Raw genomic sequence first — 142845 nt, 5'->3', positions numbered from 1 at the left:
GCACAGGGCATTCATTCACACCACGGATGCTGATTGTACGGCCCCTGAGAAGCTGTGGTCCATGACTCTTCTGGAGCCAGGTATGAATTGGGTGAGTATCTGAATTTTTTTTTAATTATGGATTTCCCCAGCTTGGGCTGTGACCCAGACTGGGTTAAGACCAGCTGGCCTCTGGGCACTAGCCCGAAGGAGCCATCTGCTACCCAAACCCAACATTCTGGTCTGTTCTTCAGGTTTTGTATTTGTCATGGCTGCCTGGACCACTCTTCCTCCCCACCTCAATGATGCATCCACTCCACGTGATGCCTTCACCCAGTGCTCACTCCATGCCAGGCATGGTGGCACTCAATACTTCATGGACTTTCTCATTCAATCAACACAAGGGCTGCCCCTGAGTGATCACTGTCCCAATTTAGAAGAGAGGAGAGGAGAGGAGAGGAGAGGGGAGGGGAGGGGAGGGGAGGGGAGGGGAGGGGAGGGGAGGGGAGGGGAGGGGAGGGGAGGGGAAGGGAAGGGAAGGGAAGGGAAGGGAAGGGAAGGGAAGGGAAGGGAAGGGAAGGGAAGGGAAGGGAAGGGAAGGGAAGAGAAGAGAAGAGACGAAAGGGTTAAATGTCTGCTTCTGGCGACAGAATCATAGTAATGTTTGTACAACATTATGTCTGCCTATTCAAAGGAAGCCTTTCTGCATTCTAGAGTCTTTTACAAATCCTTCCTTTCCGGTCCTACTTTAACCTCATCGATCAACGGCTCTCAGCCTTCCATAACACTGCCACCCTTTAATAATACAGTTCCTCTCGCTGTGGTGTCCCCCAACCACAAAATTATTTTTGTTGCTACTTTGTAGCTGTAATTTTGCTACTGTTATGAATTGTAATGTAAACATTTGATGTGTGACCCTGTGGGGTTGGGACCCACAAGTTGAGAACCACTGCTTTAGAGGTCAGCTGAAGATGTTGGCTCCTCTGGAACTGGAGTCTCTGGAACATGGATGGTTGTGAGCAGCCATGTGGGTGCTGGGAACTGTATCCTGGTCCTCTGCAAGAGCAGCCAGTGCTCTGGACCCCTGAGCCATCTCTCCAGCCTGTTATAAAGTTTTGGTATCTGGAAAAAATCTGGCTTTGTAGAATGGTTTAGATAGCATCCTTTCCATTTCGTTTTCTGGAACAGATTGCGGGAAGCTGGTGTTGGCTTTTCTTTAAAGATTTGGTAGAACTTAGTAGCAAATCCATCTACTCTTGGACTGTTTTTTATTAGGATTAGGAGTCATTTGGTTATTGCTTCAAGCTCGCTGATCATTTACAATTTTTGGTTCAGTCTTAGTAGGCCACATGTGTCTGGGAGTTTATCCATTTCTTTCAGATTTTCTAGATTTTTGAGGATATAAACTTTTCAAAGTATTCTCTAATTATTCCCTGGATTTCATTAGCACCTAGGACAACCTCTCTCCTTTTTATCTCTAATTTTATCAGCCTGTTCCTTCTCTCTCTGACGGTTAGTTTGACTAGGAATTTGTCAATCTTACTTTAAAAACAAAAATCTAACTCTTTGTTGAATATCTTATTGAGTTTCCATTTCAATAACTTGTGCCATTTTATTTATCATTTTTTACTGTCTAATCCTTCGGGGTCTGGCTTGTTCTTGTTTTCCTTAGCTTCAAGGTAAAGCGTTGGGTTATTTATTTAGAATACTCTTAGAAATACCCTAGCAGTATCCAATGCCTTTTGCTTTCATTTGATTCTTGGTTTCTTCTATGACCGTGGGTCACTCGAGAGAGCCTTATTCAGTCTCTGTGGTCTCATTGGGTTTTTTGTTTGTTTTTGTTTTGTTTGTTTTGTTTTGCTATTGACTTTTTCCTGTGTGTTTTCCTCTAGTATGACTCGATACATAACCTGGAAGAGATTATTTCTATTCTTCCCTATCTGGTACAACTTGATGTTATGTATGGTCTAGAATATGGTCGAGCTTTGAGAAGATTCCACGGGCTACTGAGAAGAATTCTATTGCTGTTGGATGGAATGTTCTGTTCACACCTAGAAAAACAGCTTGGTCTGCGCTGTAGCTTAACTCTGAGATTTCTTTGCTGTTTTTAGTTTGTATGCCTGATCTAGAGATGAGCGTGGGCTATTGAAATCACCCGCTAGGAACATATCAGGTCCTGTGTCATCTTTTATGTCCATTACTGTTCATTGTATGAAGTTGAGAGCCCCACAGTTGGCACATGTATGTGTAGGCCTATTATATATTCTCTATGGATATATGTTGCTGTCTTTATCCCCTTTGACTAATTGGGTTGAAATCACCTTTACCTGTTAACTGAACAGGGTACCTACTTGTTCTCAGCTTCTGTTTGCTTGAAGGATCGGCTTCCAGCCTTTGAGGCCCAGTCTGTGGGTGCCTTTGCCAGTGAGGTGTGTTTCCTGGAGACTGCATCAAACTGGATCTGTCTTTGCTAGCCCAGTCAGTCAGTCCGTGTCTCTTTTATTGGTGAATTGAGACAGTTTGCATTTAGGATTATTTTTGAGAGCGGTTTACTCATTCCACTTTTTATTGGTTGCTTTTCTGTCTGGAGATGTTTGTCCTTGACTTTTGCTTAGCATCAGGGCTCCGCTGCTTTTCTGTGCCCGCCGTGATGGATTCCTCCCGAGCTCTCCTCTCCTCATCTCTCCCTTGAGACTCATGCTTTCCTGGTGGGGACTTTCTTACTCCACTGTGTATAACATTTCTTTAAGAATCCTCTGCTTGTGTTGACTTGGTGGCAATGAACTGGCTCAGTCTGTCTTGAAATGTCCCTATCTTCCCACCAATTTTAAGACATTTTTTTCCTCGATTGGCAGTTACTTGCTTTCAGAGGCTTGAGATATACCATCTCATGCACTCTTGAATGTGAGGGTTGCTCACAGGCGGGCTCCCTACAACCCCTTTAGTGCCTTTAGCTTAAACATGTTAAGGTGCTTAACAGGAGACTTTGCATTTAACTAAGACCTTTGTGCATGTCCCCACTGCCTAGCACCCTTTTGTACCTGCTTGTGGTATACCTTCTCGCTGGAGAACTGGCCTGCAGATAGAGAAACTGAGGCTTGAGAAGCTAACTCCCAGAGAGCATGTGGCTGATAGATAGCTGAGCCCAGGCACAGATGTAGAGCCCATATCTTCCCTGCATGGGGACCATGGCTTCCTGGTGGCCAAGAGTCTGGCCACTCCACTGGCCACCTGGTCATTGCCACCCAGAAGACATTTATTTCCACAGATCAGAGAATCCATTTCTGAGAATATTCCAGACAGAGCTGAAGCTATCCATGGATGATATGGTGGAAGAGGGTTGGGAGTGTGGTGAGAAACTACACCCACATGAATAACTATGCAGCTGGAGGCCATCTTTCCTCCACAGACAACCCATGTCCCCACCCTAGAGGCGTGGCCCAGTGATGACTGCCCTCACCCACTCATTCATCCACCCATTCATGATTTCCCCATTCATAATTTCCTCACTCATGTTTTCCCCATTCATAACTCCCCCATTCTTTTAGGTCAAAGCACATTGACTGAGCCGCAGCTAGAAATGGCCAGCCAGAAACACCAGCCCTGCCACCCACAAGACGCCAGTGTGGGAGATGACTCTGCCAATCTTCCATGCTGTCTCTGCAAGACTGGGCATTGTCCAGACCATCCCACCAACCATGCAGGTTCGGGAGAAAAATGAGACTCTAATGCTTAAAAATTAATCAAAGGCTTGTATATTTGGTAATGATCAATAACAAGATGTCCTTACACTCAGAGGTGTAACCCAATACCCAACCTAGATATACCAACTACCTTTGACTGCTACAGACAAGCAAACATCAGCCTCCATGTCCCTCTCTCTCATTCTCCATCTCACCCTTTAGCTCCTCCTCTTCCTTCTCCTCTTCCTCCTCCTCTTCCTCCTCCTCTTCCTCTCCTTACTCCTCTCACCTTAGCTCCTCCTACACTAGGCGTTACAAAAAGCCACACAATGTAATAAACTTGGCAGTGGCGATGTTTATATAACCTGGTGGCTGAGCATTAAACTGGCCTCTTGCAGAGGGATATAGGAGGCCACCTACACACACCGAGAGTCCAATGGGGGGGGGGGAGATATCTGAAGATGGGTATCCAGGCTGGGGGGTGGACAGGGGATGGCTCTAAGTGGAGCAGGCCAGGAAGACCTCGGGCAGAAGCTTGATTGCTTTGGGGCTGTTCACCTGCTAGAGGTGGGAGTCTCATGTGTTGGGGAAGGTTGGGGATGGTAGCTACTGATTTAGGGTACCACCACAGGAACTGCCTGGCAGCTGTAGGGAGTGGGAGGTGCAGACAGGACCACTGAGAGGCTCTGGTGTTCGGGACTAAGAACAGAAAGCCTGAATGCAGGGAAGCCAAGGGCATCAGGGAGAAAAAGGAGACTGGACTCCCAGGAGAAGCAGTCATCTTGGGTCTCTTCATAGACACTGTCCTCCTGCCGTTCCTTCATGGTGATGGAAATGATCCCCAGTTCTAGATGTACTGCTGGGGCTACCCCACCTCTAAAGAGATGGACCCTGGAAGCTGGGTCAGTTCAGCATTTGGATAGCGGCTGAGACCAAGTGAAGGCAGGGCTGAGGGGACCAGTGTCTGTGCACCAGCATGTGCACTAGTCAGTGTGTGCACCTCTGCTATGTAGCCTCATCTATATAAGCCTACACTGGTCAGCCATCTCTCCACACGGGACTTCTGCATCTAGGGGTGACAGGGCTCAGGGTATGTGGCTGAATCCCAGCTCTGCCACTTAATAAGCTGAGTGGCCTTGAGTAAGTGATGACACCTCTCTGTGCTTCAATAGTCTCACTGAGCTGAACCTCAGTGGGTCAAGCATCTTCCTCTGGTCTACATTGAACCCTCAACCTAGAGCCTGCAAATATGACACATAAAGGCGACTTTGTAGATATGACCAGGTTTCAAGTCTTGCGATGGGGGGAGGGGGAGTGTGATTTTAATTTATATAAGAGGTTCCACTGTCACTAGAGGCCCTCATGGGAGGAAGGAGGGAAGTGGGGTAGAATCCCAGCAATTAAGGCTAAGGCAGAAGGATTGTGAGTCTGGGGCCAACCTGGGCTACACATTGAGACTCTGCTTTAAAAACAGAAGGAAAAGGAGAGGAAGGGGGAAATAGAGAAGAAATAAGAGGGGAAGAGAAAGAAGGGGGTGGGAAGAGAGAGAGCAGGGGAGCGGGGAGAAGAGGAGAGGGATGAGGAGAGGGAGAAGGGAGAAGAAGAGAGAGGAGGGAGGAGAGGGAGAGGAAGAGAGGGAGGCGGGAGAATAGGAGGGGGAGGGACAGGAGGAGAAGGAGGAGGATCAGGGCCAGAGCAGGTGGTATCCCAATGGAAGCAGAGATATCAGAGGATGATGCACTGCTGACCCTGAGTAGAGAGGAGGAAACCACAAGCCCAGGGATGTGGGTGACTTCTGGCAGCTGGAAAATATGGGAAAATGGGGTTCCCCCTTAGAGCTCCTGAGGGAGCCAGCAGACACCGTGACTGGAGGGCCTGGGACCTCCACAACTGGGAGGGAACTCAAGTGCATTCTGTGAGTCGCCAGTTCACGTCCACTCTGTACAAACAAGGAGTGTCTCGTGCAGCCTGGAGGACTTGGACGCTGCTGGTCTTCATGCTGGGAAGATAATTCCCTTGTGCCGTGTGCGAAGAAAGGCCCGGAATCTGTGGAGACCACGTTAATGAGTTCTCCATCCCTTGGCCCAGGCCCTGCACCTCAGGCTAATGACTGTATACCTGTCCTTTGGTGTAATCTCTATAAAATGTAATCATCCCCATTCCACAGATGCAGAAACCAAGGCTCATGGAGTTTAAGCCAGATGATGGACAAGGACAGAGCTGGGATTTCCAGCCCTCACACCTGCCCTGCCATCCCTGCTGGCAGCATAAGCCGTTCTCCCTCTCGTGTTTGTTTCTTTCCATGGTCTATGCTTGTGTGTGGGGGTGGGGTGGGGGGGGGATGTGTGTCTCCATACATTTCCTTGGCTGCCAGACCCCCACTCCTGCTTTCTCCACAACCTTCAACAAAAGGCTCTTTCTCTCTGCGCGAGGCGTGTCACGAGGCGCCGACAAGCTGGCGTTGTTTGAGAGGGACTTTATTTCCATTTGGCTTTCCCTCAGCTCTGCAGCCAAGAAAATAGACATTGCAAAAATTTAGACAAGCTCTCCGACTCAAGATTTCTGATCCCGAGAATTCTGCTTCCCCGCCCCCCAGCCCCCAGCCGGGGGCAGGTTGGTGCTGACGACTGGCACCATGCCTGGCGTCCCTTCCATCCAGCTCCAGGGCCCATCTGCTGGGCGGCCTCTTGTCTCCCATCCTTTTGCCTAAAATGAACAGTATGATCTTGCCTACAGAAGACTGGCTTTTCTTTTTAACCCCATCTCACACTCAAAGCACCCCACATTTCTTTAGGGGAGCCATGGCTCGCTGCTTCTAAATCACATGCCATCGATGGGGCTCGAGCTGCTCCCAGCTTCTGAGACAGGAAGTGACACAAGGTACGCATCCTCTCGCTGCCCCGCCCCCATAGTAGGCTCAGCCAATCAGAGCTGAGGACCGAGGACACCTGGTGCTTTTGCTCACTTTACCAGGTATAGGCAGTTCTTGCTTTGGTTGATGCCACCTGGTTGTGGGGGTGGGAGTGGGGGTGGAGTGGGGTGTGGAGATGGGGGTGTTGGGAGGTGGGGATAGGGGTACAGCTCCTCCATTGAATGAGAAGACAGCCCATAGAAAGCGGGGTGGGGGAAGCCAACGCAGGAAAGCACACTGCTTTAGAGCCCGTATTCAGCTGTGCCTGATAACACTATGAACTTTTCAGCCAGCGAGGAAATAGATTGTTTTTACCTCAAGCCGCTTTGTGCCAGGAGTGTCTAGTACACTTGGCTGTCACTGACTGAGGACCATCTTAGCTCAAGTTCACTTGAGACACAGACGGAAGCAGGGGACTTGCCTGTCAGCTAAAGGTTTGTTGCTGGGCTTATGGCCACACTGGTGGAGAGTCTCTGGAACCTACTGTAGAATGCAAAGGTTTCCAGAACTGTCTGTGGACATCCACACAGCACACGCTGCTCACTGGCTGGCACCCTACCCTGCTTGAAGAGTTAAGCTGGGGGATGGCATCTCTTTCCACTCAGTGATGCCACAGCAGGCATCACTAATCGAGCATGACATCTTTGATCCCTAAGTCTGGGCAAGCTGAAGCATCTTTTGTCAGCAGGGTGGTCTGTGCAGATGTGGCCAGTACAGTTGGATCAGGAAGGGCCAAGGGGCTCCATAATCACTATAGCTATGAACCCGCCATCCCATTTATTGAATACCTACTGTATGCCAGGTACTGGTATGAACAGGCCACAATGGCAAGCAACCTACCTGAACATAACAACACAGGATGTGCTTGGGAGGCTCTAAGAAGTCAGAGCAGAAATGAGAAATGTGAGGAAGATGTAAGCTAAGCAGAGGTAGCATTCATCCATGCACACATCAGGGGTTCTCTGAGCACGCACTAGGTCTGCATGCTGGGACTATTACATTTACTATACTGGATGTGATGTCTCTCTTCACAGAGGCCACGGTGTCCTGGGGGAAAGAGACACCAAGCATGTGTTCAGATAAGCACCAGGCAGAGATGGAGAAGGCGTCTGGTGGGAACTGAGAGGAGATTGAGACGGGAACTTCTGGTCATGTTTTTCCACAGCAGCAGGAACCCTTCTTACAGATATCTTCCATCTGATGGCTAGATCCTTCGAGCAGATTGTATGTGCGCGTGCATGTGCATGTGTACATCTGTTCATGTGTCTGGAGGTCAGAGAACAACTCTGTGGAGTCAGTTCTCTCTAGGTTATATGGTTTCTGGGGATTGAACTCAGATCATCAGGTGTGTGTGGCAAGCATGTTACGCACTGAACCATCACATTGTCCATATATAACATGCATATGTATATATGTGTACATATAAACAATATATATGCACATATATACATGCGTTTGTATATATGTATGTTATTTTGAGATAGGGTTTTTCTGTGTAGCCCTGGCTATCTTGGAACTCTTTGTAGACCAAGCTGGCCTCGAATTCATAGAGATCTGTCATTCTTTGCCCCCACCCCCCAAGTGCTGGGATTAAAGATATGTACTGTTACACCCAGCCACATCCTTATTTTCTGAGGCAGGGCCTCTCACTGGTATCTGAAGTTCACTAATTAGGCAAGGCTGGCTTGCCAGTGGGCTCCAGGATCCTCCTGTCTCTGCTACCCCAGGGCTGAGGTTTCAAGTATACACCATCATGTTTGGCCTTTCACAGGGGATTGGGGATTTGAACTCAGGTCCTCAAAGTTGCACGGCAAATACTTTTCGAGTCATCCCCTTGACCAACTAAGCAGATCATCTTTTTACAAAATAATTCTTGGAGGAACACTTTCCCAACTTTTATTTACCATGTATGATTGCTTGCCTGTCTGTGTGCCTGTGCACCACTCGTGTGCAGATACCTGTGGAGACCAGAAGGGGGCACTAGATATCATAGAACTGGAGTCATAGCCGGTTGTGAGCCACCCTGTGTGTGACGGGAATGGGACTCACATCCTCTCCAGGGGTAGCCTAGGCTCTTAGTCACTGAGCCATGCCTTCAACACCAGTCGGGTAATTTTAATTCTGTTTTTTCCTCACATAGGTACCAGCCAGACTATCCCATTAAGACTCCCAATTCAGTCTGCCTGACCACGTTAGCTCTTCTCCCAGTGTTCATTAAACATTCATTGAGTGCCTGCTGGGTGCCCGAGTATGGCTGTATTATTTGCCCAGACTGTGGGCACCCCTGAGCTCTCATCACGAGCGTCTCAAATTGTGGTGACTGAGGGAGAGGCCCCAACCCTTGTGAATGGATTACAAGTGCTCTGAGAAGTCGCAGGTCATTTGCAGACTTCATGGGTTCAAACACATAGTGGGCAGGCAGGAGTCACATGCAAGAGAAAAGCGGAGTGAGGTAATAGGGCAGAGTGGGGACTGCTGTAAACTGGACACCTCAGGATTTGCTGAAAATGGGGACTACTCTTCAGGCCCAGCACATGGCTGCCATGAGAAATGGGGGACAGGCAGTCAGAAGTCTACCTATTGTTTAAAAATAGAACCCAGAGATTAAATATTAATATTTCTGTGGTGTCTCTCGGTTTCTAAAGGCCAGCAAATAAATCACGTTAAAAAAAAAAAAAAAAAAAAAAAAAAAAAAAAAAAAAAAAAAGGTTAGACATTGGGGACCTAACTGATTACACACAAACAGAGGCAGCTCACAATTCTTTATTTTTATTAATTTATTAATTTAAGATTTTTGAGATGAAGTTTTGCTATACAGCCCTGGTTGACATGAAACTGTGTCAGGCAGCCTGGCCCCGAATCTGAAGTAACACTCCTGCCTCTGTCTCTGCCTCTTGAGACCCTTTTCCTGGCCACTTCTTGTTTGAGAAATGGGGAAACTGAGGCTCCCGTGCAGCACCGAGCTTGGCTTGCTGTTTTAAGTTAAAGCCGAGGTTTGTTCCTCCAGGGTCCCGAACGATGCTGCTGGGATTCTCGGGCCTGGGCCTTTCCATGCTGAGAACCAGAGAATGGGAGACTGAGGCTGAGGGCTCCTTCAGCTCAGACGCCTCAGCTCCCAGGAACCAGTAAACCTGAGGAGCTTTTGAAGGCTAGGAAGTGATGATGGTGGGCGTATTGCTTCCTCTCTCCCTAGCTGTGCCTCTGCCTCTCCGGGACCCTCTCTCTTTTCCCTCTGTCTCCTTTCTTCTCCCCTCCCCTCCCGTTCCATCCTGTCTCCTCTTCCTTCTCTTTCTTGCTCTTTCTTTTCTCTCTCCTCTCTTTCCTTTCCTCTCTCTTCTCCCCACTTTCCCTACCTCTCTCTGTCTCTCCCATCTCTCCTGTCTCTTCCTCCCCTCGCACCCCTGGGTCCCCCCGGGCCTCCCCTCTCCTGCCCTCCTTGTCCCTGAGGCCACCGTGGAAAGGTTACTGTAAACGGGAATGAAGCCGAGGGCAAAAGTAATCAACCCGGGCGACCTCACTGGGCTCCGCCACCGGCACCAGGACCTGCGCCCCTCCCCCCGCCCGCCCGCCCCTCCCCCAGGCCCCCTTGCTGACAAAAGGCCTATCTTCTCTCTGCCTAAATGATTTAAATTCTAATCAAACATCATTTATAGTACATCTCGAAGCCGTCTCCTGGGAGCTGCTCCCACATGAGTCGTTGCCATGGCAACCGGGGGGTCTTGTTTCAGAAATGTCAGATTGTGTTATTGTCTTCACACTCCTCTGATAACCTGGTCTCTCTCTCTCTCTCTCTCTCTCTCTCTCTCTCTCTCTCTCTCCCCGCCCCCCCATACCCAACATGGCATGACATTACCCCTCTCTCCCTTCATGCACTTCTGAGAACCTCCCCAGGACCCCCAGTCTAGCCTGCAGACACCCAGAGGAGAGTGGCCAGCTGAGCCATCCCTACCTCTCCCCAGGCCCGGGGTTCCCCGCTCCAAGAGGAGGTCTCCCCCCTCATCTTCCACACACGAGCTCCCCTCCAGGGGCCAGAGTGCTCCATGTCATTTTATTTTACTAGATAGGAAAATGAGACATAGATTTTTCTGGGTGATGCGGTGTGAAGTTCTAATCTGCCCCTTTCAGATTTCTTTCCCTTTGTGGGGAGGGAAGAGAGCTGAGGGGAAACCCCCAAAGGAGGCAGAGCTAGGGCACTCGGGGCGGGGGTGTTCATCCATGCATGTGTGGGGTGCATACACATGTGGGCACACGTGCATGTATGTACCTGTGTGTGTGCATGTACACGTGCTCGTGTGTGTGTGTGTGTGTGTGTGTGTGTGTGTGTAAGAGAGAGAGAGAGAGAGAGAGAGAGAGAGAGTTCCCAGCCTGGTTGGTGTCTCTCTCTGTATCTCTGTGTGTGTGTCTCTGTGTATGTGTGTGTAAGAGAGAGAGCACTGTCTCTCTGTCTCTGTGTGTGTGTGTGTGAGAGAGAGAGAGAGAGAGAGAGAGAGAGAGAGAGAGAACTGTCCCTAGCCTGGTAGTTGTCTCTAAGTCTCTGTGTCTCTCTCTGTCTCTGCTGTCTCTCTGTCTCTGTCTGTCTCTCCCTCTGTGTGTGAGAGACACAGGGAGAGGGAGAGGGAGACAGAGAGAGAGAGAGAGAGGAAGTAGAAGGCACTGACCCCAACCTGGTTGGTGGGGGGGGCATGTCCCCAGCCTGGTTATTCTGCCCCCTTCTGTGTGTGTGTGTGTGTGTGTGTGTGTGTGTGAGAGAGAGAGAGAGAGAGAGAGAGAGAGAGAGAGAGAGAGAGAGAGAGAAGGCTCTGTCCCCAGCCTGCTCATTGGTGCACACCTGTCCCTGGCCTCCCATTTGCTGAGATGTCTCCATCACCCCCATCTCTTCTCTGCGATTTTACCCTCAGGAAGCCCCCAGGAGACCTCCCACATCCAGTCTTCCCACCATCCCACAGCTGAGTAAGCCAGGGGCTCTGATGCAGTGGAGGCAGCCATGTGCACAGCCCATGGTCACGGCAGGACCAGAGGTGGACCTGGTACCCGCATGTCAGGTCACTCAGCTCACTGGCGAGACATAGGTGGGGGCTGAAATCACACTGCCTCCCAACGGGGATATCTGCAGGGTTTGGCCTCAGCTTCAACTCCTGCAGATGGCAGAATAGGTCACCATGTGCCAGACACCGCTCAATCATGTCCAAGATCTGTCACTCAAACCTCAATCCTCCAAGAGAACTATCATGCCCATCATCAGGCAGTGATACAAGGAGCCCAAGTTTATGGTCTCAGTAAATGGCAAAGCCCGAAAGCCTAGAGTTGTAAGGTATAGCTTCCCATTCTCCTGTCTCCCAGGACAGGTGGGCGTGGCTCAGTGTGGCTTTGCCCCTGACAGACAGTGACCACATCAAGAGGGTAGAGCTGCCCTAAAGTTAGATTCCGTGCCCCTTCTCCTTTATGTTATAGGTGGGGGGAAACTGAGTCTCAGAAACAGTTGGGAACTTGGGAAGGACAGAAGTGGCCTGTAGGCAGATTTGAATGACAGAAGACTTTCTTGTGTCCTGGAGTGAACAGACCAGAGGCTCAGCTCTGCTCTTCACTGGCTAGAGACCCTGAGTTCATTATGTGACTTGCTGGAGCCTCAGTTTCCTCAAGTGTAAAATGGGGACCAAAATGATTGGAAGTGAGGTCGCCTAATAAGTCAATAACACACAGTGGCTATAGGTGCCTGACTTGGGGCAGCGAGGAACTGAGGAGGGCGTGATCCTATGAGCATCCGATGTGAGCCAGATGCCCCGCCCCCACATACACACACTGTGACTCCTTCCCCAAGCCAGTCTCTGGGCCCTATAATGACCCTGAGGAGCCCCAAGCATTGGCCTCACTTTCCCTCAGCCTGTGGGATCAGACTCTCTGGAAACTCTTAACTTTCTCCAGCCCTCTGAAAGTATGAGACTTGCCGTATGCCACCCCTGGCAGCTCAGCCACCCCAGACCCAGGGGTAGACGTACGGAGATGGGGTGTACTGCCCTGTACCAAGTGGGCAATACAGACATTGTACTGGAACCTCAGTCACTTTTCTTTTTTCAGTGGAATTCATTTTTAAGGTTTTGTGTGTGTGTGTATGTTGCTCACAAACCCCTCACTGACTGACCTCCCCCCCTCCCCTCCCCCGTTAGTCCCCTTTGTCCCCCTCAGACTGCCTTACTTCAACTCTAAACTATATTTTCGCACATGGTTTTACGTGCCTATAAAATCTAGGAGCCAGAGATGGGAGAAAACATTTTTGTCTTTCTGAGACTGCCTAAATTCTCTTTACTGGGTCACTTTTAGTTGTATCCGGTTTTTTTTTCCTGTGAACGATATAACTTGTTTCTTTATGAAGTTGAAAGCATTCATGTAGGGAATGCACGGGGACCCCACATTGGGTGAGAGACCCCCCCCCCCACGTTGTCACTTTGCCAGGTCCTGATTGTCTCGCTGCCTGTCTCTCCTTGGAGCCATCTCCACATCTCTCGGTGTCTCTGTTGAGAGTGTAACCGACCCTCAGGGCCAGCATATGGCGGGATAGACATGGAGAGACTGAGACACAGTGGCGGTCCTGCCTTCCAGTGTGCGCTTGTTTGTCCAGGGCGAGGGCATTGATCGCCACCCGGGCTGCCTCTGATAAATCCCGGCCGTGGTAATGAACCTTCCTGCTCCGCACTGGAAAAGCACACACCAGCCCTGGCCCCAGCGGTTAATATTTAACTGAATAAGGGCCATAAATATGGAAAATGGTGCTTTTAATTAAATAAGCAGCTTTTAAAAGGGCCCTTGGGCGGGAGAGGCTTTTGTTTAAATATGATTGATTTGACAAGTCCTGTCCCTCTCTCTCTCCCGGGTTCCCTCTCTCATCAACTCTTGGCCCCCACAGTCCTCAGAGCAAGTGGGGGTGGGGTGGGGTCAGGGTGCTGTCCTGCTGCAGGGAGAGGGTTGAAGTGAGTGGGTCGGAGGGGCTAGGGGCTGGGTCCCAAGATTCTGCTGCCCTGCCCTCAGCTCCTTGGCTTGAGTTAAATCCATCACAGACAGGGATGTATTCTATCGACGGCCTATGGAGAGGGCTTACAGGCTGGATGGCTCGACCCTTGCATACAGGGCCTCATGAAAGCTAGTCCTCCCTCCAGCTCATGACCTTTGGCGATCCAATTGGGGGTCGTTCCCTCTGTGCCTCAGTTTCCTCGTCTGTGCCATTCCTATATGCAGAACAGGCCCTGTGCCTTCACTTCACTTCACTTCACAGGGAGGGCATGGGGGCCCTCCCTGAAGTCGTGGGAAACCCCAAAGGCAGCAGTTCACACAAGGAGTTGGGGTTTTCAACTTCCGGCCTGGAAGGAGAATTTATCATGAGGGGCTGTGTTGGCTCCAAGGCAGCGGCTTTTAACTCCCAAATTTTTTCAGCGAAGAAATATTAGACCCTGATATCCAAGTGCCTATTATTTATAAGCAATATCACCATGCTACATTCTGAAGAGGCCGAGCAGCCTGGGGTAGACCCAGGGGGGAGGGGCCTCAGAACTAAGACCAGAGCCAGGCTCTGCCACCAGTGATGTGCCTGTCTTACATACCACACTGTTAAGTCCCAAATCCCCTGGACTCTGCTTTGGTCCTGACTCCCCAGAACAGAGGAAATGTCCTCTTTCTGGATAACAGAGATGTCTTCCGTGACATGGAAGAAGCCTAATGATGATCACGAGACTTCCTGACTGAGCCAGTTGGCCCACCCTGCATGTGTGCCTGCTCACCATGTCCTGAAGGACACCTTCCCTTCCCTGCTTCTTACGGTGCAGCTCCTGCCGACTCTCCGGGCAGCCCGGAGAGTGAGTGACCCCTTGGTCCTAGGGACTGAACTCAGATCATCCGGCTCAGTGGCAAATGCCATTACCCATCAGAAGCTCCAGCTAAACAGATGGGCTCTCCTGTAGGCAATGCCATTTCAGGCTATGGAGATAAGAGCCATGCCTAGGGTTGCTAGATACAAGGGGAAACTGAGGTAAACCGGGCACGGGTGCTAGCAGTGACCCAGAAGGTTGCCATAGACTGCATTTTACATTTTTAAAGTACCCATCTTTTTAATTCCCCCATAAGCCTGGTGCTCAGTCATCCATTTTTAATAAAAAGTTAGGTGTCTACCTGAATGCATGTCTGGGCATCACATGTGTGTGGTATCCAGAGAGACCAGAAGAGGGCGCAGCAACTCCTGGAACTTGGCTGTGTGCTTCCACGTGGGTGCTGGAAACCGAACCAGTGTGTGTGCGTGTGCACGTGTGTTTAATTCATGCGAATGAACGGGTGAGCATGCCTGGGAACACAGATGTGGAGCTCAAAGCAAGAGGTCATTGCTCTCGGCCTTATTATCCACAAACGGGACTTCTTGCTAAGCCCAAAGCTTGTTTTTCTGACTAGGCTGACTGGCTCTTGGGGTCCATCTGTCTCTGCCCGCTAGTTCTGGGATCACAGGCATGCGGGGCCAATGCCTGGCTTTTTAGCTGGGTCTAGGTTTTGACCTCATCCCGAGAGCCTCATGCTTGCTCAGCAAGCGCTCTAACCGTCCTGAGTCATATCCCTAGACCTGATTTTTTTTTTTTTTTTTTTTTTTTTTGAGACAGGATCATATGTAGCCCAAACTGGCCTTAGGCATGCTATATGGTTAGGTTTGACCTAATCCTCCTGCCTCTACCTCTTGAGTCCTGAGATTACAGGTGAGCTTCACTGTATCTGGTGTCACCTCTATGGTTCTGGGGCAGAAATATGTCTCTTATTCTTAGGGATGAGGATTCTGGTGAAGGGAAGACTTGAGTATTTATCTCTGCCGGGTGCTTTCTAGGTTTCTTTAGTAGTAAAAATCTTTCAGTTCTACCACAAGCTCCTAAAGTAAGTGCCCATGGTCAGTCCCAGTTGGCAGCTGCCATGGTGAGGCTCAGAGATGTTCAGCAACTGGTTCAAAGTCACATAGCAGCAAGGAGTAAGACAGAGTGAAACTGGAGCATCCTGTATCCTGAGGCCTTGCTTTTAACCTCATTTTTTCCCTCTTTTACTGTCTCCTCTTTCTTCTCCAATACCATTCTCGAGCCACAGGCATGTCACAGGAAGAAGCTTTAGCTCCACACCAGAGGCGGAGTAGAAACAGAAACAGAAATGGCCACGCTCACCGACATCACAGAGAGATGTGGAAGAAACAGTGAGCCTACATCCCTCAACTCCTCCACGTTCATACCCGTGGGCAACCTTCACCTTTGGCGATTTTGCAGAGCCCAGCACCATGGTGCAAGCTCCAAGGGCAGTGTGTAGTTCATGTCCCCTCCTGAGCAGGCATCTGAGGGCTGGGCACTGGTCAGCAAAAGCTGGCCCCCTCCTGACCCCCAGCTCCAGCACAGTTGCCATAGCAACTCGTCTTGGGCATCACCGGATTGGATTCCTGAGTTCAGTGTTGGGGGCAAGCAGGGCCGTGGCTGTAGCTCAGGGCAGGATGCTGGGTAGAAGACTCAGTGCTCAGTCCGTGTGTGTGTGTGTGTGTGTGTGTGTGTGTGTGTGTGTGTAGTGGACAGGGCACTCCCTCCCTGCATCCTAGAATAGCTGATGACAATTGTCCCTACCTATCCCTCCTCCAAACAGCAGCCACTGGCCCATCCAGGCTGCCTTCCACTCAGTCTAGGCCCTATCCACTCCAACCACCATCAGGCCCAGAAACACCGGAAATCAGAAAGGCAGGGGGCAAAGGTCAGGGTGAGGCCAACTTGTTCTAGTGACAAAGAAGATTATGAATCCCGGCTCTTGGAGCTGAGGGCTAGGGCCGAAATCAGCCTGTGATCCCAAGTGAGAGGAGGTCAGAGGTCGCCAGCTGGCTCCTTTGTGTGTCAATATTAACACAAGAGTCACCTAATTGGGGTGGGTCAGTCCTCGGACTCCATCCGGAAACACATCAGAAGAGAAGGCCTGATGCCTCCTCCCCAACACCGCTTGACATAAGCCGGCTCCCGCCTCGCTCTAATATGGCTTCTAACGCTGCCACGCTATGATCCCAGAAGGGGCAGCCACAGCAGCCGCATGCTTCAAGTGCCTGTAAATAAATTCCGGCTTGGTGGTTGCTCTTTAATACATTAAGCTGTCTCAGCCCCCTTATATGTCACATTCCACTGTGGCCTCATCCTGCGGCCCAGGAAACAAGGCACAGAATGGTTAGCTGGGGGTCCGGCGGCACACAGCTGGAACAGAGGGTTGGGGCTGGGCCCAGTCAGTGTGTCTCCTGGTGCCATCTCTGTCTTAATAATAAGACAAGCAAGGCTCAGAGAGGGTGAAAAGTCACAGTAGCTGGCAAGTGACAGAACCAAGTGGCTAAGGCAGCGATTTCTGCCCCTGAGCATTTAGCATCTCTGAATCTATCATCTACGTATGCATGTATGTATGTATCCATCAACTATGTATCTAGGTATTTATCTATGTATCTATGTGTCTATATATGTATGTGTGTATGTATCAACTATGTATCTATGTATTTATCTATATATCTATATGTCTATGTATGTATCTATCTATGTATCTATGTATTCATCTATGTATCTACGTATCTGTTTATGTATCTGTATATCTATGTATCTATGCATCTTTGTATGTATGTATGTATCTATCAACTCTCTAGGTATCTATGTATTTATCTATGTATCTATGTGTCTATGTATGTATCCATCAACTATGTATCTATGTATATGTCTATGTATGTATGTATCCATCAACTATCTATGTATCTATGTATTTATCTATATATCTATGTATCTGTCTATGTATCTCTGTATCTGCATATCTATGTATCTATGCATCTATGTATGTATGTATGTATGTATGTATGTATGTGTATTTCTATGTATCTATGCATGTATGTATCATCTATCTATCTATCTATCTATCTATCTATCTATCTATCTATCTATCTATCTTTGAGACAGGGCCTCATGTAATACAGGCTATTCTTGAGGATGCACCTCAAACCCCTGAGCATCCTGTCCCACTGGGACCACAAGCACATGTCTTCACTGCTGAGAGCAGATCCAGAGCTTGGTGCTCTTGAGGTAAGCACCTCTCCAGTCCCCCTGGAGTAGTTTACATTGAATTTTAGATTTATTTTTAATTTACAGTATGAGGATTTTGCATGCTACTACCGAACTAGATCTCCAACCTCCCACTTAGTTACTCAGTCTGGCCTTGAACTTGTGAACCCCCAATCCCCACCCCACCACAGCCTCCCATACAGCTGGTGACACAGACCTGACCAGGGAAAGAAATCTTTACTTTTACTCCCTAAGTCATCTATGTTTGGAGTTTTGTCACAAGAATGAAAAAACTCAACCACACACACCTTACCTCATCAGAACCCCATTTAAAGATTCCCTTCACCAGGTGGTCACATTTCACCCTAACACTGGTGACTAAGCCAGTGTATTTATCCTTGGAAGTGAATCCTGCATAGAGATCAGAACCATAAGCCCCCCTGGGCAGGGGTGGGACCACAAAACAGAATGGAAGACATCTTGTCTCTAGCCTCTTCCATGAACTGTTCTCAGTGCCCTCAGAGGCCGACAATGGCATCTACTCTTCAGTTCTGTCTTCAGTGGCTATAACAGCACACCCAAGGTTGGGCACCTTATAAAGAAAAGAGGTTATGGAGTTTCCATTGCCATTGGCGTAACTTCGTACAGTGCTGGATGCAGCTCGGCTCCAGAAGGTCCTCTTGGTGGATGACGTCATGTAGAGGACAATGGGAGGCACTGAGAGTTAGGAACCATAACAAACTCCAGTCCACCACGGACCTCATTAACTCCCACAGGCCCCACATCTTAAAGGTCTTGCTTCCTGGTGCAGGCATGTCAATATTCACTTTGAATGTGTGTGTATAGCCGGGGGCAGTTAGATTGAAACCACAGTGGGGTATAGTGGGCATGTTACCTCGGCTTCTCAGGAGAGTCATAGCCCAGCGGAGGGAAGGTTGTGAGGAGAGGATGGGAGAGACCACCAGGGTGTTCACACCCCTCCCCCATTCCTGTACACTTCAGTTATGGGATTTAACCTCTTGCACCAATGGGGGCTCTCCACGACATCACAGGCTCACTTGTACAAAGCTCCAGGTTCTATGCCCAGCACTGCACAAACCTAGTGTTACAGTGACACCAGTGACAACGGAAGGACAATCAGAAGTTCGAGGTCATCCACAGCTACATTGAGTTCAAGGGCTACATGAGACCCTGTCTCAATCTGGAGATAGTTCCAAGCAAACCCTTCTTTCCTGTGATCCTGTGGGCAGACAAACCCATTTAGCAGGTATCGAGACCAGAATTGGGAGCGGCCACTCTAGGGGCTGTGGAGAGTGGAAATGCCACCACTGTCTGGTCCCCAGGCCCGGGAAGCCCTTACTGCTTTGCTATTCTGAGCCTTCAAGGTCATCAAGGACACAGAGTCTACCCAGCAGCCATGGTCAGGAGCTGGGAAGATCACAAGGCTAACGGCCTGGGCATTATCTGACATTTGGGTTTCACGCTCCCTGGGAAATGCTAATTACTCCCATGGAAAGTCTGACTTCACTGCACTTGGATTTTATGGACTACTTTCAGGTCGACATTTCCATGTGACTTCCCGAGACCACGGTGGCCCTGCTCCTGGTGGCAGAGACTCCGTGCCAGGAAAGCCGAGCTTTCTACTCACTCCCGGGGACAGGCGCTATGTCTGGGCTGCCTGGCTCCACCCATGACAGCTCTGAGGACTGGTCCCATGGTACCAGATGGCCGTTGGGAGAGGGAAACAGTGGTGCTTGCTTCCCAGACTGAGGAAACAGTGTCTCCCCCAGTAAAGCAGAACGTAGAGGAACGTTGCCCTCGGTTCTGACAACCTGTGCGGCACGTGGGGAAACTGAGGCAGGGAGCCATGAGCAGAGAGGTTTGAGCGTGGCTGCTATGAACTTGGAGGCTGGCTGACGGCCAGTCATTGTTAAACCCACCACTTTGTCCTCAGCCTTACCAGGGGCTTTGTCTGTCTGTCTGTCTGTCTGTCTGTCTGTCTGTCTGTCAGCAGGAGCTATGGGTAATGTCTGCACATGGCGACACCCCAGGGTTATTTCAGCCCCACGTGTGTCCTCCCCTTCCTAGACTCTTCTGTCTCCCACCCAACTCCAGTTGGTCTACAAGTGCCCAAACCTTTCTCCAAACAGCCCCACTCCTAAGATGCAGGGGACACATGTGTCCTGAGTCCCCAGACCAGGAGCTCTGTTTAGATGGTCAGCTATCAACCAGGGAGAGAGGGGAGACAAAGGAATGACTTCCAGAGAAAATGGGGTGTTCCCGGTCTCCCCAGAACTCACATGGTAGAGAGCAACAAGGAGCTGTGTGGTCAATTGTTCTGCACCCCACTTTATAAAAGAGGAGGCTCAGTGAGCCTGTGTTGGCGGATGATTGGATCATGAGCAAAGAGCTGGTCGGTGCAAGGCCTGGAGCAGGGTAGCAGACAGAGCTGGTGTAAGGTCAGATGCTCTTGAGGGGGGTCCCCTTAAAGGGGCCCGTATTTAACACAGTCCTTGTTTCCCAGGAGTCTGTGGAAGTCTGAGGATGAAGACAACCAATCCACATGGAAATGTAATAATGAGAAAGAAGCAGCCATGTATGCAGGGCTCAGATCTAGGTATTTTGTTCAGTTTTAGTCATACTGTAGTTTGATCTCATAACCTCCGGTACACCGGAGGCTCAGAGATGTTAGGTCATTTGCCCAAGCTACACAGGAGCCAGCGGATTAAAATTCCCCGCAAATCCAGTCCAGCACCGGTCCATTTCTTCCTTCCGTCCCTGGGAAGGACAGTGAAGCTTGGAAAGGGACAGATGTGGGCAGATGGAGGCTGTGCTCTGGAATGTGGGGCCCAGTGGGCAGTAGCCACCGCGGAGTCCACAGAAGCTTCTTAGTGGCCTGTCCTGGGGTGGACTGAACAGAGCTTTTTGTCTCTGGAGAATATGCCCCCTGGGGGCTCTGACTTCCGTCCAACTCCTGCTGTCCTGAATTCCAGAGTCTTTCAGGTCCCGCCAGGCCCTGCAGACAGTGACATTTTACACGGTTCCCCTGTGGTCAGCTCTGGGCAGTGATAACAGGATTAGGCTTCTGGGCAGATCACTTAATTAAACTTTGGAAAAGCTGTGCTCTCTCGCTTTCTCCTTCCTCGCAGCTGGAGGGGAGGGGCTGGCGCCTGAAGGGCCAGATGTGGACTCCACCCATCCCCTTCAGCTGTGTGTCCAGCCTCTGGGGACTGAAGGCCTGGCATGTGTGGTACCAGACTCCACACATCCCTGTCTGTCACCTGTTCCTTGTCCTCAGCAGCAGCTAGGGAGAGCCCTGCTGATCCCAAGAGTCTGTGGCGTCCCATTTGCACCTTAAAGCCCCTCCCACTAAAGGGTGGAGTCTATCTTCCCACCCTTTGAGTTTGAATCCCTCCCACTAAAGAGCAGAATCGGTTTCCCTGTCCTTAAACTTTGGCCCGTCCACCCTAGATTCTGGATCTGTTCATGGATCCACTTGTCTGGTCCAGCCTAAACTGGCCACTCTGACCTGATTTGACCAACAGACTGTGGGGAAAGCCACAAGAGCCTGCAAGACCATGAAGACTATGGTTTCTTAGTTCCACCCTGAAAATAAGCTGGGACTCGATCTCCTGATGTCACATCCTCAACAGCAGAGACCCGTCTAGACTAGTTGTCAGCCAGCAAATGTTCTATCTGAGAGAGAAGCCAGTCTAGATCCACAGAGCCACCCAGCAACCCATCATTGAGCAGAGATGCCCAAGAGTGGAGGGTTAAAACCAGGGGGACCATGCATTATGTGATGCTTATGGTCTGAGGCCACAGAGCACTGGGACCATTTGTTTCACAGCAGTGTTAGCTGGCTGCTACATTCCACCTCAGCTTACGTATGAAATCCACCCTTGTCTACTTCCCTATTACCCTGCTTGCCCCTCATCCTCCAATCTGTCCAATCAGGAGCATGTTAGGCTCTGAGCAGAGCGATGGGCATACATAGCCCCCTCCTTGTGCTTATGTGGAGAAGTGTCTAGGGAAGAAATAACGAAGGGGTAGAAGACACAGGCTGTACAGTACAGGGATACCTGAATTGAGGCGTGATGCACAGATGTCATGGTAGGTGAAGAGAGCAGACAAAAGCGTGCCAGAGAGAGGGAACAGCAGGTGCCAAGGCCCTGTGGCAGAAGGATTCATGGCAGTAAATAAAGAAAAGTCAAAGAAGAGGCTGTTGTTTCTTCTCTTATTTCTTTTCAAGTAACAAGAAGATATTGTTGCCCCCCCCCCCCATGTCAGGGATATGTACCCTGAGAAGACTGGAGCTGGAGGGCTGGAGAGGTGGCTCAGTCAGTAAAGTGCTTACCATGAGAGCATGAAGACCCAGGTTCGAATCCCAGAAGCCATGTAAAGAAGCCAGGCGTCATGGCTGGCGCTGTAATTCCAGCACCAAGGAGAGACAGATGATCCCTGGGACTCCCTGGAGCTAGTCTAGACTAACTGGTGACTAGATATGATGTCTTACACTTTTAGTGCCAGCACTTGGGAGGCAAAGGCAGGTGGATCTCTGTGAGTTTAAGGCCAGCCTCATCTATATGGTGAGTTCTAGACAGACATGGCTATCTTGTCTCAAAAACAGTATGACAAAACAAAACAAACAAACAAAAAACCAAAGGGGACCATCTCCTAGGCAATGCTATCCATGGTTCCATAGAAACTTTCATAGAAAGTCTCTCAGTGTGTGAAACTCCATCACTTTTATCTGGGTACAAATCTTCCCCAAAAGGCCAGTGGATGCCCATATGGGGCTAGTAGCCACTAAAATTTTCATACTTTATCCCAGACTCTAACACACACACACACACACACACACATACACACACACACACACACACACACACACTTCCTAGATAGAAATTAGCTTTTCTTTCAAAGGACTCAGGTCCCCATGCTCCCGTGGTAAGCACTTTACTGACTGTTTAATTTAATGGCTGCCTGAAACAAGTAAGATCACCTTGCTTGATTAGTAATGTCTGCTCTGGCACAGGCACTTGTGTAATGTGTGCTCTGTGTTTGACCTGCTTGCCAGGTTGCTTTGGGCACTACTCAGGCAGGTCCTTAAAGATTTTAAGCCTGTACTTGAGCCATCTCTTGAAGGTTGGCCCTAAACTGGCCAGCGAGGCAAAGACATTCCCACCAGGGGAAATCTTAAGGAACTTTTGGAAAAGGGCCCTGAGATGATGAGGGACCTGCAGGGGGAAACATCAGGCATGCACTTTGAGCAGTCATAGAGGACATCTGGGGCTGGCCTGAGGATATGGCAGATTGTACATCTACAGGTGAGCTGGCCTCCTGCAGCTCAAGTCTGGGTGTGTCTTCACACATGATGGTTATCCTCAGAGCTCTGGCTAACCCCAAACCAAAGCTTCATTAAAGCTTTCCTTGGAGGGGCTCTAGAACCTGAGGTTAGCCCCTGTTGGCCCCTTAGCAAACAGTTCCCCAAATCTCTCCAGTGACTTCAGTAAATATCACAAGCTATTCTGCACAGATGGGGAAACTGAGGCTGATGGAGAGACACTGACCTGTCCAGCACACAACTGGGGGTTGGGGGTGGAGCTCAGACAGAAGCCAAATGTGTCTGACTTTCGATTCTGGGCTTTTCTCCCCTGTCTCTCTGACCTGCTTGGAGCATTTGTGAATTTTTCATGTGTGAAAGATTGAGGCTCCTGAGAACCCCAGTGTTGGGTGGGTGGGTGTAAGGTGGGGTGACGATCTGGCTATTGATCTCCTATTGTTTTGTGATTTTTGTTCCATGGGTGCACACTTGTGTGTGAATGCGGACTCACCATGCCACAGTATGCATGGAGGACAAAGGACAACCCTGGTGTCAGTTCCCCGTTTCAACTGTTGTTTGAGGCGGGTCGTTGGTCCTCTGCTGCATATGCCAGCCAGGTGTGTGGGCCCATGCACGCAAGGATTCTCCAGTCTCCTCCCTAGGAATGCTAAGCATTAGTTCTTATGTGGGTTCTGGGAGTTTGAACTCTCCAGGTACCCCACGCTATCCACTGAGTCACCTGTCTGGGCCCACAATTTGTATATGTGTGTGAGTCTGTGAAAGGTGCGTGTATAGTGTTTGTGTGTGGGTTCACGCATGTGGAGGTCAGAAGACAACCTTGGTGCTCTCTCATTGGCCTGGAACTACATCGTCTAGGTCGGGCAGGCTGACCCATGATTTGCAGTGATCAGCCTGTCCCCTCCCGTCCTTCCTCCCTAAGACCAAATGCTTAGCTTCCCTTCCGTGGCTTCCTGGAATCCAAATTCAAGCCCTGTGGACTGGGTCATCAGCCTCATTTCTGGTGCCTGTCGTTTTGCTGTTAAACACATACAGCACGTCAGTCACACACTAAAACCGAGAACTGGGTGGCACTGAGGGTCTGTGCTCAGGTGTGAACCTGAGGTCCGGGCAAGTTGTGATGTTCTTGCATCCCTGGGGACACAGCACTGGGATCTGACCTTATCTCCTTCAGGTTGCCAGCCTTCGGACTTCCTCTGTGACCACCCACACAGTGTCCTCTCACACCATACAGCGGGAGGGCCCAAGGGGCAAAGGAGCCCATTTCCCCAGAAGGGAAACTGAGTCTGGCTGGGTTAACAAGTTAGGACTCACAGGGGACTGGGTCCTGCCTCTCCGTTGCTCATGGAAGCATCCTCCTGCTCCTCCTCTCCCTCTGAGGCTTCTCCCCCACCCCCACCCCAGGGAGAAGTGAGGAGGACAGTGATGGATTCGGGCTGGGCCTCATTTTCTTCCTCCCTCCCCACTTCCCCTGCAGACGGATGACAAGCGAGAACGCCTGTGACCCAAAGAAATTATCTCCCCTTTCCTTTGCCGCATCATTTTCTGCCCTCGCGTCTGGACAAGCCTGGGTGATTTTTAGCTACAAAAAAAAAAAAAAAAAAAAAGAGGGAGAAATTATCATTCAGGGGAGGAAAAAAAAAATAGAAGTAGGCTCCGGGCTCTCTACTAGACAGGCTGTCTCAGGGCGAAAATGAGAATCTCCCATCGTGTGAACTCGGGGAGATGCAGTGGGGGGTGTTCACACTTGCAGATGGTGCCGAGCACCCTGGGGGGGCCAGGCCTGTGCCTACAGCAGGTTCCAGTGGTTAGAGGCACCTGCAGGGTTTTTTTTTTTCTGGGGTTGGGGGCACCACATGTGGGCACACACCTGGCAGGCTTGAGGGAAAGGCAACCGTCCTGAACAGTCCTGAAGCCGTACCCCGGGATGACTGAGCTTTCCAATCCTGCTACACCCCAAAATGTTGCCTAAATCTGGAGCTTTCTGGAATTTTTTTCCCTCTCTCTACTGACATATCCATACTGTGCCATCATATTCACAGGGCCCATGCTGCAAGCCAGCAGACAAAACGGCGCTGTCTCAATATATATATAGCCCAGGCTGGTCTTGAACTCACGATCCTCCTGCTTCAACCCCCTGAGTGCTGGAATGGCAGGCACACATCACCTCATCTGGTGCAAATGATGTGGTGGTTAAAACGCTTCTGTGTACACACACACACACACACACACACACACACACACACACACACACACACACACACACGTGAGAGCAGACGCTCACGCACACACCCTCAGTGCCTCCTCAACTTGGCCACTTACTGTCTGTCCTTAGGTGTGCTTGAGTGTGATGCTGGTGACATTTTAGAATTGATGGCTTAACAGGGAGAGTGAGTGGCAGGAAGGGAGATTACCCTGCAGGAGAGGTGAGTGGAGGAGTATGGAAGGCCTCTGTGAGAGGAGAGAGAGGCAGCCTCGATCCAGGGAGGATGGAAAGATGGTGGGTGCCCCTCACACTGCCAAGACTAGCCAGTCTCTGATCATCTGTGCAAACCGCTCCACCTGAACCCCTTTCCCTTTCGTCCTCCTCCTCCTGGAGTTCAAGCATTTGACTTGAGGCATAGTGTGGTGGTTTGAGTAAGAATGGCCCCCACAGGCTCATCTATTCAAAAGCTTGGTCATCAGGGAATAGCATTGTCTGAGGATTAGGAGGTGAGGCCCTGTTGGAGGAAGTGTGTCACTGAGGGTGGGTTTCAAAAGCCCAAGCCAGCCCCAGTGTCTGTCTGTCTCTCTCTCTCTCTCTCTCTCTCTCTCTCTCTCTCTCTCTCTCTCTCTCTCTCTCTCCCTCTCCCTTTTTTCTCTCCCTCTCTTCTCTCTCCCACTCTTCTCTCTCCCTCGCTTTTTTCTCTCCCACTCTCTTCTCTCTCTCCCTTGCTTTTTTCTCTCCCACTCTCTCTTCTCTCCCTCTTTCTCCTACTCTCTTCTCTCCTTCACTCTCCCACTCTTCTCTCTCCCACTCTCTTCTCTCCTTCACTCTCCCACTCTTCTCTCTCCCACTCTTCTCTCTCCCTCGCTTTTTTTCTCTCCCACTCTTTCTTCTCTCTCCCTCCCTTCTCTTTCTCTTCTCTCTCCCACTTTCTCTCCCACTCTTCTCTCTCTCTTCTTTCTCTCTCTCTTCTCTCCTCCTCTCTCTTCTCTCTTCCTCTCTCTTCTCTTTCCCTCTCTCTCTCCTTTCCTTTCCCTCTCCTCCCTCTACCTCTTTCTCCTCTCTCTCTCTCTCTCTCTCGTCCTTCGCCCCTCTCTCTTCCTGCTGGACGCAGACGTCCTCCAGCACCTCGTCTGCCTGCCTGTAGCCATGCTCCCAGCCATAATGAGAATGAACTACGTCTCTGAAAGTGTAAGCCAGCCCCAATTAAATGCTTTCCTTTATAAGAGTTGCTGTGGCCATGGTGTCTCTTCTCAGCGATAGGAGCCTGTCTAAGGCTTCCGCACCAAGCCTTTTCTTTCTCAACATGAAGTCTTTGCCCACCCACCTTTTTCTTGAGGATTCTCGGAGGCAGAAGCAATCCCAGCATTTAATTATTTCTGAGATGTTGTCTGTCCTCATAGGGAGAGAGAGGAGCAGCTTATTCATGAGGTGACGTCTCAGGGCCCAGAACAGTTTTGGAACGGAGAGCTCCATAGAGAGCCATGGGCTAGCTGATCCAAGCAGAGATTATGGCACATGGCTGTCATCCTAGCCCTCCAGATGCTGAGGAAGGAGGATTGTACGTTCAAGGCCAGTCTGGACTACGTAATGAGACCCTGTCTCAAAACAGATAAAAACAAAACACAACACTAAAACCAAGCCAAATAAAAAGTGGCTGTCCTCTACCTTGGTCACTCCATGAACTTATGTGAGCAGAGGTGACATGTCACCAGCATCCAGCTGGTGGGCCTCTCAACCTCAAGGGGAAGGCTCAACTAAGGGCTTGGAGGAGACCCTTCAGGTGACACCCCAAGTACAAGGGGACTCAGTACCTGCTTGTAAGATGGGCTGTACATCCTGCTGTATATCTGTGTCCATCCTGGTGTTGAAACACAAATTATAAAATGTGCACTGTTTTTTATTTGATGTTCTCTGTCTTAGTTAGGATTTCCATTGCTGTGATGAAACACCATGACCAAAAAGCAGCTTGGAGACGAAAGGGTTTATTTAGCTCACACTTCCACATCACTGTTCACCATCAAAGGAAATCAGGACAGGAACTGAAACAGGGCAGGAACTTGGAGGCAGGAGCTGATGCAGAGGCCATGGAGGGGTGCTGCTTACTGGCTTACTCTTCATGGCTTGCTCAGCTTGCTTTCTTATAGAACCCAGGACCACCAGCCAAGGGATGGCTCCACCCACAGTGGGAGGGGCCTTCTCCCATCAATCACTAGTTGAGAAAATGCCCTACAGCTGCATCTCAAGAAGATGTTTTCTCAGCTGGGGCTCCTTCCTCTCTGATGACTCTACTTCTGTTAAGTGGACAAAAAAACCAGCCAGTACAGTCTCTCTGTGTAGCCCAGGCTGGCCTGATCCTGCCTCAGTTTCCAGAGGACTGGGATCACAAGTGTGTGCTGCCATCTGTTCGTTATGATGACATGCCCATCTCAGCCTGCCTGGGACTCCAGCAGGTATTAGATCCCGCCGAGGGAGCACCATGATGTTAGAATCTTCCAACTCGAGTTGTATATAATGGAAAGACAGAGTGACTTCTGCAAACCGTCCTCTGGCCTAAGCATGGCTGTGTTGTATTTAATGAATACATACTATGTTTATGTTTAACTGAAAAAAGAAAAAAAGACCCAGACTTTAAATGGCTACAGACACTCCCTTGTTAGGAGCAGGAGCTATGTGCTTAGGGTAGGGCCAAAAGAAGATACACATACACACTCGTAAACACACCCACACATATTGTGTACACACTCTTACACACTTGTGCATAGACACATATACATGTGTACACATATATGCACACATAGCACGCTTCAAAATAAAATAGATGTGATCGGGACGGACCCCAGGAACACTGCCACAGGAGCCAACACACCTCAACAGCATCTTCTCTTATTTGTTCCCCCATCCTCGAGACGCAAGGCTCACAACAGTTTGCAGACCAGTGGTCAGGTAGGCTCACACTGGGGCTCAATGCTTTCTTTCCATGTGAACCTGGCGTTGCTAACCCACGATGACCCAGCTATGCAGAGGGATCTGGCTGTCGCTTACAGACAGACCTCCCAGTCCTGCCCAGCCACAAGGTCTCAGGGACCATGGGAAGGCCACCATGGCTTACCTGAGTCACTCTGACAGCCCCGTCTGAGGGGCTGCCTCAGTCACTAGGTCATTCCCAGTGAGGTTTGCATGGGAGGGGCACCAACATTCGGAGTATTTGCTAAAAGCTGCTGCCTCCTGTGTGGGCTCCATTCTCTTCTCATCTTCCTGACATGATTCTCCTCCCCCCTGGGGTAGATTTAATTCCCTTATGTCCCGTGGGCCTGAGGGTCTGCTCAAAGCTCCTTCAAATGCAGGATCTGTGGCTCTGCCCCTCCGTTCAGAGCCTGAAGTGACCTGGTTCTTGGGGTGCCAGTCCACTGCTGTGCTTAGGACCACCTGCTGTCCTTGGTAAGGGGAATAAGAAAGCATATGGGGGTAGGTCCAGCTTCCCACCCCACAAGCCTTGTGTTCCATACTCCATTCTATAAAATCCCGGTTTGGAGCCACGGGTGAGCGTGTGGAGACAGAAGTGAAGCCAAGCATCCTCTAGGAAGATGCCATGTGGAACCCCCTCCAAGGCCTCCTGGGTCAAACCCATCTCTCTCCTGCATCTCCTTTCTCTGGGGACCACCTTGGCCCGCAAGCCTTGTGTGGTGGCCCCACTGTGTCCATAGCCATGACTGCGTCTGCACAGCCTGCTTGGCCTTTGGAGGCCAGAGAAAGCAACTCAATGCCCAGACCCCAGGCAGAGGCCTGTTTTATAGGCAGAGGCTCTAACTCTGCAGGGATCCCCTAAGAAGCCCATGGAGGGGACCAGATCTGGATAGCATCTCCTACTAGGGGACAAGAGAGAGCCTCCAGTCCAGTGGAGCCTGCAGAGGAAGGCAGGTCCTTCCCTCTACAGCAATACTGTTATCAAGGAGGGAATTTGAATAAGGAGTCACTGTCCCCCGTCTCCACCCCACGGTTTCCAGGCGACATGGTGTCTGTCGTGGTTTGCTGTCATACAAACCCTTTCCCGCCCCGTAAGACAGCGGGTACCACAGGGACAAGGGGCGAGGTGGAATATTTTATCAGCCGTGTACACGTGTAAGAAAAAGCAGGTCTGAAAAGCCAAGCCTGGTTTTCCTGAAAAGGGTGAAGCAGGGAGGGGGCTGGTGGGGACGGAAGGGATTTGTTTCCACACCAGGTACTGGCTCCCACGCTATAAAGTGACGGCCACTCGGAGGCTGTCTGGGGACAGGTTTAAAAGGCATTTGGGGACACACACACACACACACACACACACGTATAAATGTACATATGTGTGTGTGATATATATATATATATATATATATATATATATATATATATCATAAAATATAGGTAAAATGGGAAAATTAACATTTGAAGGTTGAAGCTGGATGTGGTGGTATGTTTTCACAGCCCCAGCACTTGGGAGGACGATGCAGGAGAATTGCTGTAAGTTCAAAGCCAGCCTGATCTACATATGGAGTTCCAGGCTAGTCAGGAATACAAAGTGAGACCTGAAGGTGGAGGAGAGACAGGTTTACTTTTTTAATTTAAAAAGTAGAAGGAAGGGAGGAAGAAAGGAAGACTTAACTCACACATGATTGGGAGAGAGACTCTTCTGAGACCGAGGACATTTTCTCATTTATAGACTGTTTATACTATTATTGGTGTTTGTCTGGTTTGGACGGAGCTTGACCATGTAGCCCAGGCTGTCTTTGAACTGACAGTCCTCTTGCCTCAGCCCCGAGTGCTGGGGTGATGGGCATCTGCCACTGTGCTCCATCTCCATCTGAAGACTTCAGGTCCGTGGGCTCCCGGATGAGGAAGTCTAAGTGGGGGCAGCCTGACCCTCCTCCTCCGTGTGGTGGACTTGAGTCCATCCTGCAACCCAGGTTCTAGTGACACTTCCTCTGACTAGTGTGGCCTCTCTTGGGGTCAGAGGAAGCAGGGTCAGGCTCAGGGCCTTTGCAGGAGAACAAGTTGGTAGGCTCTGTGCCACCTGCCTGGCTGGGCACCATTCTCCCGGGGGAGGGGGGGGACTTAAAAGACTAGGGGGAGTGGCCACCTTGAGAAGCGCTCACTTTGCCAGTGTGTCCTGTGAAGGTGACCATCCTGCAGGTTGCCTGCCACCGAGTGGCAAGCAGGGAGGCCACTCACACACTCACACCGTGTGTCCCCAAGGAGCGTGGTCCATCACCACTCTGCTTGTTAGGCTTGCCCAGCGGCAGGGCAGGAGACAGGAGCCTACAGCATGGTTACAGATCAGATCTGAGGCTGCTCTATGCGTTCTGGGGGTGAGCCCCCTGCTCGTCTGGAAGTTGGTGAGATTTAAAGAAAAACAAGTAGTCAAGGAGGGGAGGAGGGGAGGAGAGCGGGAACCCATCTGGGCCAGGCTACACGTTGAAATTGCCCCGCATTAAAAATTCAGCGGCCAGAGAAGTTTCCAGGGATTTGTAGTAATTAGATGACAGAATGCTGGCGAAACTCAGGCTTGCCAAAGATGTTACACAGGGGTCAAAGACTCCACACTTTCGGCGGGGTAATTTGTAAGTGTCAATCACTCGCAGCCATCAGAGAGAAGCTGATCTGAGGGCTGCATTCTAACGAAGTTACTGCAGCCAGACCCGAGCCTGTGACTCTACCTCAGTGCCCACGGTGCCTGCTGTTCTGCTGAGACTCAGACCCAGGCCCAGGCCTCCAACTTCTGTCTTGAGTCCTCCTTTGTGGAGAAATCCCTGCCAAGCTGGCACCACCAGAGGGGTGAGACACAGGCTCTCTGCCTCTGGGACAGGGCGGTACTTGGTGTCAAGGATGTATGGCTCTGTACCTGGGAGCTGTGTAATAGCCTTCAGGCCTCAGTGTTTCCACCTTTGAAGTGGGGGCAAGAGGAATATGAAGAAGAAATGTCCTCTACATACACACACCCTAACTGTGTATCTCCGATGGGCACCATGGTGTCGGAAGTTATCAAGAAAACAAACCCTGTCCTTATGAAACATGAGAGATGAAGAAGAATGTTCAGTCAAGTGCAGTGTGTGAGGTTGGTAGGTGCTAGGACACAGTGACCTAGCCAGAGTGGATGGGGCATGGGGACTTTCCTTCCCATTCACACAGGGTAAGACTGTCTTGGTGGCATCTTGGGGCAGAGTCTTTGAGGGGCAATGAGGCGAAGTCCACACTGTGTGGGAGACATCAAGATGACGGAGGGAAGAGTCAGGCTAGTGTGGGGCTTAGTTGGTATGGCAGCCACAAGGCCCTTAGCATGGCGGTTCTCGTGAGAATGGAGGCTGGGGGCCAGGTTGGGCAGAGACGGGGCAGCCATAACATCACTGAGAGCAAGAGTCCGAGAAACCGGACCAGGTGAGGCCTACTTAGGTGCCCCAGCCAAAGCTCTGAGCTCTGAGCAGAGTGGGGTGGGGATGGTGGCACATAGGTTTACCCCTGTGTGAGCTGACTGGTCAGCAGAGGCAGGGGTGCTCTCTGGCTACCCCAGTCCACGGGGGGGGGGGTACAAGGGGACTGGGAGAATCTGAAGGAAAGTTAATTCTCTCATAGCCTGTTCTCTTCCTCTCACACTTGACATAGTAGCTTCTAGAAAGAGCACCGGATGTGGAGTCCAGCAGACCCAGGAGCTGAAGCCTGACTCTGCTATTTCTAAGCTGTGTGACCCTGGGCAAAGCCATAAACCTCTCTGAGCCTATAACCCTCACTAATCAGTCACAGGTAGGTGTGAGAAAAACTGTAGGACTTCAAGCTCTCTGGTGTCACAGAGTCACAGCCTCTGTGAAAGATAGAAAGGACAGCCTCTGCGGGTCCCCTGAATGTCCCAAACAGCGAGTTTGTCCCCAACAGTGTCTCCCCCCCCCCCAAAAAAAAAAAAAGAATTTGGAGACCCAAATTGAGTTTAGGAAAATGAACCAAAATGCTTTGAAGGATAAAGGACAAGCACCCATGTTTTCAGCCTGTGTCTCACTGACTCTTCCCCAGCAGGCTCTGTGTTCTGCTGTATGAAGGAAGCCACGGCTTCATCCTGTCTCTGGGGATGAGTCAGGGTGAGCCCCAGTAAATTCCTCTCTCAGAACCTTCCCTGAGTATTCAGGCATTTGTCCTGGGGGAGGGGCAGGAGGGGGGGATGGCTTGATCATCCTCTCCCCACACCTGGGTCTCCATCCCAGTCTCTGCTTCGGGTCCAGCCGGGCCGAGAAACCACTCAAGGGGAAAATGAGAAACCGTGGGGTTTCACGGGTGGTGGCGGCTGGGCCCGAGGTGCAGTGGCTCTCCAGCTGCTAGCGTTGGTGGATGGACAGACAGGGCAGTGAGAGGGGGACAGGAGGCTTCAGACTAGGGGCAGGTGCTTGCTGTCCCCATCAAATTCCCAAGGCGTCGAGGCCACAGGCTCATTGCGGGTGCTGATAAAAGTAAGCTGTGGTGGCCAGCTGGGCCCTGTGCTCGCCTTTATTGAGCACCTGCTGTATTCCTGTGGGCTCCTGATCACCTGCATCTTTGTCTGTACTCACAGAACCTGGCATGGTCAGTATAACCAACTATTCCATAGCGGTGAGGCCATCACACATGGTTCTGAGGGAAGAAGTCCTGCCATACAGTGCCTTCCCCCTGCTCCATCCTCCAGGGCATTTCCCAGCCCAGAACAATAGTTTCACTTTTAGAAAATCCATCTCTCTGGCCCCCCTCCAAACATGACAGGGAAGGGACTTTGTGTTCTGTCTCCTCTATATTGCATCTCAGAGTTGGCAGTACATGTGTGTCTCATCAATAAATCCCCCCTCACCACCACCACTTTTAGGGGCTTGCTTTGGTTCTGCACATCCTCTGTGAGGACTCAAGTGGGACATATGTGCTTTTGCTGGAGACAGTTCTTGTCCCAGCACTGAGGACCAGGGCTACCAACATAGACTGCACCCGGTAGGTGAAAGATTCATTCATCCATTTCTGCATAGCATCCACCATACCCCATTCCTGCATGCACAGCCTTGGCACAGCCTCGGCACCACCTCAGCACCGCCTACTCAAATAGGCAGGGTGGTATTCTTGGGTCTGAAGGATGCTGGGCCTAGGCTGTCATGGGGGGAGGGGGAGGGGGAGGGGGAGGGGAAGTATACAGTGGAACAGACAACTGCTCGGTCTGCCTCAGGCCTGGGCTCTCTTGTGAGCTGTGTGGTCTTGGACAAGTCTCCTAGTCTCTCTGGCTTCTGATTTCCTCACTGGAGCTGAGGATAAGACAGTGTGCAGTGCCTGCCTTGTGGGGTGTTGGCCTGTATGTAGGCACTGGTGATGTCACTTAAGGATGTGGACAAGCCTTGTCAACAGTGGGAGAGGTGGAGGAAAGCGGCACCCTCCAGGGCCTACAGTGTGCTGGGGGCTTTAGGCATCTCATCTTGGTGCCTGGAGCCTGCCCTACACATGGGGACTTGGCTCAGAGAGGTTTGGTGTCTTGTGTGAGACACATAACTTGGTGATTTATCCTAGTCAAACTCCCGAAGGAGGAGTCCCAAGGGGAGGTGTTTCTGACCCCCATTTACATCAGAAGAAACTGAGGCACGAGATGACCTAGTAACTTTCCTGGGGGTCGGAGCTTTGTAAGCAACAGGGCTAAGCCTCTGGGGAGTCAGATCCCTGAGTCCCCCAGGGTTCTGGTTCTGGTGAGAACCTAGGGCTCTGGAGTCACAAGGAGTGCTTAGTACAGGGGTGGGTAACCCACAATCCTCAGGGACCTGGGCACTCTGCCCCAGCCTTGCCCTCCCTACTTAGTGAAGGTCCTGTCCGCTGGAGCAGCCTAACCAGACAGCCCACCTCTTTCTCAGGGACACAGTTGTGGCCAGGGGCCTTGAAGACAGTGGTCCTGCCTTTCAGTTAGAGCAGAGGTGACCTGAGGGGTCTCCCCATGACTGATGTCAGCTGGATGCTAGAGCTATGGATCCCAAGCACCCGGAAAGGCCACAGCCCCCCTCCCACTGCACAGACCGAGTCCTTCACATTTCTACCTATGGATGCTCTAAGCTGGGGCTCCAAGCCTGCTGCCTGTGAGGGAACCCCTCACCTCACTCCTCAAGCTGCTTGGTGAACCCCCTACCTCACTGCCTACAGCTTTGCTATCTGGCTTTCCAATTCTGGTCACATCATGCCCACACCTGCCCGCTGCTGTAGCTCTGCCCCCCCCCCCCCCCGCCCCCCAGGCCTGGTTTGGGGTGAAACCGTTGCTTATTAGCCAATCTGGACTCCTCTTTCTGTGAATTACCCGGCCTGATTGATATTCATGAGCCGACACATCTGAGGCCTCAGCCAGCTGCCACGTGACTGCTCTCGGCCTCCAGGATGACAGGGGATGTGTGCAGCCCTGAAACACTGCCATGGTCCTCAGATGGGAACAGCGGCGCCTTGGGAACAGCCCCTGGCTGACAGCGTACTCTCTCTGCAGTGGCAAAGACCTGGAGTCAATAAGTAGTAGGTAGGACTTCCAGCCAGAATGACCAAGAGGGCTGGGTGGCCACGGCCTCCCATCATTGCTCCTCTCTCACTGCTTTGGAGGTGCCTTGTGCCTCTCACCCCATACAGAACCTCCATCATTCTTTGGGGATTTATCTGGAGCTAGAATTCAGAATCACCTACCAACTGAGCCGTCCTCCCGTTATTCATGCATGCCACGCCGTTCTGGCCCAGGCCACATAGGTGTATCATTTGTCACTCGGTCCTTTGGGAGGTGAACATGGGGACCTGGACTTCTTTCCTTGGCTTACTGTCTGCTGTCTAGCACTGGGCAGTGATCAGCCAAACTCAAAATGCCTGGCTGCCACGTTTCCCTTGGACCTGATCCTTGGTTCTGGCTTGATACACATCCTCCGGGCCCTTGGAACCATCTGGAAAGAGTGGCCTTCTCCCAGTCTTCAAGTGAGAAAGCAGAGGAAGATTTGGGGGAGTTTCTGGACAGGATCTAGGCTGTGTGGGGTTCCAAGACTATGCTTTGGGGTTAAAAGGCGGCATTTAACCCCTCATCCTGAGGATGGGGATTTTTGGGTGTGATCTTATTTTGGGAGAGAGGATGACTTCTGTTCCAGAAGCTGAGATACTGGGATCAGAATCAAATAAAACACTGGATAGAGCAGGGGTTGGGAGTGGGATTGATCAATACCTACTGCCCTAGCAACTGCCACCTTCTGAATACTTCGGGAGCCAGCAGATGGGAAGAGGGCAGAGGAAGGCACGGCTAGCCTAACAGGACAGGAGGCGGCAGAGTTGAGACTGCTTTTTAGACCTGGCCTGCTGGGAGCACAAGGAAGATGCTGGCTCCTCCAAGGGTCCCCCAGAAACGAGGCCGCAGCATCGGGGAGACAGGCAAAGTGGGGCCTCTGTCTCTGATTCAGGCTCCAAAGTGAGGGCGGCAGCCAGGCCTGGGGAATTGCAAAGAAACCAGAACGCAGAGAAATGAGGCCACGTCCCAGACGAAGCTTCCTAAATTCAAAGTTTTCCCTGGGGGCTTTGGGTCTGAAAGGACAACTCTGGGGGAATAAGATGAACTGGATCTGGCTGGTGGGGTCCCTGAGTACCTTCTCAACTGGGACGGGCACCACTTGCAACCTGCAGCTGCCTCAGGGGTGCACAGAGGTGTGGGGAGCACCTGCATTTGCTGGCCCTCCCTGGCAGGGATGGGAGCTCCCCTTCCTAACTTCTGAGAGAAGTCAGAACACAGGCCCTTACAATGGAGAGAGCGCAAAGTTCACCCAGACCCTAGGGGCTTGAGGAGCACCAACTAGTCCCTAGTAACGCTACTCCTCCTAAAGCTCTGGGGGAAATGGCATCCAGATGTGAAAGGCACACAGGCTGCACCTGGGGAAGGGGTGGAGGGAACAGAAGAGCTATAGAGTAGGTCTGGTTCAAGGGTGGTGCCCAGAAAGGGACATGGGTGGAAGATGTGTTAAAGATGTGTGGGAGAGGGGCCTCGGGAGATGGCTCAGCAGTTAAGAGCAGTGGTTGTTCTTCCAGAGGTTCTGAGTTCAATTCCCAGCAAACACATGGTGGTGCATAACCATCTGTAATGAGATCTTGGTGCCCTCTTCTGGCTTGCAGGCATACATGCAGGCAGAACGCTGTATATGTAATAAATAAATAAATAAATCTAAAAAATAATGTGTGTGATTGCATGCACTTGTGACCCCAATTTCCACATCTTTGCTTCCCCATATCCGCACCTGTGGGCGCAGCCCCTTTCACTGACTGCTCCTGTGTCTGACCGCCTGATCCCCAGCAGGTGGCACTGTTTGGGGAGGTTGGAGAACCTTCTAGAAATGGAGTCCTCTGGGAGGAAGTGGGTCACTGGGACTGGGAGGAACTTTGGGTCCACAGCCTGGCCCTGCTTCTTGGTCATCTCAAGATGTGAGCAAGCAGCATCCTGTTCTCACATTGGCTGTCACACCTGCCCAGACATTGTCTAAAATGACAGACTGCACCCTTAAACCGTGAACCAAAGTTGCAGCGGTCAGGTGTTTGTTTGGTCATAGTAACGAGACAGTTAACTACTATAGATTGTTTCCCAGAATTACATAACTACATAGATTTTCCCCCAGGTGTCTAGGGTGGGCGGTGGTGATATTACCTAGAGATGTGGGAAGGGAGGACTCTTAACTGCTCCCAGGAGGAGGCAGGTTACCATGGCTCCCAGGTTGCCATGTCCTGGTCAAAGGAATAAGGCAGGAGCCACATGAGGACTCCAGGCTGTGTGCCTGAGGGGCCGGGCAGGCAGGAGTTCTTCCTCTACCACACCGGTAGCATGGGCATTCTCTGAACTGTATGACAGTTCAGAGCAGCACCAGGCACGGTTACCTTTCCAGTCACTCTGGAGACTTGCCTCCATTGTATCGAAAGCCCCCAAAGCCAGGGGCCAGAATGCACCTTCAACTGTGCACACTCAAAAAAAAAAAAAAAAAAAAAAAAAATCAATGCAGCTGGAGCCCCACGACTCTACAAGATTTTCTCTCACTGAGCACTGAGGTACGAAGCTTGCATTTTAGGTTCCGAAAACTATCTCACGCTGAACCACTACCCCTCAAAAATGCTCATACTAGAAGCAGAAGGGTTTGGGGTCTGGATCCTATCTCTCTAGGCCAGTGGTTCTCAACCTTCCTAATACCGAGACCCTTTAATACAGCTCCTCGTGTTGGGGTGACCCTCAGCTGTGGAATTACTTTCGTTGCTACTTTGTAACTGTGATTTTGCTACTGTTATGAATCAAAATGTAAATATTTTTGGAGACAGAGGTCTGCCAGAGGGGTCCTGACCCACAGGGTGAGTTCACTGCTCTAGATCTCTGGGGGGGGGGGCACAGTCTGAGGTGTTGTAACAGAAACAGGTGTTTTCTCTTGGTGAGCCTGTGGATGATAAGGTCACATGCTCACCAAGATATTTTTTTTCTCCTTCCAGGTAAAAGGGAAAGAGAGGCTCAGTCTTTAGTCAACCGTGAGGTAGGACCAGAGAGGAGGGGGTGCCTGCTTTCCCCTTGCGCCTTCCTGGAATATTCATCATGAGTGCCGTGGCTCATTTCTCCAGCCTCAGTTTCCCCTGTCTATGATTCCAATAAGTCACTCTGTGAACTGCAGGTGTCCAGGGTGGGCGGTGGTGATATATCCTGGAGTTGGGGAAGGAAGGACTCTCAACAGCTCCCAGGAAGAGGCAGGAGCTGCGGGCACCGTGGGTGTGAATCTGTAGGGATGGATGCATTTGGTGTTGGATCCTGCCCGTGGATCACTGTCAGGATGGGCACCATTAAGGAGAAGTGGGGTTTATTAAGGAAGTGGAGGTGAAGGCATCTTGGATGTCTGGTGATGCTTTAACGAATGTGTAGGTCCCCTCTATCACTCACTGGGCCAACCCCAGCCTAGGGCTTGTGCCGGAACACTCTGGCCTTCAGGGAAGCTGAGTGGGGGAGCCTGCAGGGGGTGGAGGACGAGAACACTGTCTTTGCACTGGGGGATGGGAGGACCACAGGAGAGGGTTTATAGTGTGTGTGTTGGGGCCTCTCCCAGCTCTTGGCATGTCCCAACTTAAGCATCTGTGCTGGATAATTTCATGTCATCGTGACACAGATAGAGTCATCTGAGGGAAGGGAGCTCCCATTGAGAAAATGTCTCCATAATAAACAGCTGTAGGCAAGCCTGTAGGGCACTTCCTTAATAGGGATGGAAGGGGAGGGCCCAGCCCATTGTGGGCGGGGCCATCCCTAGGCTGGTGGTCCTGGGTTCTATAGGAAAGTAGGCTGAGGGAGCCATGGGGAGCAAGCCAGTAAGCAGCACCCCTCCATAGCCCCTGCATCAGCTCCTGCCTCCAGGTTCCAGCCCTGCTTGAGCTCCTGTCTTGACTTCCTTCAGCGATGAACAGTGACATGAAAGTGTAAGCTAAATAGAGCCTCTCCTCCCAAGTTGGTCATGGGGTTCAATCGCAGCAATCAAAGCTGTAACTAAGATGACTTTCCATCAGCTGGTGTGTCTGTCCTGGAAGGACCCTGGGGCCCAGGGAAGTCAATGCCGTGTCATCCAGCCTGCATGTGATGGAGCCGAGACTCAGACCTCCCACCATAGCAATCTAGATATGTGATCTTAGTGGCACAGCAGTGTCTGGAGAAAACTATAAACAGGGTCTTGATCTGGCCCTTGGCCTGTTGTTGATGGATGGATATATATGTATACATATATGTGTGGTGTGTGTGTATATATATATATATATACACACACACACACATATATATATCCACACAAAATGTGAAAATTTTAAATATACATACTTAGTATATAAATATGCATTAAAATATAATTTGACATATAAATACATTTAAATATATTCTTAAAGTTTTCACACTTATCTGGTGTGGTCATATGTGAATGCCCCAGCATGTGTGAAGGTCAGAGGACAACACGGGCGGGGGTGGGGGGAGAGTTTGTTCTCTCCTTCTAAGCTGTGGGGCTCAGGAATTGAACTCATGCTGTCAGGCTTCTCAGCAGGCACCTTTTAGACAACGAGCTGTCTCGATGACCCCTTGTTAATACTCTGGAGAGCTTGGAAAACCTGTTGATCTGTTTGTGGCAACCGCCTGAGAAATGACTTCATGGATTGAATAATGAAGTATGTGTGGACTCCTGGTGTCCTTCCCTTACCTTGGGTGCATGCTTCCCATTTCTGGGCTCTGTCTAGGTGGTGATCCGGAAGCCGCTTGTCCCCACTGCCAGATAGAGCTGGTGCCAACCCTTTGTGTAGCGTCAGGATGGCGCTGACCCCAAATAACCTGCTTCGACAGGATTAGGAGTGGGCACAGGGCTCTGTGCCTGGAGGCTGGGGTCGTTGGGGCCCACGAGTACAGGCCGAGCCTGGGCAGCGCAGTCCTCTCTAGAATAAACGCACATAAGGAGGGATGTGGTGTCACACGGAGCTCTGATGGGGCTGACGTGTCCTGAAGCGGGTGGGGAATGTGTGGGGTGTGTGTGAGAGCTCTCATGAGAGAGCTCCAGCTTCAGGGGAGAGCATGGTACAGGGGAGCAAGGAGCAGCCCAAGCTTTAAGAAGCCACTCTGCAGGGGGAAAGGCCTAGCCATTCCCAGTGAGGCAGACGGAGAGAGAACAGGCACACAGCCCCGGAGGCTTCATTCCCAGGACCCGAGCGTGAGTTCCATTTCCTCCCGGCCTTACCGAAGGGTTAAAGTCATTTTCATTAAAATTTAAATTCCGGCAGGCACCCTCTCCCTCCTTCCCCGTCCTTTGAACGTTTTTGACTGGCAACCATTTCATATTTCAATCTCGGCAGAACAAATTGAATTAGATGTTGAGCCTGAGCTCGGCTCTGTTTGGGAAAGCCTGAGTGCACAGCCCCAGCTGATCCTGCCCCAGCCGTCCTTAGCGGTGGCTGTGGCTGCAGACTGTGGGGAGGCTGCAGGGCAGGGGGGTGGCAGAGGCGACGGGACATATGGGGGAAGGGGGCTGCCTTGCACCTGTGACCATTTTCTTAAAAAAAACAAAACAAAAAACTTATTTTTATTGATGTGTCTCTTTGTGTGTGGCAAATGAGTGCAATTGCCTGTGGAAGCCAGAAGGGGGCGCTGGGTCCTCTGGAGCTGGAGTTAATGGGTAGTCTTGAGTGTGGCTCACCTCACGTAGGTGCTGGGAACTGAACCTGGGTCCTCTGGAAGAGCAGTAACTCTCTTAACTGCTGGGTCATCTTTCCAGCACCCCATGTGTGCATTTCAAGGCCTAGGACACCCTCTGGAGTCCATCCAGCAAGGAATGCCATATCTCAAGGAAGACACAGAGGTACCCTGGTTTGCCCTCAGGGCCGGGCCCAGCCTGGGTTTGATGAAGGAATGTGTGAATGAGGGTCAGGTTTTGCTGACTCTATTTTCTCCACCTGCAACAGGATGCCTGTTCTGATATGGCTGTCGTTGACTGGAGAGTGACAAGATGCAGGCACCCTTCCAGTCAGGGTGCTCATTAGGACCTGAGCTAGGGGCTCATGGCCTCCATCCAGCCTTTGCTGTGAGCCAGTGGCCAGCGGGACAAGGCCTGCTCCATCTCAAACCTCCATGCTGGCTCAGACTCCACTCTGTTCCCTGGATGTCCCTTCTCAGCTGGCCCGTGAGTCCCACCTGGGCTCTCGGAAGGACTCACAGGCTGAGGGTGGAGCCACATGAGGGTATTCACGTCCCAACCACCAGAGCCTACCTGTGTGAGGAACCACGGGGTGGGTGACGCTGAGTCTAGTCTCTGCCCCAGGCTGCTGGTGAGAGAGACTATCCCCCCCAGATGCTTGCTGGACCCACAGGCTCCTCCTGCCTTGTGAGGCTCACTGAGGCCCAGGCCTGTTCTGCTTACATCTTCTAAGGCTCCCCAGATGTGCTGGGCACTGGACACCCCCAAGTTCTATTTATGTGTGTATGATTATATATGTGGCATGGAGTGGGGCACGGGGGTGGTGTGGGGAGGGGACTGGAAAGAGGTACATGTGGAAGCCAGACGTTCACTGTATCCACTGAAACTCAGGTCTCTCACTCAGCCCAGAGTTCACTGACTGGCTAGACTCACTGTCCATCCATCCATCCATCCATCCATCCATCCATCCATCCATCCATCCAAGGACCTGTTCGTCTCTACCCTATAAGATCTGAGATTAGGGGTGCACACCACCTTGCCTGGCTGGCATGGGTGCTGGGACCTGGGTTCAGAGAAGCCACCTGCTGAGCTCTAGGCTCAAAGGCCAATCAGGCAGAGCACAGGTCGTCAGATCCTAGGCCAAGTGGCACAGGTGTGGACCCTGCTCTGACCTGAGGAGTTTAAGATGGCGTCAGACAGCAGCTTTCTGCCCTAGGCTGTCCTGGCTGAGGTGCTGTGGCATGTGGGTGCACCGTGAGTGGGTGGGTCAGTTTCTAATGACCCACAGCGACATGGGCCGTGGTTCTCGATCCACTTGTGTGGCAAGCATTCAAGTTGACCCCTCTGTGCATCGCCATGGTGGAGGCTGGTGCGGGGCGCCATCTGAGTGACAGAGTGACATCATGGTAGAGGGAGAGGCAATTCTAGGCTCTGCCGTTTACTGCTTAGTCCTCAGCACCCCTGAACTATAACAAGGTGCCTGCCCCACCCACAGGGCATGGCCCCAGCTTCCTGAACCTGGCGTGGGGTCCAGGCCAATCTGGAAGGCAGGACCTCATCCCCACAAAGAATTCATAGGCCAAGACTCTCACATAAAGTCGGAAAGCCCAGTGCTCAGGGTCCTGTCCAGTGCATCTGCAGTCCTCGGTGACAACAGCTCAAATGTTAGACTAGTGTCTCCTCAGGTCTTCCTGGTTGGATGGGTGAGGTTAGCATGACTAAGATAGCCATGCCAGTCACCTGCACTGAACAGACACCCCTCAAACTCAAAACGATTTAAGTCCTAAGCTTCTCGCTTGAGAGGTGGGGCTGGGTCTGGGGCCGGACAGTGGTGAAGGGCTGTAGCCTTGCTCCCTGACTGGTGCTGTGTCCTCCTCTGGCTGATGGTGCATCCACGTTCATGGAGAGGCTGTGCTAGGGTGCCCAGCCAGAGTCACCTTTCGAAGCCTCTGGTGTGGCGAGGCCTCGGTGGGGCTCCCAGGGCCATCAGTGGTGCTAGTGCAGTTCAATGCAGGTCAGGGCTTGGAAGGATGCATCATGAAGACTAGGAAGGGGCCCCGGTGATGAGGTAGAGTCCCCAGCTCTGTCCACTGGCCAGCAGTCCTGTAGAGGGCGCAGCAGGGCTGCGGGAGCCTGGCTGGGTGGGGCCTGGTGGCTGTGGCCAGGGCTGAGCTTCTGGTCCCCGCCCAGACAGCAGCTCATTCCTGCCAGGAGTCTACAGTGGCTGTGCACCCTGTCACCCATCCCAGAGTCTGGCCAGTCACGCCACAGGAGAACGCCAGGCCCGAGCTCCTCACGGAGTCACCTCCCAAGCGTTACCCAGTGCAGGAGCCGGGCTCAGCAGCTGCTCAACACGCCACTGGTGCAGTCTGCAGAAAAGTTGTTCTCATGACCGGTACTTGCCACAAGCTTTTGTCTCCTCTGGTCCTGACCCATGGAGACCTCCTGTACCGCACTGCCCGGCCCCGGGGCCCTGGGGCCATGCACCCTCGCAGTGTCAGCTCACAGCTCGAGAGCTTGCTCGCTGTCACCGTTGTCTGCATCTTCCAGTTGCTCCAGGATCCCATCCAACACCGCAGACCGCTTTTTCTTCGGGGGCTCTGTGGAGAGGGTTCAGCAGTGAGTCGGGGAGGCAGAGGTGTGTGGGGCGGGCACGAGGAGAGAGCAAACGGGGGATGAGCCAGGGAGGGATAAACCAAGGAAGAGAACAAACACAGCTCTGGTCAGTCCAGCCTCAGCTGGGCGTCTCCTGCCTCCCATGGATGGCAATCACCTGTCTCCCACCCTCGCCACACAGAAAAGGACCCACTTTAGGGAGCCAGTGGTCCACCTGATGGCTGGCTCCTCCCTGCCATCCAGAGACCTAGTCAACCCAGGCAACAGCTGGGCTGAAGCAGAAGAAGCCAGCTTCATTTCTATTTCAGCAGTGGACTCAATGTTAGGTGCACAGCTGCAGTGGCCAAGGAATCCAGAGGGGTATGGGGACCTTAGCAATGAGGGTAGCTTTGGAGCAAAGGGGTTATTTGATCTGGGCTTTTATGAGTGCATAGGAGTTTTCCAAGGGGAAGGCACAAGGGGGAGGGATTTAGACACATAGCTGTTCCAAATGCCACCACTGAGTACCTACTATGCTACGGCGCTAGTGTCCTCAACAACCCCACAGACAAGGAACCCGGGAGGCCAGCTCTGGGCTGCTAGTCTCACCAGTCCCATTGCTGGTCTAACCATCCATTCACCAGTGAAAGCCTATTTTGTAAAGAGGCTGCTCACCCTAATCCCTGCCTTCAGGACACTCTTAACTCCTTCCGGGAAGCCCTCCGGGTGCAGTCACCTCACCCTTTACCTACAGGGCAGTCAACAGCACCATGTGGGTGGAGCGCCTGGCTCAGCCATGGATGACCTTGGCTCTCATCTCATGCTTCCCATCCTTACAAGGATATGAACCCTGCCTTCCATGGCAGTCCCTGGCCCGGCCGCTCTCACTCCCTCCCCATCAGCCTTGCCTTCCCTAGGCTCTCCCACACCTTAGCTGTGGCTGGCCCCTGAGGAGACTTGAGCCCACGGGCACCCTCTGTAGCTACCATGCTGCTCACTGAATCACCCGCAGGTTTGTAGAGCCTACATCCTGGTCTGTCTTGCCTCAGCTCCCCACACTTCCCTGGCACAGCCTGAGTTCTCCCACCATGCACTAGGCCCTTCTGTTTGGGACTGCATCCCTGGCTGGGGGTCCTATGAGACCCCTAGGTAGGAGAGGCAGGAACAGAGAGCTGCAGGGCTTCGCTGCCTGGAGATGACAAGGGAGGTGGGGGCACTGGCTGGGAGCCGAGGCCTGTCAGCTCTGTCATCATGGCCGACTGTGGAAAGGGGAGGCAGCGGCCCGGCTCCCTGCAGCGTCCTCTCTCCACTCTGCGCCTCAGGCCCGCTGCACAATGGCCTCAGGAAATTGGATCGTGGGCAGGTAATAGGGCTGGAAATAGACAACAACAAAGCGGGGCCCATCTGTGTCTGGCACCCCTCCCGCTGCTACTCTGGTGGGTATCTGGGACAGACTGGTTGGGGAGAAGCCGCCGGGGGCAGGTGTCCCTCAGGTATCCTTGCTGTTTCAGAGCCGACCCCGGCCTCCAGCACAGGCCCTTCTGCCACTGTGATGGTCCTCCCAGCATCTCCATGTTGGAGGCAATAGAGGGACCCAGTCAAGCCAATTCTAGAGCCCATCCCCCTCTCCTGCAGAACCTCTGCTTTGCCCTGTCCCTGGTGGAAGCCAAATTGTCATACTGTTGGCGACCAGTCCACAGGAGCCGGCCACTTCCCTGTCCTGGTACCCATCTCTCTTGCCTCAGGGCTGTTGCACTGCCGTGGCCTGTCTGGAATGCTCTGGTGGGCTGCTCTGGGGCCTCATGCCTGTGGTGGAACATCTTTGGTCCCCTGCAGTACCCATACGACCTTTTGGTTTCACTGCTGTGTCACTTACTATAAGGCAGGGATGCCTGTCATGCCCACCCCTGTGCTCCAATGCCTAGAACTGTCTCAGTACAGGCAGCCCTCAGAGAATGTCTGCAAAGAGACTGACTGACTGACTGACGAGGGCCAGGGTACAACAGGGCTCAAAGGGATCAGGCTATGGCAGGAGGAGCAGAGAGAAGAACGTACAAAGCCAAGGATGGTTTCCATCATCAACACCCCGCCACACACACGCACATGCACACTTCTCTCACCACAGAGACTGGACAACACTTGCTTGGAGCCCCAGTCAGGAGCCAACTGACTTCTGGCTAGGACTTGTGAACACTGCCCTGCTAACAGTCCTCAGAGAAGAAGCCTTGGGGACGACTTCATGGTATCCGTCGCCCTTAGCCTGTGCTCACGGCAGCAGCCAGGCCGAGTCTCTGCTCAGAGCAGGGCCCCTTATTCCAAGTTTGTATCCACTTTCTGAACAGCTGCTCTCTGGAGCACCCAGGTGCAAGGAACACCTTTGCCTGTGCTCATTCCCTTAGCCACTGGGTCTCCTGCTTGCCAGTGGATGCTCCATGCTCTGCCTCTAGGGAGCGCTGGGCTGTCTCTTACCACATGTGAGCCACCCCCCCAACCCCCCCCCCCCCCCGCAACCCATGGGTGCAGACTGTGCTCTAAGTGGGTGCTCCGTTCACTCCCTGTCATTAGTGATACTTGGGGAACCCTTGTGTAGGTGCCACTCTGCCCAGGCCCCATCTAGAGGCCCCAGAGGCCCTACAACAAGGAACCAGTCCCCTTGAAGCCCTGGGCTCCACTGAGGCTGCCCCTGTGACTTCTGCTTTTGCTGATTTGTTTGGCCCAGTGTGAGTGACGGATGGACCATCTGCCACCCACAGAACCAATGAGAGTAGCCCAGGGCTTGAGGACAAACCAGCAACTCCTTCAATTGCAGGCTAGAAAACAACAGTTGTCCAGGGAGGTACTAGGGGCTGGGACACAGGGGCCAGGAAGTGACCACAACTCCAGGACCCCAGACCAACAGAATCTGCCATCACCAGCCATGTCACCCTGAGTATGTCTCCCCTACTCTCTGCCACCTCCTGGGGTGGCTGTAAGAATGGGGTGGGTGCACCTTACTGATGGGTCAGGCTCAAGTCCACAGCCAGGTATCAGTGTTAGACCCCTCCTCCTCCCCATTTTGCCCTGTAGACCAGCTGGGCCCTGTCTCGGCTGCTGCCACCCAGCCCTCCCCCCAGCCCTGCTGGCCTGTTTCCACATGGAGTGCCGGCTCCGCCTGGCAGGAACAGCTGTGGAAACCCCGCTTCCCCGTGTCGGAGGCCTCCGTGGGCCTTCACCAAACAAACACAAAGCAGAACCCGGGGAAGGTGTGAAATAAATAAACGGAACAAGCCGTGCATTTTCCTTCCACGGCGCAGCTGCTCCTGAAGATAAACAACAAGTGACTGTCACCAAACATCAATACCGAGAAATGAACTTGACAAAAAGCTCGTCCGGCCCCCAACAGGCCCCCAGTCCTGCCCCCTCCCCCCAACCTCCAAACACCCACTTCTGCATTTCTCCAGTTCCCACCTAATGGTTTTATTTTTCAATTAATTCCTTGACAGAATGCCAGCCCGCATCTTTCCCTTCCCTGGCTGGCAATGTCGCCTGCGTGGAAGGCACCGGCAAGCGGGCGGGGAAGAACAGGAGAAAGGGCTCCATGGGATGAGAGGAGGGCTGACAGGGAGAAAGGATGCTGGAAGGGCCCTGTGAAGGGGCAGGCGAGACAGAAGCAGCCCAGGAGGGGAAGCCAGTGGGCCAGCAGCAGACCCTGCCGCTCTGGCTGGAGGCTGCACACAAGCTTTCCCTGTCTGGGATCAGTTCTTGGATGAAGAGGAAATTGCTAAGCACAAGCTGTCTGTGCTGGCCATCCCTGGAACCCCAGAACCAGGGAGGCTCGCACAGGAAGATGGTCTGAGCCTGGTGGTACGAGGCCAGCCTGGACAATGGAGAGATCCATTTCAAAATGCAGGAAGTGACCAGCCACAAGGCCTTCAAGACTTTGGATAGCACAAGTGTGTACACTCAGTTGCCAGGAAGCACGGGCCAAGATAGATAAGAAGTGTTAAGTGTTCCATCAAGTGTCTCTGACGGCCAGCACCCAGCAATAAGGTGGCTGAGCTGGCATGGGTGAGCTGGGACACTGGCAGGGGTGGGGCTCTAGGTGCCTGTGAGGTTGCTGCAGCAGGCTGAGCGCAGATCCCTCTTCTAGGAATCCCACAAGTTGGGTACACGATCCCTGAGCTCTGTAGAAGTCCCGTGGGTACAGACAGGCTCTCCTGGTGCTGAGCTCACTCTGGGGCCTTTTCCTCATACCACAGCCAAGCCCAAGGTGCCACAGACACTCACCCTGCAGTGGAAAGTGCCAGCTCTGCTTCAGGGTCTCAGCAGAAGCAGGAGCAGAGTGAGTCACAAGGCAGTATTCACACAGAGACTGATCCAAAGCCCAAAAGACCTACCTCAAAGGCCAGGAACGTGGCTCTTACTTAAGTGGGTTGTATTCAAATGGACCACATGGGCAGTGGGGTTTGCTCCTCACAGACACATTCTCTACTGTAATAGCCCAGAGTGAAGGACCTAAATGCTAGGAGGTTGTGAAGTGGCCACAGGCTAACTTCTCTCCAAATGTCTATCCTGGGCATCTTCCTGGCTGTAGGTCCAGATAACTGGACTGGTCCTGTGCATGGGGAGCCCCAACCTAGACCATGGTGGGCTTAACCCAAGGTAGGGAAGGGATACATGCTGGCCTGGGGTCTTCTGTCCTTGGTCTATGTGAGGGTGGGCTATAGGGGCTGGGAACCCTGTGCAGTCTTGGGAGAGCAGCAAGTGTCGGGGTGAAGGAAACTTGATGCAAAGAGAGAGCAAGCACAGGGAGAGGGAAGGTGAGGGGAGGAGAGGAGAGCTTAAGGGAAGGTGAGGGGAGGAAAGGAGAGGTTAAGGGGAGGCAAGGGGAGGCGCCCGCAGCCCTGCTTGGCCTGGAGACCCAGTTTCATTATTATCTTCTCTTCTTTCTGGGTCCAAGAAGAGATGACATGGAGAAACGTGGTGACGGAGGAACCAGGAGACACAGCGTTGGGAGGACCGTGTGCCGTGGGCTGGGCACCAGGGAGCGCATGTCTCAGAAATGCACAGTGGCTCTGCAGGCTTCCTTGTGGGATGTAGGACCAGCGGGACCTGATTTCCTAAGAGTGGCTTGAAACTGATTTCCAGGTCAGATCTTCCAGTGGCCAAACACTGATGAATCCAATACTGTTTTGTGTTCACATGTCACTGGCAAGGCCCCGATGGCTCAGCTGGTGGCCTCCAGTCTACGTGCTTCCTGCTGCCTATCACAGGCACTCAGGGCGGCCACTGAAGCTGTTTCCCTGGCTTCCCCTGGTTGGGCCAGGCTGCACGTCAGGTACGAGGGCCAGCCTGTATCCTCTGGTCTCTGGGCCCCGCCCAGGATGGTGGCCAGGCCCTGCCCCTCCCACACCGCCCTGCGGTACTTCTGTCAGTTTAATTCTGTGATCGATGAGAAGGAGCAGGCGAGATGGCCCAGCACAGCTGGCTTCCCCGTTAGCCCTAGCAGGGATTCGTGGGCTTGCCGGCGACGGCTGAGAGAAATGTTTGCAGAACGCACAGAACACAAGTCAATAACAATTTAGTGGGATTGGGAGCAGGTCCCTTCCTCGCACGGACAGTCGCTCCCAGGGGAGGGTGGCACAGTGTGCAGGACATTGTCAAATCGCTCAGAGTGGAAGGCTCAGGTGTTTGTGTGTTGGGGGGGGGGGGTGTGAGAGGGAGGCAGGGGGTGTGGCTGGGCCACACCTGCCCCAGCTGGCCCCAAGGACTTGCAGGCTCCCAGTATAATTTCACCGAGGTTGCTGCCTGAAGGCCCTTCCATGGGTCCCTGTCCATCTGCACCTTGGCCAGGAGCTGCCCACATGGCTTCACTTCGTGAGCTTCAATTCCCGTCACCAGCTGTGGTGACCAGGGGGAGTGATAAGTACCCTGAGTTCTCGAGGCAGCCTCTTGTATCCCCCTGCCCTCCTGGGACCCAGAGCTACAGTCTGGGATGCCCAGTGGAAGGGCTGGCACAGCCAGGTCTCTGGAAGAACGAGAGGTGCCCAGATGAAGGGCTGAAGTGTGGAGCTTACACAAAACCCCCATCTCTGGGGAGCTGGAAGGAGGCACGGCCAGGGGATGTTTTGAATAATAAATTCTGCGACTTCACTTGCTTGAACTTTCCGCCTATGATTTTGAAAGCCCGATGATTATGTCTTCATGGCTCAGATCAAGGAGGCCCATTTGCAGGGACTGATGGGGGATAACGGGCTCTTGTGGTCCCTGGTCTTTCGAAAGCGTGCCATCCTGCCGATGATGGAGGTGTGGAATGGGGGTGTGTAGAAACGCTGGCAGGCTTTAAATATCATCTGTATGCTGATAACTTCAAATTTATATTGCAGCCCAGCCTTCGCCCCAGAGCTCTGAACTCATCCATCTATCTGCTAATATCCCTGGGGCATCCTGGGATGTTACAAACCCAGCTTGGTCAGACTCCCAACTCTGCACCTGTTCCTGGCTTCCCAGGTTTGCTCAGCACCCGGGCACCACCCCCTGCCTTCTCTAATGCCACCCTGGACAGCTCTCCCTTCCCCCAACACAACCAGTCTCCCAGCTGCTTCCCGCCCTGCAGCCTTTGGCTGTGGTCCTGGCCACCATCTTTGGATGACCCCAGTGTGATCCCCAGGCCTGGTTCCAGCTCTACCCACTGTAATCCCACACAGCAACAACGATGTAGACTCGTGAGGTTAGTTGATGCTGGCCTTCGCTTTAGTCTTCCAGGGCTTCCCAGGGCAACATGAGCAGAGTCAGGCTTCCTGCCACAGCTGGCCAGACCCCCGCTGGCATCTCCTGTCTGGTTTCTTCTACTCTCTGTGCTGGAGCTCCAGTAGTAAACATACTTTTGCCCCAGGGCCTTTGCATCAGTGGGTTCCTGGGCTTGTAATGTTTCTCTCCCGCTGGTCTTTGGCTGACTGGTCCCTTGCAATCACAGAAAAGCTGACTTTGTGGAAGGCTTGTTCTAGTTGCCACGTTAGATGCACCCCTTCCCTTGGGGGATGCTGTAGCATCCATCCATTTTAATTTTCTTCAGAAAACCTGCCACTGACTGAACTCAATCCTGGTATTTTATGAAGCTCGCCCTCTTTCTTACACAAACACCACATCCATGAGGGAGAGAAGGAGCAAGACAAAGCCACCTGCCCTCTCCCAGGAAAGCCTCCACTGAGGCTGCTCTCTACAATGTCTCTGCATGTCATTGGGGACTCATGAACTGTGGGCATCATAGGGCAGGAGGAAATGGGATATCTGTTCTACAAGAGCCGAGCTGTGTGCTCCTAGGAAAGTCAACAGCGTCTCTGGGCCTGTCTGGTCCTCTAACATGGGACCTGTCTCTCTCCGAGTGTGCCAGGCTAAAGTTCCACCAGGTTTTTACATTGTGTGCAAAAGTGCTAAGTGTTGCTGTTGCACAAAGGCCCTTGCCAGAGCTGTCTCCGGCTTCCCTGAGGCTGAGCTCATCTTTGTAAAGTAAGACTTTACAAGGCTGCGTCTCTGCAGAGGGACAGGGCTCCGAGGAACAAGGTGAGATACCAGGCTCCAAACAGGGCCTGTCTGTATGTTCGAGTCTAAATAACTCTGGGCTGGGGTAATGGCCTGGCTGTGCTGAACCTTGGTGCCCATACCTAACGTGAAGGTGGCTGCAATCGGCACCACCCAGGGCCCAGAACATGCTAGATGTTCAGCTAACATCAGCCATGACCACGGCTGGTTCTAACAGGGCTCAGTCATCTGCTCTGTAGACAGTATGAAGCCAGCTTTATTCCTGATACAAGGTAAGTTAGGGCACGGGGGAGAGGGCTGTGTCCCCTGGAAGGTTAAGCTAGTAGGGAAAAGTATGTATGTATGTATGTGTGTGTGCATGTATATATGTGTATATGCATGTGTGTGTATGCATGTGTGTCTGTGTGTATGTATGCGTGTATGGGTGTATGCATGTATGTGTGTGTGTATATGTGTGTGTGTGTAATATGGAGAGGAACGCTGCATGTTTGCACTGAGGCCTGGAGGTGAGGTGGTGGGTTGATGGGACAGGGGTCTGGCTGGGGCTCCATTCCTACCCTGTGAGGCTAGGAGGCTCCAAGTGCCAGGCCAGTGGCTGACTGACCAGAACTCCTCCTATCTGTGCTGTGTGTGCTCTCTGTGCCTATGTTGCTCTGGCCAGCGTTGTCGGGCCCTGTGGGCAGGGGATAAAGGCGGTGGAGGGACGGCGGCGCTGCGGCTGGCCACTTGCTATGCTGCTCATGTCTGAGCTCCTACTCTGGAGGTGAAAGTTGCAGCCGCTAACCACAGCCCATCGGGCCTCCCCAGCTGGAATAAGACAACAGAGGGAAGCCAAGCCACGCTCCTGGCTGAATGAAAGCCCTGTGCCGGGCCTCTCTGGCTGTGAGTGCTTAAGATGGGTTGGGCGGTGGATCGCTTCCCGGCCATTTTATTCCGTCTGTGCTCGTGGTACTGTGGCCTGCCAGGCCCTGAAAGCCTCGCAATGCTGCGACCCTGCTGGTTTGTAACACGTTCAGGAAGAAAGGGACACAGCTAGAGGCAGACTTTCTTCTTTCTTCCCCTCCTGAGCACTCTTTTCACACCCCACACGCTAGGCAGAGACGAAAACCACTTCACCTACTACAGGGCTGGGGGCTGAAGACCAAATATCTGATATCTGACTGGGGAGGGGGGAGTGGCAGATAGAGAGCAAGAAGGGGGGGGGGGTTGCTGGAGGGATGGGAATGGGAGAGGACCAGATGGGGATAGTCCAGGGAGGCTGGGGGTGTTGGGAGAGGTCAGGAGAGGAAGAACGGACTAGGGAGGACCGCAACCTCTCTCCCTCCCTAAGGCAACTGTCTGGCAGTAAGGTATCTACTGACTCAGGGTGACTTTCTCCTGCGGCCTGGCCTGTACTATGGGCATGCCAGGTGGGTCCCAAACACCTGCTAGGGAGGGACACTGTGGTGTCCTGCAGACAGCATGAGGGATGCCCTGTGGGACAGACAAGGGGGTGGGGCTTAAGGCAAAGCTCCTTTAGGGACCAGGAAGTGAAAGCCTGCAGTGCACTGAGCCTGGGGCCCTCCTCCTATGTGCCAGGCCCTGTGCCCTGGAGACTCAGGAGCACCAGGCTCTCCCTTTTCTCTGCCCAGTTACATCCTCCTGAGTCTACTACTCTGAGCCTGGGAGAGTGGCCAAAAGAAGTCAGGTGTTACCTCCCTAGAGCCACAGGACCCCAGAGTGGTGATACCCTGTGTTCACTGTAAAGATGGCAAAGCTGAGACAGAGACTCACCAGGGCCACGGAGCGGATAATAGGGGACACACACACACACACACACACACACACACACACACGGAACCAAACATACGACTGCCGACCGAATCAGCCCATGCAAAGCCTCAGTCAAGAGAATGACCAAAAGCTAAGGTTTGCATTCCAGCTGTGTTATGGGTGGCTGGGCACCCCTTAATAAGTTTCTGGCCCTCTCTGAGCCCTTTCTGATCTGCTAAATGGGTCAATGACAGTTTCTATCTCCCTGAGTCCTGGCAAGTCCTGACAGGAGGAGAGGCCTATGATGGCAAGGAACGCTGTGTCAGGCGGCCTGAGCTACAGTTCAGCTGTCTCCCTGGACCAGGAACCGTGTGTCTCCAGCAACCCTCTCCTGCCAGTAGCTGGCTATGGGAGAGGCATAGCCTGCAGCCCGCAGGCAGCCTTGTGGGGCTAGAGCTTCCAGGGATCCACCTGAGGTCCAAGTACTTTCCTGGCAATGTTCAGGGCCCACACCGGAGCTGGGCACAGGTCCCACTTGCCCTTGGGCTCTGCCAGGGCCCCAGAGGCTCAGAACAATGCAGACCCTGACTCAAATGAGCTAGTACTTTTCTCGGCAGGGAAAAGGGCAGAGGAAAAAGGAGGGCCCATGGCCCTGTTCTGAGGACTGTGCACATGTGCAGGACAAGGTGGAGGATAGGGTGCATGCTGTTCCTGGGGCATCTGCACACCTGGCAGCCTTGCACCTGTCATGGCGCCTGCAGGGGCATGCCTGGAGGTGTTACAACCATGCATGGTAACCTCAGGACCCACGGCCATCTTGGGGCTGCTGGTGAGGAGACACAGGGTTATCTTCCTCAGTTTCATTATTTACCCTGTGGCTGGGAGCTGCCATAGAGATGGCTCAGACACATCAAGGGTTGGCATCTGCTGCATCCTTGCGCCTGGGAGGAGATGATGCAGTCTCTGGAACTCAATTTATTGAAGGGTCCTCTATCCACACAGAGCAGAAGTGCTGAGCCCACAGTCTTAGAGGCCTGGGCTGGGTGGTGGGGTGACCACAGGGGAGGTGGGCCCCGCCTCGGGAGAATGCCTTCCACAAACATTTGCCGACGGGTGCATTTGGGGCTGTCGATGCCTGTCGATGTAGACAGGTTCCATCTGCCCGTCAGGACTTGGGATCTTATTGAGCTGTGAGCCCACCACTGAGTGTGCACAATCTCCTGCTTCTCTCTGCTTTGCATTTGCTTGGGCTGGAAAACTCCTAGCCCTGAATGGAAAGTCTGGCATCACTTGTAGCTGGAGCTAAACAAGGGCACCAGATAGGACTGGATCACTCCAGATATAAGCAAACAGCACACTACATTTGCACGAGTGGGTGGGGTGGCTGGGCCTGGCCAGAATAACAAGCCATAAGAAAATTAAACAAACAAACAAACAAAAACAAACAAACCAATCAACCAACCAGCCAGCCAGCCAGCCAGCCAGCCAGCCAGCCCAAACAGCAGAAGCAGCAGCAACAACAACAATAAAACCAACAACAAAACCAAGAAAGTATGGGGACAGGCGCAGAGGAGATGACATGGAATGACCGACACCCAGAGGGCAGGGCGGGGGGACCAGATACATGGAAGCATCATCAGCCCTTTGAACAAGGCACCCATGTCATTCAGCACAAGCAAATGCAGAGAGGAAGGTGTTATGTTAATCTGGAATAGCACATGGCAGGACACAGGGTCCTCCTTAGCTTGGGGGCGGGGAGGGGACAGTGACCTCTGTAAGAAGTATGGTGGGTGTGGCTCTGGGCAGACCAATGGAGGGCCAGGGTCTGTGGTTGGTGCCCCATGCTATCTCTATGGTTCTCAGCACACTGGCCAGGGCCAGTCTCACTGGACTGCTCAAAACCCTCCAGGACAATGTACCCTATGGTCCTGCACTGGCCCTGGCTCCTGATCCCAGCTCTGTAGACAGAGAGCTCATAGCAAACACCATCAGGGGATGACAGCTGTCTCTCTGAGCCCAGAGCTAGAATACCCAAGGACCTCAGTGCCAAGGATAGCAAGGGAGGAAGAAACTGCCTGGCTCTTGAGGTCACAGCACCAATGACTACAACCCCAGCCTAAGCCAGAACCTGTTTGCCAGCAAGTGGGAGGAGGGGACCTGTCCCTAGCTGGGTGGCTCAATGGTAGCTATCTTGCTCTGTTTTCTGGAGACCACTATGAAGGTATTCATGAACTGGAAGGTGGGCTTCCAGTTCAAGTCTTGACATCCTCGTGAGGGGCGCACACCCATCAGAGATGAGACTCAGTGATTCTAACCCCCAGACCTCTCAACCTCTCCCTGACTTCCCTCTATCTCTCAGCACCAGGCATAATGGGCCTCCTGTTTCTCAATTTTGGGGACCCTCGGCCTGGGCTACCCACAAAGGGAAGTGGCTACCATCTTCACCTGTGCCTACCCACAGCCCTACTTGGTCACTATGGTGTCCCAAACATGAGGACAGCTAGGCTCAGGAGGAGGGTAACCATCTTTAAGGCCACAGTGTCACCTTGGTGAGTCAGCTATGAGCATACAGCTTGGGCAGGAAGTGGACAGCCCTCAAGAATGGCACATTGGAACTTTGGTGATGCCATGGTTCCTAGGGCCAGCCTTCAGGACCCATTCCCAGCACTGAGGCATCATTTTTTGGAACCTGAATTGGAGACTATAATATGAACAGAAAAGACAACTGCCCTGCCCTTCCTGCTTGCCTGGCGTGGACAAGGTAAGCAAGCCTCCGTGCATGTGGCTGTCCTGATACAAAGTGACTTAAAGTAGCAGGAGGCCTCGGGGCTGCACCCAAGTGAAGGCAGCGATCCAGGTGGTCCCCGAACCAGCTTTCAATCCCAGACACCCCGAGTCAGCCACTCCTACCTTGGAAGTGCCTGGCCGTCTTCCTCCGTAGGGCCTGCACAGTCACCTCCTCCGAGTCTGCCCATTCCAGAACCAGCCTGCGGCCGTACAAGTGTGTGCTATGACACAGAGCGCTGAAGGCTTTCTGGAGGAGGGAACAGAAAGAGCAGCACGTGAACAGTGAAGGAGCTGTGGTGTTTCACGCACCCCCTCTCCCCCCCGGCCCTTGTGACTTTGGGTGTCTGGCGATGCTCCGGGGTGTTGCTGGCACCAACTTAGTGAGAGCTATGTTCCAAGGAGCAGCAAGCAATGGACCAGTCAACACACTCACTGCCTGGCTGGGCGGGTCACCTGTTTCCCGGGTGGCCTCTTATCTGTTATCTGTGGAGGACGACCCCACTGACAGGTGAGCCTCTCACCCAGCTGTCAGGTGGGAAGCCCAGCTGCCTAGTTACCAGAGGAGGCACGCACACTCCCTCATGGTTACTTAGTGCCTGTCCTCTGTCTGTCCTGTCTGTTCCCACTGTCTCTGTCCTGGTCTCCTGTCCTTTCCAGTATGGGCTTCTGTGTCCAGCTCGGCACCCCAGGCCTTGAACACACTCTCCCTCCTTGCTCTGCCAAGCTCCCCCTCCCCTGCCCCACCACCAGCCTTTGACACTAAACTGAGATATAATTATACAGTCAGTGTATCAGTGTATTCACATGCAGTCATCAGCATATGGATTCTAGAACATTCCATTACCACCTCAAGAGAAAGACACATTTGGCTGTCACCTCTCAAGTCCCCCAATTCTTCTTCCAGGTCACACACACCACAAACCTACTTCCTGCTTTTATGGATGCACCAGCCCTGAGCATTCATCCAATCACTAGACAACAGTGATCAAAGCCCTCTGTAAACATGGCTGACTGAGGCTCAGTGGCCTTGTGCAGGGACAGCCTCCTCCAACTCTTCTGATAATACCCCATGACAATAATACAAGACTTCAGTGGCTAAGAAGTCTCTCAACTATAGAGTCAACATATCTGGGGCAAGTCAGACCCTGTGCTTCCTTTCTTTTCAAGGTCTTAGGCAGGTTAAGTGAATTTTCTGAGCTCAGCACTTTGAAGTGGAAGGGTCAACGCAGCCAGATTTGGGACCCTGAAGAGGATCCAAGGTGACTCGGTATGGGACACACAGCATGTCTGTACATCTCCTGTGTGGGGCACACAGCATGTCCACTTATAACTCCTATGTGGGACACACAGCATGTCCGTGTACATCTCCTGTGTGGGGCACACAGCGTGTCCACATACATCTCCTGTGTGGGGCACACAGCGTGTCCACATACATCTCCTGTGTGGGGCACACAGCGTGTCCATGTATATCTTCTGTGTGGGGCACACAGCGTGTCCACATACATCTCCTGTGTGAGGCACACAGTGTGTCTACATACATCTCCAGTGCTCTCAGACAAATTTCCTTAAGGTCCTTCTCTCCACAGAGCCCTAAGGCATAGAGGATACTCTGGGGTTCCTGAAGACTGCAGAGCACCCAGGCTGATAGCTGGAGGAGGGCGATAAGGGACCTTTCTCATTGTGTTGACGCCTAGAAGCACTCACTCACCAGTACAGTGAGGGCCGGAGCCAGGCACTGCCCCTTGCCCATGATGTGACTGCTATGGGCACCTTGGGAGGTGACTGTGCTTGAAAACAATGGTTGCAGTAACCAGGTAACACTGGAATGAGGTGGGCCTAGGCAAAAGAACTGGTGTCAGACAAGGCAGCATTGTGCAGAGGAGATGGGGCCCGGAGTCTGGGAGCTGTACAACGCCAAGCATCACTGCCTGTGGACAGCATCTGAGAGGGAGGCTCTGGTCACACATCATCCCAAGCTATCCTGGTTTTGGGCCCTGTAACTCCAGGTTGTGTGCTTCTGTTGTGTAAGCTGCAGGACGTGTGAGGGAAATAAGGCCATGACCTTGGGCTAGTCACTGACCTAGCTGGGTCAGGTCCTGTCCTGGAAGGCTTTAGGACTTAGAGCAGGCAATGAAGGCAGTGCCCAGAGTTTATTCAAGACAAATAGAATCTGGAAGGATGGGAGGGCTTGGGGATGAGGGGGTCGGTGGGAGGGGAAGCGTTAAACTCGGCCAATGGAGGGAAGGTTTCCATGCTTTGTTCTCTGCACCACTTGAGAAGGGCCAGGTGCAGCCCCCCTATGCCCCACACACACTTTTTTTTTTTTAAAGTTTAATTTAGAAGCCTCTCTTGACTGCCAGCAGAGCCCCTACAATTTTTTTTTCCAGGCAGATATAAAAATGCATCTGGCCCCCGAGCCGAAATGGCTCATTCTGAGCTAAGAATCGCGGGTGCTCAGCTGTCGAGGGAGGCAGGGAGATGGCGGGACTTGGGGAGCCGGGTGCCTCGAGACCAAGAAAGGAACTGGTGGGGAGTCTGATGAGGGTCCCTGAGGAGTTGCATCCTGGGGTCACAGCAGTCTGGGACAGCCATGGCTGCATCTGGTGGCTGCTCCACCCTCACTTACAAAGCAGGAAGAGATCTTGGCAGGGAGGCCCAGGAGAAGAGCTGCCCCAACCACAGCCTTCATTTTCTTTCTCATGTTTTTGGTTTGTTTGGTTTTTTTTTTCCAATCTACTTTTTTTCTGTCTCAGAAGGCCTGGTGATGTTTCTGTTCCCTGCAGGAGTTCCTAATGGCCTCTCCCTCTTTCTGTACCCCTCTGGGATTTTATTAGTCCCTCATTGAAAGGGCTTTCCATAGTGGGGGAGGGGGTGCAGGGAGGAGACTATGGGGCTGTGGTTCTGCAGCCAGGTTCTGCAGTCAGGTTCTGCAGCCAGGTTCTGCAGTCAGTTCAAATCCCTGTTCAATCACTTTCAAGCTGTGTGATGCCAACCAAGCTGCTTAATGTCTCTGAATCTAGGCTGCAGAGAATTTTAGGAGCAGCAAAGATAGGGGTGGGGACACTCAGGAAGCCATTCACTCACAGCTTAGAGCCCTGCCCTGCGACAATGCTGTCTGGTATGTTGTCATAAGCCACTCCTCAGTCTGCAGGAGCCAGAGTGGAAATGGAGGCGTCTGCCTGCAAACGTTCTTATTTTTTCTAGAACACAATATGGGGTTCTCCAAAAATAGCAGAGCCCTTCCCAGTTCTGACTGCTGAGGACTGATAGACACCAGGTCATGCTCTGTGTACCTATTTCCCAAGCTGTAGTATGGTGTCCTCAAAGCTTTTCTCCACAGGGTAGTAAGTGACTGGAGGTTGGAGCCAGCCTTGGGGAATGTAGTGCACATGCTTAAAGAGACACCATGTGCCTGTCTGCCTGAGGCACCCTAGGGATGGAGAAGGAGGGAGGGGCTTTTGGACTGGGGCAGGGGCAGGGCACACCTGAAAAGCATGGAAGATTCTAGGGGCTGCAGCAGGAAGAATGCGGGCCACCACTAGCGTCTTCCATATACCCAGCCCCATTGAAACGCCTCAACACCTCGCCACCTCCCCAGGCTCAAGCAATTTGCCTTTGCCCAAATAGCCTGGGGACTAGTGTCCTCTGGGATGTGCAGTCCTGTGGCTAGAAGTCTTCTTGGTATGGCCCAGGGAGCCCCAGGTTCGACAGGTCTCCTACCATATGACCCCAGCCTGCTTATTCCACTGAAGGGTCACTCACTGGTCTCCCACTTCACAAGGGACAACTGAGGACCCACTACATGCTCCATCTCCTCAAACATTGAAACTGTAGCCTAGTTTGTGAAGGTCCTGCCACCCTGTGCGTGGCACACCTGTTCTCCACTCTAGAAACCTACCCATTGTCTCCCTGGCTAAACCTGAAACCCTAGAGGAAAGGCACCCTGCCTCTCCCTTAGCAAGCACACTGCCCTCAGTAACTACTCAGTAAAGCAGAGTCTTCCTTCACTGAGGGTCTTGAGAACACATCTCCACCCTGAGTGGATGGATGGTCAGTGTGACTCTGACTTAAATATCTTGTCTTAGCTTTTCAAGCCTGTTTTTCAGAACACAAGGATAGCGAGCACAGCTGGGGTCACTGCACCCCGGATGGTCTGACTTTACATCTTGCACCCGTGGCTTTGGGTCCCTGCTGAATGGACACAGCCACCCACCTGCTGGCACAGGAGATGCGCCAACCTTCACCCTGGCCTGTTGGGAAGCCTATGGCCCAGAGTACAATTGGAGGGACTCCGATTGACATAGAGAATGACAAAGAAAAGCCACACTCTGCCATCTCCTGGTGGCCATCACTGGCTACCCTCAGCTCCACCCTCAACACTTCAGGAGCCTCCTCAGGGGGCCATAGCCATCGAGCACTCTCTCTCTCTCTCTCTCTCTCTCTCTCTCTCTCTCTCTCTCTCCAGAGGGGGTGTACATAGGAGGCTTGGGGGAGGAATGGGGAAGGAGGTGGGAACTCATTCCCATCACAAGCTGCAGATGACAGCACTGGCCATGCCCTTCTTCCTAAGAGTCTAGCCTGAGGATCCAGACATTTCCTCACCATCTGTACCAGGAATATCCTTATTCATGGTGAGTCCCTTGGTTTCTGGGAGAGTAAATCTCTTTACTCAAAACACTGTGAGTGGACCTGACCCTGCTAGACCCCGACTCCCATTGGTGGGGGTCTGTCTCAGGTGGCTCCTATCCCAGGGGAGTATCTACCCCAGGTCCAGGTTACTATCATCCAGGTCTATGGCTTGGATTCCCTGTGACTGAAGCCTTAGCCCTCAGGTTCAAGGCCATGGCCTGCCTCCTCACCCCGATTCCATTAGGAAGCCAGTCTACTCGGACAGTAGGGGATCAGTACAGGGCTGGAAGAGGCTGGACCTGGTGGCCATCTTTGAAGACCATGGAAGGTCTGGAATGCTGCCAGTGGTGTGCTGGGTCCAACCTTCATGCACTTTCCTTGAAGACAACATTTCTCCCAGCAACCAAAACCATCCTGTGCCCTTGGCAGGACTTCAGTCCCATGTGGTTACAGAGCACTGGCTGATGCCCACTGTCTGCAGCACCAAGAATGGACCTCCTGGCCCTGTCCTCCTGCTCCTTGAGCATCCCTGGCAGAGCCAGAGGGCTGCAGACACTACAGACGCCCAAAGACGCTGTCTACCTGCCCTAAACATCTGCCCCACATTTGACGGGACGGTGACAAAGGTGGCTAAGGATAGCCATATGCATGCCGATGCCCTGCACTGAGCATGGGGGACAAAGGAGCCAAGTCCTGCCAGGCCTGGAAGAAATACTGGGTATGGCTTCTAGGGAAGGGTACTCACATTGCCTCCTCATGGCCTGTAAGTTGGGTCAGCACACTTTACCAGTGGGGCTTCTGGCCTGCCCAGATGCCACCTCACAGGTAGGACTGTTGTAGCTCTTTGCATAACACAGAGTGACTTTTACAGTGGATGGCAGCAGGGCCCATCCTGAGAAGTGACACTGTCTTAGCCACTCTTCTGTTGTGGTGAAGAGACACCATGACCATGGCAACTCTTATAAAAGAAAGTGTTTCATTGAGGGCTTGCTTACAGTTCCAGAGTTAGTCCATTATCAACACAGTGAGGAGCACAATGTTAGAGCAGTAACTGAGAGCTATGTAGTAATCTGTGTGCGTGCACGCACACATGCATGCGCACACGTACACACATGCGCGCGCATGCACGGGCAGCCTGACATTGGCTTCTGAAACATCAGAGTCCACTCCAGTGACACTTACTCTAACAAGGCCACACCTAATCCTTCTAATCCTTTCAAATAGGTCCACTCCCTGGTCTAAGCATTCAAATACATGAGCCTATGGGGGCCCATTCTTATTCAAACCACTACAGACACTGAGGAGCCAGGCGACCTTCCAAGACAAACAGACACAGGATCATTTGTAGACTGTGCCCTGACTCTCTGAGAGACAGTTGCACACATAGCCATCCCATCAGCTCAGGACAGTCAGTTTAATCTCCAAGCACACTGTGCTGACCCAAACATCAGGTGCTACAGCAGAACAGAAGAGGGAAGGCTCCACTCCTGCCTTGGCAGGTCTGAAGCATCTCAAAAGGCAGGTGTGAGGTTGTAGAGCCATGAAAGAACAGCATGGTTTTTGGTTGAGCACTGGCTGGAGATGGCCGGAGACCCCGCAGGTTTCCTGCAAGGTACGGCATGTATTTCGTCATGCTCCCAGACTCCAGACTACTGACACAAGGCGGAAGACCTCCATCGATCATAGGACAATGCCCCCACCAGCCCCTCCACAGGTAGAGGGCATGTTTACAGGCCACAGAACCTCAAGACAGATAGGAGATACCTAAAGGCCAGATGGCTTAGAAAATTAAACATTCCTTCCCAGACTCTCCTCCTTGCAAAAGGTATTTAACCTCAGGCCCACCTTGAAAATATGGGGTATAGTTTGCATCCATTCCACCATGACAATAAACATCTTAAGACCATAGCCTATTTCTCTTCTTTGGGACCTGCCATGGGGAACTGTGGAGAAGGTTTTCAACTGAGCCACCGCCTAATCACAGATGACTGCCCTACGTTTCCAGCCACAGAGGCCATGAACTCAAGCAAGCAAGCTGAGCCAGCCTCAACCAGAACTCTCATCCCTGTGGGACATAGCCAGAGCTTCTCCCCTCCCTTCAGCTGTGGGCCAATCCAGCCTGTATGTCCCACTTAGGTCTCAAACCTTCTGCGGCCTCTCAGTGGCACCTGAGAGCCCAGGGGCCTGAGAACCAACTAGTTACCTGCTGCTTTTTGGCCCGGGGACCCCCAACCCAAGAGCTCTGGCTCCCCATGGGACCTCAGACTGTGTTCTCCCACACCAAGTGGAGTCCTGCAGCTTCTCATAGAGCGATGTCCGCTAGGTGACAGCTTGGAGTGAACACAGTCAAATTCCCACGCCTCTGTCCCTCTGAGCAGTGGCCCTAGCCCCTTGGCAGGGGGCAGATGTAGGACCCACAATTCAATCCAACCACAGACCCACACACACGCTACAACCCCACATGAGGTGGCCAGGGAAGGTGACAGGCAGTTCCTGCACTGTCCAGTGAACTGACAGACTTCTCTAAGCTTCACTTTCTCAATTCAGTGTGAGCTCGAGGGACTGCCTGTGACAGGAGCAGGGCAGTGGCTGCTCCCTGGCCCCGTGCAAGCCTCACGGCTGGGTTTTCACCCTCCTCTGACTCACACTGTGCCTGACACATCTGAAAGCAAGGTCTTTGCTCTGGTCTGTGAGGTGCCAGACAGGCCTCTGTCTCCAGGGTCTGGAGAGCCACAGTTGGCAGGATAGCACAGTGTGATCTTGTTTATGCCTTGGTGGTAAACTGGGCAGCACCTGATCCTACTTACGCTCTTAGCCTACATGTGCTGGCTGAGCCTCAGTCTCTACCTTGAGATGCAAGCGTGGCTAGAATTTGTATCTCTGGGCTGTGCTGACAGAAGCCTGGTAAAGTAGCACCATTCAAATTCTAGTGTGAGCTTGTACACAACCCAAAGGCACACCCAAACAGAAACGTAGGGGCGAAACCCCAACTTCTGGCCTAGCTCCTGGCAGCATTCTAGCAGACACAGAACAACTAATGGATATAGGTTTCCATACAGCAGGGAACCTTCAGAGCCTGCGGGACTCAGCTGCCTCCCTGTCCCCAGCACACGCACCATGCCATCTGTTCTCAAGCCCTGCTACTCCCCAAGGGCAGTGTCACCAGCTTCTGCAGTGGGGCAGAGTCACCTGGGCTCAGGGGCACACATGTGGAACAGGAAGGCAGCTCTGACCCTACCCCTCGGGTCCTCTGCCTGGTTAGAAAAGGGGTGTTTCCTTGAGGGTCATCCCTTGCAGACCCCACTGTACTGACACCTCGAGACTCCTCCTTGCACACCACCGTGAGGATGCGTGTTACACACGTGCTACTGATCATCCGACAGATCACGTGCTGCAGGCTACACCATTCAGCACTGAGCAGGGGTGCCGGGTACCAGCCAGGGAGGCAGGAAAAGCTCTGTCCTGCCCCTCGTCAGCAATCCTAGCACCCAGATCTCACTCAAACATTCTGCACCACATGGCATCTCCAGCCAGTGTGAGCTCAGGCTGCACGTCCTATCGCTGGCTCCCTGGGCATCCACCCACAGTGGTGAAGCAGGAAGAGGAAGGAGATGCCTGCGACCCTACAATTAAAGCTGTGGTTGTTTATCACAGCGGAGCTCTGCCTGCCAATGCCAGCCACCACCGCATCTCCGGCTGCCGGCTCCCCCCGAGTGTTTATTTAAGCCAACACATTGCTCCGCTAATTGGATAACATTCTATGTGAAAATAGGCCTTTTAAAACAACAGTGTTGGTAGCTAAAACAGCTGCAACCACAAAAGTATAAAGAAGCGTGGCTCGGGAGGGAGAATTAAAGGCACCTCGTGTGGGGAACAATTAATATTCTGGTTTCCGGGGTTCTGTCTGCTCCTCCCTCCCCATTCCCGGTACCCCTTTCCTCCTTCCTCCAGGGCCAGCCTGGGCTAGGTAGGGAGAGTAAAGTGGGGCCTGAATGGAAACCCAGTGCCTATTGGAGATTTCTTAGCCAATGAGGGCCAAATCCACGGGCCCAGGACTTCTCACTGACTGTCCAGGCGGGGAGCGGCATGGTGAGCTGGGGTGGGCTGGAAGGGGCTCAGCACTGAAGAAGGCAGCTGCTTTTTGTGGTGGGGGGTATGGGGGCTTCTCCCAAGAGCTGTCTTTATGGGACCTCTTGGCCTCTGTGTGTCTCTACCCAGGGAGCCCATTTTCCATGGTAAAATGCTGCAGCTAGGTAGCAGGACTGTGTGTGAGGGGCGGGCTTAGGTGGAGGTGGGTCAGCACTTTGGTAAACCAATGCGTGCATGACGGGAGAAAGAAGCTTGCCTGTATAACGCTGAGCCAAGTGGTGTCTTCAAGACGGGGGATGGATGGCTCACAGGCAAGGCAGCCCAGGATGACCCCACAGGTAGGTAGGGTGTGTGCTAGCTTAACTCCTGGCCGCGCTAGTCTCCTAGCTGACAGACATGTCCCTCTTATGCAGTGCTAGGTTCCCTGAGAACCGGGAGGCTGAGGTAACACCGGCACCTACAGCAGCACCGATCTTTGCTGCCTAGCATACTAGGAGCCATCAAACCTCCTAGACAGGGAGAATTCACCTGCTCGTCCATCCAGGTAGCCTAGTCCCTTCTCCCATTTGCCTGAGCAAGTCAGTGCCAACCAGGGGCAGGGTTCTGGGGCTGTGCAGATGGGTAAGGTCAAAAGAGGGAGGTTTTGTGCTAATCTCCAGTAATCATGGTGCACTGGCCTGGGACAGGCAATGCGCCCACAGTAGACATGTCGCTTGTTTAGCGGCGTACTCGCAGGAGCCCTGCCTATCACTTGGGAGCCTGGGTTCACCCATGTGGCCACCATGGAGCCTCCGGCTGGCTTTGCTCCCCAGTGTTGTTATGCACTTGACTGAGAGTCAGGGTCACTGAGAATGTGTGAGGGACAGGGTGAGGCCTGGGGAGAGAATGGGATGAGGAGTGAGCACTTGTTCTGGGTCAGTGTGTCTGTGTGGAAGGCTACACCACGCCTCTTACACCGTGGGGCCAGAGCCTGATACCAGGAGTTGAGGTGTGGCAGGGTGAGGTGAAGTGGGGGCTGGTTGCTGGCCCCTCTGGGCCTCTGGCTTCACAGTCTTCCACTGAGCAAGCAATCTCCTGCCTCAGCCCCAGTGGCTGTTGTACTGTCTTCTATGTCTGAGGATGCCTTGGGGAGGTCTCCTAGTGTCCAAGGTTGCAGGCGCCCACTGACCAGCTGCTCCCTCCATATGGAACAGCACCAAGAAGGGAGAATGCACTCAAGAGGACCAGAGACCGTCGAGAGACCCGGGGGTTTCTAAAGGGACCTCTCTTCTCTAAAACATCAAGTGTAAAAGGAGGCTCGGGAGAATACATTCCAAGAGGTAGGGGCCCGAGGGCCCTTTCCAGCTTGGTCGGGCTCCATTCTTCTTCCACTGCAGGGTAACCCCAAGCCCCAAGCCATAGCTAGAGAATGACTCCATGTTCAGAGTGTGGCCACACTATGTGCAGGGTGCATGATATATGGCAGGTGAAAAGAACTCATACTGCCGCTCTGGAGTCAACCAGGCTCTGCAGACAGACCCAGGAGAGTGGAGGAGACAGAGCTGCCCACGAAACAGCAAGAGCCAGGGATCACTGTGAAATGGGTCACAGCTCACCCCACTGCCATCAAGATGAGTTTACTGGCACAGTGGGCAAAAAGGGCATGAGTCCTGGTGGGGGTGGGGGGCAGGGCAGGGTACTGCAGCAGGGATGGAGAGGCCAGAAATAGCACCTGGGGAGCGGAGGGCACAGCCAGTCTCTAGGGCTGTGGGCGGAGCCCTCACTATCCTCAGCTGCCCTTTCTCTTCCAGGAGCCAAGAACGGAAAGGGATGGAGGGAGAAGCTGCCACCTCCAAAAGTCACTGCTGAGGGGCTGACATGGGTTAGGAGGAACATGGGCTCTGGTCTGCGGACTGAGGACTGTACTCAGAAAAGTGGGCCCATGTATGCACACCCCAGCTTGTCCCTCCAGCAGCCTGGTGAGACTGGGGAGGCACTGGGAGGGTGAGTCACTTTTCCAAGGTCACACTAAGGGGAAGAAGCCACGCTGACTTCATAGACAGTGAGTGTAAGTCTGGGGTCGGCCTTGGTGAACAGACCTTTCTCACGGGCAGAGTTGGGCTCTGCTTCTCCCAGGGCAGCCTGGTCTGGGGGTCTGGATATAAAACTGTCAGTGGCTGTCCCGTTACCCCCACCCTCCCTGTCCTGTCTGGGAATCCAGTGTGCACACTGTCTCCTAGTGCCCCTCTGCAGACAGGATGCCACAGACCTGTGCACTGAGCTGAAAGCAGAGAGATGGATGGCTCACAGGGTCCCTGGGCTATGGCGATGAGGGAATCAGATTGTGTTGAGCATCTGCCATGTGCCAGGGAGCTGCCCTCATAAGATTGTCACAAAGCAGGAATGGGGACACTACTGTCCCCATTTCACTACAACCCATTTCACAGATAAGGAAACCGAGGTACAGGGCAATACTACGAGAAGCCAAGCTGCCTTCAGTGACAGTGTTTCTCTTACTGTCAAGGAAGGCCTAGTGGTTGCATTGTGTTGCCTCTTTTGTCACCGACGTGACAATGGAAGGGCTGCCAGCTGAGGAGAGGGGACAAATGTCTAGGCAATGAAGTAGGCACTTCAAGTGGGGGCAGAAAAATGTAGGTGGCTGCTGTGCCTTAGGGGCTAGTGCCCTGTGCCTGTGGGATGCCCAGGCTGTCTATGTAGCCCCAAGCTGTCCCTTCTGCCCCATGCTGCTCCCCACCCCTGGTGCCCCTGGGGTGGAGGAGCCCTAGCCACTTGGCAATAATTCTGGACACTGTTTTCCAGGGAAGAAGGCAGAAGCAATGGAGGGCCGTGGCTGGCGGGCAGCGCTCAGCGGGGGTACAGGGTGGCCCAGCAGTCCTAACCTGCACAACCTGGCCTTTGGAACTTGGTGCTGTGAGAGTGGTTTCTACACTCAGTTGGCGAGGATTCAACACGGGCAGAATGACAGCCTGGCTGTGCTGTCCTGGGCCTGACGTCAGAGCAGTGGCCTTGCTTCAAAGCCCAAGGGGAAGAGGACAGGGTGTTTTGGGAGTATGGCAAGATGGCTCAGTTGAGAGAGGTGCCTGCCTGGTGACCTGGGTTTAATCCCCAGCACCTATGTGTAGGAGAGAATCTCTCCATTTGCAGGTGCATGCACACTCATGCACACAGACCAAACACACGTACACAATAAGCAAGCAAAAAATAACCGCCCCGACAAAGGCTGCTCTGCTCTTTCTCTGCATAGCTTGAGAAATATCTGCAAATGCACGTGTGTGCTGCAGGCGTGGCCCTTGGTGTCACCAGCATAGAATGGAACTGGCCATTAGTGAAGGGACGAGGAGGGAGCCAGACTGCAGCCCGTGTACTGTTTTCTGGGCATGCTTCCCATTCCTGCCCAGGCTATTTCAAATAGCACTGTCTATAAAGCCCAGCCCCATGGCCACCTAGACTGGGGTCTTTTCCCTGTTAGAGAGCAGTCTGAAAACTAGGTTGACCTAAGCCCCTGAACATATATGACGGACACATGCACATACTAACTCATACTACCTGGCCTTCCAAACCCCATACCCAGTGCTCTGCCTCCAAGGAAACTGAGTATATCAACAGCATCAGGGAGAGAGCTGGAGGCACGAGGCACTGACACTCTTGCGGCTCAGGGGCTCTGTACTTCTCTGGGGGCAGCACTCACCTTTGCATCCTGTTTGGTGATGAAGTCCACAAAGCCGAAACCCCGGTGAGCGCCTGTCCCTGTCATCTTCTTTGGCAGGCGCACTGTCTTCAGTTCCCCAAAGGTGCTAGAGACAAAAGGCAGACATCAAAGATTAAGGACTGAGGGCTTTGAGGGACGCAAGGGTCCTGGACCCTGTGGGTTACCAGATATTGCTGGTTGCAGGAACACCCAACGCCTGGGTTTGTTCATGTGGTTTCCCACTTCCCCACAGCCAGCCCTCTCTACTCTGCAGGCGTGGCTTTCTTCTCCCTGCTGGCCACCACTCCGGGGAGGGAGGGCACCATCAGCCTGGAGGTGCTGATGGGAAATTTTTGGTGTCTCTCCTGCCACCTGGGGGACACCTGGACACTTGTCCTTTCCTCATGGGATGAGTCTTGCACAGGCTGCACCAGGCCAGGAAGTCCCCAGCCAAGGCAAGGGGCTGACTGTGAAAGTGAAGGTTCTGGGTACACAGCCAGTGGGGTTCCCTCACTTTTCCTAGGCAAGCCACCACATCCGGGGCCAGGCATATGCTAAGTCTAAGCTGACTGACTCCAATCCATGGAATCTCTTCTGTCAGCCTAGAACCTGGGGTCTGGAGATTCCCCGGTACTCGGGGATCTGAGGACACACAACTCCTTGAGCCGCACATCCTCCACAAGCTTCCCTTCCGATACCGACTAAGCCAGTCAAGCAGTGTTCTGGAGCAGAAAACCTGATCAGGGAACTGTGACCTGGCCACCCTTGGGGTCAACCCCTCTCCTCTCCATTGAGTTAACCTTTGAAAGGCTCTAGGACAAAGGAAGTGAGATTCCTCAGGGTCCCCTGGCCGCGTGCCCCATTCCCAATCCCTTTGTAATGTCCATTTATCAAATCTGTACGTGCACACTGCCACTGATAAATATGCAACGCGCTCTGCATCTGAAGAGAGGTGTTATTTTTATTTGAAAATCGACACTCTCGGGTGGCCATGGGGTCCATGCAGCCATACACTGTGGTTTGGGATGCTTCAGGCCAAGGACCGATTGGGTAAAGAACACAGTGCAGGCTGTAAGCACTCACAAAATGATATAAGTTAACTCTGGGGCGTTAACCTGCAGCCCTGGCAGCATGAGCAGGCATCTGCTGGCCCCATTTCTGAAGGCAGGACTGTGTGTAAACGCAGCATTATGAAGCCTCGAAATGAATCGGCACGTCCAGCTCTCCCTGGCGCTCCCCCCATCCCCACGCTTGTACAGGCTGCAGAGAGGAGAGCTGGCGACAAGGCCAGCCTCCCCAGGATGGGAAAGAGGCAGAGGGGAGCCTGGCCAGATTCTTTGCTGAGAGGGGGCTCTTAGCTGATTTGGAGGGGTATCGGAGTCTGAGCAGGGCAGATGAGAAGCCTGGAGACCTGACAGTCAAACAGCCAGCAAACCCTGCTTTATTCTGCCACCTAAAGGCTTGCACATCCCACGACACACGGCCTTGGGTCCCTCTCTCTACCCAGTCTCCATGCATGGGTGGTGCTGATTGGAACAGGGAGATCTGGGGATGCACAGGCTCCCTCTCAGGCTGGTCCACAGAGATGGCTCATTGGTCACTGGTTCGCTACGTCACCCGTGGGGACATTGAGAGACCAGGTCTGAGGGCTTTACATCTAATGTAGGAAGGCTCGAAGGGGTGGGACAACCAGGCTGGTTGTCTGACAGAGTAGAGGATGCCAACGCCTGGTTCTCCAGACCCACTCACCTCATCTCCAGTACACCTGTCACAGTGCCACTGCTCACAGTGAGCTGACCAGAACCACCCAGTCCATGTGTGCATGCGATACTTCGTGTGTGTGTGTGTGTGTGTGTGTGTGTGTGTGTGTTACTTCTAGTGGAACAACCCACACTCATCTTGCTGTGCCTGTGCCTGCAGCTTGGAGCCCAATGCCTGCCCTGCACAGGTGCTGTGAGAGCCACTTCCAGAATGAACAACAGCAGGAGACAGCTGGAAGAGGCGGAGACTATGAAAAGGGGCTATGGAGTCCACCACCCAAGTCTTTCCACCCTGCTTTACAAACAAACTGTCCAGGGGAAGTAGCCCTGTTCTGGGTGGGAAACAGCAGGAGGTAAAGTCCCTGCTCGGCCACAGGATAGTTCAAGCCTGTCCTGTTCCCCATAGAGACAGGCCACTTCCAGAGGTGGGGCTTCTTCCTTTCCCAAATGTGGCTAAATCCAGGGTGAAGTAGGAGTGTGTGTGTGTGTGTGTGTGTGTATGGTGTGTATGTGGTATGTGTGTGTGTGTGTGTGTGGTTTGTATGTGGTATATGTGTGTGTGGTGTGTATGTGGTATGTGTATGTGTGTGTGGTATATGTGTGTGTATGTGTGTGTGTGGTTTGTATGTAGCACATATGTGTGTGGTGTGTATGTGGTATATGGTGTGTGTGTGGTGGTAGCTGGTCCTAGTGATCCACACAGGATCACGGGGGCAAGGGAGAGAGGACCATGTGTACCTTCTTTCTGCTTGGCTCTGTGCTGGGGTGGGGGGAACAGGGGAAGAAGACAGAGGAGAGGGAGAGGAGAACGGGGTGGGGGAAGGCTGCTGAGGTTAATTCTTCCCCTCCATAGCGTGCTGTGAGCCGTGGATGCTCGGTGCATGGTAAGCAGCTGAGGGGCCGGAGGAAGCGAGGAAAATAATTAAAAGGTGGAGAAAGAAGCGGGTGAGGAGGCGGAAGGGGCCGGGCTGCTGTGGTCTGTGGACGTGCATCTAAGAGTGCAGTGAGGAAGCCATGATAGTCTGGAGCCACCATGGAACTGGGGTGGGGACGGGAGCTGGGGGCCTTTGGGGGAGTCCATGACCTAGGTTTGGGGCTTCTAGAGTGCCAATTGAATGGCCAAGGAACATGTGCCTAAAGACCCCAGGAGCTTCAGGGAAATGACCCCGGTAAAAAGGGGTTTCTAAGAACAGGGCAAAGAGCCAGGCTAAGGAACAGCTAAAGAGTTAAGAGTTAGAGCTTAGGAAGAACTTCCTAGTATCTGTGGACACTTTAAGAAATGGGAGGCTTTGAAACACTGTCATTTCCTGTTGCTACTGTCACCCCAGCTACAAAGGAGGGCCCCCAGGTCTCTGAGACCTGCCACCCCTAGATGTAGGTAGCTGGGGTCAACGCTGTCACCACCTCTGGTTGACAGATGAGAAAACCAAGGGGCAAAGGGCAAAGGTGACAGACTCAGGTCTGAGGTGAGCCCCTGCCCTGGGTGCTCAGGAACAAGGCTGGCCAGAGACTGGCTCCGGGTGCTTGTGTAATGCGGACTCGTGGGAAGCCAACACCAAAGATGGAGGAGAGATAGCCAAAGAGAATTAAGGAGAAAAGAGAAGGTTGGGGGAGGGAAGAAAAATCAATGAAGTACCTTTCGTTCCAAGGAGATAAGAGACATATAAATACCAGCCATTATGAAAGTTTTTATCTGCTGGCCTGGTCTGTGAGGCCAGTTTTTAAAAGAGGCCTTTGAAGGGACTTCTATATGAACCCTGCCTCCTGGGAGCCAAGGCCACGGTCAGTGGGGAGAGGTTGGTCAGGGCCACTAGGGGCCAGGGAGGGAGGAGGAAACTGTGGCACCTAGGGAGTCATCCCCAGCCCGGTATGCTTGGGGACGGAGCTGCACACACTCCCCACTGTGTAGATAATAGAAACCACAAAATAGCAATTACTGTATCAGAAGCTGTGAATAAAGAGGCCAGAGCGGGCTTTTAAACACAGCCCTCCTCCCCTCCCCCACACGCTCACACTTCCCTAACAAACTCACACCTCACTTTTCCAATTATTTCATTCACCCTGGGTTCACCAATTACGCCTCCCGCACCACGGCCCCGCCTCCTCTGCCAGGCTGCCGCCACCAGGATTGGTGGCAGGTCGGTGGGTTTTCAATGACAACTGGAGTTTGGTGTGGGTGGTTCTGATTTCTTTAGGTGTGTGGGGCGGGTTGAGGCACCTATGGGCCAATCATATCTGGTGTGAGGTGTGTTTGCATACACAGGCCAAGTTGTGTGTCCCCTTCCTATGGGTCCCCTCCCCATACAGGGAGCATCCCCCAGCCCAGACTCAACTTACACAATCCTAGCCAAGAAGATGGGCTCAGGAGAAGGAAGGGAGAGGGAAGGGGAGAATTGAGCGACATAACCGCTCTGGAGCCTGGCCCTGGGCCGTGGGGGTAGGCTGGGAGGTGGGCCTGTGTGCACCCCACCAAGGGGTGGATGTGGTGTACCCTGATTCCAACCATTCCTGGGGTTGCAGTCCTCACTGCTACTTGGAGCTCAGACTTCCCAAGAGTGGAATCACGTGGGACATCCATTCTCAGGGCCTCTCCGCATCTGCACTAAAGGTATTGTGAAGAGTGTGCTGCCACCCAAGGGACCCAGAGAGCGGCACCGCAATACGAGGAAGAGGAAGGGTGGTTTGGGGACAGGGTAAACCGCAGGCATCTTTGTGCAGTGAAACAGTCCTTTAAATGTACTCCCAGCTCAAACTACCATGCTACGTACAGGCGCACACACATCGTGGCGCTGTAAGCAGCAGCCAATACATTCAGTCCTCCGTGCTTTGCGGCATTCAAGAAGGCCTGGACTACGGACTCACATGGCCCTTGAGAGCAAGGCACTGACGACTCTACCTTACAGAGGGAGGAGACCCAGGCTGGTCCCCCTACGTGACAAGGAGCAGGATCAGGTTCATGATGGGTGTCTGGTCTCCAGGCCTGCACCTTGGCTAACAGTATCCACAGCTCTGTCTACTACCAAGTAGCCAGAAGCCGGTGGAGCCATGCCCTGCTGGAAGAAGTGGTTGTTCTTTCTCATTCAACAAACAAGGGCCCGAACTGAACTTTGCTACTTGCTCCCATGATGCCGCTCTAAGGGAGGGTGCAGAGAGATGCAAGGATGTGCAGACTGATCCCATCATGGCGCATGTGAGGCCACGAGCTGCTCTGACAGCTTCCCTGTCCCTTAGAGTCCTCGGGTGGCTGAAAGTCTCACTGGGCAGCCAGAGAGCCAGGCCCCCTGTCACTTAGCAGCAAGCCTCCAGGAGGGTGTGTCCAGCCTACCTTGTCTGGTCTCTAGCTGGGCAGACAAGCTAAAGGCCACACCCACCTCACAGCCAATTCAGGGACAACATCTGTCCTGGGTCTCATGTCTGTGTACCAGATCCACACTCTCAATGCTGAGGGACCTTCCCCTCCCTTGTTGTCTAGTCAGCTCATTCCCTGTCCCTTCTCGCCTGTTAAGGACTCACAGCAGCTTTCTCTTTGAGTCTGCATCAACCCCAGGGCCTTAGCATCAGCTGGTCCCATTACTTTAAACCCCTTGACCCAGGGGTGTCTCCTCATTCAACTCTACCTCTCTATTATCTTCACAGTTCAAATTCTGCCCTGCCCCTAGTGCCCCCTCTGCCCTAAGCCACTATGAAGACTGATGCCATCTGAATAGCTTATCCGTCTTCCCTTCCTCAGCTAGAGACAGAAAGTATACTCTGACGACAGGGTCACGACACCCAGCTGAGTCCGACGAGCTGTGCGCAGCACTGAGGGTCACCCCCGCCTTTCTCTAGGTGCTGAATCAACATTGTGTGCTGAGTGTGGAGCACAGGCCACTCACTGTCCACTTAGGTGGTCACACGGTTGGGCAGAACGTTTGGTCTCTTCAGATGCTGCCCTTGATGTAGGTGACCCATGAGTTATTCCAGGGACTCAGCCTCTACTCTGAGTCTGCTGACAAAGTCACAGCAGGAGAGAGGGGCCTGTCCCGAACTTGTTGATGGAACTGTCCCCACACCTTCTCAACTACTTCCTGCCTAGTAGGAAATAGAAGAGGCGGTCCCTCCAAAGCTGACCTGGGCTAGGTGTGACACCTCAGACCTCAGTGGGATGTGTCCGCTCCCACAGAGTCTGATGATCAGGTGTGGGTAAGCAGGTGTGTGCTGGGCCTGCTCTGCAGAAGTGATAGCCCAGGGCTGGTTAATGGAGTCTCTGCCTCTTTGTCCTCGCTGGCTCTTTAAGAGTGCCTTTTACACTGAGCCCTTCCAATTACTGGGCGCTTCGGCCTGGTGAGAGCCGATGTAAAAGGTTACCTAGTCGCCATCAGCCAACACTCCCTTTCATTTTTGTCTCTTGAAGGCTGAAAAATGGCCTGGTTTCCGAGCAAGTGAGAGGAGCGGAGGGCAGCGTTTAACGTCTCTCAATAGCCTTTTACGGGGCCCTTGCCGGGCAGGCGCAGCCTCTGCATTTTCTAGATGAGGGCTGAGCGGTTAAGCGGAGTCTCTGAATCTAAGCTGGGGCTGAGTTCCAGGTGAGCTTAGCTCATGGAGGGATGCTGGAAGGCGGCCCTGGCCTGACCGGCCTCACAGGTGACTGTGGGCGGGTCACTGCCTGGCTGTGCTGATGAGCAGAGTGGGACACATTTACTAGGAGTCCCGAGTGAGGAGCAGCCAGTGGCCAATGCTTCACCTTCACCAGGTCACTCACTGAACAAGCAGCCCCCAGGTTCCCCAAGAGGCTGTCAGAGATGTGGGCCCTTCACCACCTTTCTGACCCAGCCATATGGGATGGCATGAAGCTACCGAGTGACTGGGAGCTTACACATGTCAAAGGCAGCTCCATGAGGCCAGGGAGGGTCCACTCAGCCCAGCCTTGGCCTCAAGGGGGACATGCTTCCCTTCTAGAAAAGGAGGCTGGCGGTCCAAGGTTCAAGAGATTAAAATGATGTCAACAAAGCAAAACACCTTGGATGCCAGCGCGGCCTCCAAGTTTGAGTTCTGATCTAGGGCTGGCCCTCTTTCTGAGGACAGTGGTTCCCGCCCCTCCCCATCACCTTGGTCTTACAGTAGTTCCTGTTCAGACAAGAGGGATTCTTGGCAACTCCAAGCTTCACGAGGTCATAGGGTCTGCCCCAGTCACAGACCCACCTGTAGCTGATCTACTGAGCTGCCCTCACCTGCCTTTGGGCTTAAAGCTAACTGCAGTGTTCTGGGGAGTGCTACAGAGTGCGTGGATTTCCATCCTGTGGGTCTCACGTGTACCTAGCCATCGCCTCCCTGCGCCCTTGGAGCAGGCTGAGCTCTGCTGGGTGATGTTTGTGGTTGCTCTCTCGGACAAAGAGGACTTGTTTTGACCCAAGAACTCAATTAAAAGATGGAATGGAGGGCTGGTTCTGTAATCCCAGCCCCGTGGAGGAAACCAGCAGATCCCTAGACCTGCCGACCAGCCCCCTCAGAAGGCCCCATGGAAAAATAAGGTGGAGAGTGACTGAGGGAGACTCTGGGGTTTAACCTCTAACCACTACACACATGTACACGTACATGCTAGAAACATGTAAAGGGTGTTGTAACTCCTACACAGAAAAGGACTCTCTTCCTCTGACTGTACCGACAGCTATGTTTTGAGCCACAGAGGACATGGAATATATTCCAAATACTGCCCTACACAATCCTTGAAGGCACTGAGAGGCAGGCAGGATGTGAGGCCTAAGCCCTTTAGTAGACTTGATAAAATGCACAAGGCTACCAGGTGAGGCAGGGCTCGCATGGAGGTGCTGCATGGACTCATTGCTGTGCACACTTCCTTCTAAACTAGTGAGTGCTGGTTAAAGCTGTCCTGCAGGGACCGAGTCACTGTTCTGCATAAAAGGTGAAGTCTAAGCAGCTTGTGGCCAGCGTCTTGGTGCAGGCTGTGCCTTTAACATAGGAACACAGCCAGGATGTCTGAAGGGTAAACGGAGGCAGTGCTTCTCAAACGCATTAGCCACCAAGCCCTGCTTTGTTTTCTCTTTGCCCAAATTAAAACACACACACACACACACACACACACACACACACACACACACACACACAGGACATGGTAGCACAACCCTACAATCCCAGATACTCAGAAGCCGAAGCAGGAGGAGAACTCCCAGTTCCAGGACACCCTGGGCTACAGGCCATCTAAGGCTAGCCTGAGCTACTGAGTGAGTGAGTCTAAGGCCAGCTGGCACAACGTAGTGAGAAGTGATAAGAAGGCTGGGCATACAACCCCTGAACACCTAAGCATGTGTGAGGCCTCGGGTTCTAGTCACTGGCACCTCTGGGCCAAACACCAGGGGCATCTCCCAGGACAAAGATGACACAGACACGGGATGCTGGGGTAGACAAGAGAGGGCCTCTATTCCGTCAGCTCAGGCACAGGTGAGACTGAGGAAGGCTGGTCCTGACACTCAGGTGACAACTCTGGCGTCCCTCTGTAGAGGGTCCCATTTTGATGTGAGAAGCGACTATGTCTCAGGGGGAGATCTGGAATCATGTCCCAGCCCTGCACCTGATGTCATGTTTCTGAGGCTTGGTTCATCTCTGAGGAACTGAACAATGAGGGCTATGGTTACTAGACCCACATCTGGTGAAGTGTCTGGGCTGGCACCAAGTGAGGCCCCCTGGGAACCGGAAGCGCCCACCCAGCAGGGCTGAGACAGCAGATGGTACTTAGTCACTCCTGACACTCTGACACAGGCAGGTCTGCATCTTGGCACGGGTCCCACCAATGTTAAAAGACACTGTGGACAAGTCACCATGAAGGTGGCCCCACACTCTGCTTTCCCTAAGCCACACGAGCCCATCCTGATCCAGGTCCCTCTTCTAGTGAGAGGGTCGGGAAGGAACCCTCACTAGCCCAGGGTGTATTCAGTCAGTCCCGCCCTCCGCCTGGTGCAGTAATGGAACACACGGGCCCTCTCCCCCTCTGGTCTTCAACTGCCTGGAGAACGGCTAATCCCATTACCAGAAAATAAAGTGGATAATTTAGGTTAATGAAATCGTTACAAGCATGCGGCGGCCAGAGGTGGACGCCCAGAGCCAGTTCAACACCCTCTGTTGTCATTATCCACAAGACAGGAAGGGACAGAAAGGGAGGACAGATGTTTAAAGAGACAGTGGGTAAAAAAAGAGGAGGAAGAGGAGGAGGAAGAAGAGATGATGACAAGGAGACCAGGCCTTCCTTGCTGCCTGAAACCAGCAAGGGTTTGCTTTTCCTTTGTTTGTTTTATTTTGACTGTTATTTCTACCCCAACTGGAGAAACCTCATAGATCCAGGTGTTCCAGATGTGTGTATGGCTGTGTGGGACCTGCTCTACGCTGCTCTGCCATCTCCCATCCTGCTCGGTTAGAGTGACCCCGAGGATGAGAGCACCATTACTGAGTTAAACTGTCTTGGGGTCTTCATGAGGAGCAGGCTCTGGGAGCCATGGTAAGGAGTGGGGAGAGGGGACCATGAGAAGAACAGGGCTGGGACTCACAGGCCAACCCAGCAGAAAGATACTCTTTCCTCAGGCCTGTTCCCTAGAATGCAGGCACGGCCCTACCTGCTCACACCTGCTTGGAGCAGATCACAGTGGGCTGTGGCTGGTCACCCCACCGAGCACCTGGACTTCTATCAGTTCCCTGCCTTCCTTCCATTCCTTCTCACACACAAAGGCTCTGCCACGCCCTGTCAGTCACTCTGGGGGTCCACTCCAACATAAACTCAAACATGACGGCTGCAACTGGTCCTACACTGGTCTCCAGAACTACTGATTGTCTATCCTAAAGTCAAGTAAAGGGCAAAGGAGCCTTCCAGCAACTGGACCCTGACCAAGGATGGTGACCAGGATGATAGGAAGGGGAAAGGAGAGAGGCAGGTCTCCTGGGCAGGTAGAAGATGCCCCACAGAGAATACTAGATGGCCAGGTCACCTTCACCACCACCATCTGGCACTGAGGAAGAAGCATGGCTGAGGTGTGGCTACCGGGTGCTGCCTTCTCTGCAGGGGTACAAAGTGATGTACCCCGAGACTCAGAAGGATCTTGATGGCCTCCTGACATTGTTTCTAGGAAAAGAATTCTCATGCCCCTCCCCCACCCCCATGCTGCAGGAAAGCAGAACCTTTAGGGGACACAATGACGCTGAGCCAGGCCAAGATTGAGACTGTGCAAAGGGTGGAGAAGACATTAACGTCCTGTCACTGTGGCCTGATTCCCACAGTTGCACAGGGTGGCAGCCTTCCTTCCTTCATCTAGAACCCAGAGTCTCCAGAAGGAGAGACTGATGCCCAGTTGGACCCTCCCTCCCCTTCTTCCAGAGCGGCTGACAAGGGCACGGGGTTAGCAATGGCAGATTCCAAACGGCTTTAGAAAGTGACAGCTGGTAGCCTAGCCACTGTTACGGTGGGGTGCACACACATTTTCTGTAAAGGTCGGATCATAACTGCCTTTGGTGGTGTGACTACTTGGCTCTCCCTATACCTGGAAAGCAGCCAGTGGACAGACGTGGCTGGCTGTTGATAAAACTTTATTAAAACACTGGAAAACCATGGCGGCTGTGTGGTACAGAGGCGGTGGCTGCACTGCACTGTACAACCTGGGTATTCCAGGGACTTGCAGGGAGGCTACAGGTCAGAGTACAGGACAGTCTCTCCTGAAGGCTGAGACTGTGGATACCTCTCCTGTTCCCGAGCCTTGAGTGACAAGCTGAACTGGGCATGCCTGCAGGAGTACTGGCCCCTGGAGTCCCCTGGCCAGACGCTTGCCATTCATGTGGAGACTTTCTGAGCAAACGCAGGAAAGGACCTTTAACCCTGGTCACTAGGCAGCTACGGAAGCAGAGTATAGGGTGGGCTATGACCTCGGAGTGGCCTCAGTGAGCATGTGCAAGGGGCTGGCATCTGCTGGTCCCCAGCTTAGTTCTTTCCTCTGTGCTCTGACTGCGCTCCAGGAAGCCTCTCTTCTATCCATTGACGCTGTGTCTCCCTGGATGCTGATGGCTGGACCGCACCAATGGCACTTGGCACCTCCTGTACAGAGCATATGCTGACAGCTGAGTGAGCCACACGCTAGCATATGCTTGGCTTTCCCTGGCTTCTCCACTTTGTGTGTCTCCCTCACCCACCACGGCCAGAGTGATCCTCTGGGGCAGGCATGGTGATCCTGCCTGAGGTCTTGTTGTGAAGTCCCTGACTTCCTACTTCACCTCGCCGAATCCCCCTGCCCCATCTCTAGACACAGTTGCTACATTGTGCCCTTGAACAGCTCCTGAGTAGCTGGGACCCTGGGAAGCCCTTGGGCCAAGGAGGAAGTGGAAGAAGGGATTGAACTGCTCTGAAGGACAGCACGGAGAAGCTCTAGCCTTCTGGACACTTCTGACAATTGACACTAGGAGAAATGCTCCAGAACCCCACCCCATGCCACTGCAAGGCTCCAGATCCCCACCCCATGCCACTGCAAGACTCCAGAACCCCACCCCATGCCACTGCAAGACTCCAGAACCCCACCCCATGCCACTGCAAGGCTCCAGAACCCCACCCCATGCCACTGCAAGGCTCCAGAACCCCACCCCATGCCACTGCAAGGATCCAGATCCCCACCCCATGCCACTGCAAGGCTCCAGAACCCCACCCCATGCCACTGCAAGGCTCCAGAACCCCACCCCATGCCACTGCAAGGCTCCAGAACCCCACCCCATGCCACTGCAAGGCTCCAGAACCCCACCCCATGCCACTGCAAGGCTCCAGATCCCCACCCCATGCCACTGCAAGGCTCCAGAACCCCACCCCATGCCACTGCAAGGCTCCAGATCCCCACCCCATGCCACTGCAAGGCTCCAGAACCCCACCTCATGCCACTGCAAGGCTCCAAAACCCACCCAGCCCTGATCAGGGTTGTGAGGAAGCCTTGGTAGGAAGTCTGGGGTATACCAGGTTGGTGACCACTTTTCCAGACCAATAGGGTTCAGCCTGTAGTGTGCTCCTTCAGCATCTGAGGAAGCATCTAGTCACTGCCAAGCCCGAGGCCAGGAGTAGAGATGCTACCACAGGCGCTGACAGAAGCAGTGTCTGGAGAGCAAGCTGGAAGGAAGGCCTTGGAGGCTTCCCAGAGGCACAGGAGATGGCGGGCGAGGGAGACGGAAGGCAGGGAGCAGCACTGATTCATGGCAGCACGCCTGCCAGCATGCGGGGAGGGCAACTCGCCCAGGCTGGGACAACTGTTATTTTTAAAAGTCTGGGAAAGAAAACAATAATAAACAACGGCGTGTGCGACAGCTGCTAAGTTTTGAGAGAGGGGGAGGGAGGGCAGGAGATGAATCTGTGAGCTGCACCATTTATTTGGGGCCAAACAAACCGACACAGGACTCCATTTAATCCCACAGGAAAAGCAGAGGGGCAACTGTGTGGCCCATCAGTGGCTGAGAGCCAAGGGATCTGGGTAGAGATGGCAAGGAGGTAATGCTTTAAAAAAAAAAAAAAAATTCAACCAGGGCCAGGCAGGATTGAGTGTGGGAAACTTGGGAGTCAACAGAGAAGGGGGAGGACCTTGTGGCCATTAGTGTTCACCTCACCAGCGGGTGAGCAGCACTTTTCTCAGAGGTGGCAAGGTGGGGAAGAGGCCATGGCTACGGAGAGGTACGAAGTGGAGCTGTGTTAGGCTCCTGGCACAGGAGTAGGTTGGGCCAAGGGTGCCTGTATCACCCTCCCATGACCACAGCTGGGGATGACGAGGTTCTCTTGGCAGGTCTGTGGTGACATGCACCTTGTGGGGGGCTGGGCGGGTGTTGTCAGAGGGACATAACCAAAGCTTTCCACACCCTCATGGGACAGGATGAAAGATAATTAAAACCAGATTTGGTTTCTCTGGCTAGATCGGAGCTCCCATGAGACAGAAGTTCTGCATAGACCAGATGTGGTGCCGATAACTTCTGTGAAGAGTGGCTACTCAAGCCAGGCTAGGAGGGTCTAGCCCAACTGGGAGGGGGGGCCAGGTAGAGGGCAGGCCTCTGCCTCTACACAAGAGTCTCCCCCCACTCTCTGTTAACTATTAAATGTAAGAATCTGTCTGATGTGTGCAGCTCACAATGGCAGACAGTGAAGCTGATGTGTGAATGAACTCATGAACAAACGGTTCAATGGACAGCTCTCCTTAGCTGGGAATGGTGGCCTCAGCCTATAATGGGGGAGGCGGAGGCAAGACTGCTGAGTCTGAGACAAACCTGGGATACTCAATCAGACCATTTCACAAAACAAAACAAAACAAAACAAAACAACTTGCAAAGGCTGCATGTTCTCTGAACCAGTGACAGTGCCGAGGTGGTGCATGGAGGCCACAAACCCACTCTGTAGCAGGAGGAGGAGGCACTTGTCCCATCAGCCTATGAAATGAAACTGAACCACAAACCACACCTCCTTGCCTCTCCAACTCAGGGATGAAGGCTGGGGCTGTGGGGCTGGTGAGGGGACTCAGATGGGCAAAGCACTTGCAGAGCGAGACTGACAAGCTGAGTTCAATTCCTAGAACCCACAGAGATAGAGAGAATCGACTCCTGTCCTCTGACATCCACACTATGGCACACCACACTGTGCACACACCATGTATGAATGTGTACATGCACACATGCACGCACATGTATGAGTGTGCACAGGGACACATGCATGCACATGTGTGTGCACATGTGTGCGCGCACACACACACAATATGCTTCATGGTATGCTATGGATCAGACCTGCCCTTCCTATCTCAGGTCCTCTCAGGTAAGTCTCAGATAAGCCATGTGACCAGGTCTGACCTATGACATATGAGCATGAACCCGACCAGAACCCTGGGGTGCTCCCCTAATGACTGGGGTGAAATCTGAGGCTTTGAGTGTCTGTGTGGCACCTACCAGTGACCTCACTGGACCCACACATCTGTGGCTGGAGCATAAAGGACACCGGGCCACAGAAGCGAGCTGGGACAGCAGCAGTGACAGCTGAAGTCAAGGAGCCACCACCCTGGGGAGTAGAGGTTGATTCTGCATGTGTTTAGGTTAAGTTAGAAAGCACCTGCTGGGAAGCAGGCACGTGGCCAGGGCCTCGGAGGCGGAGGCGCAGGGAGGCAGGGCAGAAGCAGTTATCCTTCTACACCTAAATGGGGGCTCTTGTTTTCTGTATCAGGAACGAGGAGAAATCTGCTTGGCTCGTTCATACAGGCTGGGAGGTGGAGCACATGCGACAGGGATTATGGGGTCCACAACACGAAAACTTTACTCTGGCTCCTCACAGAGTCTGGCCCCCCTGCTCCACCCAGAGCATGGCTTGGACATGGTCCCCCCCGAAGCCCAGGTGTCTGTCTCCTCCTCCTTGGTATCATTTGTTTTCCTTAATCAGGTACTTATGAGGCCTGATGAGAGGCCAGGGAAGACCCAGTCAACCTGTAATTAGGGAGGTTTGCAGCAAGCCTCATTAGGCCTCCCAACCCTGTCTCCTAGTTTCCCCTGAGGGGCCTTAATGAGGGTGTTCCGTGGTGCGGTACTGAGAGGATAAACTGGTATCGTCCCCAGTGGACAGGCCCAGCTTTACTCTACAGTGACCAGAAGGAAGGGGAGTGGGCTTCCCTTCTCCCCAGCACACACAGAGCACAGGGGTAGAAGGCAGGCACAGCGGTAGGTGCTGGGCCACTCCCCATGTGCACCTCACTGAACTATGCAGCCATGTGTGGGTAAAGAGCCAGGTGCCAGAAAGCTTAAAACAACTACAGGGACAAGGCTGCAGGAGAGCTGGGGGCGTGGCCCAGTGACAGTGTCCTTGCCTAGACTCTCCCAGGGAGGGGCTGAGGGTGTGGCTCAGTGGCAGGGTGCTTGCCTAGCACTCAGGGGCTGTGGGTCCAGCCCCAGCACCACCAAAACCAGAGTCATTTGTATTTGAAAAAAAAAAAAAAAAAGCAACATGAACACTGTCATAGCTGAGATTCCCTACAGACAGACAGACAGACGGCTCATTCTCTGGCCCCAGACATATTTAGTGCCATGGGGAATACCTTTCAGATGGCACCAGGTTCTCTGGCGTCACAGGATCTGGGACAGAGCCACTTGTGCCGGGCCACCTGATATTCTGCTAGCCCTGTCTTTGCAGTGTAGGGCCAAGGCCACTGTCAGGGACACTGCCTGCCCAGCAAGCCACACGACCAGGCACCCACATCCCAGCTGCGTGCCAGCTCTGTGACTGTAGGTCTCACTGTCCCAACCAGCGCTGAGGTCCCACAGCCTCGCCACGTGCTCAGTCGCTCAAGAAGCAGATAAATGTACAAGTCAGCAAAGACTGGGGCCCGCCTTCAGCTTGCCCCTAAGAACATGGTGGCTGCGAATATCACCAACGTCATTCAGTCTGTCGGCACCGGTGAGTGGCTGGGGATCTATATGGGTACCTCAAAGGCCCCATTCTTCTCCCAACCTGTTATATGCATACACACACATAACACACACATAACACACACACACACACACACACACACACACACACACACACACACACACACACACACGGCTTGTCCTGACAGGGTGCTGATCTAATCAGTTTATGGGGGCAGGCAGGGACGGGGAGCTCTTGTCCTGTCCCCCACCCCCCACCCCAGCCCCAGATAATGACTTCTCTTCAGCAAGTTTCTTGCTGCTGTGGCCGCAGAGACAAGTGGCAGAAGCTGAGATGGGGACAGTTGCCATGATACGCGCTGTGGTAATTTAGCCTCAGAGCTTTGGCTCCTGTGGAATAATTTAACGATCTGGTGGGGAGGGAGGGAGGGAGGGAGGGGGACAGGGGTTATGTGGCTTCACATCCCCACCTCCAAAAAAGAATCTAAGCTCTCAGAGCCAGAGGAGGTAAGTGGCTGCAGGGAGGAAGAGTGAGAATCCTTTCCACCCGGACCTCAGGAGGTGGAGAATGCCCTCTGCATCATGGCTACAGGGAGGAGACAACAGGTGAATTAGAAAGTCTACAGGGACTGCATCTTCCTTCCCACCCAGAGCCTGGAGTGTCTTTTACTAAGGGGACAGGTGCTGGGAGCCTGTGGCCACCCCTTCCCTCCCCTGTGATGGTCATCCTCATTGTAAAATGGACTGGATTTGGAATCTCCCAGGAAATACCTTTGGATGTGTTTGTGAGGTGTTTCCAGAAAGGTTTAACTGAGGTGGGAATGCCCACCCCAAATGTGGGTGGCCCCAACCCCTCTGGCTAGGGTCCTGGGCTGAACAAAAAGAGGAGAGGGAGACAGTGAGCTGGGCCCTGGAATTCCCTCCTCTGTCTAGATGCTCCAGGCTGCGAGCAGAGCCTCACTTGGCCTCTGCCCACTAAACTGATGGCAGCTTTTACAGGCAAACAGGTCCTTCCTCCACAGGTGACCTTCTCTTGGGTAGTGGTCTCAGCCAAGGAGAGTTAACTGATACATAGGAAAAATAGGCCATAGTCCCTGGAGAATGGTGGCCCACAGATTGCCCAGAGGCCCCCAGGCCACCAAAGTGAACTTATGGTAGCAGACTGTGGCCAACATGTGGGGTCTCGAGCATTACAGACCTAGTGATGAGGGTGGCCAGGACAGGTGGGAGGGAGAAAGAGGGCCCTGCCGAGCACAGGCGGGGAGGGTCAGGATCAGCCAGCTGAGCTGCTGAGGTGGATCAGGCTCCAGCACCAGACACAAGGAGCAGCACAGTCCTCAGGCTGCCCTTGGTGAGCAGCCTCCGTCTACAGAAGCTGCCCCATGCTCACTGCTCCCCACAGCCAGGCTGGGTCCAGTCCACTGTGATACTCATTTCCAAGGGAGGGAACAGGCTCTCAGAGACACCCACGTCCCCACAGCCTAAAACTGTGCTCGGTGACAGGCTGATATCCACGTAGCCTAATCCTGTTCCCAGGCCTTCAGCCACATGCACCTCAAAATCTTTACAAAATAGGGACTCTGCACTGTCCCAGGCTGCCAGAGGCTGCAGCAGGATTTGAACTCAGATCAAGTGGACAACCACAGAGCAAGTGGCTGGCACCTGTCACAACTGCTTCAGCTATGAGAAACAAGGGAGGCGACAGTTGTCTTCCTAATTTCTAGCCACCTCAGCTGAGGATGAGAGGCAACATGGGTTCTGCCGGGTTGGGACATAATTCCCCCAGCCGGCAGCATTTTACACTCGGGTTACAGAGCAAGCACAACATGGTGTCAGAATGGCCTGATTTTGGTAATTGTACAAATGGTTTTTAAAGGCACCCTGGTCATATAAGAAAGACCACTTAAGTAACTGAGAGAGAGAGAGGCAGGGATGATGTTCACCACCACCACCCCCCCGCCCCGTGTGTTAGAACTTCCACCTCAGTGGGTCAGAAAAACTAACATACATATGTATGAGCAGAGAACATGAACTTTTATGGTATTCTTGTAGCTTATCTATTTCTGAAAACAAACGGACAGGCAGCACGCCCCTCCCCCAGCCCCTCAAATCCACCTTCAGCTTTATCATCTGATCCAGGGACAGAGCCAGGCATCTAGGAGACCAAGTCTCCTTAAAAGACTAAGAAAACAAAAAGTAAGGCCTCAGGGCTGCGACTGACTGTGTCTCCTGTGCCAGGAGGACACAGGAGGACACGGACTGACGCTGCATAGAGGTGCAGCACGACCGGCTGGGACAGAACATGGAGCTTTCCTTCATCAGTGATTGTCCCTTGCCCTTGATGAAGGGCAGACACCTCTCTCCCTGGTGGGCACCTGACGGGGCACTGCCAATGAGGGGCTTCAGGGATCTGACTTTCACACTTGTGACTCAAACGACAATTTCAGAAAGATGGGGTAGGGGGATCCCACTCCTCCCATCTTTGCTGTTTGTTTTTCCTTAAGCAAGTATTTCCTGGGTACCCATGATGCACCCCTCTGATGTGTCAAGCAATGGCGTAGAAAGAGGAGCATGGAGGCTCATCTATGAGAGGAATGAGGGTGGCTGGGCCACTCAGGGCAGCCAAGGAAGGCTCCTCTGAGGTGATGGCCCAGTGTCGCAGCTCACCAACTGAACAAAGGAAAAGAGATCCTGGCATTGGATGGCGAGGCCACAGCTGGGTATTGGTGACGTGGGCAGAGAGGGTCTGAATTCACACAGGATGCCCAAGAACAGTGGCCCTCAGGAAAACACAGAACTCAGAGAAGTCGTCCGTGTCCCCACCATTCACCTAGATCAGGGGTGGCCCAGAGACAGACATAGCAGGCCAGTTGTGTCTGTCTCCACACAGCCCCAGGAAGAGCAGTTTTTACACTGGGGAACGGGTGGGGGGGGGGGGGAAGAACTCTCACAAGAACACTGTGTGCCAAAGGAAAAAGGTTCAACTTCTGATGCCTTTAGGACAGCAGAAGCTCACTGCAGAGCCACATCCCATTCCTCCCGGTCCCCTGTGCTTTCGGAGCTGTAACTACTGTTGTTACCACCTGCCCTTTACAGAAAAAGCCAGCCGGTCTCTGCGCTGGACAAACCCTGTTAGCCTTGCTGCGCCTGGGAGTTACTGAGTGGAGAGGAGCTGGAAGTCAGCTCTCTGGTGTTTAAACCGTGCGTGGGACATGATCCGAACATCCATGGTATACAGGGGAAGCCAGAGAGGAGTGGGGTTGACATGGGCACAGAGTGACTGTATTGGACTGAACTTTGTTGCTATTTGTAAAGTCTGTAGAATTTATAGGCTTTGAGACGACACTGTGTGGCCACCTGTTTAATGAGGGAACACAATTCCCAGGAAGCAACATCAAAGAGTGTTTGATTCTGCTTCGCCACATCTTTAGTTCTCGGCTCACATCTAGTCTGGTCTTTCAGTCCTGACTTTGTTTTTAGGGGTGCTCCAGGTGCACCTGGGGCCTCACAGGAATGCCCCAGTGTAAAAACTGCTCTTCCTGGGGCTGTGTGGAGACAGACACAACTGGCCTGCTATGTCTGTCTCTGGGCCACCCCTGATCTAGGTGAATGGTGGGGACACGGGCGACTTCTCTGAGTTCTGTGTTTTCCTATCAGAGGGCCGCTGTTCTTGGGCATCCTGTGTGAATTCAGACCCTCTCTGCCCACGTCACCAACACTCTACACTGAAGTACACCACAGCTCTTTACATGCTGAGACGATGTCTCCCTCGGCTTTGCAGGAGGAAAGGGTCTTGAACTTGGGATCCTCCTGCTTCGGCCTTTTAAGTAGCTGGGGTAATTTCAAGTACCTGACCTGTGCTATTAGGACTGGCTTCTTGTTTTTGTTGGAGATAAGATCTCGAGGCTATAGCCTGGTTTTAGGTCACGTCTCCATGGCCGCCGGGTCTAAGGTGCAGGGCCTTAGCAGGCTCACTGCTGTCCTCGTGGATTTAGCTCCTCCTGGACACAATGGCGTCCTTCCCCTTACTGTGTCTTTGCCAAGCTCCTTTGCATTCACTCCTCCTCCTCATCCAACCCCCTAGCTCCCTCCTCCTCTCCCCCTTCCTCCTCCCTCCTTCCCATCCTCCCTCCTTTTGCTGCAGGCTTGGGGTTTCACTTCGTGTTTTTGTCTTCCCCTCTATAAGTCGAGGCTAGCTCAGGACTAACAATAGACAGAAAGTAACTGAAAAACCCGAGGTTCCAGTGGGTAGCATTGCCCCCAGAGGGCCTGTGGGCACCTGTGGGGCCGGTCTGGGCTGCCACAATGACTATCAAAACTACTGACAAGTCTTGGGTGGGCACATGACAAATTGTCTCTCCGCTCCAAGCCCACCTCTATTAACCCACTGCTGTCCCCTGCAAAGAGCACCACCAGCCTCCAACCTCATGTGCCCCGCGCTCTGGAGACTGCACAGCACTGTGGCTACTCACAGTAAGCACCTTCTAAGTCATGACAACACCGATGGTTCTGGACACTGCTAAATGTCACATCCTGAGACCATAGCTCTCAGCTCTATGGTATCCACAGTCCAGGAAAAGCCAGCACCAGGCCCAGCTGCAGAAGGTAAAACCCGGAGGAAGGGAAGCTTAGCTCCTGTGGGGGAGTCTGAGTGGGGCTGGGGATTTGGAGAAGGAAAAAGGACGACACATGGTCCTATCGTCTGGCTCGCTGAGATTACATTCTTTCGCAGCGTTCTGCCTGGAGCACGGCCCCCGCGGGTCCTCAATGCAAGGCAGACCGTGCCTGCCTCTGCAGCACTGCACATCTGCCTTCTGGTACTGCTGACTTCTTTCCCCCAAGCCTATAAACAAAACAAACCCAACGACCACACAAACAGGGAATTTTCAACTGCTTGGGTAGAAGGCAGCGAACGCGAAGCATTATTTATTCCCTGCCTGGGTGCGCAGAGCTTGGAAGGAAACACACACGGTGCAATTCCCTACCACGCAGGGAGGGAAGCCTCTGAGAGATGCCAAAGTGCACACATTCCACCGAGCTTCAATTAAGCAGCGAGGGGAGATGAGGAAGCTGTCTGGTGGACTGGCCAGCCCCCCTCTCCATGGTCACCTCCTTCCCAAGCTGTCTGGTGGACCAGCGGGGTCTCTCTTACTACAGGCACCTCCTTTCTAGGCTCCCTGACTCCCAGATGTAGGGCTTCTGGTCACCCCTGATTTGACCGGCTTACAGCCCTGGCAGCTGGAAGCCAGGAGTGGAAACCTCGCTAACTCAATCAGTGAGCTCTGACAAGCCTAAATGGTTGTTTGGAAGGGGCCTCTCTCATCCACCTCCCTTGTTGCCCCAAACCTCAAATACAATAAATTAAATAAAACATGAGATACAATCGGGGCCTTTTTGGCCGCTGTTTCTAGTGGGAGTCAGAAACATGTTAATGAAGCCTGCGTTTTCCCTCCTCTTCCTGATGTTTGCTCTCCCCCCTCCCCTGCCTCTCCTGGTGGGTGGGTGGAGGGGGGCTGGGGTATTATTCAGCGCTCTGCCATAGGTGTCTTCAGCCAATCGCAGGCGATGGCAGCCGCTTGCACCTTGCTGACAGCTGCTGTCAAAATACTCTCTCAACCAGCAGCTCGATAATAACTCGAAAATGAGATACAAATGAGTGACTCCTTGCGTGTGACTGCGCTGACGATCCCGCAGCCCACCAGTCCTGGCTGTGGCTGGGGGACACTACAGGGCAGTTCTGGCCTCTGAAGGGAGGCTGGCAGAAAAAAACAGAAGCCAAGTGGCCAGCCAGTCCTGGATGAATGTCTGGGGAAGATGCTCTGACCCCTGAAAGGGTCTTGAGAATTGGCCCAAGATCCCCTTACCATGGGCTGCTACTTGCTCCTGTCCCTCCCAGATATACTTGATGTACGGCCAGAATCTTCCATGCAAGGAATCTATGAGGTACTTTTTGCCCACTATGGGGGTGGGGAGCTGCATCTGAAACCCCAGTAAGAAAGAGGATCCCACAGCTGCTTCCCAGGGCAAGTATCACCCACCTGTCTCCCCTGTCACCTACAGCTAGGCTGTCCTGTTTCTACCTCAATGATGCCAGCCTCTCACACCAGATGAGCCTGGGAAGTACAAGAGGGCATACAGCCAGTCCTTTTCCACTGCTCCGTGGGATGGCCAGGGCTCCCAGCTTCAGGAAGCAGGTCCTGGTGATAGGACAGCTCTTCCCCAAGGCCAGGGCTGGCTGCTGCTGGAGACCCTCTACTCATCACGGACAGGGCTGGGGGAGGCTAAAAGGTGCCTCTGAAAATGGTTGAGTGCTGTCTCAGGCTTTAAAAGAAACGGTGCATGAATGAATGCTGCTTCTCTCCTACTTAATAAACCGCTCTGCACTGGCATGGCCGTCTGGCTATGTTAAGAGGAGCTCGGTGGAATCCCCTTCCTTAGCTCACTTTCTCCTCCCTCTGCAAGCTCTTACTCCCAGCCTGTGCTGGGGAACACTTCACTTCCTTCCCACGTGTGTGACAGCGTGTTCTCCACCAGCGGCCTGTGTCACTCGTCTACTTAAACAGTGAAAGCTGGCGAAGGTGGGCTCGGCCTGTGGAGCCTGCTGTGCCAGCCGAGCCACTGTAGGAGGCTTTTAAGCCTACACTCGGAAGGACAAGAGGCTCTCAGCACACGTGAGCAGGGGAGATGCTGGTTTGGGGGTTACGTCCATCAAACTTGTCTATGGAGCCAGGGGAGGAGTACAGACTGGAACCTGGGCCCCAGGGCCTTGGTTCTGCCACTTGACAGCTATGAGACCTCAGGCGAGTCACTTAACCTCTCTGCCTTGCTGTCTCCTCTCTGTGAAGGGAGTATATTAATGCAGACCCCACAGCAGAGATGCGTGGAAAGAGGAGGGGGCGGGGCCATGAGGCACTGCAGACGGGTGTCTATGGCTGCTTTTGTGGCTTTTGCTCACTTTCCCACGCTCTCTGGAATGAGATTCACTTAAGAATGCAGAGGGAGCCTTTAAGAGCAAAGCTTCCATTTGTTAGCAGGTAAGGATCATGAAGGCATTTCGAATGTGTGGACGGTGTATGAAGGGCTGGGCAGAAACCACAGGGACCAGCATTGTCCTGGCTACAGCAAGGGGATCAAACAGGGGACTGGCCCAAGAGTTCAAAGGTCAAAATACAAGAGGACAGAGCCACTGGAGAGAGAACTGGCCGTGGGTCTAACCCAAGTAACCCGTGCAATGCTCTAAGGCCCTCTCCAGCAGCCCTGCCACAGGAACATGGACAACAAGGACGTGCTCTTCCCTCTGACTCTAAGCGACACTGCAGCAACACAGAAAGGGAGGCTAGGCCACTTACAAGTGAACCAGCACTGACTGCTGCTATGCGTGCTTTCTCCTGTTCTTTACTCTGTGCATGTACATGAGCGAGCACCATGTGGGCCTTGCGTGTTTGCTCAGTGGTCCCTAACACACATACTTTCTTCCCCTTTAACACAGAGAAAGCCTCTCCCCAACCAGCACTGCTGAGGTCTCCCTGGCATCCCTCCTCGTTTGCTGTCCTCGGCCCCTTAGCATGGAGATGGGCAGAAGGAAAGCCAGAGAAACAGCTGTCTCCAGCAGAGGGAGGAACCCGTGTGCACAATGCCACCCCACTCTGGCACCGGAGAGCTTCTCCAGGATGTCCCACTCCACAGTAAGGATAGGGAAGCTTTGGGTCCAAGGCCTGTTCCCTGGAGGAGCTACACTCCACCTACATCTGAGGCTGATTCTTGCTGGGAACAGACAGACAGGAGCATTCTCTCTGGGAGAAATGCCCAGGGGTCCCCAAAAACTGGGCTCACAGAACAACTGTTCTGAAATGCATCTAAAAAGAAAGAGGTGAGCAGCAGGGAGGCGGGAGACACACAGACACTGAAGAAACTTACAAAGGCAGAAAGAAAGAAGAAGGAATCTAGGAGCCTGCATGCCCTCTGGCTGCAGCACAGAGTCAGACACAGCTCCCAGTCTCCTTTGCTCCACAGCACCTCACCCACCCTAAGACCATTCCCCTATCTGCAGCAGCCTCCCATCAGAGCTGATCCAGGCTCCTTCCCAACTTTGGGTACCCACAGAGCAGATAGCTGCTCACTGTGGCACTCAAGGTCCTGGGGTACACTGAGAACCCTGGCATTAGTGCCAGGAACCATGTTACATTGACTTGTGCTGAGTGCTGGTGAGGACTGGCTGAGGTCCCATGGACATGGACTCTGACTTCTCCGAAGGAGACAGGTGAGAGAGCGAAGACTCGGAAACTGCTGGGTGCACTCCAGGGAGCCTGTGTGGTTGTGCGAAGGTTGAACAGTGCATGGTCCTTGAGGCGGCCCTTCCCACAGCACTGCAGAGCCAGCTGTAACAGCCGCCGCCCTCCTCTAAGCCACCTGTCCCGCAACGTCTGCAGTGGAGACTCTGGTCATATTCCCCTGCCAGGCACATGGACTGATAATGAATGACGAGCCATAGGGTGCCAGCGGTGCATCAGCCAGTGCCCAGTGTTAATGGGGAAGCACCGCATTACAGAGCCTAACAACCACCAGTCAGGCTGATGGGAAACGGCCTGCAGGCTTAGGTGGACCTAACAAGTGCATGGTACCAAATATTGGGACCAAGGCTAAGGGCATCTTCTGCAACACGTCTGTAGTCTGCTGCCTAGGGAGGTCACGTCTAACCAAAGGCCTTGTCCCTCTGGGAGCTGACTACCCTGTGATGCAGGGGCGAGGGCTTGCCCCTTCCAGAGCCCCACAGAGTCCTGCTCACTTGAAAGCTCTGTGATAGAGAAGGGGCCCTAAGCTGCCAGGCCTGAAGACACTCCAAGGACATGTCCCAAGCTGTGTGGCTCCCACTGTCTTTCATACCCAGCATGCCAGAAGACAGGCAGGCAGAGCCCTGCACTGGCTCTAACAAGTGAGCTGCAAGCAAGAATCAATTGGAGAGTAGGCCAGAACAGACACCATGTAGACAGAAAACTAGCGAGACAACTGTTCACTGTGGAGGGAGGGACCATGGTCCAGGTGCCCCACCTGAGCTCTGTGCCTTCCCTGGATATAGTGAACGGCTGCCTGTAGCAGGAAGGAGAGAGAAGACGCAAGCCAGTGCTGGCTGCATACAGAGGGGAAACAGGCTTCCCCACAGGCAGGTGGGAACACCCTTGTAACAGATGAACGCTGTCTCGCCAGTGCAAACTGTGGCTGCTCTCCTGTCAATGCCACTGCTCCTGCAGTCACAGCAGACATTACTAATCAATTGCGATGCCACTTTCTGCAGAGCCCAGGTAGTCTCCCCACCACCCAGCATGGGATCCTAGGCAGCCGTAACCAATAGGTTTTGTTGCCTTGGAAAGCATAAGCTCTCTGTTGTAGCTGAAACAACTGCATGGAGTCATTCAATCAACACGGGGCCAGAGACCTCAAGCAGTGGCCTGAGTTCACCCTTCTTGGTGGTGCCTGGTTGACTTGGAAAATTACAGACTCCTTCCCAAGCTCACAGCCAACCTCTGATGCCTGAGGTAGGAGAGGCCAGACAACCCCATCCTACCTCCAAGAAGGGTCTAGAGATGCCCCCCATCCCTCAGTGCTTGGTCTTTCGCACCAGACAATGAGGCTAGGGGCTTCCACCTTTCCAGGGTGCCAGGATCATATCGATTAGCGTAGACGTAAGTACTAAAGTTTATGCAGCATATGGAAATGGGGGGGTTTCTCACTCCCTGCTTGTCCCCCACTGCTCGCTGACCAAGGACGTAGATGTACTACTGATCAAAGGCCAGAGTGGCTGTTACTGATCAGGGCCTGGGCCTTCTTGGGTCACAGATGGCCACTCCATGACTTAGTGGCTACTCAAGTCTTCCCAACAGACAGCTGCCATAGATGCCACCCGCTCACTCCTGTGTCGGGCAGCTCACTACTGCTATCTGTCACTGTTTGGGGTACTGATTTTCTAGTTGAAATTTGGGGTCATTTACAGACTTACATGTGGGTAGCCTTGAACATCTTACACAGGATGTGGGAAACTGTGTGGCCCTGCATCTTGCTCTGCTGTGGGGCTCTCAGATTACAAGCCTCCGTTACCCACAGAGGAAGAGGAATAAAGAGGACCCCAGGTGCAACAGTTGCTGAGGTCGGCAGACCTTGTCCCCTGTGCTCTGTCCCATGGCAGTAAGATCAAGAACATAACAATGGTAACTTCACAGCTAATGCACACGGAGCCACCAGGGATGCTCGCTGGGAGCCCACACCTATGTCAATACTAGACAAAGAATCAAAAGCTTAACTCTGGATTGTAGTCCTGGCCACCAAGTCCTGGTTCTCTCTGATGCATATGGAAGCCGGGCGTATGTGGAGGGATGGAGGAGGGGCACAGCCAACCTCACTGGCTCCACCCCCGGTGTGACACACCATCCTGCCAGTCACACGGTGCCTCCCTTGGTTTTTGTCTTTCTTTCCCTCCGTTCTGACCCTCACCAAAGCCATGTGTATGTCCTAAAGTGGCTGGTACCCTGTATTCAGAGTTGCCATCTGGATCAAGCCACAGGGACCTGAGGTACAGGGGACACAAAAGCCCCTGTTCCTGAGAGGCTACATTCTTCCCAAAGGGCCGTAAACAGCCTTAGCCAATAAGATCCAGAGACCCAATGGAAGTGCAGACAGCAACATCATCCAACATGCGGGAACACACACTGCAGGCTGGAAGCGCAAGGTCTGCGTGGATGAGGCAGGCTGTAGGAGCAAGATCATGTGGCAGGGCACAGCCATCAGCCAGGCAGGCCGATTCAACAGTGCGGATGGATGGGACAAAACCTCGACCTGAGCCAGGCGTAACAATGGATTCCAGAGGGACTGTGCCCAATGCAGGAAGGTTCACAGGAGAAGAAGTGAGGGGCAGAGACTCCAGGGAAGGCAACTGAGTGACAGCCATGCGTGAGTGGGCACTGAGCTGCCACAGGACCACAGAGATGCTGCGATCATGGAACCTGGGATGTGGTTCCAGAATACACAGGATGACAGAGCCAATTAGAACGTTAATAAGAGAAGTTAGTTTACAGATCAGACAACTGGGGCTGGGGATACGCTGCTCAGCAGCTAAGAGAACTTGCTGCCCTTCCAGAGGACGGGCTTCAGTTGCTAACACCAACAGGACAGCTCATAGCCATTTGTAACTCCAGCTCCAGGAGATCCAAAGGCCTTTCTGGTCTCTGTGGGCAAATGGCCTCCCACAAAAACACATGTGCATATACATACGTCCACGCCATCTCCCCCACATATAGATCAGACAACTACGCTTGTAGGGAAACTGAGTCAAAGTTCCACAAACTGGGTAAGTCATGGGAGTGCTGGCTAGACGCAGGGTATGTGTGGAGGGGTGCAAGTGCTGGTACACTGATAGTAAGGGCACATAGAGCGGAGCTCATCTGGAATCTGCTTGGTGGTGGCTCTTAAAGAGCCAGGAAGCATGTGCCCCTTGAGCAATATGCACAACAGTGCTGCAGAAGTCTGCACTGCCCCTCAGTGAGACACACCACACCACAGCACTGCCCCTCAGTGAGACACCACACCACAGCACTGCCCCTCAGTGAGACACCACACCACAGCACTGCCCCTCAGTGAGACACACCACACCACAGCACTGCCCCTCAGTGAGACACCACACCACAGCACTGCCCCTCAGTGAGACACCACACCACAGCACTGCCCCTCAGTGAGACACACCACACCACAGCACTGCCCCTCAGTGAGACGCACCACACCACAGCACTGCCCCTCAGTGAGACACCACACCACAGCACTGCCCCTCAGTGAGACACACCACAGCACTGCCCCTCAGTGAGACACACCACAGCACTGCCCCTCAGTGAGATGCATCACAGTACTGACCCATGCACCACAGCACTGTCTCCTGACAGAGTGACAGAGCAACAGGCAAGCCACGGCTCACCTAGATGGCATGCCTGTACCTCATGGCAGTAAGGATACACTTCTACCAGCAGTGTGGAAGCCCAGGGGTGGGAAGTGAGACCTCACTAGGTACACATACCATGCTGTCAGAGGTACAGAAGTGAGTGGAAGGGCCATTCTTGCTGGGTGATGGCAGGGTCAGGAAACGTGGGGACATCTATGTCTTATGTGGGGCGTTGGCTAAGGTGTGGATGTGTGGGCACTCACACTTGTGATCTACATACATCTCTACATCAGGTCACCTCTGCTGACTTAAGCATGTCACTGGATCAAATGTGTGTCTTCAGAAACCTTTGCTTGCCACCCTGAGATTGAAACAAGTCCACCCAGAGCTCATGATCCCATTCTGATACTGGATCTCTGCAGATGTTATCTAAGACAGACAGACAAACAGACGGAGCCATGGGGCCCACGTCACAAGGAGCATATAGCCTACGCTGTCAAGTACAAATGGGCTCCGGTGGGCTCAGCTGTGAGGTAGGGGACATCACTGGCCCATGGTGTGGAATCTTTCCAGAGAGCCAGGGGAACCCAAGGTCCCCTCCCTTTACCCACCCACTCTGTGCTGAGCAGTTCACAGAGCCCGAAGCTTCTAGAAAATACTGTCAGGAACCAGGACCAAAAGCAGCGGACTCCTGGGCAGGGAAGGGAGGCCACTGACCTCCCTCCACTATCTGGGTGACTATGAGAGGAAAACCAGCCTACAGGGACAGACTGAACTGTCCGCAATGTCGGCACAACAGGTATGCTTGGCACAGGAGACCCGGGCCTGTAATTAAGGGCTCTGGACGCCTGGTGTGAATTGCCCATTCACACCCTCGCAGGTGGCTTACACCTCTGAGGAATAGCAGGAAAAAGAAAAAAGAAAAAAAAAACTGCATTCTATCTGGAGCCAGAGCCTGGCCAATGTGAGAGGCAGCAGACATCCCCACCCTTCGGGGAAAGTCGCAGGAGGATGGTGGGCTCTAGAATGGGAGTTAACTATACCACCACAGGGCTGTGTGACCCTAGGCAAACTGCTTACCCTCTCTGTGCCTCCCAACTTGGACTTCAACAGCATTCTAGAATAAGGCTCTGCACAGTAGGGCTGCATACTCCACGAGTATCTTCTGTGTACCCACTGGGTACCAGGCTCCCATGCACACTGTATGACTCCGGTGATGATACCTGACCTTATAGTCCTGAGTGGGGGTTTGTTCAATAAGCAGAGATAATCGTGGGGGCAGAGGTCAGCAGTGCAGGTGGAAGGGACCCAGGCAAGGCGAGCTGAAGGCCTCAACCTACACAGCCATAGTCTCAGAGGCACTGCTGTGCCTGATCTGTGCCTGGCACTGGGCGCCCTGGGTTTCTAATTTCTAGATGGGACTCAGGCCACAGAGCTAGGGATGGTGGCACTGGACTAGGGGCCTAGGCTGTGCCCTTTCTCTTACTCTGACATCATGTCTTCATGTCTGACAAGTCTAGGATACAGGAAACCTCCATGTAAGAATCTGAGGGGCATGTGTGTGTGTGTGTGTCCACTCAGGGGAAGCTGGCAGGGAGAGAGGGAAGGAGGGAGAGGGAGCTGGAGGGGCTACAGGGTCTCAAATCCAGGAGAAGCTCAACCTCTCGTGCCTGTGGGTGGGGTGTGATGAGAGCAAGGGGCTGGGCAGGGAACTTCTCTGGTGAGTGCTGTTGGCAGAGCTGCGTGGGACCCAGGCTGATGGGGTTTCCTATCCTCCCTCCAGGACCTGGCTCACCACTGTGTGCCAACCCATATAAACCATATGTGGGCCACATACGGCCTACAGTTGGTCAATGGTACCTCAGGCTGTAGTGAGTCAGGTGACAGTGACACTCTACAACAGCCAGTCTGAGGAAGGACACTGGCCCTGCCTCTGTGGGGCAACTTCCACATCCCAAGGGCTCTGCATTCTGGGAGGGTGGGCAGCAATAAGGAAAGCTTTACAGAGGAGACTGAGGAAAGGGACTTGTCTGGGACTGACACGAAGTCAACAGTAAGGGCCTTCCTACAGAACAGTCATGCACCTGGGCTCCGTGGTGACTGGCTGGGGACCAGGGGAAACACTCAGGCCCTCTAGGCTTAGGCTCTGTTTCTCTACGATGTCCTGTTAGCTATCCAGTCTGTAGCATCAGTGTGGTGTTCTCCAAGATACCCATTCCTGGACCTGGGACAGCTCCAGTGAACACCTCTCAGGTATTAAGGCAAGGGAGAAGCTAGGTCTGTCCTCACACAGACATGGCTTGTGCCCATGGCCAGGAAAGCAAAGTTAAGGACCTATAGGCAAGGGGCCGAGAGGGGAAATGTAGCAGGCACACCCTAACTGGACGGGAAAGGGACAGCTTTCTTTCTATACCTCGAGAAGAGAATGAAACCTTCTTTCTGAGCAGAAACTGCCCAGGGGATCTGTGGCTCTGTAAGAGGCTGTGGCCACGCATCTTCTCTGCCTGTCACCCGGGCCTTCTCTCCCACCTTGGACTCCTGACACTAATCTTCCAAAGTTTCAAGCCAAACAGGGCTCTGTGAAGTCCACAGCAACCCAAGGGGGGCCTATGGCTGGGCATGCTCCCTGTCTGTAACCCAAAGTGAGGATGGCAAGGCCCCAAAGATGCTGCAGTCACTCGGGGAAAGGAACCATTGGGAAGCACAGTCTGAGCTGTGCCCACCAGACTAAGAATGATGGTGGCGATCCTCCCTCCTGTCTGTCTGTCCATTCCTCCTCAGGCCATGCCCTTTGCAGGGAGGTAGCAGGAGCCAAGTTATGGTTCCTCTACAACAGACGAGGCTGGCTGACCGTCACAACTGCTCTGCCTCCAAACATCCTAACTGTCCTGCAGCACTTCTGTCAGGTCCCTGCCCTATAAAAACCACGCACCAGGTTTCAGAACGGACACCAAATCAGGTGTGGGGCGTTGTGTGACTCTGCAGGCCATATGTCCACAAGGCCAGCCCTGTAGAACCTCCTTCTTGGGAAGGGCTACTTTGGCTTTCCTGAAATTAGGGACTCCAGGTAAGGCTGCCCCAAGGAAGACAATGGGGCCCTTGCAGCTGTGCCTACAGCTGCAGCTACGCGGCCTGAGCTGTGGCGTGTAGACACATAAGGTGCACACACTCTGAGCAACCCTACTGGTCCTTCCACAGAGTGGACGGGCCTAGGCAGTCGGAATGGTGGTGTGGGAGGCACGCACCCAGGGAAAGGAGCCGATGAGCAAAGCTACAGGGAACCTCCTGGATTCTGCACTGTGGGTAAAGACACAGGTTCTGCCGGCCAGACCCTAGGGTTCAAATCTTGCCCCTACAGTGTTGGTGATGGAACCAGTCACCACCCACTACAACTGTTCCCTCTCAGAGCCTGACAGCATCTTCCCTGGCCCTCTGCAGACAGTAGCAGAAGAGACACGGGTGCCTTCCCTGGGGTTCTAGCACAGTGCCTCATTCACCAATGTCCCCACCAAGACAACCCAGGGGTGACAAGTCTAAACGTGGGAGGAAAACAGATATACAAGACTAGGCTCTGGTCATAGTCCTGAAAGCTACCTAGCTAGCTTAGACATGCAACCTTGAGTAGGCTGGGCCTTGAGTTCACTTTGGCCACAGCAGAAGCCCTTCCATGGCCAGGGCTGCAAGCTCCAAGCCTGCTCTGTGTGTGGCACAGAGCCCAGCACACAGGCATTCACCAGGAGCACGGGGTGTGATTTTAGGTGTATCTAACAGGAAAAGCACCCCCTAATCCCATCCTGCCTGACACAGTAGGTCAAGCAGTTCTCCCAAACCCCGAAGCCTTCCTTCCTTTAGTCGGTGACCTTTCATTGGCCAGTGGGTGGCTTTGTCTAGAATCAGAGCTGAGGCATCGGCCTGCACATCCCTGGGAAGTCTCACAGTGACCCCTGCTGTCCACCACTGCAATCGGCCACAGCTCTCCAACCGCTGAGAAGCTAACAAAAGCAAGGCAGAGCCTGTACAGGATGGTTCCAGCTTCAGGGGTTTATGACCGCTCAGTCAGAACAATGGCAGAGGGGAAAGAGACGCCACATGTAAGTACGTTCAGCAGACACTAATTCCCTGTCTACTAAAAAAGGAAATATAATACACAGATCAAACAAAGCACCTTCTCCTGCCTTGCAGTCTTTTGTTTCCCTGGATAAATGTCATCCCCAATACACCGTGGATCCAAGTGACACTGTCATCTCCGAGGGATGAGGTTCCTGATCAACACGCACGGTTCTTAGCAATTCCTTTTTGATGCGGCAGCTGTGAGATTGGACTTTTTTTTTTTTTTCAAAAAAAAAAAAAAAACAGAAGCACCAGAGGCGAGCAGGGAGCTGACACTCTCCCTCTCCTTTTGCCTGATGTGCTGGATGTGGGTACAGAAAAAAACAAAACGCCACCTCGTCCCCGAATGTGACCCATATCTCCAGGCACCAGAGCTGAGACATCGGAGGGGCTAGCATGCAGCATCAATTGGGCTGAACACAGCGGTGAACGCCCCCAGCCCAGGGAATGGAGAGGAACAGGGAGAGAAGGGATGGGGTTTGAAGCCGATTCCCCAAGCAGCAGCTCATCTCTTAACCTCACAGCAAGAGGAAAGACACAAGCCTCACAGAGATAATTCCCTCTCCAACTCAGCACATGTTGTGTAGCTGGTGTCTGCCTTGCAAGACGCAGACAGGTCATTCTACCAGAGACACCACCTGAGAAAGTGACAAGCAAAGGCCGAGCGCTCCTGATACAGCTCCTTCCTGGACAGCACCTCAGCAGGCCGCAGCAGAGGAGACGGGGACTCGAGGTCCCTGAGTTCTCTAAAACCCCAGCTACTGAACCTCAGCAATTGGCATGGAGCAGTGAACTCACCCACTTGACACTCTGAGAGCATGTGCCTTAGGGTCCCTCAGGACCCAGTGCCCCCTCATGGGATCACAGAAATGTCTCTTTCACCTTGAGACTCAATGCAGAGCCACTCAAGTTACACTGCTCTTCTGCGCACATGCGGCGGCCTGAGGCCTGTGCGATTCAGACTGTCAGAGTTCAGATAATGGAGAGCTGGAGACATAGCTGACTCAGTGGTTAAAGCACTGGGTGCTCATCCAGGGGACCTGAGTTCATTCCCAGCACCCACAGGGCAGCTCACAACCACCTTTTAATTTTTAACTCCAGTTCCAGGGGATCTGATGCCCTCCTCTGGCCTCTGAAGGTACTGCATGTACATAGTGCATGAATGGAAGTAAGACGATCATACACATAACATAAAAAGGTTGGGGAAAAAGGACTTAAACTGATGGACCACCTTTCAAACCACGAGCAGAATGAGCCTCACGACGTCCAGGCTCCTGCGTCAGGCTCCTGCCTGCCATCAGGGCCTGGGAAGGAGAGCCCTGAAGCTTCTACCTCTGTCCTTGCTTGCCTCAGCCAGGTCATCTTTGACTCTCATCTCTTGCCTGGGCCCCGAGCGAAGACTGCATCCTGTACTAACAGAGCATGGCCTGTGTTCTATACATCACATACATTCACTGTCCTCCCGAAATGGACTTTCCCAGTGAGCGACTGAGACCAGTGTCTTAATCCCATGAGGACAACAGGGTCCTCTGGGGACCTGAGGTCCTAGTGCCTCGGCCCTACCTTGAAAGAACTGAATCTCCTGGAGCAAAGCCTGCACAGAGGGTTGTTGGTAAATCCCACAGGAGAACCACAGGCTGCAACCACCAGAACTGCTGTCTAGGAGCAGTTCTGTGACAGCCCTAGGGTACAGGCACACATCCAGCCATTCTCCTGCCTCTGAGGCAAGCCCCGTCATGGGCTTATAGCACCAAAGTCAGGACCTGAGTGGCCTCCCAGCCTCCAGGGGGCGTTGTGCCTACAGCCCAGTGCGAGGACCCACCTGAAAAGCTCCCGGATTTCCCGCTGGTTGGCCTGGAAGGGAATATTCCGCACCAGGATCTTGGAGGTCGTCTGCTTCTTGGGGACCTGCTTCTTCCGAGTGGATGTCAAGACAGGCCTGGAATGGGGTGGGAGAAACACCACATCATCTAGGCTGCCAACTGCTTGTACTTAGACCAATCTTGTCACCTTCCCACACAAAATCCTCCCTGTCATCTCAAGTGGCCTACAGAAGGGGCCGGATGAAAGCAGAGGAAGTCAGCCCATCCCCCACTCAGGGTGACAGGGACCAGAGTTATCGTCTCCCCTGAATAGCGTAGCTTGTTGCTGCTGTCCTGTAACAAGGACCATCAGAAGGAACCCCATGAGAGTGGGCCTCAGGCATTCTGGGTCAGTACTTTACCCCTGAGCTACACTCCCAGCTGCTCCTTTTATTATAAAAACATGTCTAAACTCTCTCCCCAGGGGACGGACACAGACTGCTCCAGTCGGGCAGGGAAGCAGGTATCAAAGTTGGCATGTGAAACTTCAATTGGGAAGAACCCCAAGTGGCTAAGGAATTGGGGTGTGTATGGGGGGGGGGCATTTAAGAACCATAAGATACCAGAACAATCAGCACCAAGGTCAGACATAGAGAGCTGTCACCCATCCAAGGACAGAGAAGACATCTGAGGACTCACTTAGTGGCCCGTTCGGAGATCCGCACCTCCAGCTTATGGCCGTCCACGATGTTACCCTAGAACGCAAAATGTCCAGGCCTGGTCACTAATTCACCTTCTCCAGCACCCAGCCTGTCCCAGGCAGAGGGGCTGGTGGGAACCAAGGACAGAGATGGATTTAACAGGAAGGCCATCCCAAGCTGACCAGCAGGTGGCCAGAGAGACCCAGTCTCCTAGGCATTCTGGACCTCCTGGCCACTCAGGGAGCCACTTCTACCATAGGAGGCATGGTCACGGAGTGGAGCCTGCAGGTCTAGCTTGCAGCTAGCTCGCTCTAGTCCACAGGCTCTTTATGGAAGGTTCTAACCCACCCATGCGTAAGCTAGGCTGTAACTGCCGTCTCCAGCTACAAAGCGGCTGCATTAGCAAAATGACCCCTGGAAATCCCTCAGATATTACAGGAAATACAGCATGTGGGGCTTTGGACGCCCAATCCCCGGCAGTGATGTACACACACGTTCGTGCACAAAAGAGCACATGGCACGCATGCAAATGCCCCGCTGCCAACTCTTGAGAATTACGAAAGAGAAAATATGGACCACAGTTTTCAGAGCTCAGTTTAAGTCAAATGAAGACACAAAGTCCAGGAGTGCAGTGTGACTTCTAGAAGAGAAAAGATAAAACCTCACAGGGTCCATGCTGAGCTGTGTTCTCTGCCCTGCATGGCCTGATGACTGTCAACTGCAGACAGCTCTACCTTTATCTTCTTGAAACAGGGTCTACTATATCAGTCTAGCCCAAGACCTGCTATGTAGACCAGGCTGGTCCAGAACTCAGAGGTACTCCTGAGTACTGGCCTTGTGGCTTTCTTCTTAAGCAAGGTTCAAGTCCCTCTAGGGCTGTTGCAGGCCACAGCCCCTCTCTTGCTGTTGAGAATCACAATCTGCCTTCTTTTTCCTTGGTCCAAGCTAGGGTGATGTCTTGTGAGGGGGTGCAAGGGTTCCCAGTTACCCCTAGACTATATGTGTTCTTCATAGCGGCCCTGGAAACAGTCCTAAAATTCCAGTCAGAGCTCGCTCTTCTACTGCCTTCAGCCCTGGTGCTAGCTCTCCAGAGGACCTAGGTCTGGGCGTCTACTCCTCTTTCTTCTGTCCCAGCATTCTGTCCCCATCCTGCTCATCACGCTGGCCTCTCTGCCTCTCAAACATACAAAGCTCATTCCTGCCTCAGAGGGCCTGCCACAGGCCTCTGGACTTACCATCCCCACCTCCTAGCTGCTCCCTCCCAGAGCTCTGAGCAGGTGACTTCTGTAATGACAGGTACTGGTCTCCTGTCACCTCCTTAAGGAGCCCTCTGTGTTTTCTGCAGTATCCCCTGGAGGAGGCGTGATTTCCATGGAGCACCCGGGACTGTGCTCTTATGCATCTGTCTAGGTCTGAAGCCCCTGTCTTTCCCAGCAGAGGGAAGAGTGAGCGTATCTGGTTCACAGTCATGGTCCGATAGACAGACAGGCTGCGTGTGTATACAGCCCGCTCGCTGTATTTCCTGGGATATTGGAGGGATTTCTCAGGGTCATTTTGCTAATACGGCAGCTTTGCGTCTAGGGACTGTAGTCAGAGACAAGCTTATGTGAGGCTCAGGTGGGTTAGAACACTCCATAAAGAGCCTGCAAAATAGAGCGAGCATGTTGGAATCACAGCAAAAGAACGAGTGAGTCAAAGTGGCCACAGAGGTGAGAGAGGCCCTTACTCTTTCTTGGGCCCTGGTCTCACCATGGGGACCCAGAATTCCTGTCTTACCTGGAGCTGCTTGAGGGCTTTCTGGGCCTGTTCTGGCTTCTTATATTCCACAAACCCAAACCCCATTGAGAGGAGCACTCCTGAGGGAGAGAGAGAGAGGGAGAGGAGTGGGGCGGGGGCCCAGCACCAGAGTAGATCATAGGGGTGCAGGGCAGGGCCCAGCACCAGAGCAGACAAACAGGGGTGCAGGGCAGGGCCCAGCACCAGAGCAGACCACTCAGGAAGACTCCACAGGTGGACCTCCACTTACTTCTTTTCCCTTCTCACACCCCTCTTCCTTCAAAACAAGACTTAGCTGATGCTAAGAGACCTAGGACCAGGCATTAAGGTGAATCCCAAATGGGGCAACATGGGGCAACATGGCTGCTCCCTGGGTCTCCTTGGCTACTAACTAGTGGATGACTGACGCGATAGCTCACCTCCTAATGAGAATCTGCCCTTCAGAGGGAGTGGGAAGTAACAGGGTGAGCATGGCTACACCAGCGGGCTCCTGGAACCTGCCTGACAGACACCCAGCAGGCACCATAGCTGTCCATTACTATTCAGGAACATGCCGGGCCAGCCCACACACTAGCCCCACCAATCCTGCCTAACTGAAGGAGACTCTGGATGGGGATGGCCCTGCCCAGTCCTTGCAGGAAGCCAGGAGGAAATCCGCCAGGACTCAGGAGAATCCCTGGGACCAAGGAAAGACATGAGGTCTAGGTGCCCGCTGGCCAGGGAGGCACAAGATTAATGATCGGTAGAATGTTCTAGAACTTATTCTTCTGGGTATTTCCCTTGGAAACCAGGATGGAAAGCCCAAGGTCAGCCGTTTCTTGGCATACGTTGGAAAGTTCCAGAACAGAGGTAAAGGGAAGAGGCTCCAGCTTCATGCTGCGGCCCCATGAGAGTATCTCAAACCCGCTCACTACTAGGGGACATTCTAGAGAAAGGGGCCTGATATGTCAGTTGGATCTGTCAAAGAACAGGAGGCCTGAGGCAGGCCAGGGACCACCACAGAGGAGGGTGACATCTGGAAACCAGAGAGGAACTGGAGATGCCATGGTGGCATCCCGACTCCCTCCCTCACACACTCCTTCAGGAAGCGCGTCTGCTGGGTCATGGGGATAAATACCTGCTTTATTCTTCTTCTTGGAGATGGTGCAGCTCTTTACAGCTCCCACTTTGGAAAACACCTGCAAAAGACAGGCCTCTGTCACCAGGAAGAACGCAGCCACCACCATTCCCTTGCATGAGGACCTGCCCCTGAGGTGAACAAGGGGGAGGATGCAATGCTGCCAGGAGGCCGCAGATCGAGGGGTCCCATCCCTCTGTTCCCCAACTCACTTCCTTCAGTGTCTCTTCTGTGGTGCTGAAGTTGAGGTTCTTAATGAACAAAGTGCACCCTGGGATACTCTCTTCTTCCTCCTCCTCTTCTTCCTCCTCCTCCTCTTCCTCCTCCTCTTCCATTTTGCCTGTGGAGGCCTCTGCTCCTTCAACGGAAGCCTTTTCACCTTCTGGGTCTAGTACTGGCCGTCGACAGAGAAACCAGTGTGTTACACGGTGATATTGCAAACTCACAGACATCTCAGGACTTCAAGCACAAAACTTGCTAGATTAAAGGGGTCCTGAGGCACTGTTGGGCTTCAGTGGAGAAAGAGAGGGAAGCAGAGAGGGGGAGGAGGGGACAGAAAGGGAGAGGAGAAGGGAAGTGGGAGAGAGAGTGGGGGGGGAAGGGAGAAGAGAGAGATAGATGTGTGTAAGACAGGCAGGCAGACACAGATGTCCTGCTGTAGGCCCCATTTGAGAGAGAACAAAATAATGAACACAGACCAGAACTGGGAGTGCTGAACAGGCCTGACCACACTGACTTAACTTTAAATGACCACATTGACTATTGTCTTTAATCATGAACCTAAGCAAAATGTTATTTTCCTCAAAATCACAGACAACACCCCCAAGGGTACCTGACGAACTTTCAAACTAAAATCCAATGTGAAATCTCTCAAAATTGTAAAATAGGGGTGGGGTGGGGTTGAAAACAGATCGATGTCAATAACCCTGCCCAAGGGATTGGACCCAAATGCATTGCTGTCAGGGCAATGCATGCCCTGGTGGGCCAACTGACAGCTGCTGTTCTTGGCCCTCAGTCCAGCTTCTGCATGTGGGCAGGACTTCCTGGTGCTCAGCTCTGTCCATCTCCCCAGCCTTCTGAAAGCCTCATTCACACCTGCTGTAACTGTGAGTCCCACAAACCCACCCCCACAAGCCCAACGGAAGTGACACAGTGACATCATCACCTGACACCGTGGGAAATACAGCTGTGCTCTCAGCTCTCTGTGGGCCTGGCCGAGAGCCGGGATTCAAGCCCTGTCTCCAGCAATGCCGCCACAGCGCGGCTACTTGCACTGGCAAAGGCAAGGCCGAGGAAAAGGGTGACTCAGGATAGAGAAAGGGACGACGGTCTCTCCCTTCCTCCCTCCCTCCCACTAGTTTACCTCAGCCTCAGACAAGGGAGGCTGCTGACATCTCTGATGCATGTGCCACGGCCTCATGAGGTACCATATCACAAAGCATGAGGCTCTGGGACATTCTGGAGCCTTCTGCACCTGCACCTCAATCTCAGGTTGCCTTAGGCTGGTGTAAGGATTCACCAGGGCTGGGAAAGACATTGCACTGAGAACAAAAGGGAAGGCGATGGCCCAGGAGGTCTGCTGGAGTGAGTGGTGTCCCTTCTCAGTACTGCCCAATGTCTGACACTTGGAGGGGTCACCTCAGTGTGGTCAGAAAGGTGGAGTTTATAAGAAGAGAAAAATGTAGCTGTTTTTAAAATTTTTCATTTATCAGTTCTTACGACTTAAGTTGTAAGAGCATTTGGCCTTCAGCCTCAGCCGGGGCCAGCAAAAGAATCAGCTTGCTGGCCTCGCGCTCCATGCCCTGGCCTATACCACATTACTGACCCTGCCCACCTCCTGTCCCCAGTCTGGACTCAGCTAGGTCTCAGCAGCATCTAGGGAACAGAGTCTGACAGCCCCTGGCATGTGCACCTAGGACTCTGCCCTCAGCTGTGTCTCACAGAGCATGCTCAGAAGATCACAGGGAGGTAACTGCTTTAGCTACTGGCTGAGCTGAGAAAGGTTCTAGGCAGTATCCAAAATGGGCAGGTTCCTCCGGAGCAGGCCAACTACTCCTGGCCCCAGGCCCAGGAGGGAGGGGACATTTGAGAATGGCTGGCACCTAGTCCTGGGTATGCAGCTGGCCCAGCCAGAACAATTCCAATGAGCCAACCTACACCCTCCAACACCAGGAAATGCAGGGCATACTGTGGTGTGGCAGACCTCCCACAGCCCAGGCAGGGCTACCAGCCTCCCTACACCCATCCTGGCCCCTGGATCTCAGTATCCAAGGGATACTGGAGAGGAGGAGGCATGGGGCTCTGAGACATATGCAGGCCACACTGGTTCTGGGGCGTACTCACGGTGCCAGGCTGGTGGCTGAATCCCTACGTTAGTACCCCATTTCCAGTATGGCTGTGGTGGTCTGAAAGCAAATGGCCCCCATAGGCCCATAGGGCGTGGCACTATTAGGAGGTGTGCCTTGTTGGAAGAACTGCTTAGGGTGGGCTTTGAATTCTCCTGTGCTTGAGCTATGCCCAATGTGGCTCACAGTCTCCTCCTGCCGCCTACAGATCAAGATATAGAACTCTCTGGAACTCTTGGCTCCTCCTCTAACAACGTCTGCCTGTGCGCTGCCATGCTTCCCATCATGACGGTAATGGTAACGATATCGGACTAAACCTCTGAAGCTGTAAGCCAGCCCCAACTAAATGTTTTCCTTTACATGAGTTAGCATGGTCATGGTGTCTCTCTACAGCAATAGAACCCTAAGACCAGTGTGTTTAATGACACCAGGCACAGTGTACAGGCATAATGCACACACACACACACACACACACACACACACACACACACACACACACACGCATGCATACACACATATATACAGTACACGTGTATGCACACACTCCAGCACCCAGCACTGGGCTGTTCTGAAGTACATGAGCCCATGACCTCATCCACAGGTTTGGATACTGTCACTGACCCACTGACCTTGCTGGTCCCCCACCTGGCTCGTCAGCTTCTCACGCCTCATCCCTGGCTTCTCTCTGCTTAGCCCACACCAACTGCTCTGGCCTCTTTGCTGACTGCTGCCAAACCAGCACCTGCCACAGGACCTTTGCACATGCTGCTCCTGCTCGTTCTTCATATCCTGGGTCCCCGTGAGGTCACAGCACAAGCACTTCCCGAGGGCCCTTCCTGCTGCCTGTTACAGAGTCTCCATCACTTCCTTCAACTTTCTTCTTTACAGAGCCCCAGCCTCACTGTGAAATCACTTCCTCCAGTGGCTCCGGTCTGTGTGTCTCAAACGTGAGGGGAGCTCACCAACTGTGGGGCCGGGCCTGGTATAGTGATGTCCACTCCAAAAACACCCATGGAGATGAGTCTGTCACACTCAGCCTGTGCCTGGAACACAGGGCTGGCAACCATGCTCACAGTGGGGGTGTAGCTGTGGAGTTCCAGACCCAAGCTCAGACTCTGAATCACATCCGCACTACCCTCGTGTGAGCTCACATCTCCTGGCAGCAATAAAGGTTCTGAGAAAGACCAAGAAGGGACCAGGGAACCAGCCTGCCACAAGCATCCAAGAGGACTGTCCCCTATCTGCAACCTCACCCTCCCGTGCACACTGCAGATTGTTCTGCGGGTCCTCCTGGGCTGCCGGAGGAAAAGCTGTGAACCCCTAACTCTACAGGCAAAATGGCACAAGGCAGGAGCAATGCCCCCCACCCGTCCTCTGCCTGGAGTTCTGAGAAGGCTTTCCTACACCCACATCTGGGGACCTGGCCCTACCTTATACCGCACCTCTACCCCTGCTGTGGCCTGTGTCTGGGCCCAAGGGAGGCTTGAGGAGGCTATGTGCCAGGGGGATGAAGACAAGGTCTTCTGAAAAAAATAATTCGGATTTAGCCTCAAGTAGGGAGACAAAGGAGAGACAAAAAACTGGGCACCATGAAATCCAAATGGATGACAAGAACAGCGAGAAGAACCAGAGAGGGGGAAGGGATAAGAGAGGTGTGGGGGCTGGGCAAGGGCAGGACAGGGTGAGCAGCTAGATGCAAGGTGGGCTGCAGGGACTGGGAGGGGCAGGGTAAAACCATTTCCACCTCAGTCAGCACAATGACAGCCAGTCATGGGTGGCCACAGGGGGCGTCATTAGAAGCAGGCTATATGATTCCCCTGCCCCTCCCCACTGGAGCTCTTGTGAGGCCCACAGCGACAGCCTGTTATCAGCAGCAAGCAGCTTTGTGGGACCTCCCCTGACTCACAGCGCTTTATCTGGAGGTGAGGGTCTTGGTTGTGGGGAGATAAAACACGCTGTTTCTGTCCCTTGGGACTCATGCAGGGAACAGCGGCTCACTGCAGAAAAGCCTGCCCATCCCCCTCCTCCTTGCCTATGAAATCCTAGTCTGGGTCCCCAACACTCTAGGTCCTCACCCTACAGGGATGGGAGAGCTGGCAGTACCTTGAGAACAATGTGCAGGGCAAGGTAAGGGGACACAGGATGACACTGGGCAGGGGTAAGGGGGCATCGGATGACAGTGGTCAGGGGTGAGGGGGCATCGGATGACACTGGTCAGGGGTGAGGGGGCATCGGATGACAGTGGTCAGGGGTGAGGGGGCATCGGATGACACTGGTCAGGGGTGAGGGGGCACAGGATGACTCTGGTCAGGGGTGAGGGGGCACGGTATGACACTCTGGTCAGGGGTGAGGGGGCACAGGATGACACTCAGGGCAGGGGTGAGGGGGGCACGGGATGACACTCAGGGCAGGGGTGAGGGGGCACAGGATGACACTCTGGTCAGGGGTGAGTGGGCACAGGATGACACTGGACAGGGGTGAGGGGGCACAGGATGACACTGGACAGGGGTGAGGGGGCAGGGGATGACACTCAGAGCAGGGGACTGTGTAGTCAGACAGGCTGAGATGAGCCACAGGAAGCCAGGGTAGCTTTGGGAAGGGGCAGGGTGTAACCAGGGCCAGTTTCCTGGTCCTCTCCCAGGTCTGAGGCTGCCTTGGTGTAGGCCACAGGCTGTGACCATGGAAAGCAAACCCTCAAGGTCAAAGCCTGGTGGGGGACAAGGCAATGGAATGCCACCCCAGACCCTGGACACCAGTGTCAGGAAACCTCTCTAGCTCCAGAGAAACATCTACACCCAAGGCCACCAGTGACTACTCGGTCCACCTCAGTTGTTCCAGCTGCCCCCTCACCGGGCCAGCTGGAAGTGCTGGGAAGCCAGCTGTGTGGGTGCAGCCAGCCAGCCCGCGCGGCAGCCAACACACACCTCTGTGTGGCTACAAAGGCACCAGGATACACTTGGTTCCCAGCCTGTGGCTGACAACAGTAACCTTGGGCACCCTGGTGGCCATCGCCATGTTACAGACACAAAGACAGAGCTCAGAGAAGGGAGGCGCCCCCCCCAGCCATGGCAAGGAGCAGAAGACTGCCCACGCACCGGACAGCACGCACGTCTCCCCCAGCACAGTGCCACTGCTGTGAGTGTAACTCAAGGCCCCACTGACTACAAAGACTTGAGCCACAGACACCTAAAGTCACTTTCGCATGTCACAGTGTCACTGGCCACTCACTGGTTGGGGCCACCAAACTCTGGAGCCCGACTGAGACCTCCCGTATATCAGAGGCTCAGGACACAAAGCACAGCCATAGCTCAGCCCTCCCTGCAGAGGGGTGAGTCACACCCTTCCCACAGTCCTTCACTACCTTGGCATCTGTCTATGCAGCAGTCCTGCCCTCCGCCTAGGGCTGCATCCCAGGGAGCTGGGCATTGGGGTGCAGTGATAGCCTGGCAAGATGGAGATGACGAGGGAGAAATAAAGTGTGGATTCCGACATTTCCCAGCATCACCATAAAAGGGGAGAGACAACAGCCTCACGGCCCTGACACTGCTGCCCAGCCAGGAGGTGAGCCTTCCGGGGTGTGTCTTCAGGAACCCTGGCCCTGGCTAGTTTTCATGCTTGGCAATGAGTCTTTGCTTTTATGCCAAAATGTAACACCCAGGTTCAACTATAAAGGCAGCTGGAGGCCTGGGGTGTTGAGGTGAAGGACCAACCCCAGGACTACCCCCAACACTAACAATCAACAGATGCAAGACCACGAGAAGAAACATCTCAGGATAAGACCATGAGCAGGTTTGAGGGGACCTCTGGTCTGAGACCACCATGCCACCTCCTGACAGACGCTAGGAAGAGGTCTCCAGAAGGTCCAGCCAGCTAACCGAATGTGACAACCATGATGTGTCAGGGTCAAAGAACAGAGACAGGGAAGTGACAGCCCACATGGAACTATGGCCTGTGAACAACCCTTGGTGACAGTGAGCAGAGACATCACTCAGCCTGGGCAAGGATCCAAACCCTCCGTCTGCCAACCTTTGCTTTTCTTGCTGCCATAGATTCCTCTGTGCGTACACTTGAATACACAAAAATCACAGAAAATGGGCTATGGTCTATACACTCGCAACCCCAGCCTGAAGTCCCAGCACTCGGGGATGGAGGCAGGGAGGAAGCTCAAGGGCATCCTCAGCTAACAGGAAGCCTGAGACTACCCTGAACTACATGGGAACATCAAACAAAACCGAAACAGTGAACAATGAACTCCACACGGCACCTGGACCTCCACAGAGCCCACTCCACAGCAGTCTCACGGGTCCTCACACGTGCTGCCTCTACTGCCCAGGCTGCACCTGGGATAGTACCCAGACGCTTCAGGCTCTCAGAGTGGCAGGCACTCCTGAGCATCAGTCTGGATGAGGGACACTTGTCCTGTATCTAATGTCAAAGTGCCCTCCCCCTCCCCACAGTAAGGCACCAGCTAAGGGGACCTGCTGCTGTTTCCTATACTGACCACCAGGGGGCACTGTGACACCAGAGCTGCTACAGAGGGACCACCTATCTCTTCCAATGGTGAGTCAAGGTTCCCACAGCCTTTTTCAAATCCCTGTCAATACACTCAAAGGTCTCTACAACCTTTGACTAAGAAATTAAAACCTGGCCACCTCGAGTGACAATTCCAAGGATCCAGTCTTTAAATGGCACTTGACATGCCTATAAAATCTATCTGCAGGCAGAATGAAACACCTGGCCAGTGGCCTGATGATGGCCTCCCCACACCTCCACCCTCCTCCCAGCGCTGCCAACAGCACGGTGACCCCAGACTCTGCTCTCACCAGTCTCTTGCTCCACCTCGGCTTTCTCTGCAGGTTGCTCAGGTTGGGAATCTTTCTTCTGGGGGGCTGTGCCAAAGACACCAATTGGAGCCCACTCCAGGTACAGGGGGACATGGTGGAACTGCAGAAACAGGGGTGTCAAGGCTGTGAGTCCCCATCAAAGACCTAGCTAGAGACTCAGTGCTGCCTGGCAGAAGGGCCAGAGATGACAGAGCCAGGAGAAGCTGGGTACAGTGCCCTTCCTGCACTGGCAGGGCCCAGGACCCTTTGTGCATACAGGTACCTTAGCACAGCCTGCATACACTAATGTGAGACACAGGTCATGAAGCATCAAATCCCAGGCAGACAGAAATTCCTTGTACCGAGCTATTAGTGCCTCGCCAAGACACAGTCAAGTCTTGACCTTGAGCCCCAGCCTGACTGTGACCTTGGCAACAGGAGGCCCTTGGGGTGACACTGTGCTATCTGGCTGGGCTATAAGTTTCATACAGAGGTCCGGAGGATGGATGAACTGGGATGGGCAGAAGTGACTGGGTGAGACTGGACTGACAATCAAGCTGAGAGACCAGAATATACTCTCATGGCACCAAGCTGGTGGCCCCTTGTCACAACAGCCTGGGAAGCTCATATCACCACAGGGCAGCAAGCTCCAAGTGGGAACTAGGGTTTGGGCGGAGCCTGTGTGTGCAAGGGCCATGCCAGCCTGGGGGCAGCTCTAGCTCTTGGAGTCTCTGATGCCACCAAGATCAGTGGCCATACCTTGGAATAGGCCAGGTGCCTGAAAGCCTTGCGGGCCTCCAGCGGCTCCAGGAACTCGACAATGGCCGTGATGCCCCCTTCAGGCAGGAGCACGCGGCCCAGGCTGCCGAAGCGGCTGAAGACCTCTTGCAGCTCTGCCGCCAGTGTACCTGCCGGGAGGTTCTTAGCCAGGATCACAGTCTTACTTCGCTCTGCTGCAGCCTGAGGAAAGATGAACGTATGGGGGACAACAGGAGGGTGACCTCAGCATGGCTTCAGTACTGGACACTGGTGGTAGCCTCAGTAGAGAAGCCCCATCAGGGCCCTCAGCAAACAGACTTGGAAAGCAGAGCCTAGGTTGGAGGATGTTGGGGGGTGTTCGATCACAGGTTTCTTGCTCACCCCATACCCCACAGACAGCTTTGCAGAAGGGCTGGGGCCTGAGGCTTCAGAACACACCTCTCCCAATTCACCCCAAGCCACACAAGTTCAACAGTCCCCAACCACAACCCAGACTAGAGATCCCAAGGTGGCCCCATGGGCTTCCAAAGGACAAGAGCCACATCTCAACGCCCAGGCTCCTTCCTGGCAACACAGACCTGTCCCCTATGTGTGAAAGGCAGGAGGAGCTACGAACTTTTGTCCCTGAGTGCACCCTATCCTCTGCAGGGCAGTCTGAGGGACCAGTCCTGCAGACTTACTCTTAGCTCAGGCTCCCATCACTCATAGATGCATCTTTCCAGCCTCCCAGGAAATTCTGTCCCAGCTCTGCTCGATCGTGGACTCACTGTGTGCAGTAAGGACTCACCTGGCTGAAAGAGTCCAGGCAGACACCATTGTCGATAAGGAAGCTGCGGACCTCCTGGACCAGCTGGGTCTCCCCCAGAGCCACGCGCACAGCCACGCTGCCCTTGGTCTCCTGTGGGAGGAAGGGAAGAGGCCCAGCTGCTGTCAGGAGGTGGCTCAGAGGCAAATGTCTGTGTCCACACCCATCATTCTGCAGACTGGAGGTCCACAGGACTCAGACTCCTCTGGATGTGTAGAGTAACCCTGGAGCCCTCAGTCCCTTTCCAGCTTTGCCTCGCTCCATGGCTCAAGAGGCCCTCCCCTGGCTTTCCTCGGGGAGATGGCCCTGCTGTTCTTCCTACAGCTCATTGCCTGCAGGGGCTTCCGACGCACCCACCTCAGCCTGAGCCAGCTCCTACCCCAGCCTCTCAGGTTACCCCAAGTTAAGGTCACCAGGTTAGGAGTCCAATGGGGCTATGACCCGTCCTTTGTGTCTCTCTCCAGTAGAGGGCACCAAAGAGCAAGTCCTCTTTTGTCCTGGGCATGGCTGACATTTGAGCCACAGAAACTGCCTCCTTAGGTCAGGCTGTGGCTGCTCAAAACAGTGGCCAGTGTCTGTGAACGTGGCCCACTCCGTTCACTCACATGGTCAAACACTTGGCTCTTCGTGGCGTTGTACTTCTGTGCGATGGCGTCAGCCACGGCATTTGGCCCCATAAACAGCGTGTTCCAGTTGTGACAGCTGAGGAGTGCGGGCAGAACAGAGGTCATGTGGGGGCCAACAGGCCGATTCCTTCTCAGAAGCCCAAGCCCCTCCCGCCAGCTCCCTGCCATAGACCAAGCACACGAGGCCTGGAGACCAGCAGACCTAGGAACCCAGGTCTCTGCTCAGGGACTCCGCACTCTGCACACACTCTCTCCTACATCCGCACTGTGTGCAGACAGTGCGAAGACCCCGTTCTGCTCTCCCCTCCCCACAAATAAGAAAAATGAAGCCTTGAAAAGTCATGAATGAGGTGCACAAGAAGGGTGAAGGGTGGGGTCAAGGGCAGCAGGCCCTGGCACTGGGGCTCAGTGGCCACTGTGGAGTTGACAAGGACCTGGAGCTGTTGGCTTTGTCCATGGCTTCCTTCTTCTTCTTGTAAGAGGATCCCGGGGTGTTGGCCTCCTGGCTGACTTCTTTCTTGATGGTGGAAGGGAGGACGTGGAGCATCCTGCCCTGGAGGGATGGAAAGAGGATGTGACACAGCTCCGCCACCTCAGGTCACAAGTGCACTAGATCTATGTCTGACTGGAGGGGGACAGCAGAGGGACCATGTGGTTTGTGGCAGTTTGGATGAGAATGACCCCAGAGGCTCACATATTGGAATGTTTGGTCCCCAGTTAGTGGAACTATCTGGAAAAGATTAAGAGGTGTGGTCTTGGAGGAGGTGAGTCACTGGAGGTGGACTCTGAGGTCTCAAAAACCTACAGCATTTCTAGTTAGCTCCCTGTGTCTGCCTCATGCTTACTGACAGGTATGTGTTCTCTCAGCTGCTGGTCTACTGGTACACTCCGCATCCTGATAATCATGGGCTCACCCTCTCAAACTGAGGCCCCCAACAGTTTAAGAGCTAGTTCCTCTCCATCTGTATCACAAAGGGACCTGCCACTGTGGTGAGGCCAGCTGACACCACTGCATACAAGAGACATTGTTCATGATTTTAATAAGATTTACATAGACATATTTATGTCTATGTGTGTGTGTGCACCACGTGTGTGCAGTGCCTTCGGAGGCCAGAAGAGCCTGGAGCCGGAGACTCAGGTGGATGTATGTGGCCCAGCGTGGCTCTGAGAACCAAACTTTGGTCCCCCAGAAGAGCGGGAAATGCTTTTTTTTTTTTCTTTTTCTTTCTTTTCTTTTTTCTTATCTTTTTTTTTTGTCTCTTGAGTCAAACCCTGATTGGCCTAGAATTCCATTCGTAGACCAAGCTGACTTTGAATTCACAGAAATCCACCTGCTTCTGCTTCATTAGTATTGTGGGCCAACTCAGGAAGTGCGCTAACTGCTGAACCACCTCCCCAGCTCTGGAAACTGTTTACAGTACCCACAGCCCCACAAACCCGCATCCTGTCCTTTTCTGTCCCTCCAGTGAGGGACTAGGAGGTCTACATAGGTGGACACAGGTCTACCATGATATCCATGACATCTATAAACCATGAACAAATAAGCCAAACAGGCGTGCTGGGCCCGGCCCCGCTGCCACAGGCAAACAGCCTGAGCACTTGGGCACACTATCATTACCAATGCTTGCAGCTTCATCTTTCGCCAAGGAACTGTTTCAGAAGGCAAAAAGCACGGTTTCATTCAACAAATATTCTTTAAGGATCCAATGTGTGCCAGGCTGCCCTGAACAGCAAACGACAAGGCCAAACCACTGCCTTTAGACTGCCCACTCTCTTAACAGCTCACGTGACGTGAGCACAGAGGGCCACTGTGGGCTTTCAGGCCTGAAATGCACAGACACAGGCAGACACAGACGCATGCCTGTGCCTACCTCCTTGAGCCCAACAGCCCGACAAGGCCTGGGCTGACTTACCTGGAATACCTGCCCATCTACCTCAGCATAGGCCTTCACAGCGTGCTCAGGGAACATGAAGGTGACGAAGGCAAAGCCCTTTGGCTTCTTAGTCAGGCTGTCAATGGGGTAGTGGAGTTCTGACAGGGGACCTGGAGATGGGAGAGTCTCAGTCAGTTATGGGCCAGAAAACTGGGTAACAGAAGTGCAGGACCCTGGCCAGGCAATGGGCTGGACTGGTGAGATCAGCAAACGGCTGCTTTGGAGCAGCCCAGACTGCTGGGTCCCTCAGGACAGCATGGCGAGCACCAGCCAGCTTACCAGCCCAGGGCTAAAGGCATCTGTGAGTCGATCTTCAGGAGAGGTGCAGGCTGTACACCCATTCTGCTACCTGCTTTTCATGTGTCCTTCCCTTGGGCGCATCATTTATCAACACAGGCCTGTGTCCTCACCTATAAAGTGCCACAAGATCCCTGCCTCACAGGACAGGTGTGGGGGTGAGTTGTGCTAACACACGAGGAGTGCAGGCAACAGTGCCCCCTGCAGGCAGTGCCATGTAAGTGCTGCAACATCATCATGGAAATTAGGCAGTGTTTGCCACTCTGAACACAGGATAGGATCATGTTCCCACGAGTCTCTCTTTTTTTTTTTTTTTTTTTTTTTTTGAGACAGGGTTTCTCTGTGTAGTCCTGGCTGTCCTGGAACTCACTCTGTAGACCAGGCTGGCCTCGAACTCAGAAATCCGCCTGCCTCTGCCTCCCAAGTGCTGGGATTAAAGGCGTGCGCCACCACTGCCCGGCCCCCACAAGTCTCTTGTCTTCCCAAATGGACACTCAGTCTAGACAAACCCTCTCCTCTCTAGTCTGGCCATGTCATCCAGGAGGCAGGAGGGTCTGCCTAGCACAAGAGCTGTGGGCACACTGGGAGGTTTTGGCCCAGAAGAACCATTCTTCCTACTGCTGCTGTTGTAGTTTCTTAGGCTGAAAACTCACTGGCTATAGGTTACAAGGCTGTGTTATAACTGTGGGGTCAAAATTATTACACAAAGGGCAGCAAGGCTCCAGATGAAGTTGGGGTCCTGACACTTGCAACATGCCTGCAGTAACTCCTGTGTCTCTTCTAAGGACAGGCTGCATGGGGAGGCTGAGATAGGACAGGGCCCTTGAGTCCCTTCCTGTCCTGTCTCTAAGCCTCCACGGTGTCTAGGAAGGATGGGATAGCAGTGTGGACAGCCCGAGGGAGACACCACTCTCTCTTCTGCTCCATATTCTGAGAAAGTGAAGAGACCTGTTTACATAGTAAGGGTGCTGTGGCACCCTCAGCAGTGGGGCGCTTTGTCTGGTTTCTACAGAGAGCCTGTAGCTGATGACACAGATGTCACCCAGGACCAAGTGGAGGCAGCACCCACCATAGGCAGAGAACAGCTTCTCCAGGTCCTCCTCAGAGCTTGTGTAGGACAGGTTCCGCACAAAGAGCCTCCCAGAGTCAGCCAGGTCTTCCTCCTCCTCATCCTCCCCGAGGGTTCGGCCTTGCCAGGGTGTGGTGCTCTTTGGGGGAGCACGGGCAGTGGGGGCCTGCTTCTCCCTGAACACCTCGATATAGCGTCCACCTGCATGAAGATGGGAGTCAGGGCTGTGGTGTGCCTCCCGAGGTCCCTTTAGCCTCTGTTCTGCTGCTGCTCAGAGCCTGTGATCGTGTCTATAGCGTTCGGTTTCCCAGGCTGCAGCTGGACCCACTGGGACTTAACTCACTTCAGCAGTGCAGCCAAGGTGCTGGGAGCTTGTGGGCCATCCCAGACCATAGGAGTCAGCAGCTGGGTTCCTGGGCCCCCCCAAACCCCTGTGGCTGATCTGGGAAGGCATCACATGACAGCCCATCCCACTTCAGCCAGCACCCATCCCCTTCATCCACTCAGTGCTCCATCAGTACCCACTACCTGACCTGCTAACAGGACTCCCCTCACCCCTCAGTGTGACTTTTCTCTATCAATGGCCCACACCTGCCTCTGAGCCAAGTCAGCCAGTGACATGGACTGTTGTAGAGACCGAGCAAGCTGCTCCAGGAGACCAGAGCACAGGGCAACAGTATTCCCTGCTCTACACTCAGATCCATGGCATCATCCGCCCATGCCACCCATGCCGCCCATGCCTTTTTCTGTGTTCGCTCTGTGTCTACTCCAGGGAGAGGGACTGTGGACACCCTGCTCCCTGCTGGATCTCAGCACTAACGTGGGTGACATCAGCACAGGGCCTGCCTCGATGAGGTCTGACACTCCCGTACCCATGTATTCACGGTTGCACTTCAGAGCTTTCTTTACTTCTTCTTCACTGCTGAGGTCCACGAAGACATACCCTGAGTGAAGGCAGGGACAAGGAGAGTCACAGGCTGTCAACCTCCAGGGCACACATACACCCCCCCACCCCATGCACCCTACACCCTAACAGCTCAAACAGGGGGCTGTGTGAATGCAGATGTGAATCCCAGGAGCGAGCAGCAGGCCTCCCTCCCTGTCCCAGCCCCACACTGTTTCTGAACACTCTCTAGAGAAGGGTTGGTGGAGGCTATGCTGTGCCCAGTTCAGGACGGTCAGGGTCATCGTCATGACCACTGTCCCTGAAGCTCAGATCCAGGCCTGGAATCCTTCCTGAGGGGAAGCCTGGTCCTAGGAGCCAGCAGAGCAGGGCCGTCCCTTCCCTAGAAGACTTTAAAGTCACATGTCCTGGGTCACAGGACTATCTGATGACAATGCCACAACATGTCCCAAAGCCCAAGGGTTTGCCACAAGCAAGATGAGGCTGTTCTTTCTGTCCAGCCCTCTCTTCTGTTCTCTGCAGAGATACCACCAACCTATGAAGTACTTCACCCACTTCATGCTCCAGGAGTCTCCCAGGGCAGACCAGCGGAGGGACCATTCTTAATCGGATCCAGCATACCCAGGGCCCTCACCCCAACCCCCGCCCCTGTGGACCCTCTCCTAGGCTGGAAGTACATACAGACACATACACACGCGCCCGTGCATGCATGCACGCGCGCGCGCACACACACACACAGACACACACACTCTGACTAAAGTCCCACACACGGCTGAGCCCATGTCAGATCTTTCCTAGCCCTGTCTGTGCCCTCAGGGGCGAGCATCGTGTGTCTTCCAGCTGCAGGCCCAACTGGCTCTCTTCCTGGTCTCTAACGTGTCGTAACCAGGGCACCACCCTTAGCAGCAGACCAGTGCTGCCACAGTTCCCAGAGTGGGCAGGGCAGCTCTCAGGCTCAGCTCCTCGGCTCCTCACTCCTGGGTAACAGGCCCACGCCGCAGTGTACGGGTACTGAGGCTGATCCTGTCCACGTGTTTGCGGTAACAGAGCTCCCAAGCATCTAAGCTGGGATGAAGCCCCTCTCTACCCCATAACGCCCTCTTCAGGATTAAAGGTGAGGAGAACTGGCTTGGCACAAGATATGGTAAAGCCAAGAAGGGTGCTGGGAAAGAAACGAGCCGCGGGATGGAGACTGGGCTGTCCCTGATGCATAAGGCGCTCTCTTCCCTAGGCAGCCTCTTCCTGCCAAGGACCCCTCATAGCCCGCAGGCTGTGGGTTCCCTGAAGCCACGGCGCCTAGGTGTGGCTCTAAAATGTAGCTACGCTCCTGCTCTGTCCCTCACAGCCTTCTGGCCTCACCCAGCTCCAACGCTGGCTGATCACCAGACTCTCTGCCTTATGACAGCTGAATCAAATGCTCTGTGGCCAGGAGACCCCGGCTGACCAGGGGGCCCGTGGTTGGCAGCCCCAGTGCTGCCAGGGTGACCCCTCTGTCTCACCTGTCTTGTTCCCGTGAGCATTTCTCACTATTCGGATGGCCACTGGCTTCAGAGGAGCTAGGAATTCCATGACGTTTTTCTGAAATGAAAAGAAGTGTTTTCCCTTCTACCTTCTTTTTAAAAAAAAAAAAAAAAAAAAGTTTAATATTTTGTAAGACCTGTTAAAAAGTCTCTCAGCATTTTCTCTTAGGATTTTAAGCACTGGACAAGTACACTAAGGATGCGACTCAGTGGCCAAGTGCTTGTCCCCAGTTCCTCAGACAACTAAGTGCCTGCCGACTGGTCTCATGGTACCTGTTAAGTTAGCGATACAGCATGCAGCTTGGGACTGCACTTAGGGCCTCAGGCTCGCATCAGCACTCTACCCACTGAACTATCCAGTCCCATGTCCCCTCCCTTTTTAACAGCGAGCCTCCAGCCTGGCACCAATGGAAGGGAATGGAAGCAGTCTTCACAGTGCCACCCGTCCCCTGCCACGATCAGCAGCCCCCAGCCCAGCTCCATCTGGCTCCTGACTTCACCTGATCCTGGCACACCCACCCTCCCTATCCAAACACGTACCTCGGTGACATTGAACGGGGCTCCCCGGAGCTTCACAGTGTAGGGGGTAGTGGGTTCCTTCTGGCTGGCTGGCTTCTCTACCTGAAGGATCACGAAGAGGAAACAGATGTGGTGAGCACCTGACGCTCATGTGGCAGCGGGTGGCTGGGACACCCTGGAGCTAGAAGGGCACCAGCTGCCCGGGGAGCTGGAGGACAAACACCATGAGAATCCCCGTTTGCTGTGAGCAGAGCCTGGATGGAGCTGGAGGAGGCAGCTGTATACAGGGCCTGGTGAGCCACCAGCATACCAACAGAGGCCCTGGCCCAAGGAAGGAACGTAGAAGTGCCACTGAGGCAGGGCTTGCCCAGAGTCCAGCTGACAGTATAGCTCCACAGGGGTGCTGGGGTCAAGACCCACTATTCTGGAGTGCCAAAAACTCCCAAGGGTCTCTGCTCTTGATTTCTCCTTTGAAGCCCGAACTTGCCTTGACTAGAACTCTTTCCCTGTCAAAGTCTGTTCTGGGCTGCTGTATACCCTGACTCTCTCATCACAGGAACCCCAAGGGGTGTGGTCCACCCAAGTCTCTAAGTGTCTTGTCTCTGCAGCACAGAGGACCTCCTGGTGGGAGATGAGGGACCATCAAGGTCTCAGCCATCTTTGCAATCTAAGCCTCAGGCTCCCAGTCCCAGCTGTCACTGTGGGTGTCTCACCTGTGCAGAGGACTGTAACGTGAATCACTGACTTGTGAGGGATATTACCCAGCATGCAGTGACATGCTCATCTATCTGTCAGTGGTAAGCTTCCTCACATCTATCTTGCTGCTAAATACAAGGCAGGACCTGCCCAGCTCACTGATAACCTACAACTCCAGCAGCAGACGGCTTTCCCGGACCAAAACAGGAACCTATGGTGTGAGGACACCTACGGGCAAGTGGCCTTCCCTTCCAGGCAATCCTCTAGGGAAGGGGCTCCAGGTGACCCAGCCCAGTGTATTCCTCAGCCCTCACAGACACAGACAGATGGACAGACAGACACAAAACTCACACATGCGTGCACAGACACAGACACACACAGACACACCTTGCCAGCAGCTTCCTGGGGCCTCGGGCTCCCAGGCAAGGCTCCCCGGCTCACACCCACTTGCTTGGCTGGGGAGGCAGGGGAGCACCCCTCGTCCTCAGCCTCACTTCCTTCTTCACAGTTCACCGCCTCGTCTTCACTGTCCTCTTCATCCTCATCCTCATCCTCATCCTCAGAGGATACCTCAGCCCGCACCATCTTGGATTTCAAGTAGTCCATGTCTGACAGCTCCTTCTGCACGGCTGCCTTTGGCTGCTGGTCTTGTTCCTCTGGGGACACAGAGGTCAGTGACCTTAGTAAGCAGAGACAGCATACCCAGCATGGCCCTCACACATAAGCAGTTCCAGCCTGTTCTGACAGGCAGTGCCAGGTGGTGAACTGGGCACACTCGACTGTACGTGTCTCTCCATCCTATGGCTGTGGCTTCCTTTCACTAGCCTGGTCCCTTTCCAGCCCTCCCTCCCCCATAAGATTTATGTGTGTATATGTGTATAGAGTGTGCACATGAGTGCAGTGCCCATAGAGGCCAGAAGAGGGCGCTGGATCCCCTGGGGGTGGAGTTTGGGGCAACTGTGAGCCATCATGTGGATGCTGGGCACTGACCTCAGATCTTCTGGAAGAGGACTAAGTGTACTAAATGGCTAAGTCAATCTCCCCAGCACCCCAAGATCCCCCTTTTAGGTTTATCTTTAAACAATCTTTAAAAATCATGCACAACACAGCCAACCCTTTTGCTTATGGCAGAGACTGCTATAATCCATCTGTTCAGAAAAATCCATGTGAGTGGACTACAGTCCTTACCAGACACCAGGGGTGGGTGTGTGTGTGTGTGCGCGCGCGCGCGCGTGTACAGACACGCTAATGACAAGGGTTGGGTGAAAGAAAATGGAAAGGCCAGCCATCCCTTACACTGCAGCATGAGGGACCCTCCTAGCACACGGTGAGGCTGTGGCTCTGTTCAGCATCCTCCAGGGGTTTCCAGTGCTAGGATGTAGTTTGAACCCCCGCCGCCCAGCCCTATCTGCGTTAGGTCCTGAAGCTATGATCACCCCTCAGGCAGCTGTGCTGTCCTTCCCTCTGAGACTCCCTGCCCCTCCCCACTTCCCCTGAGTCTCCACCTGTAGTCCCACAGTCCTTGCTTGGCTCAGCAGACTTTACCAGGCTGAGCTGTGTTAGTCCTACATCCTCACCTATAAACCAGAACAACCCTCACTGTGGACCGCAGCTTACGGTCTATGTTCTGTGATCTGATTGGCTGCTTACAAGCCACAGTAGGGCACATGAGGGCATGACACCCTACCACGACCCCCCTAGAGCTACAGGAGCCCTTCCAGAAAGCTTCCTAGGCCCTGTCCTGCCTCCTAGGCACACCTGTCACCACATATGCCCCCTGGGAACTACCTGCCTTGGCCCTGTGCTCTCACTAGGATGGCCCTGCACAGGTGCAGAGATTCTTGAGGTCTTTTCTCACTGCTGTGTCCCCAGTCCCCAGAGCTGTGCCTGGCATATTGTACATGCTTGGTGATAACTGGCTGAGTCAGGTGACCAGATCTGCCTGGGGAGACACACCAATGGGTAGGCTGCTCATACCCCAGATGGCTGAAGGGTATATCACCTGGCTGGTCTTTCCTGCTAAGTCCTGCTTAGCCATGTGTAAGGGACAGATGACATGGTTCCTGCCCCTGGAACAGAGCCAGCAGGGCGTTGGCCTCCATGAGTGTTGACGGTTGAAGTGGGCATAAGGCTTGTTTGTATATTAGTGTACATTTTTTTACATTCCTTCTTTGAGGAATGTCCTCTCTGTCAAGGTTAACAACTCCATGATAATCAGAGACAACATGAGTCTGGGAGATGAGGGTGTTTCTACGTCTCAGCAAAATGGTAGAATGCTGTGATCTTAAGGACAGCCCTTAAGGCTGTGGGAAGAACACTGAAAACATGAGTTCAATAATATATCATTTCTCAGCTATGCAAAAATAATATAAGGATGCAAAATGAACTGTGTAAGGAACTTCACAGATCTAAAGGAACAGAGGCAGCTGCACTGCGAGTCAGCTTGTCAGAAAGATACAAAGGCAGGCAGGTTCCTGAGTTTAAGGTCAGCCTGGGACAGAGGGAGTTTAGGCCCAGGGCCAGGCTCAGGCATGGTAGGAGTCATGGGATAACCAAAAGGGAACCTGAGATAATGACTGAAATGATATGTAAATAAATAACTGGGCTTTGATCTGCAAGAGATGAGCTATCCAGAGTTTTTAGAATTGCAACAAAACAAAACAAAACCTGTCTGGAGATCTCCAGAGAAAGCAGAGCATAGAACAATCTAGAAAGCTGTCTTGAGCAGAAAAAAGGCAGTCAGTTTATAACCTAATTTCACCTTGAGTCATTGGTTTCATGGCTCCCTGACACCCTTTCTCCCAGAAACCCCTCTCCAAGCCGAGGCTAGTCCTTGGCACTTTTCTTAGCCCTTGTCACCAGAGTGTCACACAAGTGTCCTCTGTATGTCTATGCTAAATATATGGTACTTGTGTCCATCAGGCCAAGGCTTGGGAAAGGCCCTCGCACTCCCAGGATGCACAGCACTACCGGGATGCACACCCACCTCCAGGGTCCTCTTGGGCTGGCTCCTCCTCACTCTCCTGCCCAGAGTCAGAGTTGGAGTCAGAGTCGAAGTTCAGATAGTCACTTGATGGCTTGGTTTTCGTTTTCGGGGGCTCAGAATCCAAAGTGTCGTTTGCCCATGTGGCCACCTGGGTCCTCTTCTGATGAATTGACAGGAACTCCTGGAACTTGGCATCTTCCTTCAGCTGTGGGAATGCAGCCAGGTGGGAGAGGCAGGAGGAGGAACAGGAGGACAGAGATGAGGCAGAGCTTTATTTAGGAGGCTCAGTTCTCCAGCCCTCCTCCCTCTCAATGCTCACAGGCCTCCCTCTCCACCCACAGGACATTCACCTTCTCCAGGTTACTGGGCACCTTTTTCTTCTTGTTGTCCTGAAAGTAGAAGGCAGACAGGCTCACATCGACACTGGGGAAGGGAAGGCAGTGCAATGCCCTGGGCGCACCTACCTTTCCCAATACTCCCAACTCCTTCCCAGCCAGAGACCACCCTGCCATCACTGGGCACAGGGCTGGGGGGGCGCCACCTACATACTTTTTTAGTGTCTGAGGGAACTGAGTCTTGTGATGGCTGCTTGGGCTGGCTTGGCTTCTGGGCATGCTTGCTCCAAGCTCGGGGCTTCGATGGGTCTCCAAAGGACTTGCAGAATTCTACCTGTATGGGAAAGAGGGCTGGCTTCCACAGCTGCTGAGGTCCCCAGGCACATGTGAGTCCCTGTCAGCCCAGGAGCACGGGTTCCCCAGAGTGTGGCGGTCACTGACCTGCTATCTGCTTAAAAGTGAATCACTTCCATTCCCAGCCTAGACACTCTCCCCCCAAAAGTCATGTTGCTATTTATAGAGGACTAATTCTGTCTCCCATGCAGTCCAGAAGAAGGTGACAAAAAATGTTACTGTCCCCTTTACTCAGACCAAAAAGTTAAAGTGGAGCTTGGGTGGCCCAGGAAGCAGGTGACAGAATGGAGACAGAACTTGGGGTACATAGAGACTGTGAGCCCACATCACACCATAGGCCAACAAAAGATATCTGGGAGGCAGCCCCTGCGGTGTGCACAGCAACAGGGGCAACGGCATGAGTCAGGTGACTTTACCACAAGGCAAGTTCAATCATGGCAAAAAACAAGCCCAGGGTATCAGGGACAGTTGGGTGACCACAGAAGTGTGGAAGAATGCCAGGGACCACACATGAACGGATGTATCCCTCGGCCCTGGCACCTCTGATGCATTCTCAGAGGCAGCCTTTGGGAGGACCCTGCCACAAGCCATGCCCAGATGTTCCAGGCTGTTACTGTTCAGCAAACCACTTTCTCCTGGGATGGATGCCCCTAGAGAAACAACTGTGTCTATCAGTTCTATCATACTTGTTACTCGTGTACAGCGTACAAAACAACAGAAAAGAGTACACTGAATACTTCAACTCCTCAGAAATTCTGGAGAGGGCCCAGTGAGCATTGGAGCCTCTCAGGCAACGATGCTCGGGCACTCAAAAGCTTGTGTAGCACGAGGGAAGGTGAACTGTCTACGGCCAGCAGGATGAGACGCCCTCAGACTCACCGTGATCCGGGATGTGTCAATAAAGCTCCGGTGGAAGTGGTTCAGAGCTGCCCGGGCCTCCTCCTCTGACTTGAAACCTATGAAGCCGAACTTTCGGAACTTGCCATCTTTGGTGAACTTGAGACTGCAGTCGGTCAGCGTGCCAAAGGCGGCAAACAGCTGCCGGAATCGCTCCTCCTTCATCTAGAGCAGAGGAGTAAGTAGAATGAGAGAGAAGCTGGGGGGTTGGGTCCCCTGGAGGGAAGGGACAAATAAGCTGGAAGTCTAGAGGTCCTGGAGGGATATCTGAGTGGTCAGATCCAGGCTCAGAGCCTGACACCTGCTGAGCACCCTTGAATAGGCTATTCGGTTCTTTAATAAAAAAAAATGAAACTTCAAGGCACCTCAAAGGGTCTGTTTCTCATCATGTCCCCTTTGAGGACAACATCAATTACAGCTTCCACCCTGAGGCTGTAACAGCAAACTGATACTCAACAGAGGCTAATCCAGATAAACAAAGGCAAGAGAAGCTGTGTAAATGTTTGCTATTCTCCAGAGCCAGAGAATAATAGAGCCCATTAAAGATGCCCACACCCTGGTCCCCAGCACCTGGGGTTGCACTATAGTACACGGCAAGGGTGAGTGCAGCCTGGTTGGCCTGGAACTAGACATATGCCTGCCTCACTAGCTAGTCCCAGCTACCACACCCAGATGTTGCAAAAGGGATTTTCCAGATGTGTCTTAAAGCCTGGTGATGAAGCCAGGCGTGGTCATGCACACCTTTAATCCTAGCACTCTGGAGGTTGAGGCACACAGATTTCTTTACTTTGAGGCCAGCCTGGTCTACATGTTACGTTCCAGGCCACCTAGGGCTACTAAATGAGATCCTGTCTTAGAAAAGGAAAAAGGAAAAAAAGGGGGGGTTGGGGGGAACCCTAAGATGAGGCTAGGTACAGTAGAGAGGCAGAGGGATGGCACGTTCAAGGTCAGCCAGGGTTACAGATTTAAGAGGCTGTTTAAAAAAAAAAAAACCGACCCCCCCCCCCCAAAAAAAAACCCAACAAACAAAATCCCAAATTGGGGAGATCATCCTGAGTCTTCTGGGTACTTGAGTGCCATCTGTGAGGTAGGAGGCTCAGAGTCTGAGGAAGGCTTGGGGGGAGGGGGAGAGGATGGGGAGGGAATCAGGAAACAAAGTGTTCTTGATCTTAAGGACTGGGGATGATGGAAGTAGCCAGGAGACCCAAAGAAGCCTGGCTGGCAGCCATGTCCGACCTACAACCGTGATGCAGTCATGTCCAAGGGTCAGAAACTCCTGAAGGCTGCCAGTGCCTAACAGGACCTTCACATTGGGCTTGCTGACCTCCAAAATGGTAAAAACAGAAACAAAGAAGATACCGCTAATGTCTCAACCACTCTATCAAGGAAGGAATGGGAAATTAACATGATGCCATTATAATGTGGGTAAAAAGTCCCGTGGTGGGGACAGCTGGCCCCTACCATTCTCACACTGGCCAATGTTTTGTGTGTGGTTCTAGACCTGTGCATCAAAGACCCTTTTGGGGGACACATATCAGATATCCCACACAGCAGATATTTACATTATATTCATAACTAGAAAATTTGTTATGAAGTAGCAACAAAATAACTTTATGACTAGGAAGTCACCACAAAAAGGGGTCCAGCATTAGGAAGGTTGAGGACATGGAAGGTCTAGGAGCACATGGTCCCAAAAACAAACAACAAATTACATATATATATATAATATATATATATATGTATGTATATAATACACACACACACATACATATATATTTCCACATCCTCTTGCTATGCAACCAAGGCTGGTCTTGAACTTGGCACCCTCTGCCTATGGAAAGCTGACAACAGGTGCCTGCACCCCCACACTTGGCTTTGAAGTCTGTAGCTAACCTTGTTCCCTGATAGTGAAACAGTACATGTTCTAGACTGCTTCCTGTTGTGATGTTGATATGCATCAAGGATACAAAACAATTTGGGGAGGAAAACCACTTATTTGGCTTATGGGTCTCAATCACAGTCCATCCATCATCCAGGGAAGCCAAGGCAAGAAGTGAAGCAGAAACGGTAGAGGAACTGGGCGTACTAACTTGCCCTGCCAGCATTTGTATGTATACAGCCCAGGAACACCTGCCGAGGCGTGACAGCACCCACAGTGGGCTGGACCTTCCCACATCAATCACTCATCCAAGCATCACAGACTAATCATATAGAAGCAATTCATCAACTGAAATTCCCTATTCGAAAGTGATTTCGGTCTGTGTCAAACTGGTCATAACTACCCAGCACAACAAGGAAGGGTCCTCGGAGGGCTCTCCATCCAGCCCGCCTATCACCACATACACGCGCTAATTTCTTCCTTTACCAGGCACGGGTGCCAGGCTCCTCCGGTCATCTCCCCCAACTGTTTCCCACAATAGTCTCGGGAGTGGGACAGAGAACAGCGTGGATCGAGAGGACCGGCGTCTGAGGCTCAAGGTGGGAGCCGGTATCTGCTTGGAGCAGGGCTATCCGGTTTAGGGGCAGGCACCCATGAGGTGGCAACAGTCATCGGCGATAATTGTAACAATCGTAGCCACTTTCCGGCTTGCTTAGCGGTCAGAACAGGGCGCCGCCTCACTGGGTTCCCGACTTTCCCAGTCCTGTCCCTGACTTAAGGATCCCTCCATCTTTCACCCTCCTTTCCCGGACCTCCGCTTCCATTTCCGGGCCCCATCCCCAGCTCCCGCTCACCCCATTTGGGAGGTTCTTCACGATGAGACGCGACATGGCTCTCCGGTTCCCCTCGTTTACGACTCACGAACCCCGCGACAGCGACTTCGCACAACTTTCACGCCGCCACACTGGGCGCCGCCATCTTTAGCAAGTCACGTGGCCCCCGCCGCGTTCCACCCGGAAGTGGGTGTGGCCTCACTGTTGGCTCTCTGGGAAGTCACACCCTCAAGGCGGAGTGGGAGGAGGCCCGAGCGCTAGCATACTGCGCAGGCGCAGTTTTTCCGCCAGGTCTTGGATGACAGGTGTCTGGAAAAGAGCAGAGATTCTTGCTTCCTAGGAAAAAAAAATTTAAAGGCAGAAGCAGGCGGATCTCCGAGTTCTAGAATAGCCAGGGCTGCACTGAGAACCCCCGTTTCAAAAATAAAATGTTAAAGATTTATTTATTGTGTATATATACATATATAAATGTATATATGTATATATACACACACATGCATGTATATTGTATATGTACATGCATATACAATGTATATGTATATATATGTATATATGTACATGTACCAGGCTCAAATGTGTAGATCAGAGAACAGCATGCTGGAGTCAGGGAATCAATCCCGACTTTACCAGGTGGGGCTTGGGAATCAAGCTTAGGCCTGCCAGCAAGTGCTTTCACACTCTGAACAATCTCACCAGCCCTCTCGATTCCTTTTGGGGATAGGGAAGCTGAGGCTTAGAGAAACTGTCAGGCCCTGACTCAGTGACCAAGCATGTCCCATGGATTTTATCACAGGGTTTGACTACTGGGAATAACAACCTTACTTTTCAGGCAGGTGAAGTGAGGACCTGAGGAGTGAAGTTACTTCATTCATTCTTGTATGTTCTCAGTAGAAAAGGAGATTAGAACCTGGAGCCCCACAGTGAGTACTGACAGCTTCAACTGACAGCAGCCTTACAGGCACCCCACGGGGCTCCGGGAAGCTTTTATTCCCTGCCAACCTGGCAGCTGAGTTCCTGGCCAGATGTCCTTCCTCTGAGGGCTTGGTGCTTGCTACAATATCCCAGGGTTCAAGGGCATAAGACTATTCGGAGCCTTCTCTGGACCTGCTCTTAGTTTGGGGAGGTTTTAGATGGAAAATCCCATTTTCTCTTCAGAAAAACACAATCTCTTATGATTTCCCACAATGCATTGGCTGCACCCTGTGTCTTCCCACAAGATCTTCTTCTTCTTCTTTCTCTCCCCCTCCTCCTCCTCTCCTCCTCCTTCTTCTAAAACACATTTCACACCATCTCCCCATATCCTTTCTTGTTATTGTTGGCAGCTTTATTAAGATAGAATCCATTATTGTTCTATTTTTATTTTTATTTTTAAAAAATTGCAGCTACGCGTTGGTGGCACATGCCTCTAACCCCAGTGCTTAGCGGGCAGAGGCAGGCAGATCTCTAAGTTAAGGCCAGCCTGGTCTACAGAGCTAATTCCAGGACAGCCAGGGCTAAACCATTTTTCAGATAACATATTTTGATGATGGCTTCCCCTCCCCTGTCCCACCAGATCCTTCCTGTTTCCCCAGCAACCCAACTTCCAACACTTTTGTTCTCTTTAGAAAGCAAACAGGCAAACAAAACAAACAAAAACTGTAAAGAAGAAGAAGAAGAAGAAGAAGAAGAAGAAGAAGAAAGAAAGAAAGACAGACAGACAAACACAAGAAACACACACACACACACCCATATCCACACAAAATTAGAAACCATCATATACAAGCAAATGTCCAATTAATTGTTTCCTTCCCTCTGGGAACCTAGAATCTATCTGGCATCTCTGTGTTTCTTTCCTGGCTGATTTTCTCCTCACATATTGATTTTAAAGTTCCCCTATGTCTTTGCATGAAGCATTCTTCATTCCATTTCCCCCCTGACATTTGACCCTGTGTCTTCCCACAAGGTGTTTTCCTCTTCTTCTTCTTCTTCTTCTTCTTCTTCTTCTTCTTCTTCTTCTTCTTCTTCTTCTTCTTCTTCTTCTTCTTCTTCTTCTTCTTCCTCTTCCTCTTCCTCTTCCTCTTCCTCTTCCTCTTCTTCTTCTTCTTCTTTCTTCTTTGGCGTGTGGATTCTATCTCAATAAAGCTGTCAAGAGTAACAAGAAAGGATATGGGGAGATGGTGTGAAGTGTGTTTTAGATGAAGGAGGAGGAGGAGGAGGAGGAGGAGGAGGAGGAGGAGGAGGAGGAGGAGGAGGAGAAGGAGAAGGAGAAGGAGAAGGAGAAGGAGAAGGAGAAGGAGAAGGAGAAGGAGAAGGAGAAGGAGAAGAAAAACACCTTGTGGGAAGACACAGGGTCAAATGTCAGACTCCAGTATGTTTTTGTATCCAAACATCAGCCTAAGGTATCAGGGCGGATGCACCCCATGGCTCTTGTGAATAACGCTGCTGAGAACATCTGTGCTCCTGCATGTCTCTATGTGGACATGCGTCTTCATTTCTCATGGGCACGGTCCTAGGGATGGAATTCCCAGGTCATATGTAACTTTCTTTAGGAACTCCTGATCAAATAATTTTGCAAGCTGTCTGCATCAGTATATATTTCTGAAGGGGGCCTATGAAAATGGTCATTTCCTGTCCTTCCGTTCTCATTGGTTCTTTTTAAATTACGCATCTGTTTGTTACTGCAGATTTGATTGGCTGGAGAGGGTAGCCATCTTTGTCTCTGAACCCACCCTGATCCCTGAGCTCCGGGACCAACTCTAGCACAACGCCCCAGTCAGCACCTTCCTCTGTGAGCTCCAGAGGCAAGGATCTGGTGGGAGAGGGGAGGGGGAAGCCAACTGAGCTGCAGAGCTGAACCACGCCTGCAGAAGTCACGACTGGGACTGGGAGGAGGAAGGGGCTCATTCGGGAAAGTGCTTCCTGGGACCCATGTACAGTTGCCAACTATCGTAGCTCATGCTTGCAACCCCGTGCTGGGGAGACCAGAAGGCAGAGAAGGGGGATCCTTGCTGGACTAGACTATCTAGTGAGCTCCAGGATAGGAGGAACCTGGTCTCATAGGAGGTTGACCACATTCCTAAGGATGACACCTGGGTTTGTCTTCTGGCTTCTACATACACGCATGCACCCTCCCATATACGTGTGTACACACACACACTTGAGGTTTTTTTTGTTTTTTGTTTTTTTTTTTAAATCGTTGCCAGGAACATACTCAGCTGATTTCCAAGCTATAAGGCAGGCAGCTGCTCTCTCCACGTTTTGCTTCCAAAAAGGCTTCATCAGACCCATCTTCCCGAAGCTCCCCACCAGGAGCCAGAGCAACAGCTGCTTCTTGAATGCTGATTGCCGGCAGAGCGCTGTATATTTCAGACATCTGGGTGGCTTGTGAACAGAGCCAGGTGGCTCTGTGTGGTCTCTGCGGGAATGAAGTCAGCGGGAGGCAGAGGTGGCACGCCAAAGGATTCAATCCTTTGCTGCATTAGCTAGAGGGTGGGTGGTGGGACCAGTAAGGATGGCTCCTCCTGGGGCTGGAGAGGCGGCTCAGAGGTTGGGAGCACTGATTGCTCTTCCAGAGGTCCCGAGTTCAAATCCCAGCAACCACATAGTGGCTCACAACCATCTGTAATGGGATCCCATGCCCTCTTCTGGTGTGTCTGAAGACAGCTACAGTGTACTCACATACATAGAATAAATAAAAATCTTTAAAAAAAAAAAAAAAGTATGGTCCCTCCTGAAAGATGCCCCTGTCCTGGTCTCCTGGAACCTGTGGAGAAGGGTCTTTGGCCACATCACAAAGGATGGAAACATGACGTCAGCTTGGATGATCTGGGTGGCCCTATTTTTACTTACCAACAAGTGACCTTCAGCTGGAAGATAGAGGTAGACATGAGACTGGATGTCACCTAAGACAGGCATGATAGCCCCAGACTATGGGCCAGGCACACACAGAGGGGGCATGGTCCCAAAGACAACTTAATCTCAGGAGAATTAGAGACACTGTCTGTCTCATGGAATCATTTGAAGTTCTAGCACAGAAATAAATACAAGTGGGACCTGGTATGGTGGTCTTTAATCCCAGCACTTGGGAGGCAGAGACAGGAGGATCTCTGTGAACTGGGAGCCATCCTGTTGTATAGAGTAAGTTCCAGACCAGCCAGGGGTAAATGGTGAAACCCTATTTTAAAAAGATAGACTCGGGGTGTATGTGTGTGAGGAGACAGATTGACAGACAGGTAAGGGACACTTCAAATCAGGTGAGACAAGGGCCGGAGAGATGATGGTTCAGTGGTTAGAGCCTACTTGCAAAGGACACAGATTTGGTTTCTTGGCACCCACAGTGGTAGGCTCACAGAAGCCTGTAATTCTAGCTCCAGGGAAGTCAACAATCTATTCTGGCCTCCGCAGGCACCGTACTCACATATACAAACCTACACACACACACACACACACACACACACACACACACACACAATTCAAAATAAGAGTAAAATGTTTTCTAAAGGCAGGTGACACAGCTTGGGGACCAGCAGTCCTCTCCTCTTCAATACAGGCTCTGAAGGGCAGTGGACAGAGCAGGGGTCATGGAAGAAGCTGGGGCAGTGTCCCAGAGCTGCGGTGGTAGAGAGAGAGGGTCATCACCAGAACTGCAGAAGGGTGTGTGGCTGGTTTAAATGCCACGTGAGTTTACCTGTTCTCCATTTCCCAGTGTAGCCTCACATTGGGGGTGTGGCAATGTCGTAGCCTCACATTGGGGGTGTGGCAATGTCTTAGGCACTGTTCTATTACTGTGAAGAGACACCGTGACCAAGGCAACTCTGGTAAAGAGAAAGCATTTCATTGGCGCCTTGTTTACAGTTTCAGAGGTTTAGTCCTTAACCATCATGGTGGGGAGAATGTCAGGGGATAGGCAGGCAGGATGATGGAGAAGTGTCTGAGAGCTACATCCTGATCCACAGGTGTGGAGGGGGGGAGGGAGGGGGGAAGGGGAGAAGAGAAGAGAAGGAGCGGAGGAGTGGGGAGACCAGGCTTGGCCTGGGCTTTTGAAACCTCAAAGCTGGATCTCAGAGACACACCTCCTCCAACAAGCCACACCTAATCTTTCCAAAGGGGACTAAGCATGCAAACATATGAACCCACGGTGGGGGGGGGGCATTCTCATTCAAATTGCCATGTTGACCAAGGACAGGGCCATTCAGACAGGACACAGGACCTGGCAAAGGATCAGAGAATGTTGACTAGGGACCAGATACTAGAGAATGGTCATAGGGAAACCTCTAAGATGTATCAGAACACAGAGACAAGCCGAGGACCTAAGACTGTTATGTACCTGTCCCTGACTGTAGGGACGGTGGCAGGAAACTGCCTGTACTCTTTGTGTGTCATGGCAGCCCTGCACTTAAACATTATGCTGGCTGGTTTTGTGTGTCAATTTGACACTAGCTGGGGTTATCACAGAGAAAGGAGCCTCCCTTGAGGAAATGCCTCCATGAGATCCCGCTGTAAGGCATTTTCTCAATTAGTGATCAAGGGTGGAAGGGCCCAGCCCATTGTGGGTGGGGCCATCCCTGGGCTGGTGGTTCTATAAGAAAGCAGGTTGAGCAAGCCAGTAAGCAGCACCCTTCCATGACCTCTACATCAGCTCCTGCCTCTGAGTTCTTGCCCTGCTTGAGTTCCTGACCTGACTTCCTTCAGTGATGAACAGCCATGTGGAATTGTGAGCTGAATTAACCCTTTCCTCCCCCAGCTTGCTTCTTGGACATGATGTTTTGCACAGCAATTGAAACCCTGACAATTACTGTCTTCTGGTTCTCTACTCAGCTCAGTGTCTGTGATCTCTCTGTATTTTCCTTGTTCACACAGCAAGACCCACCTTGTCCTTTCTCCGAGGGAACTAATGATTTCATTTTAACTCCTTCACCTCTGAGACTCTGTCTCCAAATGAGGTTCCCCATTGTGGCGCCCAATGTTAGCGTTAGTACGACCTCAATTTCTAAGTGTGGTGCAACCTTATTTATTTTCTGTTGTTTGTGAAACAGGGCCTCTTTACGTAGCCCTGGCTGTCTTTAAACTCACTCTGTCAACCAGGCTGACCTTGAACCCAGAGATCTACCTGCCTCTGTCTCCCAAGTACTGAGATTAAAGGCTCGTGTCACCTTGCCTTGCTTATGTTTAAGCGTTAACAATTACATTAGCAGCTGGGCATGGTGGCGCATGCCTTTAATCCCAGCACTCAGGAGGCAGAGGCAGGCAGATCTCTGAGTTCAAGGCCAGCCTTGTCTACAAAATTAGTTCCTGGAAAGCCAGGGCTACACAGAGAAACTCTGTCTCAAAACAAACAAAACAATGAAAATCCCAATTTCATAATTTCATCACCTAAGAGGATGTCCCAGGCCCATGAGAAGGTGGCAGCAATTGCTGCTCCTGGGAAAGGGAGAAAAAAAAAGTGATGTCCAGGTAGAAGCCATCATTCAATAATTACTTATTTATATTTATTACTTGTGTGTGTGTGTGTGCACATAGCATGTGAGTGCCATGTCTCCAGAGGGCAGAAGAGGGCACTGGATGCACCGGAGTTACTGACAGTTGTAAGTCACCAGATTCAGGTGCTGAGAACTAAACTTGGTCCTCTGAAAGAACAGCAGACACTCTTAACCACTGAGCCACTGCTCCAACCCCAAGAAGCCATCTTTTATACCAAATAGTGATTTGTCATTTTGGTTTTTTTTTTTTAAACAAAAAACACCAAAACAACTACTGTTATTTTAAATTAGCGACAGTGTTAACCACATGTGACTATATCAGTGTAGATATTCACACAATGAGGGGTAGCAATTGTGACCAGAGAGGCTGTTGCCAAGGCACCGGAAGGACAAAAGGCGAGGACTGTCAGGTCAGTTTGGCTGGATTTAGAATCACCCGGAGGATGAGAATCATTTTAGGGGCCAGGTCTTGGTCTCGGCATCCACCTCTCTCGGCTTCCTGACTACCGGCGTGGTGAGTCCAGTAGTCTCTCTCTCCTGTCGCAGTGACTTCCCCACCAAGATATACTGCATCCACAGAAGACCGTGTGTCAAACACATCCTTCCTACCTGACCATCTCAAGTCATCTCCGTCAGGTCTTTAATCACAGAACAAGGAAACAGATTAAGGGCTGGAGAGATGGCTCAGCAGGTAAGAGCACTGACTGCTCTTCCAAGAGGTCCTGAGTTCAAGTCCCAGCAACCACATGGTGGCTCACAACCATCTGTAATGGGATCTGATGCCTTCTTCTGGTGTGTCTGAAGACGGCTACTGTGTATTTGCCATATATATAATAAAATTTTTTTAAAAGGAGAAAAAAACAGATTAATACACAGATTTGGTGAGCTATACAGTCTCCAATTCTGTTCAAAAGTGACCAGAAGCAGCGGGTGTAGTTGTATGAATTTACCCAGCTGTGAGTAGAACGTGTTGCACACACATCTTGATAGTGTTGAATCTTAACCACTAGACCACCAGAAGGTGTCGATTCTACACACATCTTTTAAAATGTCATTCTATAGAAATAGATGCAGCTATAGGGCTGGGGGGGGTGATTTAGGGGGCAGAGGGCTTGCTGCAGAAGCTTGAGGACCTGAGTTCAAATCCCCTGATCCTGTCTATAACCAGGCACAGTAACATGCACCAATAATCCTAGGGAGACGGACAAGAAAGAATTACTGGGAACGAGGCACCAAAGAGCAAAGGGACCTTTGTCTCACACTAGGTGGAAGACAATGAAAAACACCAAGGTTGTCCTCTGAACTCCATATACATGCTATAGCATGTGCACTCACACACATGCATGAACTCCACACACATGCCATGCCATGTGAACACTCACACACATGCACTGGATTAAGAAAATGCAGTTATTACATGAGAACTATTATTTTTTAATTTGAAACATAACTTTAATTTTGGAGAATACTCAGGGTCATTCGTTGACTCTGCCCCGTATTTGATGTACTAAGACGTCCTTAATAAATGAAAAGGAGGGACAGGACCACACCCAAGACCCTCTCAGAATAGACTGGCTCAGTCTTCTTGAGTTGACTCTGGGGACTTAGCTTTTAAGCAAAGGTCAGGTACAGGCGGTTTCCCCAGGTCCCAGATTCATAGACTTTGATTTTTATTATTTTTCATGAACTGCTGTTATTAAAACACACAACTAAATATAGCCTCCCCCAGAGACGGCTGCAACTCAGAAAGGTGTTTTAAAGGCATTAAAAGAAAATGGAATGCTCTTTATGAATTCCGTGTCCCCAAGCTGGGCCGGGAAATATGGTTGCCACATGTCTGGAAGGCTGCTCTATCCGTGCCCTTCTGATCCTGTGTGTTAATAAGTTTGCTCACCTTAACTTTATGGCGCCCTTCTTGCCCTCCTGCCTTGCTCCCTACCCCTTGCCCCCCCTTTTCCCCCTTTGCCCTCTTCTCCCAGCATTTGACATTTGGGGGCACCTGGAACCCCCAGGTTGGCTATGCCAATGACACCTCAGGAATTAAAAACACCAGCGACTCAGGGTGGTCCCAGCAGCTCCAGCCACTGGGGTTCTGGTATGAATTCAGGATCCTGAGGCCCCAGAGCCAGCCCCGAGGGAGTCAGCGTCCCATCCAAGGAAAGGCAAAGCAGAAAGGAGAGATTCTAGAAGATTCTAGAACAGCGGTTCTCAACCTGTGGTCTCGACTCCTTGGGGGTGGAACAACCCTTTCACAGGGGTGGCTTGAAACTGGAAAACACAGATATGTACATGACAATTCATAACAGTAGAAAAATTGCAGTTACGAAGTAGCAACAAAAATAATTTTATGGCCGGAGGTCACCACAACACGAGGAACTGAATTAATTGGTAGCGGTCGGAAGGCTGGGAACCACAGCTCTAGACAACGGAGAAGAGGATTTCACGTGAGCTTTTGGTTCCCGTGTGGTTTGTTGTTGTTGTTGTTGTTGCATGGGACCACCAGGACCCCTGGTGGAGCTGGTGAGATCCTGTGTGATGGTTAATGCTATTTTAAATAGTTATTTAGTGTGTGTGTGAGAGAGAGTATGCAGAAGGGCACACACATGTACAAGCGGCGTTTCCCCAAATCTCTCTCTCTTTCTGCTTTGTTTTGAGACAGGAAGTGTCCCCCATTAAACCCAGAGCCACCCATTCAGCAAGACTGGCTTGCCAGCCAGTTCCAGGGATCCTCCTGTCTCCAAACCCCAGAACTGGGGTTAGGCTCTTACTCAGCTTTTCCCATGGGTTCTGGGCACTGAACTCAGGTCCTCCTGTTTGCATAATTATTACATTGCTGTCTAAGCAGCCTCTCTTCTCTGTGTGGGTCCCACCTCCCCCACATAGGATACAGGTGTATTAAGGTTTGGTCTTTTGCTATGTTTTGTAATGCTAACTACTGGTCCCCAAGACCTGGTTGCCCCCAAGGACAAGAGACTCTGCACGTAGACCCAAGTGACACTGTGTGACCTTGTCCTCCAAATTATTGGTGAGTAAAGATGCCTATAGCCTATAGCTGGGCAGAATTGAGATAGACAGGGCTTGGAGCTTCTGGGCTTGGTGTCTGAGGAAAACAGAGAAAGAAAGAGAGAGAGACAGAGAGAGAGAGGAGAAGGAAGAGGAGGAAGAGAAAGAGGAGGAAGAGGAAGGAGGAGGAGGAGGAGAGGAGAGGGCTGGCTGGAGTGAAGAGCAGCCCAGACGGAACATGGCAAGTCTTATTGGGGGGTGATTACCAGGGAAGTAGACACAATAGCATAGAGGGTAGATACCTGCCCAGCTCTAGTGCTGATTAAGTCTTATAATAAAAGTTGTTTGTCTTTTATCCGGGAACTGAGCGATTAAAGGCAAGGTAGAAGCCCCTGACTGAGATTGGGGGGGGGGGGAGGGACCAAGTTCCATCTCTAATACTTCCTGCTGTGTGACCTTGGGTAAGTCGGTTACCCTCTCTGAAATCCCCATGCCATCTTTGTAAAACACCTGTGGGCACATGAGGGCTAAAGAGATTATATTCACACCAGTCTTCACAATGCCAACAGCAGTAGCAACAAAACTATGCTTTGATAAGTCGGCTGTAGAGACTAGCTCTCCCCAACCTCAGGACAACCAAAGGATAATATCTGCAATTATGGAGGCACAGCGGAAGCACAGAGGTGTGGGCATGCCTGAGTTTGCCCAGTCAGAGCTTGCCTTAGAGCTGTAGCAGCGAGTTACACCCGCCATGTTGTGTTAGCACCGTCTGTGTCTGGATTTTAGTCTCTTCTGCTAACTGCTGCCTCCTACCCTTCTACCTCCCCCACCCCACTCCCCACCCCCACCCCCCACTTCCCACCCCATCCTTGGCTTCTCCTCCCGAGGCTGTTAGGAAAGTTGCTTGCAATTCCACACTGCCGCCAGCAGGGGGAGGGAGAGGACCGTGAATCAGCGCTAACAACAACTGCTTGCTTTGACCCCTTAGATCCTTGCTGGAACCGTCCAGGTCCAGACCAACACAGGACACGCTTGGTTACAGTTGGCCGCCAAACATTTCTGCAAACAGGAGCATATTTGAATACAGTGTAACCGAAGGAAGCCAGATAGCCACCCAGCTGGGGATGGCAGGATTTGTCAGGGTCCCGGGCAGGGAGTTCCCCAGAGGTATGGGCGTGGTAAGGGAACACCAGGAGAGGCCTGGGAACCTGGACCTGCAGTGTGTAGTCAGTTCATAGTTGGCCAAGAAGTGCCTCTTCATTTCCCCCGGGGCAAGCAGTCTTGTAGATGTGGTGACGTTATGGGCCTTACGATGGGAAAATGTGGGGGAATGGCCCAGTGGGCATCTTGTGCCATCGTTTGTATCTTAAGAGGGAGAACAGTGACAGACATCAAGAAGGCCATACAAGGACAGGATTGGACTTCAAGATGGCAAGACGTAGGCCCACAAGTCCAGGGAAGCTGGCAATGTCCTACAAATGGAAGACCCAGGGCCAACTTCTTCTCCCTTGACCATCAAGGGCAGTGGTTCTCTACCTGTGCGTCTCTACCCCTTTCGGGGGGCGGTCTAACAACTCTTTCACAGGGACTTAGGACTGTGACGCGCACCGAGCTCCTGACCAGCGGGAAGAAAGACACGCACAACAGTTCCTTCCAACAGCAATTTACTCAGGCCTTGAAAGAAATGGGTAGATTGGTCAGAGGCATGGAATGGAGGGGTTTCTAGAACCACTTGGCAGGGACTGGTAGACAGAGACCCAGAGGGAGGGGCCCGCCTGTCTGGGATTTCATCTGTGAGTGCCTTCCCATTGGCCTTCCCATTGACTGATTTTATCAGGAAGGAGAAAGAGAGTCGAGAGAGAGCCCCTGTGCATGCACACGTGTGGGGCTCATTTCTGTGCACCCCCTGGGCACAGGGCTGGGCTGGAGTTGTGGGGGCCATGAGAGTGTCCAGCCCACATATGCAGCCAGCTGAGGCTCCTTGTCTTTGAGGATGTCCCCAGGGTTTAGGGACATTTCTACCCTTCAATACCACAGACTAAGCACATCCCCGTGGGCTTGACCGTGCAGCATTGAGGACAAGTTCCTAAAAGCGCCTTTCCTGATGGCACGTTCTCGATGGGAATGTGTGGCTCACATGTCTGAATGCAAGCCTCAGTCCTGAGCTTGGCAATGCTGGGTCATGGTGTCCCCGAGTCAGGTTCCCCACCCTTGAGGAACCTCTGAGCCATCCTCACCTTCTCCATGTGCCTCACAAGCAGGAGTAGTTGCTACCATGTAGTGGCTGCCACTGAAGGCAGCAGCAGCAGCAGCAGCAGCAGCAGCAGCAGCAGCAGCAGCAGCAGCAGCAGCAGCAGCAGGAAGCCAGTCATAAGGTCAGAAGAAAGGATAGAAGCCATGGAGTTACCACCTATGGTGGCAACCTAACCTCTGAACTCTCAAGCTGTGTCACCTCGGGAAAGATGCTTAAACTCTCTGTGCAGGTTACACCTCCTCTCCCAGAGCGGGGACAGCATTTGAGACCTTGTGGCTCCCATAGAAAGCTGCCTTCATCACCCTTCATCTTCATAAATTCAGATATGTTCTGGATGCCCAGGTAGGGAACAGCTTGAGGACTCGGGGGACAGAGTGACTGAGACTTGTTGTAATTTCTGAGATTCTGGAGGCTCCTCCCGGCACCAAAAATGTGGCCAGTCCTAGTGGAGCATGCAGATGAAGAGCAGGTTCTGAATAAAAGACCTGGAAACTCTGGGCAGATACCTGGTGGGACTAGAAAGAATCTAAGGGGGAGGAAGCACAGAGGTGGGTGACTACACATGAACAGGAAAAAAAATCGAATTAGGATGTTGAGGAGACACTCTGGATAAGACTGCTGGACCCAGAAGAAAAGAACGTGCCAGATTCTGTCTGGCAGGAGCGGGGATGACTCCTGACCCACCACATTCCCTTCATGACCTCGCCTGTCAGGGTCCTTTTGGCCAAATCCATATGGAGCCAGCCTCAGGGGAATGATAACGGAAACAGAGAGGAAGCTGGGTAGGCGGTGACATCGGGCCCGCGCACCATCATCTGCTCTCTGGGGGCCTCAGATGGGTCCTCGGGGCTCAGAGCTATCTCTAGGGTTGAGTCCCAGACTCTTAGGTCAATAAGGGACAAACCATTGGCGCGCTCTCATGCCTTTGGGCCGGAGACTCTGACCTCTGAGCTCCCCAAGGAAGAGAATTCTCCAAGTGGGGGCTTAGGGAGGTGACCTTGACTCTCAGCTGTTTCCCAGGGAGCCCAGTCCTGCAGGAAAGCCTGACTCCTCTACCCACAGCCTGACTGACCTAGGGAGTTTGGGGAGGCTGAGGAGGATGTTGGCTTTTGAAGTTCAAAATCCATTTAGCCCTGGGACCTTTCGGGAGTCAGTCACTCCATCTCTCTGAGCCTCAGCTCGCTCATCTCACTTGGAAAGTGGACCGCCTGCCCTGACTGTTTGTTGAACCGTGTTTCCCCCCCCCCCCCAAAGAAGCACTGGAGGGCTAATTCCTGACATCTGTAATGCCACCTTATTTGGAAATAGACTCTGTAAGGGGAGGGGGGGGAGAGGTGTCAAGTTAAGATGGAGTCAGACGGGATGCGGATGGGGTCTGTGATCACATGGTGTTTTTCAAAGAAGACAGAGTCACAGAGGCGAACACAGGGGTTAACAGAGCACCGACTGCGACAACTCACCTGTAAGACCCGGGGTTCAGAGGCCAGTCAGGCAGAGACCCCACACCAGGAAGGCCCATTCCTCCCTGCAGCCGTGAGTTCCTCGCTGCGGCCGCCAGAGGGCGCACAGCCCAGTGACCATCAGTTCCTCCTTGCGGCCACCAGGGGGCGCACAGCTCTGCGCTTGCCTATACCTTGGACTCCAGTTTCCAAGCTTAAGTGCGCTGTCACTTTAAGCCACATGGACTTTGGTTGTGTGTGACAGAAGCCAACACAAGACAGACAACCTCAAACCGGAGCTCATTGCTTCTGTATGCACACGGGTGAAAGCTTGTACAGCATGGGGTGCCTGGGCCTGTTCCTTACTCAGCTCAGATATCTCTTTTGTAAAGACTCCGTGGACAGCTGGGCTCCTAGGAGAGATCCCCCAGAATAGAAACTGATCCACCTGAAGCTGGGCACACCCAGAGACATTGAATGGACTTGTCTAAGATCACATGGCTGGCAAGCAGCAGCAGAACCAGGACTTGAACCTAGGACTCTTTCTCATGACCAAACTTGGCCTTTTGTGCTCTGCCAAGCCTCCAAGTGCAGCATCCTGGGGGTGAGCCTGAGGGCTAGGCTGGGGTGCCAAGCCCAGAGGGCATGAGAGAGACCAGTCCAGTTCACCTCCTTCCCATGCTGTCTCTGCCTCGGGGACTCTGGGTCCTCACACGTACACAGCTGCCAGGGATCAAAGCCCTCTCCAAGATGTATTTGCTGTGATTTCCAAACAGACGGGTGTTAGCATGTAGCTAAGAGAAACATTGGGAGGACACGGCGTACAAAAGCCGGAGGGCCTTTAAAGTCCTGGTGATTGATGGGCCCTGCTTTGGTCTCAGGCTCTCTGGGGGCTGGGGTAGAGGGGTGAGGAGCTTGAAACTCTCAGAGCACAGAGCAGAGCTGCTGACCACTGTGGGGACACCTCCCACAGCCTGATCTGTCTCTCCTACTTCCATCCTGAGAGCGAACTGTACAGGTTATGCGCCCTAGACTAACATCCACACAGAAAAAAAATACCCCTCTCTTGTCTGTTGCCAGGCTATGCCAATCAAGCAGGACACTTCATGTGTTGTATCTAGAAGCCACACCCCTGGTGACAACTGAGCTGAGGACCCAGAACTGGCTGTTAGGGATGCTGGGCTCTGCTCTGTACTCTTGAATTCTGACAGACCAAGACAGTTGCAATGCCATTGTGGCAGTACGTACTTTTAATCCTAGCCCTGAGGAGGATGAGGCAGGAGGATTGCCATTTTGGGCAAGCCTGGGCTATAGAGTGAGACCCTGCACCCAGTGCAACGTGGATCCAGTTACACCAGACCTTGGCCTTGTTTAAGAGCTTTGGATATCTCCCAAAGAGCTTTGTGTTCCCCAAACAGGATTCTGGGAAGAGTAGCAAGCACAGACGTGACTCAAACCATCCACAGCTTTGGTGATGGCTGCCCATTCCTGATTCTCCAGTGTCAACTTCAAGTTTCCAACTTCATGTAGCCCAGGCTGGCTTTAAACTTGTTATGTAGCCAAGGATGTCCTTGAACTTCCTGATCCTCCTTTCTCTACCACTTGAATGCTGGGATTGATTCCAGGCGTGCTCACTCAGTTTATGTGGTGCTGGGGACCAAATTTGGCTTTGCAGGGGGCTAGACAGGAACCATAGCAACCGAGCTCCACCCCAGTCTTCTTTCCTTTCTCTTCTGCCCCTCCTCCCTGTGAGCCTGCGTGTGCCTGAACGCTCACATGGATGCCAGAAGACAACCAGTGAAAGCCAGCTTGCTGCTTTAAAACACACACACACACACACACACACACACACACACACACACACACACACAAATGACTTGTTTAAATTGTGTGTATGTGTATGCATACACACCATGTGAGTCTTGGGGATCAAACTCAGGTCATCAGGCTTGGTGGCAATTGTTTTTACTCACTGAGCCATATTGCAGTCCCTCTTTTTATAAATACAGGCTGTCCTGAGCATCTCAATCCTTCTGCTTCAGCTTCCCAAGAGCTAGGACTATTATTACAGGCCATTAGGCCCAGAAAGGTTTA

The 142845-nt window shown here is 52.8% G+C and overlaps 1 protein-coding gene across 1 annotated transcript; it reads right to left on the bottom strand.

Moving 5' to 3' along the window:
• Window positions 1-41795: 41795 nt before the first annotated feature.
• Rbm19 (RNA binding motif protein 19) lies at window positions 41796-127767 on the bottom strand. Its single transcript, XM_076922621.1, has 24 exons — window positions 127619-127767; window positions 124868-125050; window positions 123849-123968; window positions 123650-123688; window positions 123300-123504; window positions 120701-120969; window positions 119639-119719; window positions 119078-119156; window positions 117547-117618; window positions 116675-116875; window positions 115288-115418; window positions 113809-113927; window positions 113354-113450; window positions 112731-112841; window positions 111944-112144; window positions 111185-111305; window positions 104229-104410; window positions 104017-104077; window positions 102900-102979; window positions 101122-101177; window positions 100443-100559; window positions 67439-67544; window positions 55156-55279; window positions 41796-42977 (listed from the first exon to the last, which is right to left on the bottom strand). The coding sequence occupies exons 1-24, from the start codon at window positions 127652-127654 to the stop codon at window positions 42880-42882; spliced, it is 2889 nt and encodes a 962-aa protein (XP_076778736.1). The 5' UTR covers window positions 127655-127767; the 3' UTR covers window positions 41796-42879.
• Between the last annotated feature and the right edge of the window lie 15078 nt (window positions 127768-142845).

Source organism: Arvicanthis niloticus, chromosome 24 (assembly GCF_011762505.2).
Source record: "Arvicanthis niloticus isolate mArvNil1 chromosome 24, mArvNil1.pat.X, whole genome shotgun sequence".
In the NCBI taxonomy this organism is placed as follows: domain Eukaryota; kingdom Metazoa; phylum Chordata; class Mammalia; order Rodentia; family Muridae; genus Arvicanthis; species Arvicanthis niloticus.
Note: the sequence above shows the minus strand (reverse complement) of the source record. Positions and strands in the feature narration are given on the sequence as shown.

What these genes read in the sequence shown, in the direction of transcription:
- Rbm19 (XM_076922621.1), bottom strand. Translation starts at nt 127,654, where the DNA reads ATGTCGCGTCTCATCGTGAAGAACCTCCCAAATGGG. An exon ending in TTCCCTCAGACACTAAAAAA is followed by an intron (nt 123,689 to 123,848) that starts GTATGTAGGTGG and finishes TTCTACTTTCAG; the next exon opens with GACAACAAGAAGAAAAAGGT. An exon ending in TGCCCAGTAACCTGGAGAAG is followed by an intron (nt 123,505 to 123,649) that starts GTGAATGTCCTG and finishes GCATTCCCACAG; the next exon opens with CTGAAGGAAGATGCCAAGTT.